Below are 141,987 nucleotides of genomic sequence, written 5' to 3' on the forward strand. Positions count from 1 at the left end.
TGATATAATAATGCGTGTTTCTTTATTAATCTATTAAATAGCAATATCTGGTGAGATGTCTAATAATGCCATATTTTTAAAGAAATGATGAGTGTAAATGATATTTTTGAAGTACTGCAATAACTTTAATATGCCAGAAAAATACTACACTGTTTCTGATGATAAAGTCACTGATATGGCTAATTCTACTGTGGTTTGCTGCCTATATTCAAAATTAATGAAACTGCTAACTTTGAGTGAGATGTTGGTGAAAGTGAAGATGTAGTTTTGTTCTTCCACCCCAGTTCCTGGATTCCTCTAATCCTCTCTCTGCACCCCACGTCAACCCTTGATTTAAAGATGTAAAATGAGGCACTTGTGCACTATGACAGTTGAGAAGCAGCAAAGTGTCTTCTGAAGACATGAGTTTTATAATCAGTGAGACTCAAATTTCAACCCAGGATATGCCATTTACCAAGTCCAATTACCCAGTGAGTAAAGGACTTGTCACCCTGTGGTTGTGCCCTGTCCCCTCCAGTTGAAGCCAACTCCTGGACATGGACAAGAGGTCTACCAGGATTCCTCCAATCTCGTGTAACCTGGCATAGACCACAGCTTCTAGAACTATCTCAGCTGAGTCTAAAGAACATGACCTTCTTTTGTGCTCCCGTCATGTGGCACCTTATTTATCTCTCTCCTTTGGCACTTCTCTCTGTGACTTGTGTATGTATTTAGAGGACAACTTGTCCTTTAAAATGTAAAAGCTGGTTTGTTTGTCACCCCACATTCAGTCTAATAACTGAATGTGTAAGAGCTCTGCGTAGTTACCCAGGGCATGTTCTCTCACAGTTTCTTCTGCCCAGTGTCTCTTGCTGGTGACCTCCTAGCCCCTTGTGTATCTCATCCTCTCTCCTTCTTTTCAGTGGAGAGACTGAAAGTGGAGACCTGGTCACTTTTTCACAATCCTCCTCTTTCACCCACCCTCCTAAAAGAGAATATCAACAATGCCCACAGGGCATTATGTGAGCTGACTCGACGATGCTTTAGGGAAATGGAGGGCTGACGTCAGCACTTTGCTCTCCCCTCCCACTTTCAGTCCTCTCCTGGCAGCTCTGCTTTCTCAGACCTTAGCAACCATGGGCTCTGATACAAAACTCTTTCCCTTTCCTGGTATTGGGCTGAGTAATTTAGCTCTTTACCACCTAATGTGTGCAGAGTTTATTTTTGTAGATCCAAAGACTTTCATGTCTCCTCTAGCAAAGGGACCATCCATCTCTTCCTTTAACAGCAAAGAAGAATCGGCAGAGACATTTCTGTTCCCCTTCCTTCACCAGCCTCTGGGTGGGAGAAAGAGCCCTAGGGAGATTTCTTCTTTCACTGATGTAAATTTTGCCACTCATCTTGGAACAAACGTAGTGAGAGGTAGAGTAAGTTTCGATTTTAAATAACGGATTGCTCCGTGGCGCTGGCGTGACCGCTATTCAGTGTAGCATTTATCTCTCTCACTGTAGTACCAGCTCCTGGAGGAGAGAGTTAGGGACTTTACAATACACAAGCTCCTCACTGCATAGCAAGATGCTTTGCACATAGGATTTCTTGTGAGGGGGTGGGAGAGGGATGAACGAATGGATGAATGGATGGTTGACGAGAGAGGATATTGCAGTATTGCAGATTCTCTGTATGCACTTAAATGTTTCGTTAGTGGTATATGTGAGCAATAGTTTGGATTAGCAGAGTCCAAGTGATTTATAAGCCAGTAATGTGGTCTGTACGAGCTCCTAAGTGAATCACCTCTTAATATTTATATTTAAGCGGTACGTATATATGGAGCGCTATTAGGAAAAATAATCAAGATGTAAAATCATACTGAACCCTTGTAGTACAAAGGATCTAAATAGAGCTCCCTGCCTTCTGATGAAGTATAACAAAGTGATCAATTTCATGGGATTTAGAGTAAAGCAAACCCAGGTACAAATCCTGACCTGTCACATACGAGGCATACAACTTTGCCAAATTACTTAGCCCCATTTTTTTCACCAGTAAAATAAGTATCATTAAAGAAGAGGATTTGGGGAGAATTAAAAGAGAGATAGTGTATATAAAGCCTGTAGGTCACTTAACATAATGTTTGCTCTATTAATCAGGAAAACATAATAAGCTACTTATAATAATTGCCATGACCATTACTATTAAAAAGAAGCAATAATAACTAGACCACATGATGCTGAGGAATGTCCTGGGTACCAATCTAAGATTTTCTTTAGCTTCAGCTCACAAAATTTGTTAATCCTTCTGGCATTCTTTGAAGTCAAATGGAATGTTTTAATTGTCCCTTGTTAAAATTATCTTCAGCTGTGTTCAGGAGGCACAAACCAAGCCAGAGGAGATCTCTGTAGTTCAATGAGATCAAAAGAAAAAAAAATTCCATTATGTTATTAGCAAACAGAGTTGTCAGATCAGCCCTAATGTAATCCAATCCATGGCACACTTACACATGCTTTATTCTAAATTGTGAAGGGGAGCTGATTGTACAGTTCATTAGAGCTTTTTGGCCTACCATTGGGAACATGTTTAGACAAATTATTTCAGTGATTCCACTGTCTCAAAATGATATCAGAAAAATGTGGGAACTTTCTCATACTATTCTATGAAAAATGATTTAATTTGGTGAGTGGGCTGTGCTTTGATAACAGGCTGTTCAAATCATCACTGGCTTTCAACACTGCTGTGTGATTTTCACTGGGAATCAGCCATCTTTTCTCTTCCAGTGTTTGTGATTGCTAGAGCTGTGGTGATTAGTATTTATGGGCCTGATTGAGGTTTCCCTGGGCTTCAGGGTGCTAACTACCTTCACTTCATCCCTTTGTGCAAAGGTCTTACCAACAACTATTGCGGACCCTTTTAGCTCCATATAAATCCTGAGTCCTGTGAGAAACAGAACTTCATCAAAGTGCAAATTGGACCCCAGTTGTTTTGTCTCCTCACATTTATGCGTAATCAATGTCCATGTAGTCGTGTTCTCTAATGCATGGTGTCTGCCCCATTACATAAAATGGAGAATATTTTGTATGAATGTTAATAGCATTTATTAAACTATTTCTGGTTTTACAAAGCTAGAAAGGCAATTTTTTAACACAGAAAAAGAAAAACTTATCATCGCCAAAACATAAAATTTCTTTCCTACCAGGAACATAAAAAGCCTATATGCCTAAATAAATATAGTCTTAAGTGTATCCATCCCCAGGAAATCTCTGTATCAAACTGTAGAAGAGATGGAATAAAGGAAAGAAGCTGTATTTGGAAGGTAGATGAAAACTTCTGTAAGCGGCCAGCTGCTTCCTGTTCAGTTTTTCTACGAGACTTTCTGCTGTTTTTCTTTTCCTTTAGGAGCAACATTGAATTTGATTCTTTTCTAGCCCTAAATGTCCTTACATTTTATGAGGCCAGTATCAGCCTGATACTAAAGCCAGACAAAGCATACAGACCAATATCTTTGATGATCATACATGAAAAAATTCTCAACATCCAATAAGCACTTGGTGAAAGAAGTTCGAGAGTAGAGAGATCAGAACTGGATTTGAGGGATGGACCACAGAGAATGTGGGAAGAAATCTGCCCAATGGCTAAAAAAAGAAGAAAAGGGTCTTCCATCTTGGCACATGGACAGATGAGAAATAAGATGAGGCAGTGAGAAGCAGTGTGAGTTTATACATCCCTTTACATGCTTTTCCATTAAGTGTTCATGTTTCCATGGGAACAAACAAGAGATGGCAAATGGGAATAGGTGAAGCTATATAGCCTATGCATTAACATAGGTTATCTCAGTAAACAACAGAATTATATTTGATACTATACAACATATAATGCTGAAATGCATCACAGTATCATGGTTTGTCAATAGGTGTAAACTTTTTTTAATAAGAACGGCCCAAATCAATTTCACCCAGACCATCAATATTTGCTAAAGTTAAATATCCATTGGTTGCTGATAGAGTTCCTAGCTACCCCCTTTCCCATACTGCCTCTCTAAAAAGGATGTATTTAAATATTCAGATGAAGTCCTTAAGGTTAGGGAATAAGGAGAATGAATACATTTGGGGGATAGATTCAGATTTGTTTGAAACAGACTCAATTTCAGATATTTAATCCTGTAGTCACACCATGAATTACAATTTGAGTTGGCAAAATATAATCAGCCAGATGAGTCAAAGACACAGAAATGAGTGGAGGTGGGAGGGGGTGGAGGCAAGAATAGTCAAATAGTTAAGCTACTGGGGTTTTTGGGGGGGCTGAGCAGCAGACAATGTGAGACTACACATCTCCCTGTCCACTCACCATGTTTCTTTTCCTTCCTCACTTACTCCCTTTCCTTCACTTTGGGTCCTTTCTTTTCTTACTCTTTTTGAGTATCTTTTTATTTCTTCCTTATCTCCTGTCACTTCTTTTTATCTCTTTTTTCTACTTTTCATTAGAGTTTCCATTCTTTGTAAGACTTAAGAAACCCAAATTTTAAATTTAGAATTAATAAAATTTACCTTTCAATTTTTTTTATTTGTATAGTAGAATTTTCTCTTTGATCTTAAGTATTTTAAGAAACATAGAGGAATGAATGCTTTATAGTTCCTCTCTTTTTCTCTATTCCCATTTTCTCTGATCCACTCTTTACTCCCAAGACTGACTCACAATAAATTCTAACTAAAGTTATTTCAATTTCTTTTCAAGTGAAACCAAGTTTTTTGATATGTAAGCCCACAATTAATCTGGAGGATTCTCATTCTTTTAGATTAATTTTATCCCTAAACAGAAGTTACCTGGAATCAAGTATAATCCTGAAAAAAATGTTATCTTCATGGCAGAATAATAAAGCAACAAATGGAAGATTGTTGATTGGCAGTTTTTATCTTTTAGCTCAAGACCTCAAAATTGAAATCAAATAGGAGTATTTGAAGAACTCCCAAAGGTTTTTTTCTCATAGGCTAATTAATTTTGCTCTAATCAGTTCTTACATTTAAATACATTTCATAATAATTCCTTTTCTTCTGTTTGAAATAGATAATGTTCCCTTGCCTTCATAAAAATATTTACATTTCAAAACACAATATGGGGTATTTGCCTGCAGTTTCCTATAGTAACAATCCATTTTCTCTTTTTTTTTCCTTTGAGAAGTAGACTTTTGTTTTATGGAGGATGCATTGCTCAAACGAAAGGAAATTTACATTATTTTTTGATACTTTGAAAGCTACTTCTCATCACAATGTCCCAAAATAATAAGGAAAAATGAGTTATTGTCTAAATTTTATAGAAGAGCACACTAAATTCCAAGGAGGTTAAGTGACTTGTTTGAAGGTAGATATCAGGGAGTATAGTATAGAGATTTATAATTCTTAAACAAGTATTTTATAAAATCTTATTTTCTCTTAACTCTTAAAAGCAATGTTAAACTTATAGTGCTAAAGTTCTGGGGTTTTTTTTCCTTCTGGCATGGTTCTTTTTGATCCATACCTATAATAAACATATAAAGGATATCATATCACACTAGTCCAACAGAAGAGGCAAAAGAGATAAACATCTCCTTGGTAGAGGGGACTTAAGTTTCCTGTAGTAGAATACACTGGAAAACATATGAATCACCTTGGCATCTCTTTTGATAGTCAGCTTATAAAATCAATACCATAATTAATTGGAACATTTACAGACTATTGGAAAAACTGAAAATAAATAATCAGATTAAGATGCAGTTAAACATGCCATCGTTTTCCAGAATGCCTTGTTTCTTCATATTTTTCTGAATTCTTAGTTTCCGCCAATAAAATCCATCTTAGCTAGTTTAAGCAAGAGAGAATTTATGGATCCACATTAGAAGCTCCAAGAATTATTAGGCTCTGAACTCCAATGTCAGAACATCTCCGACTCCAGAACTGGCCTGAGAAGTTGGCTTTAGACACTAATGATGTCAGAACAATAGCTCTGCCACAGTAGCGATTCTTAATTTGAGATGCTGTCACATTACCCACTGCCAGTCCCAGAAACACCATGCTGAGATGCTGTCACATTACCCACTGCCAGTCCCGGAAACACCATGCTGAACTGGCTTGGTTAGGAGTCTATCCCTATTGTCAACCAGAAACAAGAGCCAACAAAGTACATTTTCCATGTTGAGCTTGTTTCTTCACTTGGCTCAACTCCAAACCAGAATTTTGGGAGGTTTTGTTTCACTGGAGGAAGGTAGATCATCTGTCTGACCCTAGTGGGAAGGGAGCTGGGGAAGACAACTGGATGCATTCTATCTTGGGGAGGCAGCATTCAATAGGGCTATGGAAATGTAGACACATGTTTAAAAGATTTTAGACATCTCTGAATGACAGATGGTCACCACACCTCTGCAAAAATATCACTCTTATTTGTAGACATATCTAGAACAAAAAGAAAAAAAATTAAACACTAACCATCCACTAAGTTTTTTTTCATACAGATCACCCATAGTTCTTTGGTTCTCAGGTATTTCCTTGGGAAGAAGTTCTGAAGCAAGTTTAATTTAAAAAATGTAAAGTTAACGGTGTTCACATGTTTTAGTTGTAGTTGTTTGGAAATGAAATCAAAGTAAACTTCTAAAATTATGTTCTTCAAAGAGTCAAAGTATCTCTGGGATTAGTTGAAAAAAATCTGCTTGACAGTGATATGGTTAATGAAGCATGCTGCTTTCTACACTTTTAGAGTTGAACTTTCCATAGACTCAAGGCACAATGTTAAACTTTATTTGCTTTCCTTTAATATAGGCTTCTGAGGTTTCATATTTTATTTGTAAAACTTTATCAAATGCCATTATTTCCAGGTAGCTTGTTTAAGCCATCCTTCAACAATAAAGAGATACTATTTTGTTTTGGCTAATTAATCTAATATGTATCTCATATTTTCTTTCTTTCCTACAGATGGGTTTGAGCTACAAAAAGGTAAATAACCAGAAAAAGGGGAAAATGTTATCATCCAGATATTGTGACCATGAGATTATATCAGCAAAATCTTATTTTGCTAGTATATCTGCAACATCTGACAAGCAGAGTATTTTTCCTGACTTGCCCATTTATACACTGTAGTCTAGTTTTGACTCCATCATTTGATGAATAACATTGAACAAATCATATAAATTTTATATGTTGTATTTTTCCACAGTGGCAACAGGTAAAACTGATAATACATGACTCATTCTTCCCAAGAATATGGATAAGATGGAATTGATAGCATGTGTTCTTGTTCTGTAGGATTTTTCTAGGAAATGTATGAGACAGGTATTAAACCGTGGTCATCTTTGAATTGGAGAAGAAGATTCAATCTTATATTTTAAAACCATCTTCCATATCTTGCTTTCTAAATTTTTTTATTGAAATATAGTTGATTTACAATGTTCTGGTGTCCAGCAAAGTGATTCAGATATGTGTGTATATATATATATATATATATATATATATATATATTCTTTTTCATTATAGGTTATTACAAGATACCAATCTTCTGTGTTTCCTTCACCTTTGCATCCTTTCCCTCTTTATTAGGTAACAGCGCTCTCCTGTTTGGGGAGATATTCTCTTCCTCTGCTTCTCCTGTGTGATTCTGGAAGGGCTTTCATACACAGAATCTCACTTCCCTGGCCAAGGGTGCAAACATATACTTCAGTCAAGCTCACTACAGTTTTCTACATCATTGACTCTAGTCATGCATCTAAGAGTTTGAGATATAATTGATACTAAGTCAATGAGTCCCTCCCTGAGACTCATGTACACTGAAAGAGACAGTCTTTCTTTCCTTCAGGGCAATGCTTCTCTCAAAATTTAGCATACTTCAGTATTAACTGGACAGTATGTTAAGGCACAGATTGAGGATGGAAAGCCCAGGTCCAGAGTTTCTGAGTCAGTAGGTCTGGGATGTGAGCATGGCATTTGCATTTCTAACAAGTTCCTAGGTGTTGCTGATGCTGCTGGTTCAGCATCAGCAACTATGAGAACCACTTTTCTGGAGTCACTTAGTTAGGATGATATCAGCCTAAAACCACCAGTGACTGCTTCCCTTGCTATGCAGATAAAGTTTGCTCATTTTTAAAATGGTATGTGATAAGGTCAAAGCCCAGAGGTAGAGAAGAAGAGAACAATGAAGATATGAGATAAAGAATGGTGAGCTCACCATTTAGGCTCTGGATCCAGTTGACCCATTGACTGGTTCCATCTCTATTTTTCCCCAGTTATATGAATCAATAAATGTTCTATCAATCTGATTCTAATTTGAGATGGCCTTCTATTTTTTGAAAACAAAAATTTCATGTGGTCAGTTTCCAACAATAAAGGAAAATTTATTTTGATGGCATTATTTAATGATCTAAGTTTCATTTAAGAACAGCCCCCCCCACACACAAATGTACAGTACTGTGGCCATGTTTAATTCTGCAGGAGGAAGATGTAAATATTTTGTACCAAAGTTTTTAAAACAGTTTTCCCATTTTCATGTGTCATACATTAGAATATATTAGTACAGAGGATCAGTGCATTGGTGATTGCTTCCTTAAGAAATAGCTACACATAATTATTTGAATTACCATTAAAAATGATATTTAATTTCTCTGCTCATCATTCTCAGTTGGGTTTTAAAATAGTTCATCAACAGAGTTCAAATTATAATAATATAGGGGCAGCATAATATTTCATATATTTGGAAAATACCCACAATTATTTTGTATGTTTGCACTATCTGCTTTACTGCTTTTTTCTGTGGCTCAAACCACAGAACCTATTCAGAAGTTTAAATACATTTTCAAAAATAAAAGTGGAAGAACAGAAGAGAGTGGTGCTGGGAATATCCTGGAGAAGAATTTTGATGATCCTGCTAGGTAATTAACACAATAAGTAATGCCTTCCTTGCATGATCTCTCAATTCCCCCACAGAGACAAAGTCAAAGTCTTTTCATCTTTTATTTCATCCCCATTTCTAAGGATCTTTTCTTTATACATCACTGAAAAGTCCTTCATTTCTCATTAATACTTTAAGTACAAAACTAGTTCTGGTGATGATATAATTTTTCCCAAGTCTAAATTAGGTTTCATAAAGAGCATTACAAAGTCAAAAGGCAGAACTCACACTGTTCTACTATTTTACTTGTTTTTATATGAATGAAGAAACATTGAGTTTCAGAAGCTTGTTTTTTTTGCATTCTTTTCCTTTTCAAATCAAATTTTTGTAGTTGACTTAGCATTTATTGGACCAAAAATAGCAGAAGAGGTCAGTTTTACACTTTTTATTCTTGCCCAGATTTCAAAAAGATACATAGATTTTCATTCAATAGAGAACATTTGTATATGTAGCCAAGGAAAGAACCATCTAAATTTTAGTAAAAATTTTCTGTGTATTTGCATCATATGAAACTCAACTTATTAAAACCCAATTTTTATTGGTTTCTTGTTTTCTTGGGATTTTGATTAATCAGAATTATCTCATTCTATGGACATTGCAGATACTAAACGTGGCCACTGGGATATTCAACAAAATTTTGCATGTTCTTTTTTTAATTGTCTGCACTCTAAAATGTTGTCTATTCATCAGCAAGCATATACCAAACATCTGTTTGGAACAACAATTACATTAAGCACAACTGAGGATACAAAACTTTCTCTCTCAAAAAAGTTCTAATTAACTATGAAGAGAGTATACATTATACACACCGACACACACACATTCTGTATGTATACACACACATATACATACACATGCATATATACATATGGAACTTTTTTAGTATTTTTGTAATATTGCTTAATTTCTATTTTAATTGCCCATCCAATATTATGGGCAAATAATGTCATATTAGTCAATTCTTGGTATACATAGTCATTTCTATTTCAAAATTAGTTAACTGAGGATTTATCTCTTCCTTGATTGCTTTCTGGGAGGTAGCTAATTCCCAGGACCTATTTAGCCTTCCTTGGAGCATTGTGTGGTGAGAGGAGGGAAGAAGGGTATTTGGACCTCATCATCGGTGTCTGTCTATACTGGCACGTGCTGATGTGATGTTCATTCTCCTGTCTGGTCTTGGGCAGGACCATCCCTCCAATCACTGAGATGTCCATATCACTGTCAATCTCCAGTCCATTTCATTTTGTCCAATTCATCCAAACTTAGAGGCCACTCTTGCTATTTCTTTGTCCCTGTCTGGTACCTAGGAGACTTTTGCTCTCTCTACGTCACTTTAGGACTGTGAGAGACTTGGAGTCATATCAATTTAGTATGTCCAAGCGTGAACTCTTGGTTTTATCTCAAAACTGCTTTTTCTGATTCTTCCACATCTCAGTGAATGACATGACCATCAACCCAGCTTCTCAGGGAAAGATCTAAAAGTCTTCCCTAAATGTAAGTTGGTGCAACCACTGTGGAAAACAGCATGGAAGTTCCTCAGAAAACTAAAAATAGAATTACCATATGATCCAGCAATCCCACTCCTGGGCATATATCCAGACAAAACTATAATACTAAAAGATACATGCACCCCTATGTTCATAGCAGCACTATTCACAATAGCCAAGACATGGAAACAACCTAAAGGTCCATTGACAGATGAATGGATAACGAAGACGTGGTACATATATACAATGGAATATATTGTATATATGTACAATACATATATATAATTCTCAGCCATAAAAAAGAATGAAATAATGCCATTTACAGCAACATGGAAGCAACTAGAGATTATCATACTAAGTAGGTCAGAAAGAGAAAGACAAATATCATATGATATCACTTATATTTGGAATCTAAAATACAACACAAATGAACATATCTATGAAACAGAATCAGAATCATGGACATAGAGAACAGACTGGTGGTTGCCAAGGGAGAGGAGGTTGGGGGAGGGATGGAGTGGGAGGTTGGGGTTTGCAGATGTAAGCTTTTATACATAGAACAGATAAACAACAAGGTCCTACTGTATAGCACAGAGAACTATATTCAACATCCTATGATAAACCATCATGGAAAAGAATATAAAAAAGAGAATATATGTGTGAGTGTGCGTGTGTGTGCACGTGTGTGTGTATAACTGAATCACTTTGCTGTACAGCAGTAATTAACACAACATTGTAAAACAACTATACTTCAATTTAAAAGAACGATAAAAGTCTTCTTTAATCACATGCGCAAGTCTTTTTCTTCCTACTTCTCGTTATCTCCCAGTCCTCAGTTACTGCCCTGATCTGAGCATCCACTACCTCTCATCTGTTCCACTGCAATAGCTTGCTTACTGGTTCTCTTTCTTCATCTTGATTTTTCTTCAACCCATTTTCCATACAGCAGTTAAAGTGAAAATGGTTGCTCAATGCCTTCCCACTGCACTGAGATTAAAAAACCTAAGTTCTGTACCATGGCCATCTTAGTCCACATGGATTTGTCCTCTGCTGCTTCTCCAAAATTACCTTGGTCTACCCCTCATCACATCACACCCCACCCCACTATACTCTGGCCAGTTTATTTTTCTTTCAGCTATTTTCTCACATCAAGAATACTCATGACTCCCTTTTGCACAGATTATTTTCTTATCCTAAAATTCTCTTCCCTCCTTTATTCACCTGGCTGATTTTTTAATATGCTTCCCATAACTTCCCATAAAAGGCTTTCATGCTCCGGCTATTCAGATGGATCCCCTTTCCCTTACCTCCTTTACTCTCCCTCATTCTAGCCTGTTTGAACTACAAAACTATGTCCATTTTTTATCCCTATATTTCTGTAACTGTTCTCAGTACTCAGCAATAGAGGAGGCACTCAAAAGGATCTGTTGAATTAGGTACCAAATGGGCTGGGACAGAAAAAAGTTACATCCAGCATGTTAATTTTCTCTTTCAAAGCAGTATTTCAAGGACAACTTAAAGGTATCTTGAAAATTCACCCTGAAAATCCCTGAGCTTTAACTTTGTTTAATAACCCAAACCTTTGGAGTACTTCTTGAATCCCCTCTCTCTAGCTCATCACCATGGGTCTTAAATCAAGTCCTGATAATTTTATAATCCAAACATTTTGCAAAACTGGGCATTACCCTTCTCCACTTCCTGGTCTAAATCACCACCATCTCTGGTCCCAAGCTTCATAATCAACAGCTAAGCAGTAGCCTTGTCTCTGGTCTTGCCTTCCTCAAATCCAATCTCCAGCCAGCAGCCAGAGTGACTTTTCTAATCTTTTAATAGCCTCCCCCTCCCATTGTTTGGAGATAAAGGCAAAGATCCCTAACAACATTCCTACAGTCCTTTACAATCTGCTTGTCACCCACCTTCCTAACATCCTCCTTGCCAATCCCTCTCACTCATTTGCAAAAGAACCTCTCCTTGACTTCTCTGAGATTGCTGCTGCCTCCGGACCTCCCTAGAACATTATCATCTGCCATCCAGGCCAGACTTTCTCTAGTCTACTCCTACTTTTCCTTCAGTAACCAACCTAAACATTCCTCCTGAAAAGCCCTTCTGCTGCCAATACTCTGAACTAGACCAATTCCTCCTGTTACAGTTTCTAGTCACATGGAATTTTCTGTCAAAATATCCCTCATAATTTATTGTAATTATACATTGGATGTCTATTTTTTCACTTCAGACTAAAAATACACGTTTCTGAAAGGAGAGCCTAAGTCTGACTTCTTGTCCCAAATATCAGCAGTACCTGGCACAGTTTAATATAGAGCAGACCCTTGACAAATTTCTATTTAAATAACAAGCTTGGACATGAAAGTGACTCCTATCTCCAAAGTTCCAAAAAGACCACATGTGTCTGTGTCTGCATGTGTGCACACGTTTGCATGTGTCTGTGTTCTCACCATAGACAACATCAGATTATTAAAACCATAGGTAACAAATGAATGTTGAAACTCTTCCACTGCAAGAAGACCAGAGAATCCTGGAAGATGCAGATTTCCATTTCCATCTCCTAAAATGAGACAATGTGTGTTTACCTCCAGATTCTATCTGGAAATTGGGAACCCCCTCCTTTCTCCCGCTGCCCCAGGCAGTCCTTGGAGGATAATTTGAAAACTAGAGGAGAGTCTATTCTGTCTTTCTAGAAGGCTTTATACACACACAGCACCCTTGAGTCATAGATTTTCCAGAGCAGTCATGATGTCAAATAGAAAATCTCATTATCTCCCTAAGCACACTTGTAAATATCTGACGTGGCATCCTAATGGTTGGGTCAGAAAATACGGACACTGGCCCTACACAGAACTACTCTGAGGGCAAGATGTCCACCCTTAGCAACCTGCAGCATTGGGTGTCAGGAGTGGGAAAAAAGCTTCAAAGAATTGTTTGGACCATCTGTATTCCCTCCACTCTGCCTTCACTGCACCTGACACCACCTTAAGATGAGGAGAAAGATATTCTGTCATTAAAAGTCCCTGTGCCCTTTTTAAATTATATCTTCTGGAACTGCATGTACCGCCCACTAAATTAAGTGGAGCCTATATACAGCACTTGTCATTATCACTCAATACATAGCAAAGGCTCAATGAATGATGGTTTGATTAATGTGTTAACTTAGTTGAACGTGATCCCCAAAGAGTAATAGATATTTAGTAACTTCTCAGAGGTCTTAAAGCTGCTTTACCTGATAATTTAATATTCATAAGGAAGATTGAGTCTTAGTTTTACTGTACAGTTACCCCTTGAACAACATGGGTTTGAACTGCATGGGTCCACTAATACAGGGATTTTCTTCAATAATTACTACATGATCCATGGTTGGTTGCATCCGTGGATGTGGATGTGGAAAGCTGACTGTAAAGCTATACATGGATTTTTTACTTTGCAGAAGTTCAGAGCCCCTAACCACTACATTGTTCAAGAATCAACTGTAATTCACAGGTGTCTTTCAAAACTGTATTAAAATAGAAAAAAAAATGTTATTTTTATTACTTCAACTATATCATCATCTTAATTATTCTATAATCCTTTTAAGCACTGTTCATATGCATATCATATGCATATGTAAAATATTCTGACAAATGATCAAAAGGAGGCTTTTTCTACAATGGAGTTACTTCCGTTTTAAATTAATATTTATTTCCAAGGAAAGATATCTCATGCCGTATTAATTCATGAATCAAAAGCATAAATTAGACAGCGTTGATTAAATGCTAAAGAGATTGCAAATGGCAATTATCAATAGTAACTGCAACAGTAAGAATAAAACTTTCTTCCTTTGCACAAATATCTCTTTACTGGGAACACACCTGTGAATTTAACATGCCAAACACTAAATACTGTAAAGAGAAATACAACATACTACAAAATCAGAAACAGATTTTTAAATACCAAAGTCATTTACAGCTTGCTTGACTTTTCTGCTACTTTATTTTCTTTGTCTCTGTAGGAAACTGTTGAGCTAAGAAAGGAGAGATCTATGGCTAGCACTTTTTAAAAAGAGAATGTTATCACTTGAAATGAAAAAACTAACACTTAATGACCTGGCCACAGAGAGTGGCTCTTCCTGGAAACATGGCTTTCATAAGTAAATACATCTGTGAACTAGCCTGTTGTGAATTTTCCAGTGTCAAACGTATATTAGAGACCTAAACACTAAAACATGTTTCTTACAATGCAAAGTACATCAGTGCAACGAGTTACCAAATCACATAGTTGATATATTATGCTATTAAATTATTTATACATTGTATTTATAAATATACTGAATAGAGATTATCTAAGAGAGTACATGAGAAGTAAAATATAACTGCTCATACAATTTATGCAACTTTTCTTCAGGTTTAACTAATTAGAAAGTGTGTGTTTTTTTTTTTTTTTTTTTTTAGCATTTAAGTAATTACAATTATAAAGAGCTAAAGGGAATTGTGATTATACTGAGAGGCATCATTTAGAGAGCACAGTACAGAAATACTTAAATTAGAACACCAGAAAAGCTCAAAATTAATGAGTTAAGGGTTTACTTTAAGAAGTTAGAAAAGAATTCCAGAATAAATACAAAGAAATTAAAAAGAAGATAACACAGATGAGATCATTAACTCTACAGAAAATAAAGTCACAGAAGAGAGTATCAAAAAACCCAAATCTGTTTCTTTGAAAAGGAAAAGGAAATAGACAAATCTCTGATATTTTTTTTCAAGAAAGAAAAAGAGAGAATGCATATATTAAAGGATAAATAATAATAGGAAGGAAAAGTGAGAAATAAATGCAGATCCAGAAAAATTAAAAGAATGTTAGTAAAAATATGAATAATATAAACCAATATCTTCTAATAATATGAAAACATATGAAATGGGCAAATATATATATGTTTTTATTGCTTACGTACGCTGCATATATTTTCTCCTCATGTACCTCACCTGTTCATTTTCCTTATTGTGTCAATTGTGTCTTTTGGTGAGCAATGTTCTAAATTTCATGTAGCAAAATTTACCAAACCTATTTATTTCATGGTTAATGCTTCCTCTGTCTTACTATTTATTTCTTCTTGAGTCAGTTTGTGTTTTATATATATATTTATCTCATATAATTTATATAATTATATAATATTTAATATATGTATATATAAAAAACACAAAATGACTATACTTACTATTTCATAAAATAGTCATTTGTGAGATAATACATATAGTTGAATCTGCAGATGTGAAACCCGTGGGTAAGGAGTGCCAACTCTCATCATTGAACTATGCTATTTTATACATAAAAGGGACCTGAGTATCTGCAGATTTGGTTATCTGTGGGGGCCCCTGGAACCAATCCCCCATGGGTATTGAGGGATGACTGTAATAAATATTGAATAGATAATGTGTTATTTAATGAGGATTTTTAGGAGAAAAGGGTCTGTGGACACACATGGAACCACTGTATACAACATGTACAGTTGTATACAATGTTGTGTATGTTGTATAAAATGAACCATTATATACAACTGTACATTGTATACAGCTGTACATTGTGTACAACTGTACATGCTTATCCCCACAGTGAGTACGTGGCCAGGTGAGTGAGGACTGAGCCAGCCTGGGCTTTGCCAGGTGTTACTACTACTCTAGGACTTCCCAGTGGCCTAACTGTGACCTGGGAGTCTTTAAAATAGTGGATGTAACACAAGATATATCTTAAATTCTGTATAACTGACACTTTTTCTCCTTATAATCTCAGAAGAAACACAGAGTTAGCTCGTTTTATAGGGGGTGGATGTTACAGACAGGGGACCAGGGAACAGATGATGGAGGGAAAAGTTATTTCCAGCTGCTCTACTTCTAACTAATGAGGCTCTTTCTGCCAGTTCTCAGGAGAAATCCCACTTTATTGGGTTTACACATCAATGACTTTTTAAACATTTCCTTTGGATATCTTACAAAATGATGTACAATAGTGTTCACAGCTGAAGGTGGAGAAGGTTTTCCTCCCTTCATTCAACCACCCCATTCCTGACAGCGCTGGACTGATTCTCCCTCCTTCATTGGCCACTCTGGGGAGGGAATGTCTGTGTGTCCTTTAGGACTTTCCTTTCTGATACAATGGCACCTGATGGAGTGATGCTTCTCTATCTTGAAACAGTTCATAAAATTTAGTTTATGAGATGATAGCACTCTCTTTTTCCTTTTTTTCCTTTTGAATATGGAATCAACCTCCACCAAAAGAAAAATAAATGTCCTAGATCATAATCCTTTTGATACGCAATCATGGTGAAACAACATACAAAGTCCCTATAAATTACTGTGAAGAAGTGGGAAAAAAATCTTTCCCTACATAGATTATAATACATTCCCTATAAGTCAAAAGAGTTTAACCAATAAAAAGGACATATAATAGCAAGCATTATAGTACATAAGACATAATTAAACAAGGTATTGAGAGCATGAGCTAATCGATCATTGAGAAATTATTACTTTATTCAATCTTAATTTCCAATATCTATATGGAATGAACCAAAAATGTATTTTCTGTTCATCCTATTATTTATTCCTGGCCCTCATTCTATTCTCCTCTGTATCTGGTAAAGGGTGGAAGCTGACCTTGACAGCCTAATTTCATCATCTCCTGTATCAGTTGTCTTTCTGCAGGATCAGCCAATGAGGGGCACTGATGAGAGTTCGGAAAGCTTGAGCAAGGGAGAAGCCTCAGTGTTCTTTCCCTTCCTCTCTGCTTCAGGTGGCAAATTTGGCCACAACATGTCTTTTCATAACTCCAGCTTCCACCAGACAGTCCAGTCACGCTCCCAGCTACCACCAGGAAAATGGCAGTCCCCAGATCCCAGTGACCCACTTCTTCACTCTGTCCTGTCAGTCTAGAGCTTATGGCAGCTTCCTACTTTTGCTCATCCCTGGACTGACTCAGCATCCTTTATTGCTTTCTCTGCTCCTCCATCACCTATGTAACCAAGTCTTTTCACTATACTCCTCCTGTTGCAAATACTTAGAGACATTCCCATTTTTTCTGGTTGAATATCAACTAACAAACAATTCCATTTTATGAGTTTAAAGAGAATTTTTGAACATGCATTTTAAAAACCTGGAGAAGGCTTTTTATTGTTTACGATACAATGAGATGGGACTCAAACATGATGAAGCAAGAGAGGGCCTGAGCCCTGTCTTCAAGATCTTTCCTACTTCTTTCTTATGTATGTTTCCTAATGACACCTGAAGAAAGAAGAATTGTTCAATGTGCTACATTGGGACTATTTCCCCAGTTTTCCAGGAAAAACTAGACATAGTAATCAGTTTCAATTAGAACCCATGAAGAGCACATAAATGGCAAATACTTTGGATTGAACAGGAAGAAAACCAGGTCTGTGTGCTCACAGTATCACTCAATCTGAGACATATTGTCTTGGCTGAATTACGTGATCACAAGGACAGTGCTTCCCTCCTGTGCTCTAAACACAAAATAATAAGACTTCATATATGCAAGCAAAGACTGGAATGCTAAAGACATATGGACCAAATGTGTCATCCTTCCCATTGCTCAGTTCAGGCCGAGGTGAGTAGAGCACACCTGTAGGCCAAGAGAAGCCACAGTGTAGGGGGATACTGTCTAGTCATCTGTCAAATCCATTCTACAAATAGCCACTCAGTCCCCAGTGTGGGCAAAGGAAGACGCCAATCACTATTTTTTGAAGGTCAACTCAGGGCCTTTAGATAAGAAATAGAACCAAACATGCTCTTTAAAGTTGTAAAAATGAGAAAAATCTGATTATTATATCTTATTAGAAGATAATGAATACATATGCTCTATAGTAGGTCCTGTACTATACAGTAGTCCTTGTTGTTTATCTATTTTATATATGGTAGTGTGTATCAGTTAAGCCCAAACTCCCAATTTATCCCTCCTCTCCTTTGCCCTTTGATAACCATAAGTTTGTTTTCTATGTCTGTGAGTCTGTTTCTGTTTTTTAAATAAGTTTATTTGTATCATTTTTTAGATTCCACATATAAGTGATAACATATGATATTTGTCTTTCTCTGTCTGATTTACTTCACTTAGTATGATAATCTCTAGGTCTATCCGTGTTGCTGAAAATGGCATTATTTCTTTTATTCGGGCTGAGTAATATTCCAGTGTGTGTGTGTGTGTGTGTGCGTACACACACTGGATCTTCTTTATCCATTCATCTGTCAGTGGACATTTAGGTTGCTTCCATGTCTTGGCTAATGTGAATACTGCCGCTATGAATATTGGGATGCATTTATCTTTTCAAATTAAGAGTTTTCTCCAGATCTATGCCTAGGATATGATTGCTGGATCATATGATAGCTCTATTTTTAGTTTTTAAGTAACTTCCATACTGTTTTCCATAGTGGCCGCAAAAGTAGGAAATTTTAAAACAGCAGAATCTGGGCCTACAATCTAGACCCACAAGCCACAGTGTGAAAATTTATTCCAACAATTTTCGTCCATTTACATACTGAATCAACTTAATCCCATTAAGTATTTTTAAAAACAATGTTAGCCATCTGGCATATTTATGCATTAGCATTTATTACTTCTTCAGTCTTCAGCATCTGAAGAATGTTTTAAAAGTGTAGGGCTTCCCTGGTGGCAGAGTGGTTGAGAGTCTGCCTGCCGATGCAGGGGACGCGGGTTCGTGCCCCGGTCCGGGAATATCCCACATGCCACGGAGCGGCTTGGCCCATAATCCATGGCTGCTGGGCCTGCGCGTCTGGAGCCTGTGCTCCGCAACAGGGGAGGCCACAGCGGTGAGAGGCCAGCATATCACAAAAAAAAAAAGAAAAGAAAAAAGTGTCTTAATACCTGTAGCAAAGACACTGCTGGTGCCCTCCCCACATTGCCTCACCTGTGCCATTTCAGTGGCCATCAAACTCACATCCAGCTACTGGAACCTGCTTTTCTTTGTCTATGGATTTTTTCTTGACACTGGAACCTGTTTCTTACACCCTTGTGCCAGGTAAGAACAGCCAGGAAATTCATGGCCCCAGGAGCAGCCCTCAACCAATAAGCTTCCTTCTTTGGTGGCATTTATCTGAGGGATGATATGGAGAGTCCCTAGTACATAAGAACTAGTTGCCTGATGCTTTGCTTGGTAATGTGCCTTTCATTGTCTGCCTTTGCTGCCCTGAATCACTGCCCTACTCCTTTCTCAGGGTTCCCTTCACCGCCAAAACCAACTAGTATTTACACTCAAAACCTTGTCTCAGGGAATCCAAACAGACAAACCCAAATTATGTCTCAATCCTCTGGGGGCACATCAGCCAACCACAGCAAAGTGAATTAGACTCATGTATAGTTTCTAGGGGAGAAGTAAGTGAATAGATGCTTCTTCTGATAAAGCTGCAGTGATTACTGGAGAAAACAATCATTAAGGAAACACTTTACCTTTCTGTGCTCTATTTTCTCACAATTTCAGCACATCTGGCTTATCTAACCAGGGTACCTTTGGGCACAACCCCATTAAAAAAAGCCCTACTCTGGAAATCCAGATAATAGAGGGCCCAGAAACAAAGGCTATGGATATCTCACCATTGTCATTATAATCCACCATGCTCACTAACAGATCAGCTTTGCTTCTTCATTTATTAGTTTGCCATTTAAGATGCCAGTGAATTATTAAAAGATTGTATCCTTTCCCAACCAGGATGATGATAGTATTTTTGCTTCTCTGACTATAGAGAATTAAAATTAGTTGCAAATTAGTGCCAATTTAGCTTACTTTTCAGCATCTCAAGCAGTGAACTGTGAAATGGTTGTGATAAAAGTGCATTTATTCTTTCTGAGTCATGGCATCAGGTTGCTGTTTGGGGGAGGTAAATGTGTGATCTTTCCGGATACAGTTTTGCAGCTCATTTTAATAGACTTTACACAAAGGGCACTGGCTTCCAAAAACAGGAGTATGTGTGTACATCAGGACGTACTTGCATCGTCAGCATCAGCCCCTAAGTCTTTTCATTACTTATCATCTTTCCCACCTCACAAGCCATTACACAGTAGGGTAAAGAGTAGCTCTTTCCTGTGAGAGTGAGTCACCTTTTGAGTTCAGATTGCGAGTTCAGCTTAGACAAATGAAAAGAACCAAAATGTGAGCTTATTGAGGGAAACAATCTATTTCCATCTCTTTCTGGCAAAACATAAGCAAGGTCTGAATTAAGAAGGCATTATTGGGTTGAAAAAAATCGTAACAATGGTAAATTGGTGTTTTCGGTGCTTTTTGTCAGTTCTTATTGGTCAAAGAGAGAGAAACCAGATCACATCTACAAACAAATGCTGTGAATGTTTAGAACAAGTGCCATCACACTGTTAAATGATAAAAGTCAAAAAGAACATTGTCAGGAGAGGGAAATAAAGACTGCCAGGGAACTCGAAAGGTATTTGAAGCCACTCTCCATGCTCTGTTAGTGTTTTTACATACTCAGTAATATAAAGGAAGCAGGAGCTTAGAGCCCAGGGTGGAACAAGAAAACAAGCACGTTATACTAACAAGACGAAGAGGCAGAGATTCCACTGTCACAGAGAACGTCACGTTGCTTAATTTCAACTTAAAGGGTGACTTGAATGCCTGGCCTTATGGAAATTTAGTGCTTTGTTATGGTTCATCTGAACTTGTCAGTTGGCCCCAAGCTGCGATAATCAACTTTTCAATGTCAGACTCATTTACTCCTCGAAGAATCCTGAAATAGCCATTCTCTCCCCAGGACTTTCCCCAGGAATTGGCAGCAATCTGCAGAAAAAAAAAACAAAAAAACCCTGAATAATACTTGGATATTTTTTAATCCAACCTGTAAAGTTACAGGGGACTCTTATGTAGCTTTATATGCTTTTGACTTATAGATTGTGATTATTAAGAACCTACACATTTTGAAAAGAAGAACAAAACAATTTATTATTCATTAATTACATTAATATGCATATATACTCATGTTCATGATAACCAGAATTGATGAATTCTCCCAGAGTACAATAATAACATATGAGACTTTGAAATGCCACATCAGAAAATGACACACGCTGCAGTTACAGAGTGTCTATTATGTGACTGGCCCTGTGCTAAACATGGGAGGAACCATGATAAAAAATATCCTGTGTTCAGGGAGCTTATGGTCTAATGAAGGATGGTCAATGTAAGGCAAGTACTAAGGTAGATATATGCACATGGAGAAGCATCTCACTCATCTAAATGGTTCAGGGAAGTTGTCATGATGTACCACATGTGATGCATATTAAAGCCTAGGAGTAAATTAACCAGATTAAAAACATGGAGGAAGGGAGATGCAGGTAAACAGTAAAAACATAAATATCAAAGCATGAAGCAGCATGAAGCAGAGAAATGAAGCAACAAAATTGTTATCATTAGATCATAAAACAGAAGAAGGTTGGTAGTTTATGAGGCTAGAAGGGGAGGAGAGGAAATCCATACTGAGAAAATAATGGTGAAAATGATGACAAGTTGTTGAGTTACTTCCAGCAGGAGTGCAGGTGGACAAATTTATATTTTGATTACATTATTCTGTATGAACTGAAATGGATGAATTTAAAAGGGTAGGAAAAAAACCCCACAGGGATGTAAACAGCTCTTTGCAGGAAACCGTCCTCAGCAGGAAACCCCTTTTCTTGTCACTTTAGCAAAGCTATATTTTAACTAAACTTAAACCGTCCACCCCCACGCTCTGCTCATCTCTGACCCAAGCACAGTTTTCAAATCTTTTGATCACACACTACCTTGCCTAATCTGTTGGTTCTTCCCATAGATCAAAGAAGTAGAAATGAAGAATAAATAACTAACAGATGACCAGATCTCTTCCCTAGCTTCCCCTTCAGTGATCTCCAGAACAAACTGTGTGAACAAGATAGAAACTAAAGAAAGATCACAAAAGTGGACAAGCCTGCAGGCAGTAGGGGATGGCAAGGACTCTGACCCCCTATCCCAATGATTAACTGAGATTACTTCCCCTTTTCCCTTTAAAACTTTCATGGCCAAGAAGAATCTTTGGAGTTGGTTTTTGGGGGACACAAGTCTGCCTTCTCCCCAGATTTCTGACTTTCTGATTAAAAGCAATTTTCCCTTCCACCTTTCTGGACTCTCAGTTCTGTTGCATTAATCTATTTGTCTGTTTTTATGCCAGTATCATACTGTTTTGATCACTATAAATTTATAGTATAACTTGAAATCAGGAAATGTGATACTCCTTGCTTTGTTTTTCTTTCAAAGGACTGCTTTGGCTACTTGGGGTCCTTTTTGTTTCCATATAAATTTTAGGATTTTTTTTTCAATTTCTGTAAAAAATGCCATTGGAATCTTGATAGGGATTGCATTGAAGATATAGATGTTTTCAGTAGTATTGAAATTTTAACAATATCAATTCTTCCCCTTCATGAACACAGGATACCTTTTCATTTATTTGTGACATTTTTGATATCTTTCATCAATGTCTTATAGTTTTCAGAGTAGAGACCTTTCACCTCCTTGGTTAAGTTTATTCCGAAGTTTTTTCTTTTTTTTTTTTTGATGCTATTGTACATGGGATGGTTTGTTTTCTTTGTATCTTTTTCAGATAATCTGTTGCTAGTGTCTAAAAAGGCTACTGATTTTTGTATGTTAGTTTTGTTATCCTGTAATTTTACTGAATTAATTGATTTGATCTAACAACTTTTGGGTGAAGTCTTTAGGATTTTCCAAACAGGTATACCTTGGAGATTTTGCAGGTTCAGTTCCAGAACACTGCAATAAAAGGAATAGCACAATAAAGTGAGTCATATAAATTTTTTGGTTTCCTAGTGCATATAAAAGTTATGTTTACACTATACTGTAGTCTTTTAAGTGTACAATAGCATTACATCTAAAAACAAATGTGCATACTTTAATTAAGGATACTTTATTGTTAAAAAATGCTAACCATCATCTGATTATTTAGCAAGTTGAAATATTTTTGCTGGTAGAAGTTTTAAAATATTGCAAGAATTACCAAAATGTGACACAGAGACACAAAGTGAGCAAATGCTTTTGGAAAAATGGTGCCAATAGACTACTCAATATGGCCTATTGCCACAGATCTTCAATTTCTACAACAAAACAAAACAAAAAAACCAATATTTGTAAAGTGCAATAAAGTGAAGTGCAATGAAACATGGTATGCCTATATAAACTGCAAATAGAGACAGTTTTACTTCTTCCTTTCCAATTCTGATGGTTTTTATTTCTTTTTCTTGCCAGATGGCTCTGGAAAGGACTTCCAATACTATGTTGAATAGGAGTGGTGAGAATGGGCACCATTGTCTTGTATCTCATCTTAGAGGAAAAGCTTTCAACTTTTCACCATTAAGTATAATGTTATCTGTGAGGTACATTCCTTCTATACTTGTTAAGAGTTTTTATCGTTAACAAATGTAGAATTTTGTCAGATGTTTTTTCTGAATCTATTAAAATTGCTATATAATTTTTTCTTTCATTCTATTAATGTGATGTTTCACATTGATTGGTTCATGTGCATTGAACCATCCTTGCATACCAGGTATAAATCACATGTGATCATGGTGAATGATTCTTTTAATGTGCTGCTAAATCAAATTTGCTGGCAATAAAATGCTGTCTTTTTTTTTTTTTTTTTTTTTGGTACATAGGCCTCTCACTGTTGGGGCCTCTCCCGTTGTGGAGCACAGGCTCTGGACGGGCAGGCTCAGTGGCCATGGCTCATGGGCCCAGCTGCTCCGTGGCATGTGGGATCTTCCCAGACCGGGGCACGAACCCGCGTCCCCTGCATTGGCAGGCAGACTCTCAACCACTGCGCCACCAGGGAAGCCCTAAAATGCTGTCTTAATTGCTGTAGATTTATATAGTCTTGAAACCTGATAGTGTACATCCTCCAACTTTGTTCTTTACTGTGACTATCTTGGGTACTCTAGGTCTTATGCATTTCCATTTAAAGTTTAGAATCATCTTTTCAGTATAATCCTCTCTCCCCCTCCAAAAAAAAAAAATCTCTGCTGGGACATAGATTAGGATGTTACTAAATTAATAGATCAATTTGGGAAAGTTAACCTAGAGACTTCCAGGTCATCAATATGGTATAATTCTCCTTTTAGCTAGGTCTTCTTTAATTTCTCATAACACTAAAAATCTTGCACATTTTTCATTGACATATTCCCTAGGTTTTTATTTATTTATTTTTGGCTGCGTTGGGTCTTCGTTGCTGCGCACAGGCTTTTCTCTAGTTGCGTCATGTGGGGGGCTACTCTTCATTGTGGTGCACGGGCTTCTCATTGCAGTGGCTTCTCTTGTTGTGGAGCATGGGCTCTAGGCACACGGGCTTCAGTAGTTATGGCATGCAGGCTCAGTAGTTGTGGCTCGTCAGCTCTAGAGTGCAGGCTCAGTAGTTGTGGTGCACGGGCTTAGTTGCTCCACGGCATGTGGAATCCTCCCAGACCAGAGCTCGAACCCATGTCCCCTGCATTGGCAGGTGGATTCTCAAGCACCACCAGGGAAATACTTCCCTAGGTTTTTAACTAGTTACATCATTTTTTTTTTTTTGTATTAGGACTTTAATTGGGCAAAAAGGTTATTTTCTTCACAACGGTTACATTAATAAAAGGCTTTAAGCTGAAATTAGTCATTAAACCTAAGTCACTTGTATTTTCAAAAAACCAAGAAACAAATATAGACCAAAAATAATTACTTTCTCTTCAAAATATTTATAAAACTGGAAAGACTATCATACATAGAAAATTCTAATACTTCAAAGTAAAGCTGTGTTTTCCCTGGAAACTTGCTAAATTTTTCCTCAAAGATGTAGCAGGAGTGCAGTATAGCAGAAACTGGACAGAGGACAGTCGCAGTTTATGCCCCTAACTAGATATTTCCTATACTTTGTCTAAGCCATCCAATTTTTGGTACTGTGCTATGGCAGCCCTAGCAAACTGATACACTTCTGTATTCCCTAGGGTTCATTTTTGATGTTGCCTACTAAATATCCCAGTAATATTCCTTAAAAAGAATAACTCAGTATAACTCTTTAAAAAGCCAGACCATGACCTAGAGACTCTGTTCAGCTTATCTCCTCCCAGCTTATCTCCTCCTCTCTATTAAATTAAACCTTCATTTAATAGAGACAGCACTTCACTTTCCTTTCAGAAATAGTTCTGTAATTTGTTCTCAGTTTTTCAAAAATAAAAAATATATTGTTGAGGGACTTCCCTGGCAGTCCAGTGGTTAAGACTCTGCACTTCCACTTCAGGGGGCACGGGTTCGATCCCTGGTCGGGCAACTAAGATCCCATGTGCTGCACAGTGCAGCCAAAAAAAAAAAAAAATCTGGGAACTAAAAGAGCTAAGCAAAGTCCCAGAAGGCAAGAGGGAGAGGTAATATGAAAGAGAGGTTGAGAGACATAGAGGATAATATGAGAAGTACAATCACCTATTTAATAGAAAGGTCCAAAAGTAAAGGAAGGAAACATGGTATATTCAGCTATCATAACTGAGACCTTTATAGTAGTCATCAATACCGTGAATCCTCAGAATTGGAACACAAAAAGCCGCAATTCTTACACAAAATTTAACACTACAGATACTACAGCAATATAATCAGAATTATTTTGGTAATGTCAGGTCTACTCTCAGATCAGAAATTTCCTGGAGAGTAATATCTCTCTCTCCTGGAATTTTAATTTCTGTAAGTAAAGACAGCAAGGTGTTTCTCTCACTGCTATAGATATAAGTAGAAATAATTATGAACTAGATGCAATATATGTAAGAAAAGGCAATAAGTTCATTATGAATTACAGTAATTATGACCCTTAGTAAAATGACATATCCCATCCAAAGAACTTCACACAAATATAAGAGTCTAAAATATATCCTAATTTTCAGGGACTGGCAATCAAATCTGTTATTTTAGGATTCAATATGAAGTATAACATACTTTCACCAGTAAGGGTTGGATTAAACAAATTTTCTTTTTAACACTTCACTCTGATTCTCCCTTGTCGCTTCTAAAACTATGATTTTTTTTGTTTATTTATTTATATATTTATTTATTATTAGTCATCCATTTTACACACATCAGTGTATACATGTCAGTCCCAATCTCTCAATCCATCACACCCCCACCCCACCCCACACCGCTTTCCCCCCTTGGTGTCCACACGTTTGTTCTCTACATCTGTGTCTCAATTTCTGCTCTGTAAACCACTTCATCTGTACCATTTTCTACGTTCCACATATATGTGTTAATATAAGATATTTATTTTTCTCTTTCTGACTTACTTCACTCTGTATGACAGTCTCTAGATGCATCCACATCTCTACAAATGACCCAATTTTGTTCCTTTTTAAGGCAGAGTAATATTCCATTGTATATATGTACCACATCTTCTTTATCCATTCATCTGTCGATGAGCATTTAGGTTGCTTCCATGACCTGGCTATTGTAAATAGTGCTACAATGAATATTGGGGTGCATGTGTCTTTTTGAACTATGGTTTTCTCTGGGTTCTGGGTCATATGGTAATTCTATTTTTAGTTTTTTAAGGAATCTCCATACTGTTCTCCATAGTGGCTGTATCAATTTACATTCCCACCAACAGTGCAAGAGGATTCCCTTTTCTCCACACCCTCTCCAGCATTTGTTGTTTGTAGATTTTCTGATGATGCCCATTCTAACTGGTGTGAGGTGATATCTCATTGTAATTTTGATTTGCATTTCTCTAATAATTAGTGATGTTGAGAAGCTTTTCATGTGCTTCTTGGCCATCTGTATGTCTTCTTTGGAGAAATGTCTATTTAGCTCTTCTGCCCATTTTTGGATTGGTCTGTTTGTTTTTTTTAATATTGAGCTGCATGTGCTGTTTATATATTTTGGGTATTAATCCGTTGTCCATTGATTCATTTACAAATATTATCTCCCATTCTGAGGGTTGTCTTTTGGTCTTGTTTACGGTTTCCTTTACTGTGCAAAATCTTTGAAGTTTCATTAAGTCCCATTTGTTTATTTTTGGTTTTATTTCCATTACTCTAGGAGGTGGATCAAAAAATATTTTGCTGTGATTTATATCAAAGAGTATTCTTCTTATGTTTTCTGCTAAGAGTTTTACAGTGCCCGGTCTTACATCTAGGTCTCTAATCCATTTTCAGTTTATTTTTGTGTACCGTGTTAGGGAGTGTTCTAATTTCATTCTTTCACATGTAGCTGTCCAGTTTTCCCAGCACCACTTAGTGAAGAGACTGTCTTTTCTCCATTGTATGTCCTTGCCTCCTTGGTAATAGATTAGTTGACCATAGGTGCGTGGGTTTATCTCTGGATTTTCTATCCTGTTCCACTGATCTATATTTCTGTTTTTGTGCCAGTACCATATTGTCTTGATTACAGTTGCTTTGTAGTATAGTCTGAAGTCAGGGAGTCTGATTCCTCCAATTCCATTTTTATCCCTCAAGACTGCTTTGGCTATTCGGGGTCTTTTGTGTCTCCATACAAATTTTAAGAGTTTTTGTTCTAGTTCTGTAAAAAATGCCACTGGTAATTTGATGGGGATTGCATTGAATCTGTAGATTGCTTTGGGTAGTATAGTCATTTTCACGATATTGATTCTTCCAACGCAAGAGCATGGTATATCTCTCCATCTGTTTGTATCACGTTTAATTTCTTTCATCAGTGTCTTATACTTTTCTGCATACAGGTCTTTTGTCTCCCTAGGTAGGTTTATTCCTAGGTATTTTATTCTTTCTGTTGCAATAGTAAATGGGAGTGTTTCCTTAATTTCTCTTTCAGAGTTTTCATCATTAGTGTATAGGATTGCAAGAGATTTCTGTGCATTAATTTTGTATCCTGCAAATTTACCAAATACATTGATTAGCCCTAGTAGTTTTCTGGTGGTATCTTTAGGATCCTCTATGTATAGTATCATGTCATCTGCAAATAGTGACAGTTTTACTTCTTCTTTTCCAATTTGTATTCTTATTATTTCTTTTTCTTCTCTGATTGCCGTGGCTAGGACTTCCAAAACTATATTGAATAACAACGGTGAGACTGGACATTCTTGCCTTGTTCCTGATCTTAGAGGAAATGCTTTCAGTTTTTCACCATTGAGAATGATGTTTGCTGTGGGTTTGTCATATATGGCCTTTATTATGTTGAAGTAGTTTCCCTCTATGCCCACTTTCTGGAGAGTTTTTAATCATAAATCGGTGTTGAATTTTGTCAAAAGCGTTTTCTGCATCTATTGAGATGATCATATGGTTTTTATTCTTCAATTTGTTCATATGGTGTATCACATTGATTGATTTGCATATATTGAAGAATCCTTGCATCTCTGGGATAAATCTCACTTGATTATGGTGTATGATCCTTTTAATGTGTTTTTTTTTTTTTTTTTTGCGGTACGCGGGCCTCTCACTGTTGTGGCCTCTCCCGTTGCGGAGCACAGGCTCCAGACGCACAGGCTCAGCGGCCATGGCTCACGGGCCCAGCCGCTCCACGGCATGTGGGATCCTCCCAGACCGGGGCACGGACCCGCGTCCCCTGCATCAGCAGGCGGACTCTCAACCACTGAGCCACCAGGGAAGCCCTTAATGTGTTTTTGGAGTCTGTTTGCTGGTATTTTGTTGAGGATTTTTGCATCTATATTCATCATTGAATCATTGGTCTGTAATTTTGCATCATTGGTCTGTAATTATCTGCTTTTATAGTATCTTTGTCTGCTTTTGGTATCAGGGTGACGGTGGCATCATAGGATGGGCTTGGGAGTGTTTCTTCCTCTGCAATTTTTTGGAAGAGTTTGAGAAGGATGGGTGTTAGCTCTTCTTTGAATGTTTAATAGAATTCACCTGTGAAGCCATCTGGTCCTAGACTTTTATTTGTTGAAAGATTTTAATCACAGTTTCAGTTTCATTACTCGTGGTGGGTCTGTTCATATTTTCTATTTCTTCCTGGTTCAGTCTTGGAAAGTTATACCTTTCTAAGAATTTGTCAATTTCTTCCAGGTTGTCCATTTTATTGGCATAGAGTTTCTTGTAGTAGTCTCTTAGGATGCTTTGTATTTCTGCGGTGTCTATTGTAACTTCTCTTTTTCGTTTCTAATTTTATTGATTTTGGTCCTCTCCCTCTTTTTCTTGATGAGTCTGCCTAATAATGGTTTATCAATTTTGTTTATCTTCTCAAAGAACCAGCTTTTAGTTTTATTGATCTTTGCTATTGTTTTCTTTGTTTCTATTTCATTTGTTTCTGCTCTGATCTTTATGCTTTCTTTCCTTCTGCTAACTTTGGATTCTGTTTGTTCTTCTTTCTCTAGTTCATTTAGGTGTAACGTTAGATTGTTTATTTGAGATTTTTCTTGTTTCTTGAGACAGGCTTGTATAGCTATAAGCTTCCCTCTTAGAACTGTTTTGCTGCATCCCATAGGTTTTGGATTGCTGTGTTTTCATTGTCATTAGCCTCTAGGTATTTTTTGATTTCCTCTTTCATTTCTTCAGTGATCTCTTGGCTATTTAGTAATGTATTGTTTAGCCTCCATGTGTTTGAGTTTTTTACATTTTTTTCCCTGTAATTGATTCCTAATCTCATAGCATTGTTGTCAGAAAAGATGCTTGATATGATTTCAATTTTCTTCAATTTATTGAGGCTTGACTTGTGATGCAAGATGTGATCTATCCTGGAAAATGTTCTGGGTGCACTTGAGAAGAAAGTGTAACCTGCTGTTTTTGGATGGAATGTCCTATAAATATCAATTAAATCCGTCTGGTCTATTGTATCATTTAAAGCTTGTGTTTCCTTATTAATTGTCTGGATGATCTGTCCATTGGTGTAAGTTAGGTGTTAAAATCCCCCACTATTATTGTGTTTTGTCGATTTCCTCTTTTAGAGCTGTTAGCAGTTGCCTTATGTATTGAGGTCTCCTATGTTGGGTGCATATATATTTATAATTTTTATATCTTCTTCTTGGATTGATATCTAGATCATTACATAGTGTCCTTTCTTGTCTCTTGTACCATTCTTTATTTTAAAGTCTATTTTATCTGATATGAGTATTGCTACTCCAGCTTTCTTTTGATTTCCATTTGCATGGAATATCTTTTTCCATCCCCACACCTTCAGTCTGTATGTGTCCTTAGGTCTGAAGTGGGCCTCTTGTAGACAGCATATATATGGGTCTTGTTTTTGTATCCATTCAGCCAATCTGTGTCTTTTGGTTGGATAATTTAATCCATTTACATTTAAGGTAATTTTCCATATGTATGTTCCTATTCCCATTTTCTTAATTGTTTTGGTTTTGTTTTTGTCGGTCCTTTTCTTCTCTTGTGTTTCCCACTTAGAGAAGTTCCTTTAGCATTTGTTGTGTAGCTGGTTTGGTGGTGCTGAATTCTCTTAGCTTTTGCTTGTCTGTAAAGCTTTTGATTTCTCCATCGAATCTGAATGAGATCCTTGCCAGGTAGAGTAATCTTGGTTGTAGGTTCTTCCCTTTCATCACTTTAAATATGTCATGTCACTCCCTTGTGGCTTGTAGAGTTTCTGCTGAGAAATCAGCTGTTAACCTTATGGGAGTTCCCTTGTATGTTATTTGTCATTTTTCCCTTGCTGCTTTCAATAATTTTTCTTTGCCTTTAATTTTTGTCAATTTGATTACTATGTGTCTCAGCATGTTTCTCCTTGGGTTTATCCTATATGGGACTCACTGTGCTTCCTGGACTTGGGTGGCTATTTCCTTTCCCATGTTAGGGAAGTTTTCAACTATAATCTCTTCAAATATTTTCTCAGGTCCTTTCTCTCTCTCTTCTCCTTCTGGGACCCCTGTAATGCGAATGTTGTTATGTTTAATGTTGTCCCAGAGGTCCTTAGGCTGTCTTCATTTCTTTTCATTCTTTTTCTTTATTCTGTTCCACAGCAGTGAATCCCACCATTCTCTCTTCCAGGTCACTTACCCATTCTTCTGCCTCAGTTATTCTGCTATTGATTCCTTCTAGTGTATTTTTCATTTCAGTTATTGTATTGTTCATCTCTCTTTGTTTGTTCTTTAATTCTTCTAGGTCCTTGTTAAACATTTCCTGCATCTTCTTGATCTTTGCCTCTATTCTTTTTCCGAGGTCCTGGATCATCTTCACTATCATTATTCTGAATTCTTTTTCTGAAACATTTCCTATCTCCATTTCATTTAGTTGTTTTTATGGGGTTTTATCTTGTTCCTTCATCTGGCACATAGCCCTCTGCCTTTACATCTTTTCTATCTTTATGTGAATGTGGTTTTTGCTCCATAGGCTGCAGGATTGTAGTTCTTCTTCTTCTGCTGTCTGCCCTCTGGTGGATGAGGCTATCTAAGAGGCTTGTGGAAGTTTCCTGATGGGAGGGACTGGTCTAGTTACATCATTTTAGGTCATGTTTATTTTTAATTTCCCATTGTTTCTTGTTATTATATAGAACTATAATTTGTTTCTTATCTTTTTCTAATATCAAGAAAACTTGTTAAATATGCTTACTGTTTCTAATAGTTTATTTCTATATATATTTTTTGATTTTCCATATTCATAATCATGTCATCTACAAATAACATCAGTTATATTTCTTTCCACACCCCCCTTTATTTTTTGTTTGTTTGTTTGTTTTACTGCACTAGGTGGAACCTTCAGTAAATTTTGATTAAAATGTTGAGAATGAATGTTTTATTTTTCAGTGATAAGGGAAAAGCATTCAGTATTTTACCATTAATTATGATGTTAGCTATAGGGTTTTTGTGGATAAAGTTTATAAGGTGAAGGAAGGTAGGTTCTACTCCTAATTTTCTGAGGTTTTAGATCATAAATGACTTCTTTGGTCAGCAGGATTCTAAAATGACCCCCAAATTCCTCCTCCCTTGTGTAGTTTCCCCATATAATCCTTTCCATTTGAGTGTGGGAAGGACCTGAGAATATAATGGGATATCACTTCTGTGATTAGGTTATGTTATCTCACAAAGTTGAACAGATTTTGAAGATGTGATTCAAATTCCCAATCAACTGACTGTGAGTTAATTAAAAGGGAGATTATTCTGCCTATGTGAGCCCTGTAGAAGAGAGTCTAGAAATCAGAAATTGCTTTTTCCTAATGATCTTGAAGTTACCGTGTTTGGAAAGGATTTATGAGAGTACATATGAGGGGGCAGGTGGCAAAAAAACTGTTATTATTGCATCTTCTGTACAAATTAAGATAATCATGTTTATTTTTCCATCTTTAGTCTGGCATGTGAGGAACTATATTCATTGCTTTTACATGTAAAACCAACTTTGCACTCCTGCAATAAACCTCACTTGATCATAGTATATTGTCCTTTTAATATATTTTACAGATGTGATATTTTGTGTAGAATTTTGTGTTCATAAGAGATATTGCCCAGTAGTTTTCCTTTCTTGTGTTGTCCCTGTCAAGTTTTGGTATTGGTGTTATGCTGGTTCATGAAGTGTGTTGGGAACAGTTTTTTCTCTATTTCCTAAAAGATATTGACATAAAATTGATTTCATTTGTTCTTTAAATATTTGGGAGAATTTACCAGTGAAGCAATTGGAGACTGGTGTTTCCTGTAAGAGTTTCTTTTTAATACAGAATCAGCTTTTCAAATAGTATTATAACTAGACTTTTCTATTTTCACCTTGTGTGAGTTTTGATGCTTTGCTTTCCAAGGAGTTTATTCATTTCATCTATATTTTCAAATATATTGGCATAATGCTTGCATAGCATCTTATATTACCTACTTAATATCTATTGAAACTGAAAAAAGTCCTCGTTTTTCATTTCTATGTTAATTTTTTTTTTCTCTCTTGGTTTCTTTATGATCCTTCCTAGGAATTTAATCTTTTCAAAGAGTCATATCTTTGCCCTCTTGATATTCTGTATTGTATGTCCACTTTTTTTCATTGATTTCTGCCCTTCTCCTTTTCATTCCCTTCATTCTATTTTTTGGAGGTCTGAGTTCTTTATCTAGCTTACTGGATTACTATTTTCAACTTTTCCTTTTTTAATATATGCATTGGTTTTAACCTTTCTTTTTTTCAAATACATGCATCTTCTATTACATTAAGTACTGCTTTAGCTAAGTAACACAAGTTTTGACATAACATATTCTGTAAAATTTCAATCCTTTCAGTTTGTTGAACTTACCTTATGACCCAGCATATAGTCAACTTTGGCAACTATTCCATACGCACTAAAAGAATGTATATTCATTAATAGTTGTATCTAGTATTCTATGAATTTTAATTACATAAAGCTAGCTAATAGTTTTTTTTAACCTTCTATATCTTTACCTATATTTTAGCTGCTTACTCTGTGAAGTAATAAGTGGGATGTGTTGAAATATACAACAAAATTGTGGATTTGTCTTTCTCTTTTCTTCTGTAACTTTTGCTTTATATTTTTGATGCTGTGTTATCTTAGCTTTTGTTTGAATGAAAATGTTTCTGATTTGCCTTCTCTGAAGAAAGTTGCCATTGGATATAAAATTCTAGTTTCTCTTACTTAGAGTTTATTGGGCTTCCGAATTTAGGTTGGTGTCTTTCTATTTTGGAAAACTTTTGGTCGTCAGTTCTTCACATATTTGTTCCACTTCATTCTCTCTCTCATCCTTCTGAGAATGCAGTTACATGTATGTTAAAAATTTTATTGTGTCCCACCCGTCTCTTCCCAGTGTTCTGGATTTTTCATTATATTTTCCTCTGTGTACTGCAAGTTGGATATATTTTATTGCATTTATTTAAGATATCTAAGTCTGCCTGCTATTTAACCCATACGTTGAGTTCTTAATTTCAGACATTGCACTCACACCTACAATAATTCTTTTCTTTTTGTGTATTGAAATCATTTGTTGAAATTCTCTATCTTTTCATCCATATTTAAAAATTTTTTTTACAATGGTTATTACATCTATTTCTTCTATTGATAGTTTTTTCCCTTGGTTATTGGTCACATTTTTCTGCTACACATCTCAAAATTTTTAAATGCATGCTGGATTCTTTGCCATAATAATTACAGTTGTCCCTTGGTATCGGTGGGGGATTGGTTCCAGGGGACCCCTTTCTCACTGCACCAAAATCCACAGATGCTCAAATCTGCCAACTAAAAACTGGCATCTGACATCTTCCTCTACAAGGATAAAGTCATTAGCCACTTCAGTCTCTGAGCTTCAACACACCTGAAAGGAGCTCAGGGTGTAGATCAGGAATGAGGCACACTGTGCTCTGGGGAAAAACTGGCAGAACAGGCCTTCAGATAATTAGATATTTTCAGAAGAAGATTTTATGAGTCCAAATTCTTGCATCTTCTCATATATAGAAAAGCACTAAAATCCTGAACGAAGACATCTGCTCCTTGTGACTAGCACTAACCTTCATGAAACTAGCAGCAAACTTCTGCAAAAATGTGTGCTTGATTACATGTATTCCCTTGTCACTAAAATCATATATATACAGACCTCTTCCCTGTCTCTTCTGAGCAGTTCTTCAGAGCTATCTGAGATGCTGTCTCCTGAGCTATAGTCCCTATTTTGCCCCAAATAAAACTTAACTCACAACCCTCACATTGTGCAATGTTTTTAGTTGACAAGTCCCTTATTTAAAATGGCATAATATTTGTATGTAACCTACACACATCCTCTCGTATGCTTTAAACCATCTCCGGGTTACTTATAATACCTAATGCAATGTAAATGTTATGTAAGTAGTTGTAAATGCAATGTAAGCGATATGTAAATAGTTGCCTGTGTACAGCAAATACAAGTTTTGCCTTTTGGAACTTTCTGGAATTTTAAAAATATTTTTGATCCACAGTTGGTTGAATCTGTGGATGCAGAACCCTCAGATATGGAGGGCGGACTACATAGAGATTGACACTGAGATTATTTTCCAAAGAAGATTAGCCTTTTCTTCTCCTAGAGAGATATGGTAAGGGACTATTCCCCTCAATTTAGTAAAGAACTGAGTAGGATCAGGGCTAGAGAAAAGTTTTGGTTAAACTTAATTGCACCTGGTTTCAAATATTTCAGGGCTGTACCTACCATGTGTGTGTTTCAGGCTCTTTTCAGGCTTCTCCTACCCCGGGTTTGGCAATGCCGTAGATGATTTCACTCTGCCATCTCCCCACCCTTAACTAATCACATTATTCTGCATTCAGAAATATTCCAGGAGGCTCAAATAATATATTCTCTTTCACATATCATAAATGTTAACTATTGAACACTAATTTTATTGACTATCTCAAGCTATTTTAATAAGGAAAATTATATTTAAGAAAGCTCAGTTCAAATACAAAGAAACATCATTCTACTCAAAAGCATAACACCTCCATATGTCAACAAGACAAATACGAGTGGTGACCACATACTTGGGTGATTGATTTTTGTGAGTGCCTTGTGGAGAAATCTAATTAACAAGAGTCACTTGAGTGAGCACATGCCCTAATATTTAGTGTTTTATAAGTTATAATATGCCCTGTAATGCATGCATTCAAGTTCAAATTCTATGATGAATATCATTACCTAAACTTTATTTCTGGGGGAAAAAAGGTATATAATATAAGGACCTGGGATAATTTTCTTTATTGTAATCAACTGAATATTTGAGATAATATATTCCAATCTTCTTCAAACTTTCTTACATATAACTTCTATTATTTTTTTAGACTAGATATTAGTTTTTTCTCAGTAAAGAATCATGTGTATGTTATAGTTGGCAAAAACAAAAACAAAACTCTCTCTCTCTCTATATATATATATATGTGTGTGTGTGTGTGTGTGTGTGTGTGTGTATTTGATACTAACATTACAAAAGCATCACCCATAGCAAAAATAATGTAAGAATACAAAGTTGATTGACACATATGTGAGAACTCTAATCATTTCTTTAATTTTAATATAGGTGATAATAGAACAAAAGTTATTCTGTTGATTCTAATTTTGAAAAATAATACTGATTCATCTGTTACAATTTGAGATAAGAGGAGTTGTAAAATGTTACTATAATATAAATGATTATAATGGATTTTCTGTTGGAGAAAATACCAGTATTACAAATTATATTACAGTGACTTAGGATATGACTAAATAATACAAAGCTGGGAATACAGACACAGATGATTCTAAAATACTCACTTCACAGTAGAAATTTAATTGAAAAGCATTACATACCCAAAATTTTTCTTTCCGCCCCTTTGCTCCTCTCAGTGTGCCCCATCTAAAAATAACAATAAAAAACATGGTTTAAAATGTTTGAGTTACATCTTGATAAAATTCAACTTATTATCAGAATTATATCTTTTCTTTTCTCTTTGCCTCACTGTGTTTTATTATGGAACTGTCATCATTGCCTACAGAAATGTGCATGTATCATTTTCGTTTTAACCAAAACTTCATTGACTTCTTCAGAATATACTCATCTATGTCCAAATGGCTTGAAATCAAACTCTTTGACCAAAGGATATAAGTCTTAGGGCAGCAGGGATGCAGGGGTTTTAAAGTACTTAAAGATGCCTCCCGTCTTCATATCTCACCGTCTGAAACTCTGCCAAAAATCTCCAAGACTACCGATAAAAAACATAATGTAAATTAAGATAACTGTTATAGAAAAGAGCATTTATGTAAAAATATTCATATGCATATATTATTCTAGAAAATGGCTGTATGCCTAATGTGGCATTTCTATATATACATGTACATATGGAAATCAAATACTATATTCTCAGTACTGAGCCATTCTCAGTGTAGCAGGTAACAGTTCATAAAATATACAGGCCTACAATACCTCATTTCTTTTCTCTTGACTAAACCCAGTGACACAGATGTTACTAACATGTTCTATTTACTAATGAAATATCAAGACCTGTCCAAGATCACAGAATGTTGTTGAGCCAGCATTCCAAATTTCATGTTCTTAACATGCCATATTGCCTCTCTTGTAAATATACAGTCCCCAACTGCAGTGTGTCCTGAGTGACATCAGTTTTATGTGGAGAAAGTATATTGACCACCACTTTCATGCACTTTGGTGGATTATGAGAAAATAATCCTGCCCACTTCAATTCATTCTTAATACCCCAAATCTCAACATCAGAGTGGTATGCCATTGTATAAAAGAACATTCTGGAAGAGGTACAAATTTGTTGTTCAAATATTTTCAACATATTCATTTGCCAGAAAGCTGTTTTTCATAGGGTATAGAATAGAATGATGGCACCACAGCATAGAAGTATTGCTTAAAGATGACAGGTTTATTGTAAGCATCTTGGGGCATTCAAGAGAGTATGCAATAATGCATTTGGATCCTTTGGTACGAGAGTGAGGGAAGAAAAAAGTGATTTGGGAAATAGGAAAACACTAAAGAACAATTTTTCTTTAGTTTGTTCCTGATGGAGACTAGAACTGGTAATTGCACGGATTGCCATGTCTTTTTTAGTTATCTATGCACAGAGCAGTGGACTGAAACACTTTAGGGTTTCAAATATTCTAGCCGCTTTACCATGTAAGTTTAAACTGGTTCAGTTTTCAAAATCATTTTGCAGTTTTGTAATTGTACCTACCTCCTTGTAACTTTTCTAAAAAAGCTATCACCATTGAAAAAATTTACCAGTCATACTATGTGCCCCCAAATCTTCTAAGGTCATTATGTACTTCAAGCAGTGACCATATCTGAAACCTTGAGTTGCTCATTTTTTACTCATGACTTTTATGACAATTTCAGGAAGCCTGTACCACTCAAGCAAACTTCCTTTCAGGCAGTCTGAACACTAGTTACTTTAGCTATTTAAATGAAATACAAAATATCAATACAAGACTAAATCAGAAAAATTTAAGGAATCGTATGACTCCAAAACAATACAGGCAGGAGAGGATCCCCATATCTGAGATCCCACCAGACATGGTGAGAAGTTGAGATCCGTCTTGCTTGAGGCACTAAGGAGCCTCATAAGAAAGAACTCCCAATCAAGAAAGAGGTATTCAGACATGACAAGCTCAATCCAGTAATTAAGCCCTCATCAAAAGTGAGGAAGAGCCATTGAGAGTATGATTTGTTCCCAGCCACTCAAATACATCCAAACTTAGCTCCACACTGAACTCAGCTAAGTTTGGAGTTGGGGGAGAAGCAAGTCAGACTTGTTATTAAAATCTGATAGAGCTATTTCACTAAAAACTGTATATTCCATAAAACACTTTAATGATAATCAAATAGAGGGTAATACCAAAAGTGGATAAAGGTTTCTTTCCCACTTTGGAAGATATTTCTAACTTCCTGGGCTCCACTGCATTGAGAATGGTGCATGGGAAGACAAAGTAGTATAACAGAGGGAATTGGAAGACATACAGGCAAAATACACTATGAAGTAAGTATTGCATTTATTATTAAGTCCATTTTAGGTACTACTAGGCACTCTCAGAAATATTGAGACATTGTTTTGGGGCATGAAGATCCACAACTGCATATAGGGTGAAGATTTACCAAAATGATGACTACACATAATTCCATTAACAGCAGATCAAAGATTAACTACAGTGGACCCTTGAACAATATGGGTTTGAACTGTGCGGGTCCACTTATACAGGGGTTTCTTTAACTAAATACATATTACAGTACTATAGGGTCTGCAGTTGGCTGAATCCGTGGATGAGGACTATGGAGTTAAAAAAGTAAAAAAGTTACATGCAGGATTCCAAATGTGTGGGTCAGTGGCCCTAACCCCAGCATTGTTCAAGGGTCAATTGTAATTCTAAGGAAACATTTCCTCACAAAGGAGGAGAGGCACTTCAGAATGTAGTTGTATAATTTTTCTTATTGTAGTATTATCAAATAAGTTAAAAGTGGACTAAACTACTTTATTTTGGAGATATCTAGGAAATACAAACTATCACTTTTGTTCAAATGGCCATATTTTTCATATGTTCCTATACATTTTGTTATGATTATCTAAATAATATTTTTAATGATATAATAGCATTATTATCTTGCAAATCTATCAACTCTTTGAAGTTGCTATAAATTTCTTTTCAGGAAGTACTGTTGTTTATTATAACCTTAAGATGCATTATTGTGAGCACCATTTTTAACCCAGGGAGAATGCCAGCATTAAAATTATTATAAACATTCTCAAAATGGACAGAAAAAGTTAATCAAGGCTTCAAATAAAGGTGAGGGAGGAAAAGGAAAATAAGTCTGCTGAAGCTGATAGTTTCAGGGGCTTGGATGCTTGTGAAAAAAATTATAAACAAAGGATGTGGACCTTTATGCAAAATTCAGTTGGAAAGAAAATACCACAGCTCATCACAGAAGCTAATGTTCAGTTCCCCTATGTTACAACCTCTGTGTCAAATGACAAGCAAGTTTCATCCATCAGAGGGTCTAATGTTTGCACTGCGACCTTCAGCTATCTTTTGTTTCCTCTATGTTCAGTAGACTGTTCCTCAGATGGTAATCAAATATCCCATAAAGTCGCAAAGGGGTGTTGTAGAAAAATAGGTGAGTGGGTTATTTTCTAAATACCCCAGGTTCTGAACAACTGGGAAAAATCACTTGACCACAGGTAATTTTTCATTTGTTTAAGAGTAAATTTATGTAACTAAAACCTTTATCCAAACAAAGATAAATGTTAACTAGTACAAAACAAGAAGACTACTATTATTCATTTACAGAGAGAGTCTCTCTATTTTTGACCTAAGAAGGGCATTTTTCCCATATATATACTTTCCTGAATTGTGGTACTGATTGTACCAATAGGTTGAAAATTTTAGAAATACATATATATTTTCACAAATATCTTCTTGTCAGGCAGTGGGTGTCTTTGAGGATATGAGGATTTTCATTACAGTCATACTTGCTCTAAGCCTATGTACACACTTCTTTCCTTCCATTACACCTCTTCATTTAGGACTATTCAAAAACATTTGTTTAGATGAATCAGAACCTTAGCCGTCTTCTGCCGAGATTGTTTCCTTAAACTTGTTCACTTAAAACAACTGTACAGGGACTCCCTGGTGGCGCAGTGGTTAAGAATCCATCAGCCAATGCAGGGGACACGGGTTTGATCCCTGGTTCCAGGAAGATCCCACATGCTGCAGAGCAACTAAGCCCATGTGTCACAACTACTGAGCCTGTGCTGTAGAACCTGTGCTCTGCAAAAGAGAAGCCACCGCAACAAAGAGTAGACCCTGTTCGCCACAACTAGAGAAAGCCCATGCACAGCAACGAAGACCCAACACAGCCAAAAATAAATAAATTAATTAATTAAAAAAAATAAAACTACTGTACTATGGGTTCACCAGCTGGAGAGACCTTAAGAGCAGCTGTTCTTGCCTTGAGGGATTCAATTGCCTATGAACTTATACTATTCTTTTCATTTTTTCTACCTCATTAAATTAAATCATTTCCACTATTTGTTAAGACACATTAATGCTCCTTTTCCTTACAATTTAGTGACTCCTGGGGAAATGCTGGTATTGGAAAACTCCAGGCAGCTCGCAGCTCATTGCCATATTACCTGATGATGCCTGAGGAGCGATGGTTCCTACACTGAGTCTATTGCTACATCTCTCACTTCAAGCACATGATCACCTAAGCTCTTCCTTCTGGATTATTCTTATATGCTCATTTTTAGGTAGTTCTGGAAACACTACTCTTTTGCATAATATTAAAAGTTTTTCTTGGAGATACCATAAATTCTGCAAAGTAAACTTTAAAGAATGATGTAAGATTTTGTATAGCTAAGGTCCTTTGAAAAGGATGTTGTTCTTTTCAGACAACAGTGCTAAACAATACTAGACCTCTTAAAACCCTATTTTAAGCTCTGCCTAGATAGTAAAACAATTGGAACTGAATAAGTACTTTGTATAAGACTTTAAATGATATTTTTTTTTCTCTTCCTTGGTTTTGTTTGATTTTGCCATTGAGGTCAATTTATACAATGTGGTCGTATTAGACATGGTAAATAAGAGAAAAGTGAATATACAATTTTCTTAAAGTAACATTGATATTCCTATAAGTATCCCTTTTAATAATGAAAGTACAGCATCTCTTGTGTACTTTGCCCATTTGTTTCTGCCTTTATTCAGCAAACTACTCTTTAGTACAAAGAAAATGTATCTTCTACCTTCAAGAAGCTGATAATCTAATGGGAATGACGTTGGGAAGTAAAAACACAAACAAGTATAAAAATAATTTGAATTCTATAATTGCTACCTTTATAAAAGCATGTTTCACAATTTTTCTATGAGTTACAGGTGAGGAAATTAACTGTGGAGGGCAAAGACAACTGCCTTCACAGAGTGGAGTAGAAATTCTTCAGGTGGAAATGGGAGTATAGAATTGTAGGTACCGTAAGCGCAAAGTCACAAGAGAGCCATGAAAACCTCATCTCAGCCTATTCTTAGAGCAGCACTTGGTTCAGTGTGACTGGAGAACAGAGGTGGTAGTGGCTGGAAATAAAGTTAGAAAAGGAGATTTGGCTCAGCCCGTAGAGAGCACTCAAGGCTACCGAGCTTGGCATTTATAAAGTGATGGTAAAGAGTCATCCACATATGGGATGTGACATGATCCAGATAGTTTTTCACAGAGACAACTCTGGTGTTAGCATGGGGATAGATTCCAAGGGGGAGGAGATTGAAAGCTTAAGATGAATATTTTCATTAAAGCAAGACATAATGAAATGTTGAATAAGAATGTAAGTTCTCTCAAGCAAATGTTGATTCTTTTAACAGCTGTGTCTCCAACATCTGGGATAGTGACTATCACACAGGAAACCCTCCACAGATATTTTTTGAGCAAGTACACTGGCAGTGGGAATGAAAAGGAGGGCACAGATTTGAGAGCTATTTTGGAGATAAAAGGGAGGAATTTATTGGCTAATTTATTTTGACTGAAAGGAAGAAGAAGGAGTCAAGGTTAACTGCAAGATTTCAAGGTTGAATGAGTAGGGAGGTACAACAAATGTGGCAAATCTTGGGGTACACTTCACACTGTAGAGAGAGGTGTTCCTGATGACCAGGTTGATTGATCATTGCCAAGACTAATTACAGAGTTGCTTCATCTTCTTTAGAGTAGTTCTGCATATAAACCTTTAAATCCATGGATTTTCAGGGTTTCTGACAGGTAAACCACTGAAGGAACCAAGGAAAGCTGATAATTAGAAATAATTGTGAAAGAGACTTTCTGCAGAGTGAGGAATTCTTCTGTGACAAGAACAATTATTTCTAACTCACATGTCAGGATCATATTTGCCTAGGAATCAACTTCTTTAAAGCAGATCTCACCTCCAGCTAAGAATTCGGAGTTACAAGAAGAAAAAAAATTACTTTATATTGATGGTAGGCATATTACACTGTAGCCCAATCGTCTAGATCAAAATGTTGCAATGCTTCTGGTGATCTGTTACTTCTGGGGTCACAGCATGTACCCAACAGACTGACAAGAGGAATTCAAACTCATGTTTTCTGGGCAGACCAATTCCGTATTAGTGAATGTAGATCCAGACAGCTAAAAAGCAAAGTTTCTAAACAGTGGACATGTAAAGAAACTTGATGCAGTACAGACAACTAGAACAGGAAATTTTGGAGGAAAACAGGGAACAGATACATAAGAGAGACTGATATGAAACTCCAACCCTTCTTATTAAGGAAATGAAAGTCAGATAGGATACAAGTATAAAGAAACCACCAGATGAGTTTCAAGTCAATAACAGTGATATGACTACTCTGGATATAGGACTTTACTTCTAAAGGTGAGACAGCAGATAGATGATTAGGTCCCTTTAACACAAAGATTTGAAAGATAACTGCAGTAATAATGAAGCAGAGATACACAGGCTTTTTTTGTCTTATGAATGTTCTAGCAGAGACACTTAGTAACTTTATTCAAAAAAATACTCAGGCTTGGTGAGCATGGCAGTGTTGAATATGATGAGAGCCATCACAAAGTGCTAATTAATGCTAGATCAGAGATGACAGCATGGGAAAGCAAAATAAAATGAGGGTCTTACCCATTCCCCTTCACTTTCTACTGAAACAAAATGTACATTAAGCCAGGGTGCACTGAATCTAAGACTGGGTACTTTTATTGATGCATTCTGCCAAGGAGCTACAAACTTTATCATTGATTGAAGAAGTAGATGGAGATTTCTGAAAGATAATTATTTTGTATGAAAATGTCAGAGAAGATTGTGTGTACTGTGCGCTCCTCACTTATTAATCATCCAAACAACACTGTTTATTGAACTGCTGACATATTGCTTACACTACCCTCTCTTAATATTTCAGGAAGCAAAAAGATTGCTGAGTATACTGTCACATTTAATTTGACCTATAAAAAGGATTATGGAGGAAATTGATGACAAGGTTGTACCCAGTTTATGCTCTGGTCAGAATGATCTGCTGTGAAACTGGGAGAAGTATCCCAGAATATGTGTTAAGATGTCCACACCATGTGAAATATACTGGGGAGAGATTGCAGAACCAAAACTGTCCATCATCGTCAATGACAAAGAAATAGGGTAATATCTAATGATGACACACCATGAGGGAAAACTTCAGCCCTTTGATGTTAGGAATAGAAATGGCTTTCTATTTTCTTATAAAATCTTAGCACTGAAAGGAGACTTCAGGGGTTGGAGTATATGACTCACAGGCTAAATCTCGCCCACAGCCTGTTTGTTTGTTTTTTAGTTATTTTTTTAAATTGAAGTATAGTTGATTTACAATGTTGTGTTAGTTTCAGATGTACAGCAAAGTGACTCAGTTATGGAACAGCCAAGCTCATTCTTCTACATATTATCCATATCTACAAATGACAGAGTTGAATAGTCAAGACCATACAGTTCCCCAAATTAATCTGACTCTAATCCAATTTCTTTGCTTCATAGATAAGGCAACTAAAGCCCCAAGAGGTTAAGTAACAGTTCAAAATTATATGGTAAGTGACTAAATTGTCACTAGTATCTAAGGAGCAACCTATAACATTAGGACCAGGAGAAGATAGAAATGGATGGAGTCATTTCCAGCTGTGAAGAGGAAGGGCATGATCAGCCTTGAGTAATTTGCAGAAGATACCAAGAAGAAAGGGGCACACCTGAGAGAAGAGAAGGAGATAATGCCAGGGTTTACCTTTTGTGTCTTCATAGAGGAGTCATGAAAGGTTTGGAAGGGGAGGGATTGTAGGCAACCATAGAAAGATAAAGCTGGTGATGGTGAACAAGATGGACTAAAATGAAAAAGTGTGGGGCAGGCAGAACAGCTTGGTCATGATAACAATATTCCAATCAGGGTTGCATTCATCACATCCAGCCAACTCATTTATATCCAAAAATGTAATGACCCTAATGATTAGAATCATGGGGATGGAAAAGAATAATATTTGTTACATTTATTTTGAAGATCAAAGTAAATCAAATTTGTCACTTAGTATCACAAATAGTACTCATTCATCATCTGTGAAATTCATTTTTTCTGCAACCTTTCCCCTTTTAGGGTAACATAGACTTGGCCCTTCCTTCTCTTTGGTCATATTGAAGGAGTCCGTCATATCCTACATGTTTTTGTTCAGAGGAGACATTATAAATCACCATAGCAACACATGCCTTTTAAGAAAATCTCCCAGTTCATTCACTCATCAGAATTGTCCTGTAGATTATGTTTTCTGGAGCGTAAGAGAAAATCCTGATCCTAGATTCCAACATGGTAAGCTTGTATTATATACTTTCTAAAAATGTGCTGTGATTATCCTGAAAGTGCTCTCTCTTTCAAGGGACAACCAGTCCACACTTCTTCCTGACAAAAGAAGTCAGAAGCCACTCTACTTCCTATTCCCGATATCCCCCCAACACCACCACACGTCAGGAAATTCACAAGCATATGCTTTACCTAACCTCCATTGTGAATTCTATCATATTTGAAATTTTAAGGACAACACCTACCACAGAAGGTATTCGCTTTTAAAACAGAATCACCACAAGTAATGTATTAAGCTGAATTTTGAAGATAACCCTGTACCAGGGACAAATAACGCTCCATCACACAGGCCCCCCAAATCTTAAGTATCCACAGACATTAAAACTCATCTTAGCAAGAAAGTAAAGTATACTTTTCCAATAACTGAAAGCCATAATTTTTATATTATTATTAATAACAGTAAATATTTATTGAATGCTTCCATACATGAAGCGTACAAGTACTGTGTACGCATAATCCCATTTATTCTGCACAAGCATCATTTTATCCCCAGGTTACAAAAAGCTAAACACATCTCAGTAAATGGCAGCAAGAGATTTTTGATATAGATTGTCTGACTTCAACACACATACTCGTAACACTGTGTTGTGTCCCAGGGGTCTACTAAACAAGATTAGTATTGAAGCGGCTTGAGCTTAGCATCGATTCTGCAACTAGACAGCATGGGAATCTCTGGAAAATCTCTATCACTATACCCTCTTCTTTTACATTAGGTTATTGGGTAGATAAAATCCGGGTCCTTTACAGATCTTAGATGGATAAGATATTTTAAGTTTGAAAAGTAGTATATTCTTTAATCAATTTAATTAAATTATCCTTTTAATACTTCTTTTATTTTTAATAGTATTTACTACTAAAATACCTCAACCTGGTAATGAAAGTGAAATAAAATAACAGTTTAGCAGTCAAATAGCTTCGTATTTAAAAGTTGCATTTAATAAAGATATAGAAATCTTAGGATATAGGGAAGAGAAAAAAAGTTTTATAAAAATGAAATTCTTGAAAAATAGCATTTCTCTAAAGAAAAATAAGTGCAGGATACTTAATAATAGTCTTTAAAAAGTAAGAAAGTTTATGTTATCTTCTTTATAAATAAAACATTCAAGTTCCAATTAAGTTGCTCTGAGTTTGTTTTAATCTCATTAGGAAAATAACTAGATAAACATTGAAAAAATGAGAGCAATGCAACAATGTGAATACCATGTAATATTAAAATAAAGTGGTAGAAATTGAATGATAGACAGTGTGCATTTTGAACAGGGTACCTCAGAATCAAACCTTAATAAATTTATGTAAGAATTTAATAAGCTATAAAAATGCATTTCAAAGAGTAAGGAAGGAATGGATTATTCATTATGTGGTCTTGGTGCTTTTAGCTCAGAGTCTGGAGGAAAAAATTAGATCATCACCACACATCATCACCCAAATATCTTCCAGGTAGATCTTTGACTTAATTACTTTAGAAATAGAACTTTAAAAATTTAGAATAAAAGTTAAAGTATTGCCCAGGTCAAAATCATTAAAAATAAATTTATGAAGCCAACAATAAACTGGGGTTTAGTCTTAAAAATGAAGACTCTGTTAGAAAAGCAAATAAAGAGAAAGAATAATAAGTTCACAGTAGAGGAAATGCAAAGGCTTAATTAACATCCTAGTAACCTTTACTCCAGGGTCATTTCCTACTCTAGTCCTGACTTGTACGTTCTCTAATGCACCTGCACGCTCTTAGGTGAGGTTCCCCTCCTCTATGCTCTCTAACATTTTGATTCCATCTGTGCAAAACCAATGCACTTACATTATATGGGTTTTTTGTTTGTTTTAATTCTTGTAGATTAGTCAAGATGGCAGAGGAGAGAGACCCTGAGCTCACCTCCTCTCACATTGTATGTTTACAGGGCTGTTCTCACTACTAGATCAAAAACACTTCCAGTCCAGGCCAGTGTATGAACGTGGTTTCCCAGAGCTCAGGTCTGCCACGATGTGTCAGGGGAAGAAAGATTACTTTTCCTTTTTGAATGTTATTCAGTTTGTGCTACTTGCTTTATAGCAGAAACTGTACAGTGGATCTAGTCTATTGAGATCCCATTTCTATTCTTTGGTGACAGTTTCTGTTCTCAAATTTACCCACATCTCAAAGTAGAATGACCCAGAACTAGGAGACTGAACTGAACCGAACATCACAGAATAGGAGGTAGAGAAATGCCACCTGGACACTTGGAACTTTCACTGTAAACCAAACAATGTCATTGTGAAGGCATATAAATTCATACAGAGATGATGGAGGACAGGGGGTGAGGGCAAACCCAGAGATGCTGAAGCAGTCAGACCAGGTGAGGCCCCAGGACAGGTTAGTAAATTATCATTAATAGCAGAATACCCCGAGACTGGGCTACCTCTTAGTCTCAGTTTTCACTAGATTCCTCCTCACTTTACACTCAACTTATTTACCCTTTCAAATTTCTTAAGTAGGTAATATTCTCTCTCACTGTGAGATTGTCCATTTGCTGCTCACTTTTCCTGGGACATGCTCTTCTCTTGCCATGTACCTTTAATAATTCCTACCTGCTTTACTCACCTCCACAGCAGGTGCTACCTCTTCCCACAAGTCTTCTCTGGCCCCAGAATTGGAGTTATGTGCCTTTCTATATGACTCACACCCTCACTACTCAATTTAAATTCCTATCCTATTTCCATCTCCACGCTTAAGACATTGTGCATCAGCACTGCTTGTTCCTCTCTGTCCCGCTCTGTCTCCTTCTCTGCCTTCTCTCTCTCTCTCTCTCTCTCTCCCTTTCTATCTCTCTCTCCCACTTGCTTGAAAACAGGAGCAGGATATTTTTGCTATTGGTATTCTTAATGTCTAGCACACTACATGATTGACACATATTACATACTGAAAAAAAGTTTCTAATTGAAAAATTAGGCAAAGGTCTTTATGTGCAGATTAAAGATGTGTGGTCAAAGTAAGTGAGAATAGAATTTTTAAATAGGAAAAAAAGGATATATTTATTTTTACCATAAGGACACTTTTACTAAAAGAAAAAATATAGCAGTTTCTTGAGAAAACCTAGATGATAAATAAACATTGAGTGAATCTTGACACTGGACCTTCCTTGTTCCTATATATACGTGTGTGTCTGTGTGTGTCTGTGTGTGTGTGTATCTATATATATAATATTTATATAGAAATGTAGTATGGTTAAAAGAGTTATTTTGAAGTCAGAAGAACTTTAAAAGTTTTCTAAAACACTCTGTCTCTTATTTCCAGTAAAATGGAATACTAATTCCCATCTTATAAGGTTTTTTGAACAGGAGGATTGTGTGACAGTACTACTTCAGTGATTATGGATATAGTTGGTACCAAATGCATTTATTAATTGATTCAATCTTGTAAAGCAGTAATTCTTAGAATTTCCCAGTGAAGATTCTCTAAAAACTGAACACAATCACAGAGGGTCTGGGAAATGTAGATCAAGTCAGCTCTCCACAAACTCAAATTTGTGTCTCTGTTTTTTTTTTCTTTAAAATTTATGCAAATTTGGAATTCTGCTCCAAACTATAGCTCTATTTGTTCTCATGTTATAATGTCACTGCCAAATCTTTTATACTTCCCAGCCTCATTTGCAGCTGGGTAGAGGCATGTGAATGAGTTTTAGCCAAATGAATGTGAATGGACTTGTAAGTGCCATTTCTGAGTCAAGGCTTTAAAAGAAGTGAATTTAAGAAGCCCTCCTCATGCTCTTCTTCATTTTCCAGAGGCAGAATAAAATCAAAACATGTGACCCTAAGAGATGGCAGAGCAACAAGGTAGAAAGAGCTTGGAGTCCCTGAAACCATATGGAAGAAAGCGACCCCAAATCTAGGATCTCCCATCTTGAACTAGTATATGAATAAGAAATAAACTTTAAGATATTTGAATTATTAAATATTTTGAGTTTATTTATTGTAGCAGCTAGTGTTATTCAAGCCAGTGCACCCCAAGACCCAAATTAAATGTTTTTGCATTGTCTATACTAATTATCACATATTTATTTTCATTTTCTAAATAAGTGTAGTTGAAAGTTTCATTCTACTGTCTTGGACTTCACCATGCATTAAAAACCTCTAATTAAAACTTCTGCTTAGAACTTACCAATTTGCCAAGGGTTAAACATAACATAGCATGAAATTTCAGGCTTACCATTAGTGGTTATTCAGAAAAGAAGAAGGAAAAAAAGGTGAATGGGGGAAAACAAGGGGTGGCCCCAATATAGCTATGTTAAATAATTTATAATCTCACTAAATAATGATTTACGCTCCTGGAGTCCTTGCTGTTTATATGTTTAGACAATATGGGGAAAATATATGAGAAATTTAACTCTGAAGCATTATTTTTAAATTGTTTTTGAAATATAGTTGATTTGCAATGTTGTGTTAGTACAGTAAAGTGATTCAGTTACACATACATATATATAAATATATCAATTCTTTTTTTACGTTATTCAAACCAAATTTAATAAGTAGAAAAACCATAATGTGAAACTTATTCTTTTTTGTTTAGCATTCTTTCACTACAATACATGAAGAACAAAGGCAAACAAGAGAAATCAAAAACCTACAAGCAAACAAAATCAGAGAATATTTATGAAAAAAAGTACAATATTCACAGTTGTAAGTCATTTTCCTGATTTTATGCTACTTACTAGTAACTAAGAAGAGCTATGATTGATTTTGTATCAGTTTTTGACAAACTATGAGCCTAGAATGGCCACTTATTTTTGTAAATAAAGTTTTACTGGGACTTGGCCACATCTAATTCATTTACTTATTATCTGTGGCTTCTCTGGAGTTCTAATGACAGAGTTTATTTGCAGCAGGAATTTATGCCTTGCCAAGCCTAAAATATTTAAAAAAATTTTTATTGGTGTATTGATTTACCTTGTTGTGTTAGTTTCAGGTGTACAGCAAAGTGAATCAGTTATACATATACATATATCCGCTCTTCTTTTTTTTTTAGATTCTTTTCCCACATAGACCATTACAGAGAATGCTGTACATATACAGCAGGTTCTTATTAGTTACCTATTTTATATATGGTAGTGTTTATATGTCAGTCCCAATCTCCCCATTTATCCCTCCCTCCCATCCCCTGGTAACCATAAGTTTGTTTTCTGCATTCGTAACTCTACTTCCATTTTGTAAATAAGTTCATTTGTACCCTTTTTTTAGATTTCACATATAAGCGATATCATATGATATTTGTCTGTGTCTGACTTACTTCACTCAGTATGGCAATCTCTAGGTTCATTTGTTGCTGCAGATGGCATTATTTTGTTCTTTTTTATGGCTAATATTTCTTTGTATATATGTACCACATCATCTTTACCCATTCCTCTGTTGATGGCCACTTATATATATTCTTTTTTTAATTCTCTTCCATCATACGTTATTACAAGACAAAGCATTATTTTTATAGTCTCTGGGGGCAACTATCTTTAAATGGATAGATAGATAGATGATAGATACATAGATACATAGATACATAGATGATAGATAGACCGGTATCAAACATTTAGGATCTAAAAGCAGACAATGAATACTACAAGATAATTAGGCATTAAGTCATATAAAATTATGACTTAGTCACTCTCTACCACTGTATTCATAATCTGTAAAATATTACCTCATTATTACATGATTACTTTTCTCTCATAAACAATAAAAAGATTAAAAATCTAAAAGGTAAGAAAAATAAGTTAGACAATCATAAAAATCACAGTGATTAGAATCACCATGGTCTCTAGTCCAATGATTTTTCTATTTTCTTTGACTCCATCAACCCTCTCTTTTCAGCAGGTTTATTAAGCTTTCACCATCTCAGCAACACTTAGGTCAATACTCATACCCTAAACCTGTTGTTTTTTTGACTCCTCATTGCACCCATCTGGAAAACTGTCCATCTTGTATGAACTCAACTACCCACTTCTCTTTGCGTCCACCCAAGTGGCTGACTACAACTGCAGAAAGCACATACAAGAGGGCAGAATGGTGCCATTAGCAACATGAGGCAATTCCTGTAGGTAGGTTCCTGGGGCAACTCCCTCACCTAAACATCCAGAGGACGATTGCAAACCACCTCTATTCTCAAATTTCTGATCATGTATCCTCCCACCACCTCTTCCCTCTACAGATAACCTTGCCTCCTGCTTCCTGGAGATTAAAAAAAAGAAGAAATATGATAGGAATTTTCCTCAACCTACCACTACGTTAAATGTTAAAAGTTTCATTTAACCTCCTCTCTTCCTTCTCTCCTGATAAAATAGACTTGTAACTCAGTTTTTCTCTAAGACCAATGTCTTCACAGACTCTGGATCCCAACCTTACAGTTTCCCAGTTTTCTCGAAATCTTACACTAGCCACTTTTGGGATGAATTGGGAGATTGGGATTGACATATATACACTAATATGTATAAAATAGATAACTAATAAGAACCTGCTGTATAAAAAAATAGATAAATAAAATTTAAAAATAAATAAATTAAAATTTAAAAAAACCTCACTGGCCTCTCCTTCTTTTTGTAGACTCATCATTTTCTAGCCAGTCATGAAATACTGGATTTTCCCATGGCTTAACCTCAATCAGTCTTTCTTTTTTTCTTATTCTGTTCAGTACCATCCATCTTCAACCCTTGTCTCTACTATGACATTGAGATCAATATATCTACCTGTCTTCTCTGACATCTATCAGCATTCTTATGCCTCAAAGACATCTTGAAATTACCAGACCCAGTAGTGACTGCCTTCCCCACTTTGTTGTCCACCACGATTCCAAATCCATATCCCTTCTTCCAGCTTTTCTCTTTAAATATTTCTTGATCCACCCATATCTCCCCAACTCTTTCACTATCTTACCAGGTCCAGGCTGTTGTCTTCTACTAGAATTACCACCATTTGCCTTTTATATCACATTCTTTATAGTTAAAGCAATCTTTTAAAAAATAAAAAGAAAGATCATGCCACTTTCTTATTTAAATCTCTTCAGTGACTTCCCTTTGCTCTTAAGATCCTTAATGAAATACTTAACATCCTTGACTAAATTCTGTAAACTGGTCTACAAGTCCTTGCCTTCCAAGATTCAGCAAACACAGCATTCTTTGCATTCATATAGTGTTTTGTATCCTTCTGACCACAGGGCCTTTACACAAGCTGCTCCGTTTGCCTGCTGTTAAACAACCTATAAATCTTAGCTCATACTTTTCTTCCTCAAGGACATTTGCTGGATCCTCAGGTCTAGATCAAGTACTTTATTTATTTATTTATTTATTTATATTTATATGGTTGCACCAGGTCTTAGTTGCATTAGGCAGGCTCCTTAGTTGTGGCACGTGGGCTCCTTGGTTGTGGCATGTGAACTCAGTTGCAGCATGCATGTGGGATCTAGTTCCCTGACCAGGGATCAAACCTGGGCCTCCTGCATTGGGAGTGCATAGTCTTACCCACTGCACCACCCGGGAAGTCCCTAGATCAAGTACTAAACATCCTCTTACCACTTTCTTCCCTGCCTTTATGAAATGTGGCATAACTTTACATTTTTGTGTGTTTTGGGTTAATATCTAGTTGCACTGTGACAGCAAGGACTTTTTTTTTTCTCATCATGCCTACTACTCAGCACAGCACCAGGAACAACATGGGTTTTCTTTGAATTTTTGTTGAATATACAGAAAAGAGAACTATATAATTCATTCTATCTGTGCCCAATTTTAAGTCACATTATGGGTTTGCATCACAGTTTACAGAAATCTCTGACTTGAATTCTTAATGATTTACTCAAACCAAATAAATGTCTTCACAGTCATTTATTAGAAACATGCCCAGTTTCTATCACTTTGCAACATTTTAAATTTATTTTAGGGTGTTCAGTTTAATTTTAAAAACTGCGATTCTCATTCACAATCTACTTGAAAACATTTTTGTTATTCTTTCCTCTGTTCTTCTCAGACTGTTTTCATGTTTACTTTCCTTTTGGCCTCCATTTCCCAGTTGTTTGTCTTCTCTCTCTCTGAGTCACTACTCAATATTTATGCATTAAAAATTTGATATTGTTGACACCAGACACACACACCCAAACTTTAGCACCAAAACTCTGGCCTTTTATAAAATACTATTGTATTTGCCTAAAAGCTATATATCAATTTGTAGAATATAAATTTGATGAAGACCAGGATCTGTGTCTATTTTGTTTCCTGATGTATCCCTACTTCTAAAACCACATCTGGAAGATAGAGGTACTCAATAAATGTTTGCTGAATAAATAAACTTTCACATAAAACATTATTGAATGATGCCAAAAATATGTCCTAAAATGATTTATTGTTCTCTTCTGTAAAGATAGACTCAATTCTCAATAAAATTCTGTCATACAAGCAGGATTGACAGTGATTTATCCCCATTATTTCCCTTAATTTTCTAAAATGTCTGACTGCTAGTATTTTTTTTTTCATTTGTCATAGTGGTAATTCCTGGAATCATATACAAAAGTAAATGGCTTTAATGCACTGCTTTATAAACTTCCGAGTGAGGGTTTCAAGAAAGCTCAGAACCTTTGGTGGACAGGGACACAAGATGAACTGCAATGTATAAAGAGATGTGGAATAGAACCATAACATAAAGAACATTGGCCACGATGAAAATCTTATATATCATATTTTTTTATTATATGACACTCTTTTTTCCCCACATTTTAGCATCTCAAAAATTGAAATCAATCTAACAATCAATGGAGTTGTTTAGTATAATTGGTAATATTTTATTCTTATTATTGGTATATAAAATAATGCCATGTTTCAAAACATCTGGCATTTTTAATTCAATTAAATGCTTTTATGACTTCAGTATCCATAACGGGGTTAGACAGAGGTTATGGAAAGAGAAGAGAGAGGAGTGAACTAAAATTATGAGGAACAAAGAAAGACATTACAAATGTATATCTACCTATCACTATTCTGTGTTTTATATATGTAAAACCCTATATGTATGGAAATATATGCCAGAAGCAGTTGTGAATGTCTCTACCTTATTCCTTAAACTCCTTTAGAGCAGGACTATGTATTAATCCTCCTTGTATTCTCCAGTGATGAGCATTCAATAGAAGTTTAAATTTATTTGTTCAAGTAAGTTAAATCTAATAACTTTGTCTTCAACAGAATGGACAGCAAATAGAATTTGTTGCGAAAGTACTTCTATGAAGTACATTAAGCTCTCTGATAAGGAACATTAACTTACTTGGGCTATTTGATTCCTCTCTAATTCACTGATGCATTCATTTTCTAAATACAGTAATTACCAAATCAGGAATTACTAATAGAGAAATGAATTAAAATCTACTGCTCCAGGGCATTTAACAATGCCTAGGGGACCTAAAATATTTCTGAAAAATAAACAAATTCTCCAGAAGTTGCTTGCCTACTAGCAGAATTAACCTTGTTAATTGTCACACATGTGAGGTAAATTTATAAATGTCTCAATCTTCTAGGAGTTTATAAAAGTGAACACATTACTGCAACTGACACACTGTACACGGAAAATATACAAACAGTGCAGAGTGATTAAATAGAAACACATTCATAATTTGTTCAACCTCAACATGAATAAATTTAGAAGTAGAATGAAGGAAACATGACCAGCATGTTTAAATACATGATAGAGATGATAAAGGATCAGTTCTGATAAATCAAGGAAGGCACCACATCAATGTTGCCATTTCCAGAGTTCTCTGAATGATAGGAAAAATTATTTAAATTACCAAGTGTGTGGGAAAAATTTTTTCCAAATCATGGATATTACTAGAGAAAACAAAAATTGATAATGAAACATACATAGGAAGGAGGGGTTTAGAAGAAATATGACTTTCAAACTGAAGGAAAACAGAACTCAGGTGGCACTGAATTCCCAGTTCCAGTGGCAGTATAAAGGCATTCTTATTCCATTTGCCTTCCTGAAAAGTCACTGAACAGCGAAGAAGGGGAAAACAAAATAAAACGAAACAAGTTTTAAAACCTCAGTAGTACCTTCCTTCTATCTTTAGTAAACCAGGCAAACAGCCACAATCCACCCCCCAAAAAACAATAAACAACTTTGAGGAATAATGGAAAAAAACACATTTTGTTCTGTATCAAAGCAAAAGTAGATTCTGAGAACAAGACTCACCGCAACCCTCTCCCTCCCCCTCTAGACCTGAATAGGAATTTTTTCCCTTTAAAAGTATGTGGAACAATCCAGAACTACTCCCTCAAGCTGTTTATAGCAAGGGCCATGAGCAAGGCTAGGTGATCAGACTGTCAATCCCTCCCCATCCTACCCTGGGGGGATCAGCTGAAGAAGAAGTCACACTGGGAGCCCACTGGGCTGCCCAAGTCCTGGCCAAGCCACCAGGGGCAATGGTTGAAAGATGAAGGTGAAGCAAAAAGGAAAGGCAAAGGGTAGCACATGGCAGCAAAGACCGCTGGAGGGCATTTATTGTGAGTCCCACAAAGCTCTCTGGGCTGAGAAATAGGAGCAGAGTTGATCAGATGAGTGTGGGTCCAAGAATTACAAACCAATCGAAGCTGAGCAGCTACCTCATTGAAAGATGAGTATCAGGCTAGAACTAGTATAGAGTATGCTAAAAAAAATTCATTATTTGAATAGAAAAAGCATGAGGGGTATGAAGGACCAGAATTGTATGCTTTGGCTACTTCAGCCAATAAGATAGACACCTGCTCTCACGGAGCTTCGTTCTAGTAAGGGAGACAGACAATACACAATCATCAAAAGCTAATTAAATTAGTATGTTAGAAAGTGATCATTGTTATGGAAACAATTTTAAATAGATCAGGGGAGGAGGATCAGAGGTGCTGAAGCAGAGGGCAGGTGGCAGTATTAAATAGGACAGTCAGGGATGTCACGCTGAGAAGATGAGATCTGTGCAAAGACTAGATGGAGACACAGACACTAAGGAATCAGATGGTCTGATAAAGGATCAGTGTAGGCACAGGGAAAGACTCTGGGTGTGGGTGTCTGAAACATAATGGAGTAGGAGATCAGGAAGAACAAGGTATAGGTGAACAGAAATTGAGATCAGATCACTTTCTTACTTTCTATTGTAGGGTTCTGATCAAAGGAGTGATGAAATCTGATTAATGCTCTAAAAGAACACACTGATTTCTCTGTTGAGAATAGACTGTCCAGGGCAAACTTAAATGCAAAAGGAGCTGTTAGAAGCTTCTCCAGTAACCCATGTACAAAATGATGGGTAATGGTGGTTCAGGCAAGGGTGGAGATAATTTAGATGGTGAAAAGTGGTTGGATTCTGAGTATAAGTTAAAAGAACCAACGGAGTTTCCAACATCTTAAGTGTGAGTGGCAAGGAGAATAAAGGATGATTCTAAGGTTTCCAGTGAGAGCACATGGAAGGATTGTATGGTCATCAGCTAAGAAGGAGATGGTAGATGCTGTGTAGTAAGTGTAAAGGGGGAGATCAGGGGTTCCGTTTTGGAAGCACTGAATGTGAGCCATCCATTAGGTACCCAGGTGGAGGTGTCCAGGAGGCCTTGGAATGGATGAGTCTGGAGGTCAGGATCAGGTCTGGGCTGGAGATATAAATTCAACCAGTGTCAGGGTTCGATGGGACTCAAAGCCAGGATGAGCTCAGAGACCGATGACTTCACCAGGAAAGAAGTGAGGGGAGAAGGGACTAAGACCTCAGTCTGGGGCTCTCCAACATGAAGTATGGAAGTATAGAAAAAGGAAAAAGAAGAGCAAAGAACCTTGAAAAGTCACGGCAGTAAGGAAAATCCAGAAGGAGGGGACAGGTAGGTGTGTATTCTGACAGATGAATATAACAATGGGGACGTCGCTGAGAACCTTGACCCAGGTACTGTTGTGAAGAGGAGGAAGGAAGTAAAAAAAAGTGATTGGAGAGGTTTAAGAAAAAAATGGGCAGAGAAGAAGTGAAGAAAGTGAGTACAGACGAGTCTCGCTAAGAATTTACTGTATGGAAAGAACATAAAAGGAATGTAGAGGAAGTGAAGATGAGAGAAAATTTTTTTGTTGTTTTGTTTGTCTTTCATAATATCTGAGAAATAATGGCACATTTGTATGGTGGGAAAAATAAAATTGATTACAGAGAAGAAAACGGGAAAATTGTCTCTGAATATTCTTGTATATGGAGAGAGGTTGAGGTCTACACTATAGCAAGAGGGGTTTAGATAGGATCAGAGAAGTTTCAACTCTGTGAAAAGTGGGAAGAAAGGGAAGAGTACTTATGGGAAGAGCGTGTGATGCTGGGAGCTGTTTCCTGATTGCTTGAATTTCTTTGGTGAAATACAATGCATGGTAAGAGCACAAGGTCACATTATTGGTGATTCAAGGTAAAAGGAAAAATTTTGAGATCATCACCTGAAGAGTGGGACAGTAAGCATTTCATCTGAAGTGGAATGAGACATGAGAAAGCTTGGAGACTGGGCAGAGTCAGAATGAAATTGAAAAAGTGGTCCCCAAGGACCATACTCTCTGAGTAAGGTCTATTTGTGAGATGACTTACTCTTGAAATGCAACCAAATTTTGAACCTCTTTCTTGCTCTTGCAGAGCTGAATGTATTTGACCTACAAATGTGATAAATTTCATTTCTACAATTCTCACATAAGTATAAAAAGTAATCTTACATTGAATGAAAGGTGATCCTACCCTCTCTTCTTGCTTAATCTCTACCATTTGTTATTCCATCCAAAACCTTCTCCCCAAACCCTGATACACCGTGGTTTTGTACCCTTTCCTCGATTATTCCATATGCAGAATCTATTCCAGTAATCAATGTCCCTTACGCATAGAACAGATTCTTAGGATGGATTCCCAAGTAAGTGAGAGACAGAATTACCTTTCCCAAAATATTGAGTTACTTTTCCACCAGACTTTAAAGTACTGACTAAACTAATGTCAATCCTTTTATAATTTTTAATTTGTATGAGAATTTCTCATACCAAGAGGAATTCCAGAACCTAAATGCACACTACATACTCTTATTTTCAGTTTTATTTTCCAAAAGCATTCAATGAAGATTTTTAAGAAAGTGACTTACCCAGTGAGTTTGACTGCATGTGTATGAAGCTTTTGATATTTTTCTGATTCTTCATTTGTGCTGGTAACATGTCTATATATCCCTTTCTTATAATTGAAGAAATCCTCATGGACTTGCATTATGGCTAAAATACAACACAACAGGATAAATGACACAGTTTTAAACCATTATCTTTAAACGCTTCCAGAAATTCTCACAGAACAGTCAATGAGAAAATTGCCAGGGGTAGGATCTAAGAAGGAATTTTGCAATTCAGCCTAATTTTCTTTCCTACTTAATTGGCTGCAATATTTTCTTGTTCTCTTATAAAAATAACTTTTAGCTACTTAGAATATTACTTAAGGTCACATTATACTTTTACAATGCCATCTATTTTTTTAATAGATCTTTATTGGAGTATAATTGCTTCACAATACCATGTTAGTTTCTGTTGCACAAAAAAGTGTATCAGCCATATACATGCACATGTCTCCATATGCCCTCCCTCTTGACCCTCCCTCCCATCCTCCCTATCCCACCCCTCTAAGTCATGACAAAGCACTGACCTGATCTCCCTGTGCTATGCTGCTACTTCCCACCAGCCAACTATTTTATATTCGGTAGTGTATATATGTCGATGCTACTCTCACTTCACCCCAGCTTTGCCCTCCCACCCCATGTCATCAAGTCCATTCTCTATGTCTACCTCTTTGTCCCTGTCCTACAACTAAGTTCGTCAGTACCACTTTTTTTTTTTTTTAGATTCCATATATATGCATTACCATACAGTATTTGTTTTTCTCTTTCTGACTTACTTCACTTTGTATGACAGACTCTAGGTCCATCCACCTCACTACAAATAACTCAATTTCATTTCTTTTTATGGCCGAATAATATTCCTTTGTATATATGTGCCACATCTTCTTCATCCATTCATCTGTTGATGGACATCTATGTTGGCTCCATGTCTTAGCCATTGTAAATAGTGCTGCAATGAACATTGTGGTGCATGTCTCCTTTTGAATTATGGTTTACTCAGGGTATATACCCAGCAGTGAGATTGCTGGTCATATGGTAGTTCTATTTTTACTTTTTTAAGGAACCCCCATACTGTTTACCATAGTGGCTGTATCAATTTACATTCCCACCAACAGTGTAGGAGGGTTCCCTTTTCACCACACTCATTCCAGCACTTATTCTTTCTAGCTTTTTTGATAATGGCCATTCTGACTGGTGTGAGATGATACCTCATTGTAGTTTTGATTTGCATTTCTCTAATAATTAGTGATTAGTATCTTTTCATGTGCCTCATGGATATCTGTATGTCTTCCTTGGTGAAATGTCTATGTAAGTCTTCTGCCCACTTTTTAACTGGATTGTTTGGTTTTTTGATATTGAGCTCCATGAGCTGTTTGTATATTTTGGAGATTAATCCTTTGTCAGTTGTCTCATTTGCAAATATTTTCTCCCATTCTGAGGTTTGTCTTTTTGTCTTGTTTATGGTTTCCTTTGCTGTGCAAAAGCTTTTAAGTTTAATGAAGTTCCATTTGTTTATTTTTGTTTTTATTTCCGTTACTCTAGGAGGTGGGTCAAAAAAGATCTTGCTGTGGTTTATGTCAAAGAGTGTTTTTCCTGTTTTCCTCTAAAAGTTTTATAGTGTCCAGTCTTACATTTAAGTCTTACATCCATTTGGAGTTTATTTTTGTGTCTCGTGTTAGGTAGTGTTCTAATTTCATTCTTTTACATGTAGCTGTCCAGTTTTCCCAGCACCACTTATTGAAGAGGCTGTCTTTTCTCCATTGTATGTTCTTGCCTCCTTTGTCATAAATTAGGTGTCCATATGTGCGTGGGTTTATCTCTGGGCAGTCTATCCTGTACCATTGATCTATATTTATGTTTTTGGGCCAGTACCATATTGTCTTGATTACTGTAGCTTTGTGGTATAGTTTGAAGTCAGAGAGCCTGATTCCTCCAGCTCCGTTTTTCTTTGTCAAGATGGCTTTGGCAATTTGAGGTCTTTTCTGTTTCCATACGAATTGTAAGATTTTTTGTTCTAATTCTGTGAAGAATGCCATTGGTAGTTTGATAGGGATTGCATTGAATCTGTAGATTGCTTTGGGTAGTATAGTCATTTTCACAATATTGATTCCTCCAATCCAAGAACATGGTATATTTCTCCACCTGTTTATGTCATCTTTGATTTCTTTCATCAATGTTTTATAGTTTTCTGAGTACAAGTCTTTTGCCTCCTTAGGCAGGTTTATTCCTAGGTATTTTATTCTTTCTGTTGCAATGGTAAATGGGAGTGTTTCTCTAATTTCTCTTTCTGATTTTTCATTGTTGGTGTGTAGGAATGGCAGAGATTTCTGTGCATTAATTTTGTATCCTGCAACCTTACCAAATTCATTGATTAGTTCTAGTAGTTTTCTGGGGGCATCTTTAGGATTTTCTCTGTATAGTATCATGTCATCAGCAAATAGTGACAGTTTTACTTCCTCTTTTCCAACCTGTATTCCTTTTATTCCTTTTTCTTCTCTGATTGCCATGGCTAGGACTTCCAAAACTATGTTGAATAATAGTGGTGAGAGTGGACATCTTTGGCTTGTTCCTGATCCTAGTGGAAATACTTGCAGTTTTTCACCATTGAGTATGACGCTTGCTGTGGGTTTGCCATATATGGCCTTAATTATGTTGAGGTAGGTTCCCTCTATGCTCATTTTCTAGAGAGTTTTTATCATAAATGGTATTGAATTTTGTCAAAAGCTTTTTCTGCATCTATTGAGATGATCATATGGTTTTTATTCCTTAATTTGTTAAGGTGGTGTATCACATTGATTGACTTGTGTCTATTGAAGAATCCTTGCATCCCTGGGATAAATTCCACTTGATCATGGTGTATGATCCTTTTAATGTGCTGTTGGATTCTGTTTGCTAGTATTCTGTTGAGGATTTTTGCATCTATGTTCATCAGTGATATTGGTCTATAATTTTCTTTTTTGTGATATCTTCTTCTGGTTTTGGTGTCAGGGTGATGGTGGCTTCATTGAATGGATTTGGGAGTGTTTCACCCTCTGCAATTTTTTGGAAGAGTTTGAGAAGTGTCACTGTTAGCTCTTCTCTAAATGTTTGATAGAATTTGCCTGTGAAGCCATCTGGTCCTGGACTTTTGTTTGTTGGAAGATTTTTAATTATGGTTTCAATTTCATTACTTGTTATTTGTCTGTCTATATTTTCTAATTCTTCCTGGTTCAGTCTTGGAAAATTGTACCTTTCCAAGAACTTGTCCATTTCTCCATGGTTGTCTATTTTATTGGCATATAGTTCTTTATAGTAGTCTCTTATAATCCTTTGATTTCTACAGTGTCAGTAGTGATTTCCCCTTTTTCATTTCTAATTTTATTGATTTGCATCCTCTCCCTTTTTTTCTTAATGAGTCTGGCTAAGGGTCTATCAATTTTGTTTATCTTCTCAAAGAACGAGCTTTTAGTTTTATTGATCTTTGCTATTGTTTTCTTTGTTTCTATTTCATTTATTTTTGCTCTGATCTCTATTCTTCCCTTCTGTTGACTTTGGATTTTCTTTGTTCTTCTCTCCCTAGTTGTTTTAAGTGTAAGGTTACATTGTTTATTTGTGATTTTTCTTGTTTCTTGAGGTGAGATTGAATTGCTATAAACTTCCCTCATAGAACTTCTTTTGCTTCATCCCATAGGTTTTGGGTCATCATGTTTTCATTGTCATTTGTTTCTATGTATTTTTTAAATTTCTTCTTTGATTTCTTCAGCGCTCTTGGTTATTTAGTAGTGCACTATTTAGCCTCCAGGTATTTGTTTTTTTTACAGTTTTTTCCTGCAATTGATTTCCAATCTCATAAATTTGTAGTCAGAAAAGATGCTTGATATGATTTCAATTTTCTTAAATTTTCTGAGGCTTGAGTTTTGACCCAAGATGTGATCCATCTTGGAGAATGTTCCACGTGCACTTGAGAAGAAAGTGTATTCTGACACTTTTGGGTGGAATGTTCTGTAAATATCTATTAGTTCTATCTGGTCTATTGTGTCATTTAAAGCTTGTGTTTCCTTATTTATTTTCTGTTTGGTTGATCTGTCCATTGGTGTAAGTGGGGTGTTAATGTCCCCTACTATTATTGTGTTACTGTCAATTTCTTATTTCATGGTTGTTAGCATTTGCCTTATGTATTGGGGTGCTCCTATGTTGGGTGCATAAATATTTATAGTTGTTATATCTTCTTGGATTGATCCTTTGATCATTATGTAGTGTCCCTCCTTATCTCTTGTAACAGTCTTTATTTTAAAGTCTATTTTATCTGATATGAGTGTTGCTATTCCAGCTTTCTTTTTATTTCCATTTGCATGGAATATCTTTTTCCATCCCTTCACTTTCAGTCTGTATGTGTCCCTAGGTCTGCAGTGGGTCTCTTGTAGACAGCATATATATGAGTTTTGTTTTTGTATCCCTTCAGCCAGTCTGTGTCTTTTGGTTGAGGCATTTAATCCATTTACATTTAAGGTTATTATCGGTATGTATGTTACTATTACAATTTTCTTAATTGTTTGGGGTTTGTTTTTGTGGGTATTTTCCTTCTCTTGTGTTTCCTGCTTAGAGAAGTTTCTTTATCATTTGTTGTAAAGCTGGTTTGATGGTGCTGAATTCTCTTAGCTTTTGTTTGTCTGAAAAGCTTTTGACTTCTCTATCGAATCTGAAGGAGACCCTTGCTGGGTAGAGTAATCTTGGTTGTAGATTTTTCTCTTTCATCACTTTAAGTATATCTTGCCACTCCCTTCTGGCCTGCAGAGTTTCCACTGAAAAATCAGCTGTTATCATTATGGGGATTCCTTTGTATGTTAATTTTTGTTTTTCCCTTGCCACTTTTAATATTTTTTCTTGGAATTTAATTTTTGCTAGTTTGATTAATGTGTGTCTTGCTGTGTTTTTCCTAGGGTTTATCCTTTATGTAACTCTGTGTGCTTCCTGGACTTGGGTGACTATTTCCTTTCCCATGTTAAGGAAGTTTTCCAGTATAATCTCTTCAAATATTTTCTCAGACCCTTTCTTTTTCTCTTCTTCTGGGACCCCTATAATTCAAATGTCAGTGCATTTAGTGTTGTCCCAGAGGTCTCTGAGCTTGTCTTCATTCTTTTTACTTTATTCTGCTCCTTGGCAGTTATTTCCACCATTTTGTCTTCCAGCTCACTTATTTGTTTTTCTGCCTCCATTATTCTGTTATTGATTCCTTCTGGTGTATTTTTCATTTCAGTTATTGTGTTGTTCACATCTGTTTGTTTGTTCTTTAGTTCTTCTAGATCGTTGTTAAGCATTTCTTGTATTTTCTCAATCCATGCTTCCATTCTATTTCTGAGATTCTGGATCATCTTTATTATCATTACTTTGAATTATTTTTCAGGTAGACTGCCTATTTCTCTTCATTTACTTGGTCTTATAGGTTTTTACCTTGCTCCTTCATCTGTGACATATATTTTTGCCATATAATTTTTTTTTTTTTTTAATGAGTGTGATTGTGTTTCTGTCTTACTGGCTATTTGGTCTGAAGCTTCCAGCACTGGAGTTTCTAGGCTGTTGAGTAGAGCTGGGTCTTGGTGCTGAGATGAGGTACTCTGTGAGACCTCTCTCCAATGAATATTCCCTGGAGTTGGAGGTTCTCTGTTAGTCCAGTGGTTCAGACTCGGAGCTCCCACCACAGGAGCTTCTCCCCAAACACACGGTCATAAATCAAGATCCTGCAAGCTGTGTGGTGTGGCAAAAAAAAAAAAAAAAAAAAAGAGAGCAAGAGAAATAACAAAGTAAAAAATAAAATTACAATCAGAAACAATAGATATGTTTGAAAAACTTTAAAATAAAAATATAGATGAATCAATAACTGGAAGTTACATCAGTACCACAATAAAAAAAAAGAGGAGGAGGGAATGGAAAAACAAAAACCGGTGGTGGGAGAAAGGCCTTGGCTGTGGAGAGTGTGGCCTAAGCAAGGGTGAGGTTTGGGTATTGGGCCGGGCCAATGCTCAAGACCCACAGGGCTGGAAAAGGCCCTGGGAGATGTGGGGGGTGGAGCTTAAGTTCAAGGAAAAAAAGGGGCCCAGGCATGCTATCCAGACCAGTCTCAGGGGGAGGGAACCTGACCTGGGGGGCTAGCAGTCTTCCTGGCCTCGAAAGGGCAGGACAAATGCCCTCCTCTCCTCTCCTGCTCCTCTGATCTGTGGTCTGGGAGGGCCCCTCCCGCCTGCCTCTCTTGATCTCCCCAGCCCCCCTCCTATGCCCCCAGGACCAATGCAGCTGGTGGGGGGAGGGGGAGGGAAGGGGGGTTTCAAGGGCAAGGGACTGGGCAGGGAGCTCAGCAGGCTCCCCATGCCTGAGTGGGCCAGGCAATTGCCCTCTTCTTCTCCTGCAGGGCCTCTCTCACCTGCCTCTCCTGATCTCCCCAGCCTCCCTCCTAAGCCCCCAGGACCCAAGAGGCCTGGATGGGGCTTTGGATGGGGGTGGGGGAAGCGGCTTCAGAACTCAGCAGGCTTCACTGCCCAAATGGACAAGGTGATCGCCCTCAGCTCCTCTCCCGCTCTTCCCAGAGAGTCCATCCCACCTGCTTCTCCTGACCTCCCTGGCCTCAGGGAGGCTGATCTTGTCTGGCCTCTATTTCTCCTCCACCTATGGTCCCCCTACATCCTACCGGTTCATTTTGGAATTCCTCCCATCTCCCTGGGGGTCAGAGTTCCTGACCAGTGACCGGCAGACTAGTTGTGATGAGACACTAGTTGTGAGGAGACACTAACTCTGCATCTTCCCACACCACCACCTTGACTCCTCACCCCATCATCATTTTTTTTTCCTCTTGCACACATTTTATTTTATTTTTAATTTTTGAATTTTCTTTTATTTATTTTTTTATATAGCAGGTTCTTATTAGTCATCAATTTTATACATATCAGTGTATATATCTTAATCCCAATCGCCCAATTCATCACACACACCCCACCCTCCACCGCTTTCTGCCTTGGTGTCCATACATTTGTTCTCTACATCTGTGTCTCAATTTCTGCCCTGCAAACCAGTTCATCTGTACAATTTTTCTAAGTTCCACATATATGCGTTAATATACGATATTTGTTTTTCTCTTTCTAACTTACTTCTCTCTGTATGACAGTCTCTAGATCCATCCACGTCTCAACAAATGACCAAATTTCGTTCCTTTTTATGGCTGAGTAATATTCCATTCTATATATTTACAACAGCTTCTTTATCCATTCATCTGTCAATGGGCATTTAGGTTGCATTCATGACCTGGCTATTGTAAATAGTGCTGCAATGAACATTGAGGTGTATGTGTCTTTTTGAACTATGGTTTTCTCTGGGTGCTGGGTCATATGGTAATTCTATTTTAGTTTTTTAAGGAACCTCCATACTGTTCTCCATAGTGGCTGTATCAATTTACATTCCCACCAACAGTGCAAGAGGGTTCCCTTTTCTCCACACCCTCTCCAGCATTTGTAGTTTGTAGGTTTTCCAATGATGCCTTTTCTAACCGGTGTGAGGTGATACCTCATTGTAATTTTGATTTGCATTTCTCTAATAATTAGTGATGTTGAGCAGCTTTTCATGTGCTTCTTGGCCATCTGTATGTCTTCTTTGGAGAAAATGTCTATTTAGGTCTTCTGCCCATTTTTGGATTAGGTTGTTTGTTTTTTAATATTGAGCTGCATGTGCTGTTTATATATTTTGGATATTAATCCTTTGTCCATTGATTCGTTTGCAAATATTATCGCCCATTCTGAGGGTTGTCTTTTGGTCTTGTTTATGTTTTCCTTTGCTGTGCAAAAGCTTTTAAGTTTCATTAGGTCTCATTTGTTTATTTTTGGTTTTATTTCCATTACTCTGGGAGGTGGATCAAAAAATATCTTGCTGTGATTTATGTCAAAGAGTGTTCTTCCTATGTTTTCCTCTAAGAGTTTTATAGTGTCTGGCCTTACATTTAGGGCTTTAATCCATTTCGAGTTTATTTTTGTACATGGTGTTAAGGAGTGTTCTAACTTCATTCTTTTACATGTAGCTGTCCAGTTTTCCCAGCACCACTTATTGAAGAGACTGTCTTTTCTCCATTGTATATCCTTGCCTCCTTTGTAATAGATTAGTTGACCTTGATGCATGGGTTTATCTCTGGGCTTTCAATCCTGTTCCATTGATCTATATTCTGTTTTTGTGTCAGTACCATATTGTCTTGATTAATGTAGCTTTGTACTATAGTCTGAAGTCAGGGAGTCTGATTCCTCTAGCTCTGCTTTTTTTTCCCTCAAAACTGCATTGGCTATTTGGGGTCTTTTGTTTCTCCATACAAATTTTAAATTTTCTGTTCAAGTTCTGTAAAAAATGCCTTTGGTAATTTGATAGGGATTGCATTGAATCTGTAGATTGCTTTGAGTAGTATAGTCATTTTCACAATATTCATTCTTCCAAACCACAAATATCGTATATCTCGCCATCTGCTGGTATCAACTTTAAATTCTTTAGGCAGTGTCTTATAGTTTTCTGCATACAGGTATTTTGTCTCCCTAGGTGGTTTATTCCTACGTATTTTATTCTGTTGTTGCAATGGTAAATGGGAGTGTTTCCTTAATTTCTCTTTCACATTTTTCATCATTAGTATATAGGAATGCAAGAGATTTCTGTGCATTAATTTTGTATCCTGCAACTACCAAATTCATTGATTAGCTCTAGTAGTTTTCTGTGGCATCTTTAGGATTCTCTATGTATACTACCATGTCATCTGCAAACAGTGACACTTTACTTCTTCTTTTCCAATTTGTATTCCTTTCATTTCTTTTTCTTCTCTGATTGCCATGGCTAGGACTTCCAAAACTATGTTGAATAATAGTGGTGAGAGTGGACATCCTTGTCTTGTTCCTAATCTTAGAGGAAATGCTTTCAATTTTTCACCATTGAGTATGATGCTCGCTGTGGGTTTGCCATATATGGCCTGTATTATGTTGAGGTAGGTTTCCTCTATGCCCACTTTCTAGAGAGTTTTTATCATAAATGTTGCTGAACTTTGTCAAAAGCTTTTTATGCATCTACTGAGATGATTATATGGTTTTTATTCTTCAGTTGGTTAATATGCATATCACATTGATTGATTTGCGTATATTGAAGAATCCTTGCATCCCTGGGATAAATCCCACTTGACCATGGTGTATGATCCTTTTAATATGTGGTTGGATTCTGTTTGCAAGTATTTTGTTGAGGATTTATGCATCTATATTCATAAGTGACATTGGTCTGTAATTTTCTTTTTTTATAGTATCTTTGTCTGGTTTTGGTATCAGGGTGATGGCAGCCTCATAGAATAAGTTTGAGAGTGTTCCTTCCTCTGGAATTTTTTGGAAGAGTTTGAGGAGGATGGGTGTTAGCTCTTCTCTAAGTGTTTGATAGAATTCACCTTTGCAGCCATCTGGTCCTGGACTTTTGTTTGTTGGAAGATTTTTAATCATAGTTTCAATTTCATTACTTGTGATTGATATGTTCATATTTTCTATTTCTTCCTGGTTCAGTCTTGGAAGGTTATACCTTTCTAGAATTTGTCCATTTCTTCCTGGTTGTCCATTTTATTGGCATAGAGTTGCTTGTAGTAGTCTCTTAGAATGCTCTGTATTTCTGCAGTGTCTGTTGTAACTTCTCTTTTTTCATTTCCAGTTTTATTGATTTGAATCCTCTCCCTCTTTTTCTTGGTGAGCTATAACTTCCCTTTTAGAACTGCTTTTGCTGCATCCCTAAAGTTTTGGATAATCATGTTTCCATTGTCATTTGTCTCTAGGTATTTTTCAATTTCCTCTTTGATTTCTTCAGTGATCTTTTGGTTATTTAGTAACGTATTGTTTAGCCTCCATGTGTTTGTGTTTTTTTTCATTTTTTTCCCTGTCATTGATTTCTAATCTCATAGCATTGTGGTCATAAAAGATGCTTGATATGATTTCAATTTTCTTAAATTTACTGAGGCTTGATTTATGACCCAAGATGTGGTCTATCCTGGAGAATGTTCCATACACACTTGAGAAGAAAGTGTAACCTGCTGTTTTAGGATGGAATGTCCTATAAATATGAATTAAATCCATCTGGTGTATTGTGTCATTTAAAACTTGTGTTTCCTTATTAATTTTCCATTTGGATGATCTGTCTATTGGTGTAAGTGAGGTGTTAAATCCCCCCACTGTTATTGTGTTACTGCCAATTTCCTCTTTTATATCTGTTAGCAGTTGCCTTATTTATTGAGGTGCTCCTATGTTGCGTGTATATATATTTATAATTTTTATATCTTCTTGGATTGATCCCTTGATCATTACGTAGTGTCCTTCCTTGTCCCTTGTAATATTCTTTATTTTAAAGTCTATTTTATCTGAGTATTGCTACTACAGCTTTCTTTTGACTTCCATTTGCAGGGAATATATTTTTCCATCCCCTCACTTTCAGTCTGTATGTGTCCCTAAGTCTGAAGTGGGTCTCTTGTAGATAGCATATATATGGGTCTTGTTTTTGTATCCATTCAGCAAGCTTGTGTCTTTTGGATGGAGCATTTAACCCTTTCACGTTTAAGGTAATTATCAATATGTATGTTCCTATTACCATTTTCTTAATTGTTTTGGGTTTGTTTTTGTAGGTCCTTTTCTTCTGTTGTGTTTCCCACTTAGAGAAGTTCCTTTAGCATTTGTTGTAGAGCTGGTTTGATGGTGCTGAATTGTATTAGCTTTTCTTGTCTGTAAAGCTTTTGATTTCTCCATTGAATCTGAATGAGATCCTTGCCAGGTAGAGTAATCGTGTTTGTAAGTTCTTCCCTTTCATCACTTTACGTATGTCATGCCACTCCCTTCTGACTTGAAGAGTTTCTGCTGAGAAATCAGCTGCTAACCGTATGGGAATTCCCTTGTATGTTATTTGTCGTTTTTCCCTTCCTGCTTTCAATAATTTTTCTTTGTCTTTAAGTTTTGCCAATTTGATTATTATGTGTCTTGGAGTGTTTCTCCTTGAGTTTATCCTGTATGGGATAGAATGGGATAGAATTCACCTTTGCAGCCATCTGGTCCTGGACTTTTGTTTGTTGGAAGATTTTTAATCATAGTTTCAATTTCATTACTTGTGATTGATATGTTCATATTTTCTATTTCTTCCTGGTTCAGTCTTGGAAGGTTATACCTTTCTAGAATTTGTCCATTTCTTCCTGGTTGTCCATTTCCCAGACTTGGATGGCTCTTTTCTTTCCCATGTTAGGGAAATTTTAAACTATAATCTCTTCAAATATTTTCTTGGGAGCTTTCTCTCTCTATTCTCTTTCTGGGACCCTTATAATGCTAATGTTGTTGCGTTTAATGTTGTCCCAGAGGTCTCTTAGGCTGTCTTCATTTCTTTTCATTCTTTTTTCTTTATTTTGTTCCACAGCAGTGAATTCCACCATTCTATCTTCCAGGTCACTTATCCATTCTTCTGCCTCAGTTATTCTGCTATTGATTCTTTCTAGTGTATTTTTCATTTCAGTTATTGTATTGTTCATTTCTGTTTGTTTGTTCTTTATTCTTCTAGATCTTTGTTTAACATTTCTTGCATCTTCTCCATCTTTGCCTCCATTCTTTTTCTGAGGTCCTGGATCATCTTCACTATCATTATTCTGAATTCTTTTTCTGGAAGATTGCTTATCTCCACTTCATTTAGTTGTTTTTATGGGGTTTTATCTTGTTCCTTCATCTGGTACATAGCCCTCTGCCTTTACATCTTGTCTATCTTTCTTTGAATGTGGTTTTTGCTCCACAGGCTTCAGGATTGTAGTTCTTCTTGCTTCTGCTGTCTGCCCTCTGTTGGATGAGGCTATCTAAGAGTCTTGTGCATGTTTCCTGATAGGAAGGACTGGTGGTGGGTAGAGCTGGCTGTTTCTCTGTTGGGCAGAGCTTAGTAAAACCTTAATCCACTTGACTGCTCATGGGTGGGGCTGGTTTCCCTCCCTGTCGTTGGTTTGGCTTGAGGCAACCCAATACTGGAGCCTACCCAGGCTCTTTTGTGGGGCTAATGGCAGACTCTGTGAGGGCTCATGCCAAGGAGTACTTCCAGAACTTCTGCTGCCATTGTCCTTGCCCTCACGGTGAGACAGAGCCACCCCCACCTCTGCAGGAGACCTTCCAACACTAGCAGGTAGTTCTGGTTCAGTCTCCCCTGGGGTCACTGCTCCTTTCCCTGGGTCCCGATGCACACACTACTTTATGTGTGTCCTCCAAGAGTACAGTCTCTGTTTCCCCCAGGGCCTGTCGAAGTCCTGCAGTCAAATCCCACTAACCCTCAAAGTCTGATTCTCTAGGAATTCCTCCTCTCATTTCTGGAACCCCAGGTTGGGAAGCTTGACAGGGGGCTCAGAACCTTCACTCCAGTGGGTGCACTTCTGTAGTGTAAGTGCTCTCCACTGTGTGAGTCACCCACCCAGCAGTTATGGGATTTTCTTTTATTGTGATTGCGCCCCTCCTACCATCTCACTGTGTCTTTTTCTTTGTCTTTGGATGTGGGGTATCTTTTTTGTTGAGTTCCAGTGTCTTCCTGTTGATGATTGTTCAGCAGTTAGTTGTGATTCTGGTGTTCTCGCAAGAGGGAGTGATAGCATGTCCTTCTACTCTGCCATCTTGAACCACTCGCCATTTATTTTTAATTGACAGAAGCACAATTACCAGGAACTGAGACTTTGCAAGAAACCCACTACCCTTGACTGATGATCACTATTTCTTGGGCTTCTTGGGCTTCTCCACAAGTCTCTTTAAATTCCAATTAAGTAGCAGCAAAGTGTGAACCTAGCAAACAGTGTGTAAAATAATTGTCCTTCATCCTTGGAAGTCAATACAAAACTTTCCTTGGTGAGTTTGAATAAAAAGCAAACCCTTGGCAAAAGAATACTCTGACAAGATTGCATCCCTCCAGCTCTGAAGAACTAAGCCAATAGTGTATTGTTTAGAAAGAAAGAGCTTATACTTTATAAAACTCTCCTTCCTTCCCTCACCTAGATTATTTCTTTTCTGTATTGTGTGCTGTTTTATTGAAGGGCTTGGGCAATTCAGGGTGAACACTTTAAACTTCTCCTTTCGAAGACTTGAATTGAACATATTTTTAGTTGGGCTAGTTAAGTATACCTTGACAACTGTGCACAATGCTTGTCTTAGTTTGATGTACATTTTAAATAAAATAAGAAAATTTTTGATAGATACTAAAATGAAGCTTCTCTTCCAAAGTCAAATATTACTTGATTCCACTTTTTATTTAATTTATTAATGTTTCATGCCTTTTCTGTTGCTGTCTAAATATTCTCAAAAGATGTTAAATCTTCTTTATTTACTTTAAAACACCTTTCCATAGGCTTTCAAGAATTTATATAACTGTACGCTATGCAGATCTTTTCTTTTGTTCTCTTTCCAGTACATAAACTTATTTTTAATTCTATAGATTTCAGAAGAATGCACATGGTATTATTTATTCAGAATTCTATTGCCTTTTACATTCTTTTGTACCAAGCAGGAGAAAGTCCTGTACATTAGCCCAGGCAACAATATGTAGACAACCATGTTGCATTGACAGCAAGATGAGGCAACCAGCATTTATAAAAGTGTGAAATACTGCTATTGGTTTTCTCTTCCATAGAATCATTGACTCCATTAGCTTTTCTCAATTCTAAGCACTGTGAATAAAATATACTCTTCAATGTGGAAAAATACCACTGTAAACAAAAGAAACATGAGTGAGACACCATGACAATTAACTTGAAGACGGATCCTTCCTTGAGTTTCTGACACCAAAATAGACTTGATGAACTTGATCAACGTATAAGTACATAAACTACTGTAGTGCAATTATACTTCTGGAGAATAGCAGCAAACTTATTACACAGAATTATGACACACCTGAGGGTAGGACGGTGAGCTCTATCTCATGATCCTGGTTCAGGCTGGCAGGAGGAAGGTTCTCAGCAAACATTTGTTACATAGATGTTGAATAATCTGAATTTCAACATTATTATTTACAAATTTTATTTCTTTATTTTTGATTCATTATGTAAAATTCATGACCACTTATATATTTGACCATAAAATAAACCTAAGGTGTTCTCAATTTTAAATCATTATGATGCAAGTTTCTTTTGACTGATTAAAAGAAAGAGAGAGAGAGAAACTTGAAACAGTAATATAACTATTGTAGATTCAGAGAGGTTTAAATAACTTGACCAAAGTCATTTAAGTTGCAAATGTCAAAACTGGAATTTCAAATTCAGCCTTGACTTCAAATGCCTGTGTTCCTTCAAATTTGTCACATAAACTCCACTTAACGAAGCATATATTTAAATTACATATGAATTCCCCTGTTATTTTACCAGCCTTCAAAAATTACACAACTGTAAGGAGGAAAAAAATTTCTCTTTATTTGTTTCAGTTTTTGTGTATTGTTCCAGGATTTTAAAAGTTAAATTCAGGGCATGATTAGAGTAAGTTTTGGTTTTCCAATAAATGTTAAGTGATGATAAAGATCAATAAAAATCCTTCCATCACAGTTTTAAAATCTGTGGTTCCTGCAAATGTTGAACCAGTACTAATTAGGCCAGCATTCAGAAAAACAAAAATACATTTTGGCCAATAGCTCCTTGGGTATATATCAGATGTTTTCAATTTAATTTTGTTATGTTTAACCAAGTTCTTTAATTTATTTATCAATTCCACTGCATTGATACTATATTATGGGCCTTTCAGTATTCACACCCTGAATTTCTATTTTAGGCCTCACTGGTTTTGTTTTTCCAAGAATTTCAAGGCAGTGTTTAGCATAGAAAATATACACTGTGAACCTATTTTTGTTCATGCCATTGGTGCAAAATCAAATCAAATAGGTAAGCAGAGGAACTATGTATCAGAAATAATATCTTCATATCAAAATCAATGGACAGAAAGTATATTATTTCCTTACTTACTGTTAGTTTACCATACATAACACATTTACAAAATTGATCAAAATGGAATGCATGTTATAAAACACAAAAATTATACTGGCCTATTCGATTTCTTTTGAGTTTATAGAAAAATTAAAGTGTCCACTTTGTTTCTACTGCTAAACCTTGATTTTTTTTTCAATCCATTACCTAATCCATTTAAACCGAAGTGAGAAAATTTCTAACATTATGTATGAGTCCTAAATATAAGTAAACAATTAAATGAACTCTATCAGTTAGTATTTCCTGTTCGAATGTCTTTTGGATACACTTAGCAGACTTTCATCCAATGTGTCATTAACATTCGTTTAAGAATTCAATGTATGAATGAGTTTATCTTCTTCAAATAAAAGGTCAGCTAATTAGGTTATTAGGTGAGTGTATCTCCTATAATTACTTTGGTCTTACAACCACTGAATCCTTAAGAGTAATTTAAAAGTAAAAAATTTCTATCATTTATTAAACTCTTTATACAGGAGCTAAAATGTAATGTTGTTTATTAAAGGAATAAATAAGACACAACCATATTTCAACCAAGCTTACCTTGAACTGGTCCATTTTGCATGATTTCTTTCATTATCTCAGTTTCCTGGAAGGAAAAAAATCAGTGAGCATCATTTCTGTTATCAGAGCACACTAAACCTATTGTTTGGTGTGTAATGTTAGGTACTGCACAATCAGTTTAGGAATTATGCAACCCAGTGTGCCTTGACCACTTGCAATTTACTCTTAATCATCTTTTGAAATACATGTGAACTGCCACATTGATGAAGTTGCTAAAGACAAGACACACACACGTTTCAATGACTCTTACCACTAACAATAATTTTGGAATGAAGAAAAATACAAAGATGTTTATGGTCACAAAGGAAAACTAATTCAGTTAAAGCTCTGTTTATCAGTAGAGATTAGTGTCATCTCCATTCTTAGGCTCACAAAAGTGATCCCAGAAGATAGTGAGGTTCCTCAATTTTAGCATACAAATATTTCTCTGTTGTCCCCTGTGTAATGCAACCCTTAGGAAAGAGGCAGGTCATTCATTCATTTATTCATATAAATGTGAGCACATTGATCAGAGTAAAGACAAGAAACTAGGACAGAAAAAAATATTGACCTTGCCTCTGTCCTGAAGATATTTGCATTTTGGTGGAATAGACAGGCACTAACAAAACTAATTGCATTATGAGATCCTAAGTTTTATTACAGAGACAAGCAAAAAGTGCCATGGATGCAAACAAGAAAGGGACATTGGTTCTGCCTAGGAGTCAAGAAAAAACTTCTCAAAGAAGATGAAGTTTTGACCTACTTCCTTGACATGGAAGTAGGTGGGATAACCATTTGGGTGAGAGGAATCATCACCTGGCTAAGTAGAGAAGCATGAAGGTCATGGTGCACCTGGGGAGCAGACAGCAGGTCAACTTACCAGGAGCATTATGGGCAGGTGGGGGGGTGGGTTAGAGCCTGGTGGGAAATTAATCTGTGAAAGCAGTAGGTCAGAACCAAATCATGAAGCCCTGTATGTCATGGTAAGAATGTCAAACTGTATTCTATAGGTATCTGGAAGCCATTGAAGTTTCAACTATTCTGAAAATGAGAATGTCTTGTTGACACTGATACAATGGAGTACAATTTTCCTAGGCTTTTAACATGACAAACTGGAATCCAAGAGAATCTTTTTTCCATTATGACTGTGTCCATTTCAATTATTCTGTGGAGTAAGGCAAAGGATTGATAAAATGAGCTACTATCACAAAAAAGTCAGTGAAAAAGGTTTTGCTGTAGCTTTTATCTGTCAAGTATTTATATATATATATGTATATATATATATATGTATATATATATATACATATATATACATAAAATTATAAAACTTTATTTCCATGGGCATTTTTGAATTTAAGGCAATCATTTAGACTGCTAATACTACAAAGATCAAAAATTATACCCAAATTGGAGGTCTTTAATAGACATCTTAAGAATATCAAAAATTATACCTGAAAGCATAGCATTATTTTAGAATATACTAGTTTTTAAATAGTTTTAATAACAGTAGTATATATTTTTGAGAAAGTTAACTCTTTCTAATTCTTGCGATTCAGACTTACATTGGAAGAGACCCTGTATGGAGGAGAACATTGGTAGATCCTATTGGATTTCTCGATGCTGTTGGGACAGGGCTTGGTGGCATGTCGCTTTCCCCGCCCATCAGACCTACTTGTCATGGCGCAGCCATTATTGGTAGCATTTTGATCCTTGAAAAGTGGATAGCATGCATGGGATACCAGTCTATGAGGAATAAGCAAAGATGTCAAAGTAATACTTAGGAAAATGCCATAGTTACCTATCTATATGCAATTTTACTGAATAAAACATTTGTAAATTATTCTGGCTATGTACATGCAAGTTTAATGACATTGAACATAGTCGTTCAATCATATTAACTGTTCCCCACCCCATTCCTATTTCTTCATTATAATTTTTTTTTTCATGGAAAGGCATTTTATTTTAAATATAGCAGTGTGTACATGTCAATCCCAAACTCCCAATCTATCCCTCCCCTGTACCCCTTTCCCCCAGTAACCATAAATTCCTTCTCTAAATCTGTGAGTCTATTTCTGTTTTATAAATAAGTTCATTTATATCATTTTTTTAATATTTTAAAATCTTGCTCAAATCCATTATAATAAATAAATTTATCTACTGAATAGAATTTTCCAAAGATGAAAACTGTTCATCAATTAAATCTGTGGTAATATTAATAGGGAAAGGACTCCTTAAGTCTGCATCTATAATGATAATGTAGAAGAGCCAAATTTAATGTGAAAGAGAATGAACTTTATCATACTCAGATGTAATATTCTGATAAATTATGTAAGTTTTAGAATTAAGGGGTTTTTTTTACATTTTTATTAAGTTATAGATACCTTCTCATAAGACTTCAATTATTATGTATCTGTAGTTCATGATACTTTAGAAGGAATTGTATATACTAATATAGTATTAAAGTTAATAAGGTAGAAAGTTATCAGATATATACATTATACAAACAATAAAATAATTTTGATTTCTTATTTTGAAATTGAAAAGTACAAATTATTTGGATCCAAATCTAACATAATTTATTGAATATAGAAGCAGGTAGTAAGGAAAATAAAACAATGGAATTGATTTTATGGATAGTCAATGTTGAGCTGGCCATGGAATTATCTGGTAGAATTGCCTCAAGAAAATTCAATAGTGTTCAACAAAGTAAGAGAATCTGAGCAAAGGAGCATGATGAAAACAAAGCCATTTCCTAAAAAGGTCTCAACTTGGGGACAATGAGGACTATGGATTGAAGTGTGTCAGCCCAAATTCATATGTTGAAGCCCTAACTGCCATGTGATGGTATCAGGAGATGGGGGTCTTTGGGAGAAAATTAGCTTTAAATGAAGTCATAAGGGTGGGGCCCTCATGCTGGGATCAGTGCCCTTATAACAGGAAAAGACACTAGCACTAGACGAGAAGACAAGCCAGGAGGAGTGTTCTCACCAGGAACTGAACTGACTAACACCCCAGTCTTGGGCTTCTCAGTCTCCAGAACTGTGGGAAACAAGTGCCTGTTGTTCAGGCCACACAGACTATGACATTTTGTTATGTTAACCTGACCAGACTAATACAATAAGATTTCACTGACTCTCATGTTGTTATATTTTTAAGCTCCTAAAAGGCTTTAATTTTTATTATAGTACAAAACAGAGGCCAACCAAGCACTACTACACCAGGGAGGTATTAGCCCAAGTTGTCCATTCTAAGCACCATCTTATTAGGCAAAACATAAGAAAAACATTTTAAAGGACTTTATATAAAATTCCTAACACCCACTCTCTCATAGCACCTAACTTCTCTGTAGCAGACCCAGATCACTCAGTGGAGGAGGAAAGAACACAGGGGCAGCACATACATCTACTACTAGTTATCAGCTGCAGTTTCCTTAGACAGATATCTCAGCTTTTAAGTAGATTAGTTCTTATAGGTGACACGAGGATGCTGTGTGAATATCAGACTACACGAGCATAAAGAAATGTAACCTGCCTCTTCTCATCAGATGGGATGGATAGTGACAATGATGTTCATGAGTTGTGGCAACTATACAGGACGTTTTTATGTTATTCCTCTGATTCTTAACCTAATTTTTACCTGGGATTATTTATTCATCTACTTGGGGAACTAAAGTTCTCAAGAGAGGTATCAGCAATGTCAACTACTCTCCTCCCTCCGTGGCGACTCAGTAGAACCATTTGGGTCAGAGCCACAAGAAGACAATGCTTACTTGACTCTTCATTAATTTAGCTAGAAATATATACATTCTCCAAACAATTGTTTCCAATAGCTTATAATCTCAATAGATACCAAATATAGTATATATTTAAATATAATCCATGTGTTTATATAGATACAGCATATATATTTGTAAATTTTTTGGGAAACTCTTAATATATATGTTTTCTTATTCTAACTTAAGCCACACTCTTAAGAATCCTAGAGACGTGTGTTGGGCAGCTATTTACCCACGTTTTCTCAGGTACCACCAAGCCCTATCGATGCTTCCACTGTTGCATCCACGGTGGTTCTTGCCACAGCAAGAGATCAAATTCTGAGGGGATAGGTTGGCTGTGTATCGACCTTTGGACTGAATCGCTATGCGGTCAGCTGCTACACCTGTTTCAAAGAGAATATTGATTAATAGTCAAGTGACACATGGTATTGCCAAGAATTTACATAACGCTTTTTGTTTGAATCTTAAGCTAGTCTTGGAAACTTAATGTAACTAAAAATCAAGGCTAAATGTGATGAATATATCTGTGTATTCCAACAAATTCAACTGTGTCATCATTTCAGTTACAGTTTTTGTCCAGTTTTGGCATTGCTTCATTGTCTTACCAACTTCACAGACTTCTCTAGTTCCTTGTTCCTTTCATGTTCTATATATTTCTGAATTTTTCATTAAGAAATTTGCCAAGTGAAACTCCTTGAGGGCAAGAGCCATATCTTACATTTATATCTCCTGTACCTAAAACATATAATCATGGCTTAAAATATATTTTTGAAGTGAATGTAACTAAACTCAGGAAATCAGAAAAACTGATCATAGAAATATTAATTGGAAATTCATCCATGTTAATCTGATGTATTGGAATACATTAAATCTTTGGTTTTTAAACTAATCGAGACTAACATGAATCTACATTATAAACTATCAAAAAGCTACATAGCACATTTTTATGCTTACAATTTTCTTGAACATTATGATCCTAATCTTATCTTAGTAGACGTGGAATTCACCTTGTTATATATATATATATATATATATATATATATATATATATATACACATATATATACATATATATGTGTATATATATATATATACCTTTTGTGATTGAACCCTCTATTTGTTTAAATAATTCCCTAGCATAGTTGTTGTTAATCAGTTTGTTCCTTTCCCCAACACACAGTTGTTGACCACCTACTAGGTGACAGGCCCAGGACTAAGCAGTAGAAATTGCAACAATGAACAAAAACCAAAAGAGTCATCATACTGTCCTCATAGAATAATAGACTAGGGAAATTAATCAACCAGTGGCAGAAAACTACTACGTGAGCATTTTGATCATGCTACCATGATAATATGTGTGTTGAGATCACAAGAAAATTGGAGTCAGTGATATTCTGGTACAGATTTTTTGTTGTTGTTGGAGACCTGATATAGTCTTGTTCTTAATCTCTTACTTTTGATGAAAGGCAACAAAGTCATAACCTTCCTTCTATCTATGCACTTTTCTCAGAAGTTATTGTTTTCATTCATCAAAATTATTTGTGTACTGAAACCCCTCAAGATGCTAGTTTAGAATTATTCTAAAATAATTCATTTTAAAATAATTCCTTTACATATGTATTTCTGCATATACATGTTTTTTATGTAACTACAGCATATGTACAATTCTGTAGTGTAATTGCTGGCACATTTTAGACACTCAGTGTGTGTTGAATCTATATCCTCCTACTTCCTTCTCAATTCCCATCTATTTTGTGCTAGGTACATTTCATAAGAGCAAATGCCATTATACCACCATCTCTCTTAGTCTCAAGAAAATAATTCCCTGTTTCATAAAAGAAAATAGAAATTCTTTGATGCTTCAACTTTCAGTACAAGCATTCAGAATCAAGTATATTTTTTAAATGTTAGTGTAACTATTCTTGGTTCAGAAAAGACTTTCACAAATAGTACCGAAGGAGTCAGAAGCCTGGCTTCTGGGATCACTTCCGAGACTTCTCGCCTTTCACTTTGGTCAGGTCACTTCCCCTCTTTGTGCCTCTTTTACAAAACCAAAGGCTTGAAAAAGGGGACCTCTAACATCCCCTCCAGCCCCATGAATCTGTAGATTTCAACTAAAGGATGAGGGTTTAAATTGTGATGATCTTCAATACATTGATTTTTTACAGACATTTCTGAATCTCAGTGAAGGTTTAATCCAAATTCACTTGAAATACTTGGAAAAGGTCAGAAGATTTAGGAATGACTCAGTTCAGCAAATTGCTTTCCACTCTCTCTCTGAAAACTTTCATTGGGCTTTACCTCTGAGACTCACACTATTATTTTCCCTGCTTATTTTATTCTGTCTCCAAGTTTACTCTGCAGTATGTATTGCCCTCACCATTTCAAACTCCTTCACCTATTAACTTCTGACATCTTGCTTGAATTTTATTTGGCTGCATAACAATATTTTTATATGTGTGTATATTTTAAAATTGTATTTATCCCATTTTATAGTTTTTAGCTTCTTTGAAAGACTTTTCTTATTTTAACTACAACCTCCTGACAATTTTCTAGGTCTTTAAGAGACCCTAAAATATTATCTTCTTTACTTAACACATTAAAAAAAAATAGCATCAGCCTGATTTGATGTATTGAATACACAGGATACAAAACTGTGTCATCTGTTAGGTAGAGGGACAAATCCAGACTTAGCCCTGTGCTGAGGCCATCTATGGGGCTGTGACCTGGGGATACCAGAGTACACAGGCCAAATCAGCCTAGTAAATTACTTTCAGTATTTTACCACCAATGTCTTTCCTAAGACATGTTCGGAAATACTGGTCTACCTTAAAGTAAAATTCTTATATAACCCCTAGGAGGTGTAATACATTAAGCACATGAACATAAAATGACAAATGATTTATATGATTAAATCTGTCCCCACTCAACTAGAATAGGGCTCAAAGAGGTCAAGAGTACGTTTATACTGGGGGAGTAGGCATTAGTGTAGAGGTAACAGATGGAGATGCTCCAGAGGTGAGTTCAGCCAAATGTATCTTTTCTAGAACGAACTAGCTCATACTATGAAGTGATGATATTTAGACAAAGGATCAGCACTCCTCTGTGCCAAGGAGTGCAACCCTTCAGAGCTTATGAACTTATTTCATGATGCTTTCAGTACTTAGTCTTTTGAGCACTCTTTTGGAATTATTTTTAAGCCTAGACCACAGTTTTATGAAACTGATCTTTGATAGTAGACAATCAATGTCATATTAGTCTTAATTGCTGTAATACAACCAACATGCTTTTGAGGATAATTTGGAGACCAAATCTTGGGATTAACCTGAATATCGATTTACTGGACTTGTGAAAATATATGAAAGTTGCTGCAACAGAGGTATGTATTCCTCACACAGTGGAAGCAAGAGCAACCCTAATTTGGAAACTACTCTTATTAGAAGATCAATTATATCACTTTAGAGTCAGAATCTACATAGTTGCTTTTATCTAAAATGAGATAAAACCCATTTAATCCATTATTATTAGTTCTGAATTCTTACTTTACATCAAATCTACTAGTTTAATAATTAAGTATATTCTTGCAGATCTTATCAAGAAAAAAGAACATAAGAATTATATGTCTGTGTGATATACATATTAGGATTACAGATGGTACTATAGGTAAAGAGGAACTTTATACTCTTATTATTTGGCCTTAACTCTCAAACAACAAATAAATTTTGGTAACTTCTTTGCTGCTCTTTTGATCTACTCTCTATTTAAAATTAGATGCTAAAAATAAACACCAATTTTCAGAGTAAAAACATATTTTTATATCATTTTCAGGCTGCTTTCTCTGGCAAGAGTAAGATTTTAAATTGACCAAATGTTAATATTTAACTGTTCTAAATTAAAAACCCTTTTAATTACTATGCCAAGATCTAGAGTCAAAGGAAGATTTATAAGGAAGTAATTAAAATGATTTTATTACTTGCAGTAGAAAAAGCCCAGGATGCAGCACAATTTTTTTGATCCAATGGGCCATGGGTCCATCCAGGCCATTTGTAAGAAGCAATAAAGAATTCCGGAAGATCAGTTGTTTCAGGTAAAGAAGCCTAAAGAAGAAGTAGAGGCAGAGGTGTCAGCGTTTTTCAAATATATTCCAAAAACCATTATGAGAAAACACCATGCCCTTTTAAAATGTTTGTCACTGTTTTTTATTTTGTACATTCAATTTTCTGAATGGCATCCCTGAAAAGAGTTATTTGTGTAAGATATCTATTTCACTCTATGTTTAAAAATGGCAATTCAATGTGGGGAATCATAATATATATAGTAAAAAATCATAAGAACAAACATAGAATGTGGTACCATATGGTGCAATAATTTCGGCCATTGTTTCTGTCATCTTGAATCAGAGTTTTGGTCATCCCTGTGGAAGACCACATGATGTTATTTAAATTTGGCCTCATAAACAATGTTTACTTTTATATCCCTCCTACATTGGAGAGTGTGTGCACTTCAGATGTGAAATTAATTTGGAAACAATGCATTTGTGACAAATATGCATTAACTCACTTGGAGCCCCAAGAAACACAAATTTTGTACCAGCTATTGGGAAACAAAACTGGGATAAATTGATGGATAGCTATAAAATCCTTGAAGAATAAAAAGAACTTCAGAAATCATGTAATGTCAAACATACAATGAATGCCAAGATGTCTTCAGAGTCTATGTTAGGTCCTGACGGTTTCAGCTGCTCTCTTTCCAAGAAGGCAAATTAAACCTATGGACCTTGCTCTGTTCATGTCACTCAAAGAAAGTCTAAAGCCCTATAACCTGGTTTTTTTCTTTCAAACTCCTAAAGAGTAATAAGTTTCACTTCCATAAATAATCAGTATTCCAACAAAATAAGGATGTGTTTATTAATTTTCTATCACTTATGCATACACATACATTCACACACACACATAATTTTTGAGAGTGCTTTAACGTTTTTAAAGTGTTTTATTTTCTCAATAGCTTTATGTGATATAATCAGGGAAAATATTATTTACTCTATTTTACGAATGAGGAAACAAACCTCTAAGAGTTAAATGACATACTAAGTACTCTCACTTAAATAAGAAATACCCCTGAGACGAGACCCAGATATTAGATTTCTTAACACTATGTTTCATTCATCATTTAGCCACCTTATCAGAAATAAATGGATACTTTGCAACAGAAGTAAAATGTCTACTGAAAATTTTTATGATTGTTCATTGAACAAGTCAGGCTACTGATCCAATATCTTGTCCTGCAAAATTACTTCTGACAAGTATAAAACAACTTAAGAGAATAAAGGAAAATTTTAAATGTACGCTTCTGCTTGAAAAGATATCCATCCAAAATATTTATAAATTCGAATTTCAATGAAAAAGTTCAGTTTTGACTCAAAAAACTATTATCATCTGATAAGAAAGTGATTAAATCCTGAGTTTCATTACTAAAAACACTGCTATTTAGGTGATAGAAGAAAAGTGCCAGATCTTTAAGCAGATCATGGTAGGGTATCTACATGATAACTTAAAGAACAGTATCATAGAAATCATAGAAATTCAGGTGATTTTAGATTCCTGTGCCATCAGATTGGCCATAGAATTGGAGCAGAATAAATTTACTGCTCTGAGTAGATAGTTTCAGGAACATAGACTAATTCTCCAAAGGAGCCTTTCTACCTGGGACAGAGATACACGTACCCTATACATTACTCATATTTTCCAATTGTATTATTATTGGCTAATCAGTGTGCTTTTAGGAACTTATAGTATTAAGTTGCCTCATGTTCCAGAAAAATAGCTAGAGTGTCACTGTTATTTTTTTTTTTTCCTTTGTAAATAAGGTTTATTGCAATGTTCAAAATGGCAAAAAGCAAATCTAAATGTCCAACAATAGAGAAAATATTCAATTAAAGTCACTGAACATATATGGAGGGGGATATTTATTGACATAGAAAAATGTTTATATATTTTTTTATGAAAGAAAAAGAATATTCATTTATTTTTAATGACTTATTAGAACAAATACCTATAGATATCATTATATATATGATATATAAATTAATTATACAATATATCATGTATTAATTATTAAAACATACTCTGGTAAATATTATATATTCAATATGAAACAGGAGGAAAGGGGGCAGGGCACAACCTTTAAAAGAATTACATAGCCCGAGGACACAACATAAACTGATTAGAACAAAATAGGTCCAAGATGGCGGACGAGTCTACTTCCACTAGACCTTGAGCCTCAGTATACACTCATTGTAACACATCAGCAAGCTAAGCAACACACCCACAGGTGCCACGACAGTTCCAAGGATGACCATAAAGGTCAAAAAGTGAGCGGTGGCTCAATTCCTAGAAATCCCCACCCCTTCCCCAAAATAGCTGGAATACTCCTCCCACTCATCAGCGTATGAAATTACTCACCCCTATAAAACTAACAACCCCATACCCTGGTGCTGCCCTCGCCTTCTTTTTTTTTTTTTATTTTTTTTTATAGGTATACCTGGATTTAATTCTCACTTCTACCGCTTGGTAGCTGGATAGCCTTAGGCAAGTTTCATACCTCCCTGAAATTCACTTAATTCAGTCTGTAAAATGGCATAATAACTTATTATAGCATCCTTTTAGGAATTTTAAATCAGTTCTTGAAATAAAAGTACACAATATATAGACAAGTATGGATTCCTCAATAGATGTTTGACCTTTCATTTCTCCAGTATCCCACCCGCATCAAATAAAGAAAAATACTTTTTAAAATTTACGAATATTTCATTGTTGTAAAGTTAAAGCCATAAAAATAATCAAATGGCCTACTATCATACCGTTAGAAGAAAAAAAAAAGGTGTTCATGAGAGTTCCATATTAGAATACAAGTTTTCCTTAGGCACCTGTTTATGTATGCTATTCTGCTCTTTGCAATAAATAATTAAATTTAAAAGACTTAATTCCTCACTTTTAAGACCTTATTAGTTTACAAATTACATATTGACCTATGCTAAATTTTATACCGACCCATGCTAATGAATTCAGTACAGAAAACAAAAAACACTGCACTCAAGCAAACTACATATATATATATATATATATATATATAACTTATATGAGAATTGCTACTCCAGCTTTCTTTTGGTTTCCATTTGCATGAAATACCTTTTTCCATCCCCTTACTTTCAGTCTGTATGTGTCTCTAGGTCTGAAGTGGGTCTCTTGTAGACAGCAAATATATGGGTCTTGTTTTTGTATCCATTCAGCCAATCTGTGTCTTTTGGTGGGAGCATTTAGTCCATTTACATTTAAGGTAATTATCGATATGTGTGTTCCCATTCCCATTTTCTTAATTGTTTGGGGTTTGTTATTGTAGGTCTTTTCCTTCTTTTGTGTTTCTTGCCTAGAGAAGTTCCTTTAGCAGTTGTTGTAGAGCTGGTTTGGTGGTGCTGAACTCTCTCAGCTTTTGCTTGTCTGTAAAGGTTTTAATTTCTCCATCAAATCTGAAAGAGATCCTTGCTGGGTAGAGTAAACTTGGTTGCAGGTTTTTCTCCTTCAACACTTTCAATATGTCCTGCCACTCCCTTCTGGCTTGCAGAGTTTCTGCTGAAAGATCAGCTGTTAACCTTATGGGGATTCCCTTGTGTGTTATTTGTTGTTTTTCCCTTGCTGCTTTTAATATGTTTTCTTTGTATTTAATTTTTGACAGTTTGATTAATATGTGTCTTGGCGTATTTCTCCTTGGATTTATCCTGTATGGGACTCTCTGTGCTTCCTGGACTTGATTAACTATTTCCTTTCCCATATTAGGGAAGTTTTCAACTATAATCTCTTCAAATATTTTCTCAGTCCCTTTCTTTTTCTCTTCTTCTTCTGGAACCCCTATAATTCGAATGTTGGTGCGTTTAATGTTGTCCCAGAGGTCTCTGAGACTGTCCTCAGTTCTTTTCATTCTTTTTTCTTTATTCTGCTCTGCAGTAGTTATTTCCACTATTTTATCTTCCAGGTCACTTATCCGTTCTTCTGCCTCAGTTATTCTGCTATTGATCCCATCTAGAGTACTTTTAATTTCATTTATTGTGTTGTTCATCGTTGCCTGTTTCATCTTTAGTTCTTCTAGGTCCTTGTTAACTGATTCTTGCATTTTGTCCATTCTATTGTCCATTCTATCTCCAAGATTTCGGATCAACCTTACTATCATTATTCTGAATTCTTTTTCCGGTAGACTGCCTATTTCCTCTTCATTTGTTAGGTCTGGTGGGTTTTTATCTTGCTCCTTCATCTGCTGTGTGTTTTTCTGTCTTTTCATTTTGCTTATCTTACTGTGTTTGTGGTCTCCTTTTTTGCAGGCTGAAGGTTCGTAGTTCCTGTTGTTTTTTGTGTCTGTCCCCAGTGGCTAAGGTTGGTTCAGTGGGTTGTGTCGGCTTCCTGGTGGAGGGTACTAGTGCCTGTGTTCTGGTGGATGAGGCTGGATCTTGTCTTTCTGGTGGGCAGGTCCACGTCTGGTGGTGTGTTTTGGGGTGTCTGTAGACTTATTATGATTTTGGGCAGCCTCTCTGCTCATGGGTGGGGTTGTGTTCCTGTCTTGCTAGTTGTTTGGCATAGGATGTCCAGCACTGTAGCTTGCTGGTCGTTGAGTGAAGCTGGGTGCTGGCGTTGAGATGGAGATCTCTCGGAGATTTTTGCTGTTTGATATTATGTGCAGCTGGGAGGCCTCTTGTGGACCAGTGTCCTGAAGTTGGCTCTCCCACCTCAGAGGCACAGCACTGACTCCTGGCTGCAGCACCAAGAGCCTTTCATCCACAGGGCTCCTTAATTTGGGATGATTCGTTGACTATTCAGGTATTCCACAGATGCAGGGTATATCAAGTTGATTGTGGAGCTTTAATCCGCTGCTTCTGAGGCTGCTGGGAGAGATTTCCCTTTCTCTTCTTTGTTCTCACAGCTCCCAGGGGCTCAGCTTTGGATTTGGCCCCGCCTGTGCGTGTAGGTCGCCGGAGGGCGTCTGTTCTTTGCTCAGACAGGACGGGGTTAAAGGAGCCGCTGATTCGGAGGCTCTGGCTCACTCAGGCCGGGGGGTAGGGAGGGTCACGGAGTGTGGGGCGGGCCTGCAGCGGCAGAGGCCGGCGTGACGTTGCAGCCTGAGGCGCGCCGTGCGATCTCCCGGGCGAGTTGTCCCTGGATCCCGGGACCCTGGCAGTGGCGGGCTGCACAGGCTCCCCGGAAGGGCGTGTGGCTAGTGACCTGTGTTCGCACACAGGCCTCCTGGTGGTGGCAGCAGCGGCCTTAGCGTCTCATGTCTGTCTCTGGGCTCCGCACTTTTAGCCGCGGCTCGCGCCCGTCCCTGGAGCTCTCTCAAGCAGCGTTCTTAATCCCCTCTCCTCGTGTACCAGGAAACAAAGAGGGACGTAAAAGTCTCTTGCCTCTTCGGCAGGTCCAGACTTTTCCCCGGACTCTCTCCCGGCTAGCCGCGGTGCACTAACGCCCTGCAGGCTGTGTTCACGCCGCCAACCTCAGTCCTCTCCCGGCGCTCCGACAAAAGCCGGAGCCTCAGCTCCCAGTCCCGCCCGCCCTGGCGGGCGAGCAGAAAAGCCTCTCGGCTGGTGAGTTCCGGTCGGCCCGATCCTCTGCGCTGGAATCTGTCCGCTTTGCCCTCCGCACCCCTGTTGCTGTGCTCTCCTCCGCGGCTCCCAAGCTCCCCCACTCCGCCTCCCGAAGTCTCCACCCGCGAAGGGGCTTCCTAGTGTGTGGACACTTTTCCTCCTTCACAGCTCTCTCCCGCTGGTGCAGGACCCGTCCCTATCCTTTTGTCTCTGTTTAGTTTTTTCTTTTGCCCTAACCAGGTACGAGGGGGGTTCCTTGCCTTTTGGGAGGTCTGAGGTCTTCTGCCAGCGTTCAGTAGGTGCTCCGTAGGAGTTGTTCCACGCGTAGATGTATTTCTGGTGTATCTGTGGGGAGGAAGGTGATCTCCGCGTCTTACTCTTCCGCCATCTTCCCGGAAGTCCTGTTATTTTAATTTATCACTTTATAATTCTAATTTAATAGCAGAACTAGGATATTTCCATTCTGCTCTGTGGAAGCAGTAAAGATATAACTATGACTTCAGACAGATCTCATCAGGATTAGGCTATTCAGAATCTGATGTCCCCATTCCAAAGTTGACCAGAGAACTTTGCACATGGAGGTATTCCATAAATATCTGATAATAACGAGGAGACACATATCTAGCTGGTAGATTTCATCACTTTAAAATATCATTTTCCTCCCAAAGGCACATTAAATTAAATTATAATGACAGCATGCACTTGTTTTCTTATGATTTATTGTTTAAAAATAAAAATCTATGAAAGGATAATCCTTCTCCATAAGATAAGGCAATAGAAAAACAACAGGAAAAATGCCATATTCATTAAAAACATATTTACCAACCCACTAAACCAGGTCAATTCATGAAGCTCACCTGTTGGCTCTGTCATGATTTTTACCAATTAATTAATATTGTGTTTCCTAAAAATAAACCCATAGGATTTGAGGCCCAGTAAGCACATATTACCTTACAATTTAATTTACCTTATGATACCAGATGATCTGATATAATAAACTCATGGCAAATTTTACATCTCATTACTCCATAATTATTTCATTCCCTATAAAGTAAGAGTGTTTTTAAGGGCTTATAAATAAAAGTAAACACCACAGAATAACAGCTTTTAGGAATTGGTAATAGAAGTCTGGCTTCAATAAATGATTTTTTTTTTTTTGGGGGGTCAAAGGATAGCTTCATAAAGCAAAAAAGTCAAGTGACTCAGCTGACAGAGACAAAAATTCCAAAATGATAGTGGTTTAAGATAGAAATTTAATTTTAAAAAGTTTTACACTATTACATATGGGCATTTTTAATTATTTCCATTATAATGTTGAAAATTTTCAGTCATAATCTAATTCTATTTCAAAATTAATATTAGTCAAACTTGAATAGTCTCCCTGCTTTAATATTTCAATTTAAATATTAAAGATACTGTGAACAAATGTAAGAATTAAATTCAGTGGTGAACACTGGAGAATTTTTTACAATAATTCATGCATTTTAATCAAATCAAAATCTCTAAAAGTAATGGAAACCTAGTCACAGAACAGCTTGAGAACAAACCAATCAAATTCTGGACATTCAGGACATTCTTATTAAAAGTCCATATAGGGGCTTCCCTGGTGGCACAGTGGTTGAGAGTCCGCCTGCCGATGCAGAGGACACGGGTTTGTGCCCGGGCCCGGGAAGATCCCACATGCCGCGGAGCGTCTAGGCCTGTGAGTCATGGCCACTGAGCCTGCGCGTCCGGAGCCTGTGCTCTGCAACGGGAGAGGCCACAACAGTGAGAGGCCCGCATACTACAAAAAAATAAAATAAAATAAAAAAACCCATATCTACACAATATCCACTCAGTGAATCACTCCCTTCATCCCTAGTTGCATTTATTCCCACTTAAACTTGGATAATGAGTGACCTGAGAATCAGAAGAAGGCAACAGAGAACATCATTCTCTTCTGACCTTCACAATCCAAGGTCAGTGGCCATGCATACTAAGAAATGTCTTCCAAGGTACTTGATATTGGCGGGGAAAAGGCTAAGTTTTTCGTTGTTGACGGCAAAATGAATTTTTCATCTTCAATATTTGCCTTGATGTCTTAACTCTGAAAGAGTTATGCTTTGATAATTTGCTAATTACTGTTTTTTTTTAAAAATCTAATTTCTTGTACATATAAATAATCAGTGACCATGCTATGGCTGGTGGTGCCAGTTCTCCAGGGCTCCTTGTTTGAATAGGCTTTCCTTTTATTCGTAGTGATAATTTTAGCTCAGTACCTGCAAGCTCAGAAAAATGACTATATTTCCTGGTCCCCCTTGGATCCCAGGTGTGGCCACATTACTAAATTCTGGCCCATGGAGTGTAAGCACAAGTGTCACTGGCAGCTTCTGAGAACTCTTCCTTAAGAGAAGTTTGGCACTTGATTTTACTCCTTTTTATTGATCTTTTTTAAAATTTTCCTGTTGGCAGGAATTTGGGTATAGATGGACATGCAGCAGCTTCTTGAACCATTATATGACCTCGGATATAAAGCCTCTGGAAAATAGAACAAGGAGGAAGAAGCCTGGGTATCCAACACCAAGGAGTGCAATTCTACCATCCACCTCCAGTTTTGTTGGTAAGAAATCAATTTCTATTTAAGTCACTATCATTTTGGACTTTTGTCAGTCTCTGATGAGCCCAATCAAAGCTAAAACAGCACGCAGAACTGACATTAAAGATGCTATGGCAGGAGAGAGGGGGAAGATGGTGGAAGAGTAAGACGTAGAGATCACCTTCCTCTCCACAAATACATCAGAAATACATCTACACGTGGAACAATTCCTACAGAACACCTACTGAACGCTGGCAGAAGACCTCCCAAAAGGTAAGAAACTCCCCACGTACCTGGGTAGGGCAAAAGAAAAAAAGAATAAACAGAGACAAAAGAATAGGGATGGGACCTGCACCAGCGGGAGGGAGCCTTGAAGGAGGAAAGGTTTCCACACACTAGAAGCCCCTTCACGGGCGGAGACTGCAGATAGCAGAGGGGTGGAGCTTCGGAGCTGTGGAGGAGAGCACAGCCACAGGGGTGCGGAGGGCAAAGCAGAGAGATTGCCAGGCCTTTGCAGCTGCACGCTCGCCCTGCCTTCCGTACCCCTCCCTCCCCCGGCCTGAGTGAGCCGGAGCCCCCAAATCAGCATCTCCTTTAACCCCATCCTGTCTGAGAAGAACAGACGCCCTCTGGCGACCTACATGCAGAGGCAGGGCCAAATCCAAAGCTGAACCCCGGGAGCTGTGCGAACAAACAAGAGAAAGGGAAATCTCTCCCAGCAGCCTCAGAAGCAGCGGATTAAAGCTCCACAATCAACTTGATGTACCCTGCATCTGTGGAATACCTGAATAGACAACAAATCACCCCAAATTAGAAGGTGGACTTTGAGAGCAAGATTTATTATTTTTTCCCCTTTTCCTCTTTTTGTGAGTGTGTATGTGTACGCTTCTGGGTGAAAATTTGTCTGTATAGATTTTCTTTCACCATTTGTCTTAGGGTTCTATCTGTCCATTTTTTGTTTTGTTTTGTCTTCTACTTTTTAAAAAAATTTCTTTCTGAGTAATTATTTTTTCATTTTAATAACTTTATTTTATTTTACCTTACTTTATTTTCTTTTCTTTTATCCTCTTTCTTTCTTTCTACTTTTTCTCCCTTTTATTCTGAGCCATGTTGATGAAAGGCTCTTGGTGCTGCAGCCAGGAGTCAGTGCTTTGCCTCTGAGGTGGGAGAGCCAACTTCAGGACACTGGTCCACAAGAGACCTCCCAGCTCCACATAATATCAAACGGCAAAAATCACCCAGAGATCTCCATCTCAACACCAACACCCAGATTCACTCAACAGCCAGCAAGCTACAGTGCTGGACACCCTATGCCAAACAACTAGCAAGACAGGAACACAACACCACCCATTAGCAGAGAGGCTGCCTAAAATCATAATAAGTCCACAGACACCTCAAAGCACACCACCAGACATGGACCTGCCTACCAGAAAGACAAGATCCAGCCTCATCCACCAGAACACAGGCACTAGCCCCCTCCACCAGGAAGCCTACACAACCCACTGAACCAACTTTAGCCACTGGGGACAGACACCAAAAACAATGGGAACTACAAACCTGCAGCCTGCAAAAAGGAAACCCAAGACACAGTAAGATAAGCAAAATAAGAAGACAGAAAAACACACAGCAGATGAAGGAGCAAGATAAAAACCCACCAGACCTAACAAATGAAGAGGAAATAGGCAGTCTACTTGAAAAATAATTCAGAATAATGATAGTAAAGATGATCCAAAATCTTGGAAACAGAATAGAGAAAATGCGAGAAACCTTTAACAAGGACCTAGAAGAACTAAAGATGAAAGAAGCAATGATGAAAAACACAATAAATGAAATTAAAAATACTCTAGAAGAGATCAATAGCAGAATAACTGAGGCAGAAGAACAGATAAGTGACCTGGAAGATAGAATAGTGGAAATAACTACTGCAGAGAAGAATAAAGAAAAAAGAATGAAAAGAACTGAGGACAGTCTCAGAGACCTCTGGGACAATATTAAACGCACCAACATTCAAATTATAGGGGTTCCAGAAGAAGAAGAGAAAAAAGAAGGGACTGAGAAAATATTTGAAGAGGTTATAGTTGAAAACTTCCCTAATATGGGAAAGGAAATAGTTAATCAAGTCCAGGAAGCACAGAGAGTCCCATACAGGATGAATCCAAGGAGAAACATGCCAAGACACATATTAATCAAACTGTCAAAAATTGAATTCAAAGAAAACATATTAAAAGCAGCAAGGGGAAAACAACAAATAACACACAAGGGAATCCCCATAAGGTTAACAGCTGACCTTTCAGCAGAAACTCTGCAAGCCAGAGGGACTGGCAGGACATATTTAAAGTGATGAAGGAGAAAAACCTACAACCAAGTTTACTCTACCCAGCAAGGATCTCTTTCAGATTTGATGGAGAAATTAAAACCTTTACAGACAAGCAAAAGCTAAGAGAGTTCAGCACCACTAAACCACCTTTACAAAAAATGCTAAAGGATCTTCTCTAGGCAGGAAACACAAGAGAAGGAAAAGACCTACAATAACAAACCCCAAACAATTAAGAAAATGGGAATAGGAACATACATATCAATAATTACCTTAAATGTAAATGGACTAAATGCTCCCACCAAAAGTCACAGATTGGCTGAATGGATACAAAAAAAAGACCCATATATACGCTGTCTACAAGAGACCCACTTCAGACCTAGAGACACATACAGACTGAAAGTGAAGGGATGGAAAAAGATATTCCATGCAAATGGAAACCAAAAGAAAGCTGGAGTAGCAATTCTCATATCAGACAAAATAGACTTTAAAATAAAGGCTATTAGAAGAGACAAAGAAGGACACCACATAATGATCAAGGGATCGATCCAAGAAGAATATATAACGATTATAAATATTTATGCACCCAACATAGGAGCAGCTCAATACATAAGGTAAATACTAACAGCCATAAAAGAGGAAATCGACAGTAACACATTCATAGTAGGGGACTTTAACACCCCACTTTCACCCATGGACAGCTCATCCAAAATGAAAATAAATAAGGAAACACAAGCTTTAAATGATACATTAAACGAGATGGACTTAATTGATATTTATAGGACATTCCATCCAAAAACAGCAGAATACACTTTATTCTCAAGTACTCATGGAGCATTCTCCAGGATAGATCATATCTTGGGTCACAAATCAAGCCTTGGTAAATTTAAGAAAATTGAAATCGTATCAAGTATCCTTTCCAACCACAACGCTATGAGACTAGATATCAATTACAGGAAAAGATCTGTAAAAAATACAAACACATGGAGGCTAAACCATACACTACTTAATAACAAAGTGATCACTGAAGAAATCAAAGAGGAAATCAAGAAATACCTAGAAACAAATGACAATGGAGACAAGACAACCCAAAACCTATGGGATGCAGCAAAAGCAGTTCTAAGAACGAAGTTTATAGCAATACAATCCTACCTTAAGAAACAAGAAACATCTCGAATAAACAACCTAACCTTGCACCTAAAGGAATTAGAGAAAGAAGAACAAAAAAACCCGAAAGTTAACAGAAGGAAAGAAATCATAAAGATCAGATCAGAAATAAACGAAAAAGAAATGAAGGAAATGATAGCAAAGATCAATAAAACGAAAAGCTGCCTTTGAGAAGATAAACAAAATTGATAAACCATTAGCTAGACTCATCAAGAAAAAAAGGGAGAAGACTCAAATCAATAGAATTAGAAATGAAAACGGAGAAGTAACAACTGACACTGCAGAAATACAAAGGATCATGAGAGATTAATACAAGCAACTCTATGCCAATAAAATGGAAAACCTGGAAGAAATGGACAAATTCTTAGAAATTCACTACACACCAAGACTGAATCAGGAAGAAATAGAAAATGTGAAGAGACCAATCACAAGCACCGAAATTGAAACTGTGATTAAAAATCTTCCAACAAACAAAAGTCCAGGACCAGATGGCTTCACAGGCGAATTCTATCAAACATTTAGAGAAGAGCTAACACCTATCTTTCTCAAACTCTTCCAAAATATAGCAGAGGGAGGAACACACCCAAACTCATTCTACGAGGCCACCATCACTCTGATATCAAAACCAGACGAAGATGTCACAAAGAAAGAAAACTACAGGCCAATATCACTGATGAACATAGTTGCAAAAATCCTCAACAAAATACTAGCAAACAGAATCCAACAGCACATTAAAAGAATCATACACTATGATCAAGTGGGGTTTATCCCAGGAATGGAAGGATTCTTCAATATATGCAAATCAATCAATGTGATACACCGTATTAACTAATTGAAGGAGAAAAACCATATGGTCATCTCAATAGATGCAAAGAAAGCTTTTGACAAAATTCAATGCTCATTTATGATAAAAAAACCCTCCAGGAAGTAGGCATAGAGGGAACTTTCCTCAACATATTAAAGGCCATATATGACAAACCCACAGCCAACATCATCCTCAATGGTGAAAAACTGAAAGCACTTCCACTAAGATCAGGAAGAAGATAAGGTTGCCCACTCTCACCACTCTTATTCAACATAGTTTTGGAAGTTTTAGCAACAGCAATCAGAGGAGAAAAGAAAATAAATGAATCCAAAACGGAAAATAAGAAGTAAAGCTGTCACTATTTGCAGATGACATGATACTATACATAGAGAATCCTAAAGATGCTACCAGAAAACTACTAGAGCTAATCAATGAATTTGGTAAAGTAGCAGGATACAAAATTAATGCACAGAAATCTCTGGCATTCCTATACACTAATGATGAAAAATCTGAAATTGAAATCAAGAAAACACTCCCATTTACCATTGCAACAAAAAGAATAAAATATCTAGGAATAAACCTACCTAAGGAGACAAAAGACCTGTATGCAGAAAATTATAAGACACTGATGAAAGAAATTAAAGGTGATACAAATAGATGGAGAGATATACCATGTTCTTGGATTGGAAGAATCAACATTGTGAAAATGACTGTACTACCCAAAGCAATCTACAGATTCAATGCAATCCCTATCAAACTACCACTGGCATGTTTCACAGAACTAGAACAAAAAATTTCACAATTTGTATGGAAACACAAAAGACCCCGAATAGCCAAAGCAATCTTGAGAAGGAAAAAGTAGCTGGAAGAATCAGGCTTCCTGATTTCAGACTATACTGCAAAGCTACAGTAATCAAGACAGTATGGTACTGGTACAAAAACAGAAATATAGACCAATGGAACAGGATAGAAAGCCCAGAGATAAACCCACACACATATGGTCACCTTGTCTTTGATAAAGGAGGCAGGAATGTACAGTAGAGAAAGGACAGCCTCTTCAATAAGTGGTGCTGGGAAAACTGGACAGGTACATGAAAAAATATGAGATTAGATCACTCCCTAACACCATACACAAAAATAAGCTCAAAATGGATTAAAGACCTAAATGTAAGGCCAGAAACTATCAAACTCTTAGAGAAAAACATAGGCAGAACACTCTATGACATAAATCACAGCAAGATCCTTTTTGACCCACCTCCTAGAGAAATGGAAATAAAAACAAAAATAAACAAATGGGACCTAATGAAACTACAAAGCTTTTGCACAGCAAAGGAAACCATAAACAAGATGAAAAGACAACCCTCAGAATGGGAGAAAATATTTGCAAATGAAGCAACTGACAAAGGATTAATCTCCAAAATTTATAAGCAGCTCATGCAGTTCAATAACAAAAAAACAAACAACCCAATCCAAAAATGGGCAGAAGACCTAAATAGACATTTCTCCAAAGAAGATATACAGACTGCCGACAAACACATGAAAGAATGCTCAACATCATTAATAACTAGGGCAATGCATATCAAAACTGCAATGTGATATCATCTCACATCAGTCAGAATGGCATCATCATAAAATCTAGAAACCATAAATGCTGGAGAGGGTGTGGAGAAAAGGGAACACTCTTGCACTGCTGGTGGGAATGTGAATTGGTACAGCCACTATGGAGAACAGTATGGAGGTTCCTTAAAAAACTGCAAATAGAGCTACCATATGACCCAGCAATCCCACTACTGGGCATATACCCTGAGAAAACCATAATTCGAAAAGAGTCATGTACCAAAATGTTCACTGCAGCTCTATTTACAATAGCCAGGAGATGAAAACAACCTAAGTGTCCATCATCGGATGAATGGATAAAGAAGATGTGGCACATATATACAATGGAATATTACTCAGCCATAAAAAGAAATGAAATTGAGCTATTTGTAATGAGGTGGATGGACCTAGATTCTGTCATGCAGAGTGATGTAAGTCAGAAGGAGAAAGACAAATACCGTATGCTAACACATATATATGGAATTTTAAAAAAAATGTCATGAAGAGCCTAGGGGTAAGACAGGAATAAAGATACAGACCTACTAGAGAATGGACTTGAGGATATGGGGAGGGGGAAGGGTAAGCTGTGACAAAGTGAGAGAGTGGCATGGACATATATACACTACCAAACGTAAAATAGATAGCTAGTGGGAAGCAGCCACATAGCACAGGGAGATCAGCTCGGTGCTTTGTGACCACCTAGAGGGGTTGGATAGGGAGGGTGGGAGGGAGGGAGACACAAGAGGGAAGAGTATGGGAACATACATATATGTATAACTGATTCACTTTGTTATAAAGCAGAAACTAACACACCATTGTAAAGCAATTATATTCCAATAAAGATGTTAAAAAAGAAAAAAGAATTCCCAAAAGAAAAAAAAAAAAGATGCTATGGTAGGGCAATACCATATTTCATTGAACCCAGGACATCATCAAATGTAAGAAGCCTCCCAATTTTAGAGTTGTAAAAAAGTGAAGAAAATGTGCCTCTGGAGATTGATGAACTGATATTTCCTAAAACGACTTCATTAGAACACTAGTTCTGAGAAATTGTAATAGATAATTACAAAAAGAGGAGCTGATTAATCAAACAGTTCTGAGAAACTGGTTTTAACAATTAAATAGATTTTTGTCCTCAATGCAGTAGTTTTTATAAACTACCTAATTGCTGCTGAGAGTCTCTAAGAAATGAAAATAATGTTTGTGATTTTTAATGTGCATGACCCAATGCAAGGTATTTTACTTACTTTCCTTTGATTTCACATCAGTTTTATTGTGAAGCAGATCAGAGGACTAGTGTTTCATGGAATGCACTTTGGCAAGAACCACAGTATGGACTAGATAGACCCAAATTTGGGGAGTCCATGTAACCAAGCCAGACCATATGAGGCCTTCCAAAATAGACCCACACCCATGTTCTCTGCCTGCCTTTTGTCTGTAGAAAAACTTTAGTCAAAGAATAAATTTAATCAGAGAGGTGAGAAAATGCAGAAAGAAAGGGAAACAGTCAAGTAAGACAAAATAAGAATACTTTAACCATTAAACTAAGTCAAGGACCTTTAGTTCTTTCTCAAGGACTAGAGATAATATTCTGAGCCATGTCCTTTGAGCTGTTTTGCAGATACTGAAACCCTTACCAGGTGGAAGAAGTTAACTGTATGCTGCCCACAAGCACTTAGACTGCAGACCGGTTGGAGCTGGAAGGTTGATAATGCTGACTCCCAATTACCTCACCACCAACCAATGAGAAGAATGTCTACAAACTGACCACGCCCTGCTCCTTGAACACTGTAAGACTCCTCACTACCCCCTCCAGGGCGGGACACACGGTTTTGAGGGCATTAGCCCTCTGTGGCCCCCTTTGCCTGGCAAAGCAATGAAGCTATTCTTTTCTACTTCACCCAAGACTCTGTCTCTGCCTTTCTATTCGGCACTGGTGAACGGATATCAACACACAGGCTCCTTATATCAACACACCAAATCACCTCAGGAATCTACCTTTTAACAGCCCCAAATTTTTGTTCCCAGAGAAGGGAAAAAATGAATTTTCACATTTCTTTTTGAAGATATGTCCTGCAGTGATCAATTCAGCCCCATGGCATTGGTCAAGTCATGCTCAATTACATCACAGTGCTATGCATCAGACCTTAGTAAAGAAAATAAACTGACAACTCGGAAACTGATTTGACAGATGAGACATTCATTCTGCCACAAGTTCAGCTGGATAAGGAGTGAGGCCAGTGCGTATTTCCTAAAGTTTGCTGAAGGGTTTGAGGTTCTATTTGGAGAAGGAGAGAAAGAAAGGAGAGAGCCTGGAGGAGACGTGAGGAAATGCTTCAATGCTATTTGAATTTTAAGACTCTTAATTCAGAGACAAATCATTCTGTCCCTGGTTCTTTACCCACTGAGCAGAGGAGATTCTGAAATGAGCTGAGCGAAGTATGTACTTAAACAGAATCCACCATAACATCTGGCTGTGATGCTCTTTTGCAGCATCAGTGGCTCCTACTCTATGCTATACAATTATTATAAAAGCCTGACGCCATTTGCCTCATGTTCATATGGAGCTAAACATCAATTTTATGGAAAAGAATAGTCATTTTTGTTCAATAATATATTAAGAATATAACTATAGAACTGTGTTTTTCATTTTTCTAATTAGTGTTTTGGTTTCTACAAGATGCTTTACACGGGTGACACACATTATTGATATTAAGTAGATGTTTGTTCAGGTAGGTTAGTTAATTAAATTAAATTTTAATTAAATAATTAAATTAAAACTAATCAAATAAAAAATTTCAATAACCTATGAGAGGTAAAAACAAAAGCTGGTAGTAGTCACTCTGATTTTTTCCAAAGGTACCTTTCATCCCTCAGTACTTACTATCACTAAAATATATTTCAGAGAGGAAAAAACAAATTCTTCCTAGAGAAATAGATCCAGTCAATCAAATACCATGTCTTATCTAAATAATGATAAAGTATCCAGACGATGAAATAAATTTCCCTTTCTCGTCTCAATGATCAGTGGTTTTAAAAGTTATTCCATAACACATAAAATACAATTTTACTTTAACTTCCAGAAAACAATAGAAAAAGATGTTATTTTTTCTTTGTTGGTAATGCCAACTTAGACACACTAAAATCTTCTGTATTGGGTGACTGGGAAAAGATGTACTAGTAAACTATGAGGCTGACAAAAAAAAATCTAGAACATTTTTACATACATCAATCGATACTGTATAATATAGTAAAGCTACAGGTTTTAAATGCTATAACAGCCTTCTTAATGTTTCAATAATTTCTAAATATTGATAGCTCCACCTAAGATGCGATATTTATCTGTGATAGCTTTGTTAACTTTATTGTTCTCCCTGGGAAATGAACAACAAAACTATTAAAAACATATTTTTTAACTAAGCCAACTAGAAAAATGAACTCTGAATTTCCCTATCTCTGTTTGAAAATAGTATGTTTTATTCAAAACGTTTGCAGTATTTATAATATAATATAACACAGGGAAGCCTCTTGAAGTTATCTCCCAAATTTAAATTCCTGGAAAAATAATCAGGTACAGAACGGTTGCTTTGATTAGATTTGATTTGACATGCTTTGCTTTGATTTGATTTAGGAGCATAGTAGAAGAACTTTCAGGTTATCAAAAATATATAATCTCTGTCAGGACCAATAAACCCAGAGCTACACCTTGCTTTATGAAAGAAACTGCTCCAAATGATTAAGTTCTGGGTAATTTAGCTCTTACAAAATTTACCTGTTTCAGAAACTTGCTAGTTTCCCAAGCTTAATCCAAGGGAGAAAGAACCACTTTGTATATGATATAATAACATTTCATTAATGCTCTACTATACAGTCTGTGTGCTAAAACACTCCTTATTCATCATTTCCTGGACTTCTTACAGCCCTGTGAACTGGGTACCACTGCTACCATCATTTCAGCCAGACTAAGAGCCAAGCACACAGGATGCAGAGCTCATGTCCATCTCGGTATGTGAAATGGGGCCACGCGACTAAACGCACTGCCTACATGTGCCTATTAACAGACTTCAACTGTGATGCTTCTGCTGGCTCCAAAGGACCTCAGCCCATGCCAATTTTGCATACAGTCATAATAATTGTTTTCTTTCTGAGACATTAAGTTCTGTTTTAGCCCTGAATATACTTCTGCTCTCTCCAGCACTTTTCTTTCAATATTTTAGCTTATGTTAGCAGCTCCTAAAGTGTGTTCTATGGAATCTAAATCTTGGGAAGTATTAACAGTCATTATAAACAAACAAAGAAGAAAAGTTTCTCTGATGTCATGAGTTTAGGAAACACTGGGTGGAAAAAAGGTCATTGGAGGAAGAGTTCTTAGTGTCCTCAATATACTAATGAATAGTGTGCCTCTTCGGAAGAAAGATACAATACACCATTTCACAAGTGTATTTGACCACAGGTGGGACACCTTTATTCCAAATCTTGCAGGATTGGTGGTCCATGGCACAAATGTTGAGAAATATTGAAATAAGATTTTAACTGTGTAATCACCTGTTTTGTACCATAAGGAGACAAAAGGCTCAAGTGGCAGAATTTAAAGTTCCTGTAGGGAGCTACATCGGTCCCGTTGTGAATCTATGCAAGCAAATACACAGTCTCAATGGACTGACAGAGAATCGTCTAATCATTCTTAACATATTTAGTGCACAACGATTTGGAACAGAGCTGTCCAATCAAGGCATTGCTTTGAACAATCTCAAGAAAACGCTTTTAGGAAAAAGTTAGGCAAAGATTGATCAGCTGGCATTTTTCACCTGACACTAGACATAATTTTAAAGTGGGTGAAGCGAATCTTCATACAAAACAAGAAGCTGCACGGTCTAGGCAGGACCCTCTTGGCCTTCTTTCTTTCCCTTTTTCTCACTTCCTCTCATCCAGTCTGCTTGTACCCAGAGAAAACAGTAAGTTTTTGTTTCCTTTTGTCTGCCCTCACATAGGACTGCCATCCAGGAAAGGCTCCCAAAATCCTTAAGTTAGTTTTTTCTAACCTCCCATGATCAACATATTTCTATTCCTTATTATTATGAATCACACTCCACAAAAAATCATTTGAATTGAACTAATTCATCCAGATTAAACAGATTTTTTCATATTTATATAATCATGGAACTCTTTGTATAAGACCTGTTGATATTCTTCTAATGTACGTTCAGCAGACACATTATGTGACTAGTGACTGAAGTCAAGCAATGTAGCCAGGGAACCAGCTAGAGGAGAGCTTTCCCAGGAACTGGGAATGACTCATTGCTCATCTTTCCTACCCAGGATAAAGAATTTGGTGAATCTCTGTTCTCATCCAGGTAATGGGCTCAAGGAAAGGGAGATGTTTTAGGCTGGGGATGCAGTGAATTTTCTCAGAAAAATCATTCCCACTGTTGGCAACTGCCTATCCTAAGTGTATATATATATATATATATATATATATATATATATACACCATCCTATGTTGAAAATGGTATTTTAAAAAATTGAGGAAAAGTTGAGGGGGAGGGAGTTATCCAGAAGCATACCCACGCAAAAGAATTCATTTTCACTATTCAGAGGCAATTTGATGTATTGAGGGTATTTTCTATGTAGTCACCAGGCAAAGAATTAATCTATTTTTTAAGCTCTTCCTGTGGCTACCAGTTTAACTTAGTTCATATAGACCCCACATTCTTCATTGAAGTTCTTGTTGTATTTCTGATTTTCTGATATCTTCTGACCAGGTTTTAGGACAACTCCAACACTCAGAAACTTTTTTTTTTTTTTTTGCCGTACGCGGGCCTCTCACTGTTGTGGCCTCTCCCGCTGCGGAGCACAGGCTCCGGATGCGCAGGCTCAGCAGACATGGCTCACGGGCCCAGCCGCTCTGCGGCATGTGGGATCTTCCCGGACCGGGGCACGAACGCGCGTCCCCTGCATCGGCAGGCGGACTCTCAACCACTGCGCCACCAGGGAAACACTCAGAAACTTTTTGAAAGGACCTCAGCCCTCAAGCTACTGTGCCTTAGAAATGGGAAGCTATGTCCTTGTGTGTAACAGAAGTCTTACAGATCAGCCAAATTTTCCTTATTGCTTTCCTGGAATTACTTAGCTACTTTATTACATTAGTTCATAGCACTAGGTAATTTAAATTCTCCCAGAGTACTAATCATCAAGATTTTTCATTTAAATATCACCATAGTCACTTTTATGCAAACAAATCCCTAGGAGCCAATAAATGATTTAGAATTAGATTGCCTTTTTCTATGCTACAGTGAGTGGCAACCTGGGAAAGAAACATACCTCATTTTCTCTATAATATAAAATACTCTAAATTGCAAAAAAATAAAGCTTCAAAAGGAAATGTTAGAAAGAATCAAGAAAAAATGTATATTGACACCCAAATGAGTATTTGGCTAACTGGGACCCCTCACTAAAAGCAAGAGAAAGAGTAATCCTGATAAAGAGGGTGAATTTATTATTTTCCTAAACACTTCTGTCTCTTTTTTTCCAGATAGATAAGGACAAAATTGAAAAAGTAAACAGCCAGAAAAAATAACTCTTTTCCAATTGATCTTATAAGTAAGTCAATAAAAGCTATGAATATGAGCCACACCTCTGAAGATGTTATGTCTTACTGATTGTGGAAAAAATCCAAAAATATATCTAAGCTGATCATTTCATAAAGTTAGTTCTGGCTCCAAGATGAAAAGACTTTTTGCTGTTTTGAACCTGAACTGGCCAAAGCTAACTGATTAAACCGGAAGTCTAGGAACCATTTGGGGGCAGATCTTTTAAAGTCCTGACTCTGCCATTTAAGTAATTCTATGGTGGCTTTTCTCTCCTCTCCATCTCCGTGTGACTTGGCCTCTCTCTGTGTCAATGTTCTTGTCTTTAAAATGTGGAGAATTACAGTACCCACTACATCAAGCTGGGAATTGGATGAGATAATGTATGAAAGTGCTGATAAGAGTGATTGGCACACAACTACTCAATACATGGCAGCTATTATGATCTTTTCTGATACTAGTTATAATTTAGCAGGTCCTGCTACTGGAATTTGAACTGGAATAATTAGTCAGGGGATTACATCTTTTGAAAGCAAAGCACATTGAACATTTAATGAGGAACTTGTGGATTTACAACTCATCCAACAGCATAAATAACAGCTCTGCTTGCTCTGAGATGCTGAGAGCTTCCAGGCAGCCAGGACCTGCCACCTTCATTGCAGAGGGAAGAGCCAGTTCTCCAGCAGCCAGGAAACCCCTCTCTGCCCTGGACATTTTTTTAAATTTAATTTTTAGTTTATATTGGAGTATAGTTAATTTACAGTGCTGTGTTAGTTTCAGGTATACAGCAAAGTGATTCATTTATCCATATACACATATCCATTCTTTTTCAGATTCTTTCCCATATAGGTTATTACAGAATACTGAGTATAGTTCCCTGTGCTATAGAGTAGGTCTTTGTTGATAATCTATTTTGTATATAGTAGTGTGCATATGTTAATCCCAAACTCCTAATTTATTCCTCCCTCCCACCCTTCCCCTTTGGTAACCAAAAGTTTGTTTTTGAAGTAAGTCAGACAGAGAAAGACAAATATCATATGATATCACTTATATGTAGAATCTAAAAAAAAAATGATACAAATGCCTTGGGCATTTGTAGCAGGCCTTGAATACAATCAAAATCTCAACTGAGAGACACCACAAATGGGATGGTAAAACTGCAGCTCTAAGTTAGACATCTGTGATAACTAGACAGGTGGAAGATTCTTTATGCAAGGTACATATTATCAGAAGATAACACCACTTGAAAATGAAAGGGAAAACCAATACAATAGTATTAGAAACATGAGGGTGTTACGAAACATGGCAATTTCATGAAGGAGTTTGCCAGCTCATCAGGGAAATTTGAAGGTGTTCTTTAAATGGAAAATGTGAGGATTTTTGAGGATAAACTTCTGCTAGTCATCATAGCATACCTGTCTGCAGTTACTGGCATGTATTTTATCTTCATTTCATAATGGAGTACCCAAGAGCTGTCAAAACTCTGTTTTGATGAATTCACAAAATAACTAAGTTTACTTAGAAAAAGAAAAATAAGGACAACTAATGACTTGCTTAAGCATTGGGTCACCGACAAGCCAATCATCAGAAACATGAATTTCTCTGCAATGATTAGCAATGTAAATGAACACAATCATTCCTGAAGAGAGGAAACTATATCTAATTAATATTAGTGAAATTTCAAAGTCCACATGAAAATTTGGGGGGATGTAACAACCATTTTGGGGAAAAGTTTTTTTTAATTTATATGACAAAAATTATCTCGGAAAGCACTAAACTCACTATTTTAGTTATTTAAAATTGCTTTATATGCACCTATGAACACACTTATACAAACACACACATACATGAGTCAAACAGAGAGGATACCTACTGCCACTTCATTCATACTCAGAAGCAAGGGGCTGGGTGGCAGGGTGCCAAGGCGATATGTGAAACCCTCCTCCAAAGTCATTCCCCAGAATTGGCTGTAGTTCTGGGCTGTCCATCTGCCTTACAAATGAAAGAGAAAAATAGGTACAGGTTACATGATGTCACTTTTATCATTACATGTTCATTTATATTTCTGAAATTATATAGAAGCAAATCTGACAAAATTGGAACTGTTACTGAAAGCTAGATATTCATTATATTAATGATGCATTATTGATTACTCTAATAGGGAAGCATATCACTCTTCTTAAAGTAGGTCTATATCAATTATTTTAATGTCTCAAATGAGGAACCTAAGGCTGTATTAATATAGACTAAATTTAAGAATATTGAATCTCCACATACAGTAAAGGGATTTTAGTGATAATAAGGCCAATATATGCAGTTTCTTCTAAATGTCATTAAATGTATTTTAGAAAGAAGCTTGAATGTTCAGAAATGTACTTATAGGTTAAATTGGGAAATCTGTTTTATTTATAATTTAGATTTGAAAAGAAGCTGACCATGTAAAAACAAGTATCCATGAAAAATTGAGGATAAAATAGTTATACTTAAAAAGATTACAGCAACACTAATTAATTTTATTGAAATATTTTATTGAAATATTGAAATATTCTATTATATATTAAATGAGTTAATTTGTGGTAAATGCTCAATAATATTAGTCATTATTAATATAATATAAATTCAACTGATGTAAAATTAGATAACAAAAAAGTACCTTTTTTTAGAGACATATTTTGTGCCCTTACATAAAAAAGTAAGCTTTGTTTTCAAAACCTAATGTTGAGATTTCAAGACAACAATTCCTTAAGAGATGATAGGAGATGAAAAATGAGAAAGATGAAAGTAATTTAATTATTGTTTGTTTGAATTAGCTACAACTTAAGGACAATATATTTTCAGTACTTAAGGCAAATCTAAACTCTATCATGTTGTGTTTATTACCAAAATTGTTTACAGTGTGAAAGGCTCTTATGAATGATTGAAGATATGACTCAATTTTCAATAATATGCCTGGTGGGCTTCCCTGGTGGCGCAGTGGTTGAGAGTCCACCTGCCGATGCAGGGGACACGGGTTCGTGCCCCGGTCCGCGAAGATCTCACATGCTGCGGAGCGGCTGGGCCCGTGAGCCATGTCTGCCGAGCCTGCGCGTCCGGAGCCTGTGCTCCGCGACGGGAGAGGCCACAACAGTGAGAGGCCCGCGTACCGCAAAAAAAATAAAATTAAAAAAAAATAATATGCCTGGCAAGTTAATTCTTTTCTTTTACAAGATCTGTTAGTTCATAAAACCTGAAGCAACCTTGAGCCACAATTTTTAAATGTAATCTCCATCATCCAGGGAATTTCAATAAAGAAATTTTTGAATATATTAGACATTGCAGGTTTATTTAAGAGACCACCAGGATCAGCCTTAGGCAAAATCACGCAACAGTAAAATATGTTTTTGGTGTCCTACACTAGTAGTTTTCAAACATTGAGACATTTGGGGGCCATTTAATTAATCATTCAATTTAGTGAATAGGGATCAGTATTTTAAAAGATAAAATAGACTATAAGAGAAACAGTAGGAAATATTAGAGTTTATAGGACAGAGTGAGGGTAAGTAATATTTATATACATTTAAGTATATGTACAAGTGCATGTGTGTGTGTGTGTGTGTGTGTGTGTGTGTACTAGGTCATAAAGTTACATGTATGATTTACTATAATTTATGCTCAAAAAAGCATGAATAGCACCACTGCTCTGCATCATCCGTTTTGACCTAGGCTCATCACTTTGTTTTTTTAATTGAAGTATATTTGATTTACAATGTTGTGTTAATTTCTGCCGTACAGCAAAGTGATTCAGTTATATATACATATATATATATATATATTCTCTTTCATATTCTTTTCCATTATGCTTTATCACAGGATATTGAATATAGTTCCTGTGCTATACAGTAGGACCTTGCTGTTTATCCATCCTATATATACTAGTTTGCATCTGCTAGTCCCAAACTCCCAATCCATCCTTCTCCTACCCCACCTCTCCCTTGGCAACAACCAGTCTGTCCTCTATGTCTGTCATCACTTTCCTTTTAACCCAAGTTAGCATTTACTGAACATTCTTAATTTATCTATCACATTCTTCAGTAAACACTGGGAACATAGAAATAAATTTCTCTACCTTCAGAAAGCTCATACTCTAAAAAAGCCTACAAAGAGGGAAATGACTTCAGTATGTATAATTTCTTAGCGGTAGGTCAAAATCTGATCAGAGTAGAGGACTGAAACATAACTCTTCCTGAAGGAGTTAGAAGAATTTGTTATAGAAAGTGACTTTCTAGTGCTCAGCCTGGAAGGATGAGAATGAATTAGACAGCCAGATGTGAGAGAAGAGATAATTTATTCTAAATAAAGGCAACTCTGGAGCAAAGCAGGTTTGAAATTTGGAATAACATTTAGGGAATAGCAGATAAGTAGAACACTTAAACTCTGAGAGCGAGCAGAGAGACAGGGGTTGGAAAGAGTGTAAAAGATGAGGGAGTGAAGCATTTGGGACAGATTGTTATTTATGCTGAGAAGTAAAATTATATTCTAAAGCAATGGAGTGTCATTGAAGACTTTTTAAGAACCTGAGTGGCAGAATCAAAGCTTTGTTTTAGAAGGATAACCATGAAAGTATAAAGGATTGGTTGGAATTTGGTCAGACTGGAAACAGAGAGTAAAGTCAGGTCATTTCAAACTAGGCTTGATAAAGAAATGCACTAGAATATAGCATAAGAATAAAGGAAATACATTTCTAAAGTAAACTTTGTGAGAATTACAAGAGTGTAGTGACTGAGAGTGAAGAGGAAAGAAGCCTCAAACTAACTTCAGATTTTCTGGCTTAGTTGACATGGTAGTGGGGGATGCCAGTAACCAAGGACAAGTCAAAAGGTTAATCCTTTTGGTTTGGAGTATTTTTGACTTTGAGAAATCAGTAAGAAATCAAAGTCAACTTATTCAATAGATAGTCTATAGACTTTGAGTTCATAAGAAAATCAGGGTTAGAGATAGGATGGATTAAAAATGGGTACAAATTCTTCTTTGTAGCTCTTTCCATCAAGAGATGGAGTCCATTTTTCCAACCGTTGAATGTGAGCTGGCCTGGTAACTTGCTTTGCCTAGTAGAAAGCAGTGAAATTGACAATGTGCAAATTTCAAGCTTTGGCCTCACCTGAGGCCATTTCCACCCTCCACTCATGTCCTGCTTGAACACTGTCATTATGTGAAGAAACCAAGGCTGTCCTGCTGAAGGCACATGGGCCCCCCAACAACCAGCACCAACCACCAGAAATGGGCAGGGGGCCACCTGGACAATGCAGCCCCAGCTGAGGCCCTAGATGTCTGTGGACACATGAGTAACCCCAGGAGAGACCAGGAAAAGAGCTTCAGCTAAGTCCATCCCAAATTGCCGGTATGAACAAATAAAAAGCTTGTGCTTTCAGGACGCTAAATTCTGAAGTGGTTTGTTTCACAGCATCTGATAAACTGAGACTGTTCTCTCTCTCCCTTTGTTCCACTAACTTGCTGATTATTATTTGTGCTACTAATTTGCCACTTATAACTGCCCTATCACTAGAAATCCTTTTACAAAGTTATGATATGTGGATTCCTCAGCTAGATTGTAAATTCCTCTAAGAAATTACTTATTTGTATCCTCAGCAGTGCCAAAAGGGAAACACATGTTTTGTCAATATTAATTGCATTACAACATAATACAGGGAATAAATAAGCACTGAAGTGGGCTATGCAGAATGAATAAAGATTTGGATCTAAATACTACCAAGATGCCAGAAATAAATGTTTTAAAGCAAAGGCTGTATATATTTGTATGTAGGCTCTTAAAATAGGCATTGAATGCTATAATATGACTCTATTTTCATACATGAAAACAACTTGAACATCAGGAACAGTAAATATCTGAGAATTAGAACTTTCTTTTTTTTTTTTTTTTTTTTTGCGTTACGCGGGCCTCTTACTGTTGTGGCCTCTCCCGCTGCGGAGCACAGGCTCCGGACGCGCAGGCTCAGTGGCCATGGCTCATGGGCCCAGCCGCTCAGCGGCATGTGGGATCCTCCCAGACCGGGTCACGAACCCATGTCCCCTGCATCGGCAGGCAGACTCTCAACCACTGCGCCACCAGGGAAGCCCTAGAACTTTCTTTTAAATTCAAGGACTTTCTACACTCCCTCCTGTTGTTCCCTGGTAAATAATTTTAGTTTTACTCCTTTTCTTCATACTTTGTCTCTTTTACTTAACTTTTTTCTTTGATCTGAGTATATTTTCTTTTGCTGCAATTTTACTTCACCTTTTTTTTTTCAAGTCATCTATGTTTGCTACTAAAAGGCAAATCCTGTGCCTCTTAAATTGACCTAGAGTACTCTCAGAATAAACAAATGATGGAAAGAAAATTCTTCCTTCCAAGGAAGGCAGCATTCCCAACAGATCTGTACTCTTATATGACTTTCTTTCCACATTGCTTTAGACTGTGGTTTCTCCTGGGTTTTGTTACAGTGGAAAGCTTGCCTGCTTATCTTGGCTTCTTGGAAGTGTGTGCTTGTTAGCTCAAGCATTTGAATCCTTTTAGGAACCTGATTCAGATAATCTCTCATGATGACACATACTCTCATGTCCTTTTAATGATTTAAATATCACTTAGCCATAGAAAATAATTGTTTTTCCCTAGAAATACTTAAAATGTCATCATATTATCACCTAAAATATTGTCAAAACACATACACACACACAGAGGAGTTGAGAATGGTTTAAGAATATTAATATCAACAAATGTGACTTCCAAGTGTCTTTTGTGTCTTCCAAGAAAATACTCTGGGTGCATCGAAAATTAGTGTCCCCACTGTCCTGGGAAACATATGTCTTAGGTGTAGCAAGAAGTGATTTTTTCTATGTTTTAAAAATGCATTTCAGGATGACTTCACTTTTATAGTTGCTTGACAATAGGTCTTCTCACGTGAAATCTTTTCCTGAAGGTAGAAAATGTTTTCGAGGGTGTATAGAAATTTGATCAATGACAGTGGAGAAACCCTGAAGCAGAAAACAGCTGGCCCATCCCTTCCCCCTTCAGTTCAGTAAAGAAAGCCAGTGTCAGCACTTACACCTAATTCCCTCTATGTAAGTGGAAAAGTGACTTAATTTATTAATCTATCAGAGCGCATCAAACAGTTACTTCCTTTAAGTGTCAATCAGTTCAAGCTTCTGCTTATTAGCAAAGTAAAATGGCTCAACCAGTCTTTTTACTCAACCGTGAGTGAAATTGGCTAGATATCAGTCATGTCGATGACGCTGTCTAGATGTACTGGTCGCTTGGGGGATCATCGAGATAAAATACTGCTTTCTGAAGGTCGGAGTCTACCCAGGTTAGATGAGCATATGATTGGCTGGGTCAGGGCAGCACCGGAAGGAAAGATGATGAACATGAATGAACCTGTTTGCCTACTTCCTGATTTTGCCTGAATACTTATTTAAACTAAAGCTCCCCCTACTAGCCTCACTCACACCTTGACACTGCTCCTTCCTAAACAATTTAAGACCATGCTCTATATTTCCTCTTTGTGCATTTTAATTTTTAATCATTTAATGTTCCCCTCTGTTCATTCCAATTTCACATGCCTTTCTACCACCCTCCCCATTTCTCACCCACTCTTTTTTTTGTTTTTGAAAGAATGATAATTTTTAGAAGGAAATGATAGGAAATACATTGTTTGAAACCTGAGGGGCAATGAGGGGGGGAGGCGCCAAAAAACCTAGAAAGCAAGATTTCTCTCACCCATAGTCTCCTTTATTGACATGTTCAATTAATCCTGGTTGAACAAGGCATACATGCTGGGAACATTTCCATTGCTGTCCTGAGCAGGTGCTGTAAAGATACAAAAGTTATGAAAGTGGTCTGGTCTTTAGGGAGTATACTTATAAAATTAGTAACCAGAGTTGCACCTTGTTAAGGCATAAAAGATATTTTTGACTAATGTTAACCATATGACTATTTAATTCTTGGCAAAAATAAATCACAACACGTGCATTAGCTACCACTCAATATCTTCCACTTCAGGCAATTAATAAATGAAATGATCACTGAGTCATTGGAGTTTGAAAACATAAGACAATGGAGACAGTAGATTCGACACATTTGTAATTGTAAATTTTTTGCAGGATAATCAATTTCAAGGCAGCTTTGTTTTATATAGTTACTGTGTTCAAGAACACATGATTTTCCTGTAGTATATCAGAATGTTTAAAATTAAGAGGTTTGTGAAAGCAGGCCACTGTCACAAACACCAAACTCAAACGTTAAAAGAAATATTCATGATTAGCTTTTAAACATTTATTAAAATTAAATATGCTTATAAAAACTATGGGTATGTGATATCTTATGACTTATGATTCTATCTGTATTTAAATATATGCTTTGTTTCACAAATGGTCCTTTGAAGAAAACATACACAGACAGTAGAATGCACTTCTGTGCCACTTAAATTCATTACCAGGAATTGCAGTTTTCTTTAATTACTGATCCTTCTTCATAACGTTGACCATCTCTGTGGCAACCTGTCAACATACCATGTAAACAAATCAAAATTCTAAATTGAGTAATAAGTAAATTAAAATTGTATTTAGTTTTTTCAAATATGCAAAAAAATTTGGTGCCCATCTGAAGGAAATCCACATAGGGTTTGTGTCAAGGTTTGTATATCGAATTCTTATGGGCTTGTTCCATAAGCTTCTATCTTTACATTGTGTTTGTTCCAACTGAGAGGATTTGTAAAGCATAAAAACTAGATTACTGAGGTATTGATCACTAAATGCACTCAAAAAAAATAATGTATTCAAGTAAGTAAGCAGTAAAACAGTGTTTGAATTAATTTATGGCATTTCTTATCTTAAAAATCTAATCAACTCTCATATGTAAATATGATTAATTACATATGCTTAGAGGAAGGAGCTCAAAGTGTTGGACCAAAATATAAAGCTATTTCAGTGAATTCACCTTACAAAGATAAACTCTATTTTTTTTTTTAAACTCTATTTTTTCTTCAAAATTTAGATCAGGAGAAAAATTTATACGGTTCCAGTCCTTTGTGTTCCAAGTCCAAATGTTTCTCAACCATTAACCAAAACTCGTTGCTATTTTACCAGACTCTATAAACTACTCCAAAGAGATGAATGGTGAATTATCATTATATGAAAACCAATCAGTAAAATATGGTGAAAATAATACCCTGGCTACAAATTAAATCCCTTTTGAAAATATAACTTACACAAATTTAAATGCATGCTGAACTAGCAAAGGTAGCAAAATTCACTCCTTTGTCATGTGAAAACTTTTTTGATGGAGACATGTCACTGATAGATCACAACAATGGCCCCTAGTTAAATAAAATGAATTCTAACTTTTTATTCATACAATCATAGGAGGAAGTCTACATGTTTAGAAAGCATTCCAAGGGACCTGGCTTAACCACCAGCCACAATGTCACAAAAGTCACTTACAAATTAGCTATCCTCCGATTTTTCCAAAAATTGTTTCACAGGAAATATTTTACAAGTGCCCCTCTTCAACATGCACTGTGTTCTCACAGTTCAATCTTGTGCTTAATGAATCTAAAACTCTCCTTGTATTTGCATCTATCCACCTCTTTTCTATGGATTTTTGACATTCCACTCTCACAAGAAGAGAGAAGGAAACCACCTCTCTCCTGAACCACAGGGGAGGGGAAAGATTTAACTTTAAATCAAGTTCAGAGTTTTAATTACTACCCAGGATTAAACACTTTTTGTAAATGAATTTCTATGTTTGTAACTTACAAAGACCCTGGAATTTTTACTACCTAAGAAAGCAACAGAAAATTCATGCAACAATTCAAGTTTTATTCAAAGTCAAGGGAAGTACTTCCTTGACTAGTTCTAAAGGAGATGAGGGGTAAAATCAAAGCTGATTTTTAAAAATTTATACTGAAGTATAGTTGATTTACAATGTTGGGTTAATTTCTGCTGTACAACAAAGTGATTCAGTTATACATATATATGTTCTCAAACCTGGTTTTTAATCAAAACCGATGAATGTTGCTTGTCCAGCATACCAGTTATATAGATAAAGGGACGAGAAATCACAAAGGTCCTAAGGAAAAAAAAGATGTCCCTTCTCTAACCTGTACCCCAGCTATTAATTTTGAAGTAAAGAGAATGTTATCACCGTACCCACCCAAGATCATTAGTACTATGTCTAGTGTTGGCAAAAGTTCCATTTCTTGGTCTTCCCTCCTTAATATCAAGTCAGAGTTGACTATAAGAAACAATGTTTGCTGTAATCTCACTTGAGAGTTGGCCTCTTGAACAAACACCATAATCTGTTCACTTGAGTCTGGCCAAGGTGCTAACAAAGTGAAGCATCAACTTCTACACAATGCAGAAACGCAGTCCACTCCCTTCCTCTACTCTTCCCCACTCCAGTGTATCCCTCATCCCCTGAACAGCATTTAGTGAAATCTTTTAAAATCTACATTGTTTCACCCTTTGCTTAAAATCCTCAAGTTATTCCCCATCAAATTTAAAATAAAACCAAACTTCTTACAATGACCTATAAGACCTTATCCAAAATCTCTCTTCCATAATCTTTGTCCTCGTCACTCCTGTTGTGCTGGCTAAAGGGTTTCCATGATACTGATGAGGATGGAGAGAAGTGGATGAACATAATTTGGAGGCAAAGCAAATGGGACTAGCTCTTGGATTGAGTTTGGAGAATGAGGAAAAAGAGGAATCAAGGGTGTCTCACTAGGATTTTGGCCTGAACCATAGAGAGGCTGTGAAGCTAATATTGAAATAAGGAACGGGCTTACGGCAAGAAATCAAGAGTTCTGTTTTGCATATTTTAGATTTAGATTAAGTCTAGGTTAGCCATCCTAATGGAGAATATCAAGTAGAGTAGTAATGGAAATTCGGAGTTAAGTCATGATTGGAGCATGAATTTGAGAGCCAGCAACATACATATCTTTAAAGCCTTGAGACTACATAAGAGGCTGCTTGAGAGAGGGTTTGTAGGTAAGAGAAAGACGTCCAGGACTGAGCTCAAACTCTGTAGCTAACAGACATTCAGAAGAGGAAACAGGGAAGGAGTGACCTATGAGAAAGAAGGGAATTCAGGTCAGGGTAGAGTCTTGAAAAGTAAGAGAAGAAAGTATTCCAAACAAGCAAAAGTTGTCACCTACACAGAGTACCACTGAGGGATCAAGAAAAGAACAGACATCTTAATATTGCATTTGGAAACATGGAAGTCTTCAATAACCCTGCGAAGACAGAGCTCGGTAAAGTAGCAGGAAACAAGGTCTTGTAAGAATGAGCTGATGAGAGACTTGGAGTCAGGAAGTGAAATGTTTCCTTCAGACATTTTTGCCATTAAAGGAAAGAAGGAAATGGGATAATAGTTGGTTAGGGACATGGAGTTGAGGGAGGGTTTTTTCAAAGTTGGGAGTTACAACTACCTACTAACCTCCTGCAAGAGAATATCTTGTAAATGATGTTTGCTCACTTTCTTAGTTATTTCCTTGGGGAAAGTCCCTAGAAGTGGAAATTCTGGGTCCAAATTGATGTTTGGACATCTTTAAGGCATTTAATTCATATCGTCTTTTTTTTTTTCTTTTCAGAATGATTTTACCAATTTATATTCACCAGCAGTTGAATGAATGAGTTATTTTGTGTCACCCTAATGCATAGACTGTAACTTTGGTTCCCATGTTAGGTACCACCTCATCATGGAAACAGAGTCAGGGTTAGAAATTAACCTTTGATGCTGTCTAGCACCATCTCCCAAGCAATGCCTGAATCCTCTTTTGGATTCTACTAGTTTTTAATGAAAAATATTTCTTTTAAAATGCTAATTTAAGAACATGATTGACGTTTAAAGGTAGCAGAAAAATTGGGGGAGTTAAAAAAAAACATTTTTTAAATCAATAGTTTTGTAAAATGATTGCTCCAGGAGAGAAAGGGAGAAACGATGCTTTAGGAGAGAAAGAGGGAGAGGAGAGAGGAGAGAAGAGGAGAGAGAGGGAGGGAGGGAGGGACAATTGTAAGGGTGGAGATTTTGAAAAGATAAGAGACAGTGGGAATAAAGACACAGACCTACTAGAGAATGGACTTGAGGATATGGGGAGGGGGAAGGGTAAGCTGTGACAAAGTGAGAGAGTGACATGGACATATATACAGTACCAAACATAAAATAGATAGCTAGTGGGAAGCAGCCGCATAGCACAGGGAGATCAGCTCAATGCTTTGTGACCACCTGGATGGGTGGGATAGGGAGGGTGGGAAGGAGGGAGACGCAAGAGGGAAGAGATATGAGAACATATGTATATGTATAACTGATTCACTTTGTTATAAAGCAGAAACTAATACACCATTGTAAAGCAATTATACTCCAATAAATATGTTAAAAAAAAAAAAAAAGAGTGAGGAAGGAGACATGAGCCAAGAAATTCAGACAGCCTCTAGAAACTGGAAAAGGCAAGGAGAGGGATTCTCCCCTAGACCCTCCAGAAGGAATGCAGCCCTGCTGACAGCTTGACTTTCTTCCAGTGAGACCCATTTCAAACTCTGGCTTCCAGAACTGTAAAATAATTATTTTGTGTTGTGATAATTTGTCATAGCAGTAGGAAACTAATACAGTGCCCATACATCATTTGAATAAATGATATATTCACACACACACACACACACACACACACAAAGAGACAGTGGGATTTAGAGCTCAAGAGGAGGAATCTACTCCATGGAAACAGTAACCAATATGGGGGTACTTTGAAAATTTTGATGATGGAGAGATGAGAAAATTCCTGGTGGCTTTATTTCCTCAAGGAAAAATGTATAAAGCACTTCAGAGTGAGTTAATCAAACTGATTACACCTTGACATGATAGATAGATGATAGATAGATAGATAGATAGATAGATAGATAGATGAAATTGTTGAAATTAAAGGAGTTTTGAAACTTTAACAGCCATTAATACAAAAATGAGGCAAATCAGATATTTGGAAAGTGAAATCCATCTCTTGATTTGAGAAAAGATGACAATATGATGTAACTTATTTTAAAATAACTTCATCATAAAGTGTTCTAATAAATGTGCTGGTCTCAATGTCACTTCAGGAAAGGCAGTTGCCTGCTCTAATCAGGAGTCCGCATTGCAGGGGCGGTCAGTAGCACTGATCCTGAAAGGTCAGACTCCAGGTAAGCTGCTACAAGGGATTCCATTATCCATCTTTTAATGAACACTAGAGTAGCAGTATAATGAGTATCAGAAATGGGCTTTCACTGGCAAAATTAGTGGCTTGTTAATCAGCATAATGGATATAAGTAATCAGCTCTTATCGGTTAAATTAACAGCAATAAATTGATGTAGATTAGCTAAAACACTTAAAAATCACATCCCACTCTCATACTCCACAGTTTTTATGTATCTCTTAAGGTCAAAAGCCTTCACTCTTAGACCTGGTGCCCTAGGATTGATCTTTACAAGGTCCTGTGTCCAGCCACTGGGTAGGAGGATTTATCATAACCTGACACCCTCTGTAATATTATCACATGGGAAAATTCCAGTAAATTTTTCAAGCAAGGTAGATGTGGGAACATCTAACAGGATGGGGACCTGAGACTTCATGGAGCTTACAGAGGTTTATGGATTAGTGTATATCTCCTTACCAGTATATAGTTTTGTAACAGTATGCACGGCAGAATTTGGACTGTGATTTATCTTCATTGTAATGTGGTTAAGGAGGTCATGAAGGGATAAATAATCCTCATTCAATTCAAATGTGTCAGTGGTTTACATCCATTTTTTACCAATGTGAACATAAGAGTTGTGTGTAATCAAATTAGGTTAGGTCTGTTCACAGCACATGGTCCACTAGACTCTTTTCTTAAGATCTGCTACACCAAGAGATTTTGTCTGGAAAAACCACTCTGGTACTGTTTCAAATTCTATCACTTGTTTTCTGTATCTGACATTTGAAATCCTCCAATGACTGGAAGTAACCAGCAGAGATGGGACAAAATCCAGAAGGAAGATGTTTGCTCATATGTCCAAACCAATTTACACAAAAGGTACATATCTATTTAATTATTTTCTGACACATTTATATTTTTAAACCTTAAGATAATATACATAGTTTAAGTCCCAGGTTGAAAAAGAAATGCAGTATAAGAGACTAGACAATAACATGTAACTAGATACTTGAAAAATATTTAATAAATTAGTGAATGAACTAGACAATACCATGTAAGTAGATAACTGAAAAATATTTAATAAATCAGTGAATAACTGAAAAATATTTAACAAATCAGTGATGCTTTACTAGCATCTCAGAGGAAAGTCTCTTTATATGGCAAAAAAATAGTATAAATAGTATATCATTTTCTATTTATTTTAGTTAATTTTGTACAATTTTTAAATATTGTGTAGTGCTATTTTCTTTTAACCAGCTACTTTCATAAGGAAGATAAAACAAAAGAAAAAAATCACCTTCATGAGTGCAAATATAGTTTACTGTGAACATTTGCTACTAAATAAACTGATGAATTGCTTCCCTCCATCATGAATGGAATAAAAACTATGCTGGGAACATAAGTTCTACCTAAAACATGACCCTAAATTAAAGTCTTAGCAAAATCCTAGCTTTCAAGCAAAAATGGACATTGAAGAAGCAGCAATTTCTTTTCCAAATGGGTTACATGATTCAAATAAGAAAAGCTCAAATATGTTTTATCACATCAGAAGCACCACAGCTGATCCATAATACTTATCCTCAACTTCCAGGAAGCTGACCCTATTCGTATTTAACATCTCTCAATGAGTTCTCATAACAGGATAAAATCCTAAACTCTTGATGTGGCCTATAAATCCTGGCAAAATCTGACTTCTACTCACCTCTCAAACCTCATCTTATGTCACCCCCAACCCTCCACTGATCATGACTCTCTGGAAGTGGTGGCCTCCATCCAATTCCTAGGCAGCACCAAGCTCCTGGCTCCCAGATCCCTTTCTGCTGGCCCTTCCTCAGGTCACCTCACTCCTCACTCCTCAAGTCTCCCACCCAAGCTAATGTTATGCATTATTTTACATGTTAATGTTATATTCTGATGTACTTTCTCACCGCACCCTAAGCGTTTCCTTCAAAGAATTTAACACAATTTGCAATTGTACAGTGAATTTGTTAAATATCTTATAACCCCCACATATAACTTGACTGTCACTTCCATGAGGATAATGTCTTGTCTTTTTTCTTCCCCATGGTTGCCCCCAGCAAAAGCACAATGACTGGCCTGGTGGAGGTAAGTCAATGAATATTTTTTTGATGAATGGCTAGGTCTGCCATTTCTAAGAGACTATCTGCCACTTTTTAGGGTGAAATAAATGTTTGCTGAACTGTTTACTGGTAAAGACAAAGGCCTGGCATTATTTTTTTTTTATTGAAATTAGTTGATTTACAATGTTGTGTTAATTTCTGCTGTACAGCAAAGTGATTCAGTTATACATATATATATTCTTTTTCATATTCTTTTCCATATGGTTTATCACAGAACATTGAATATAATTCCCTGTACTATACAGTAGGACCTTGTTTATCCATCCTATACTTAAAAGCTTATAATACATGTGTGTTTTAAGGAGTACATCCTCAATTTTACAAACAAGATGACATTACTGAGAATGAAGGCAACAGTCAGCATCTGGATCTTGCTAGAAGGATACCAAATCCTAGCTTATCCTACATTTTCTTCTAATTGTAATCTCCACTCACCACCATCCACTTAAAGTCATGTGACATAGCTCCGAGGAAACCTGCACTTCTGCCTGTATAAGTGGAGCAATAGAATTTTATTTTGTGTTTTTGGCAAATTTTGGATATATCGATTGCTCAGATTCTATAGCCATTTTACTATAATTAGACCAATACAGGAAATACCACCATTCTCCTTATGAATTATTTGTATTTATTTGCTCAGTCTTAGACTTTTAAAACTACCTTATATGGAGCACTCTTTTGTTTTTAATAGTTTAAAACCCCAGATTGGCAAAATGAAACAAAACAAAAACACACATCGTGACTCTATTTGGTATTACTTAGGCAGAGAGGGTGGCCAACTTTATTTTGCCTTTGCACTGGTTTAAATGACATTGCTATAACATAGGTTCTAATGCTACGAGGTCCAATAGTCTCATGAAATAGTAAGTAAATCTGCAGAGGATCAGGCTTGTGAACTTGAGATTCTCTAAGAGGTTACACTCAAAAAAGTGTGAGCGATATTTTTCTTGTCAATACATATTACAAAAAAAAGAAATAAAGAATTTTAAGTAACTTTTATATAAGTTGAGTGAGTATTCAGGACAGAATCTAGACCAGCCTTCGTGGCTGTCACAGCAGAACTTTCCTGAAGGCTCTAGTCTGATGCGTGTAACCGGCATCTAAACCAAAGCACGTTAACAATCCTAAGAAATTTATTCTGGTGATCGAAATATTCATTTTTCATTTCAACTTAAAAAAGGAAGGGAGGTAGGAAGGGAGGGAGGGAGGGAGGGAGGAAAGAGAAAGAGAAAGAAAAAGAAAGTTGGACAGATCTTGTTATGAACTAGAATAATGCTTGAACACATTCCCAAAGCCTACCTTCAGGCTTTGTGTGAGGAGGCCATCCCTTCTTTTCACGGCAAAATGACTTGTAATCAGGACAGCAATCAGAATTCTCCCTTTCACAGAATTTATCACAGTAACACAGTGCATTTCTCTCATAGAACTGAGTCACACAGGCATCATCTCTGTCTTCACAACAACCAAAACTTCTACAGTATTGCCCTTTGAAAATGGCTCTTTTGAATCGAGTACCTTCCAAAATGGTGTGATTCCTAGTGAAATTAGCTCCTCGGTCCACTTCTCTTTGAGATAAATACTGTCTCTCCATCCAAATTTCTGTGGTGAGATAAGAAAGGATTAAAATCTTATATCCAGTCCACATTCTCCAGAGGTCAGGTGTGGCTGCCACTTGCTATTATATTCAATACCCTTGGCCTTGGGGCTTCTCCTTAGAGCCTGAATTCTAATCATCAAGACAACTCAGTCTGAATCCTGAAACTGATCCTTTACTTGAACTGAGTGTATTTCTTGTAGTTAAACATTAATCAAGAATTTCAATGTTTGCTCAAGATAAGGTAAGTGTTAGAAATAGACCATTGTCATTCCTCCAACGTTTAAATTTTATATTTAATATAATGAGAAAAAAATGTCCATCGCCATGAAAATAAATACCTAAAAATCTTAGGTATAGATGATATATTGAATATTGCTTGCTTCCAAAATAATCTAGATTCTTAAATCAAAAACCTCTCTGGAATACACATGGCCCAAATTATGGCTGTAATAACTACTGGCAAAGTGTAGGGAATTCAAAAGTCAAAAACAATTTTTCATCACCTACTTGCACTGCAACTAAACTCCAATCTCTCCTGAGGTTGTCTGCTAGGATCTGTCATAACAATAACACATGCCCAGTCACACACTGGCTTGATTTTTCCATGTGTACCCCAGTCACCTACCAGAAGCATTTTGATTTCAAGGCTTAGTGGAGCCTAATTCAGCTAGAAATTCCCTGATGGTGACCTTAGTTTTCTCTACCTGAATCTCTACTTGACATCAATGCAGGAATCTGCAGTATCTGAAAAGCAGCTTATAGTCAAGAAAAGTCAATCCTGTGTGCTAAAGAGCTTGGGCGGGGGGTGCGGGTAGGGGGCAGTTGTGAAGGAAACTCAAATGTCAAGATGTCTTTCGTGTTTCTGTAAAGCTGTGCAGTTTGCTATACCGTATTTATTCATTAACTATAATAACTCCCTTTGGGTTGTGGATAAATAACCAGCAGACGATGATTCAGCAAGAGTGGCCAGGTTGCCTAGAGGAAAGGACTTCTCTTGATGATCAGAAAACCTGGACTCTTGTCCCTGAGCTTACTGCTGAATTGGCTTTATGATCTTGGGCTCACAATTTTCTTCTCTGGTCCTCAGTTATTTTCCTATAAAATGAGTGCCTTCCTCTCCAAGGTTAATCCATATTGCCAACCATTCGAACTTGTTCCCCGACTTTGCTCTGTAAATTATCTGACTCACACTTCTATTTTCATTGTTTCCCTTTCTTCTGGCACCTTCCTCTCAGGCTATAAACCAGTGCAAGTCTCTTTATCTTTTGTCATTTTACTTTTACATCATCATGGTGTCAATTTCCATAATCCCACTGTCTCTCCAATCCCAAAACTGCTGGCTCCACTTCCTTGCCACCAGCTGAGTCACTAAACTACTGCAAAATACTCTCTCCAGTCCCACCGACCATCGCTAACGTCGATTCCCATTGACCTGTGTCCATCTTTATCACACCTGAACCCTTTGCAGCATTTAACCCTGTGTAGTGAACTAGTCAAGAACAGGAGCCAAAGAGTTAGACTAATGAAGTTCAAATCCTAGTTTCACCACTGACCAGCAGCACGTCTTTGAGAAAGTGGCTTAGTCTCTCTATACTTTAATTTCATCATCTGCAACATTTAGATAACAATATTTATTATCATATCAGGTAGGTGGGAAACTTAAATGAGATAATACATAAAGTACTTAGCACATCATTCATGCTCAATAAATGTCAGTTATCATTCAAAAGTACAATCTCCAACTAAAAACTCTTTCCTCCTTTAAATCCGATGCTTTCATGCTCTCCTGCTTCACGTCACATTTTTCATAAAGCTCCCAATTTATCTGCTTACTCTTGGACTCACTCCCTTCTCTTCTCTGTGGTCATTTAAAGTGTTCTCATCAATATCCTCAATCCTTTCCCTCCCTGGTCCTCATGTATCATCTTTCCTCAAAACATCCAGCATTGAATCAACCTAAAAGCCATAGGTTACAAGACTCTGTATGAGGTGGACCTCCAAACCTGGTATCTCTCTGGCCTCAATTTAAACCATTTTACCCCTCAACCTTATTGGTCTGGTCATCACAATAACCTTGCCCTTCCTCACCATGCCAGGCACACTCCTATCTTAGGACCCTTGCACTTGCTGTTCCTTCTGCCTGAACCATGCTTCCCTGATATACACATGGCTCAATCTCTCATCTCTTTCAAGCCCTTTTTCAAATGACACCTTCTCAGAGAGACCTTGCCTACATTTCCTACTTAAAATGACACCACATCTCCAGTCCCAGCTCACTCTATCCCCATTCTCTGTGCCTATTACTGATATATTAACATTATATTCATCAATCTTATTTATTTTCTGTATTTCCTCTCCAGAAAGCTCTACAAAATCATAGAATTGTGTCTATGTATAATTTGTCTGTTGACCATTTTATCTTCATCACTTAGTTCCTGACACATATTAGGCACTCAAAAAGCATTTATTCAATAAATATATGAATCCTACAATTTGCATTTTCTACCCCTGTACTATGTCTACTGTTGGAGATGATCCAACAGCTTGTAGAATTGCTACCACAACAAATTTTTTCACTTTGGTCTCAGCTAAGCTCTTAAGTGCTTCTCATATTTCTTTAACTTGTTCCCTTTGGAGCCATTACAAACCTTGATTTCCTAACTTCCTAGAGAACGTCACTTTTAGGGAAGACATTCTCTCAGAGGTTACCAAGAAAACAAAGACAACAAATGTTAATCCCATGCCCTCCTGTCATCAAACTCATAAACCAATCTACATTTGCAGCCATCCTCCCCATCTTCCTTCCAGACTCAGAAGATGAGGTGTCATCCTGTTCCTGGGGAATTCTTCCATCTATGATTTTTAGTCTTCCACCATTCCTCTTAGTCCTTCACTTATCACTTGGTTCATATACATCTTCAACCCTTTTCTCATCCAATGACTTCAGCCCCTGGGTAGGATTCAGCAGATGCTGTTGACACTCTGTCCATATTCCCATCATCTGTACCATTTTAGGAAAAGCTGGCTGAAATTGCATCCCTATGAGTTAGTGACCAGAGCTCCCTCCTTCTCCAGCCCCACTGCATAACAATCCAGAAGTGCTAAGAATTAACACCCTCCCTGTAACCCAGAAGAAGCCCTTTAAATAATGCATGGAAGAGTTGATGTATAAGTACCCCACTCTCCTTATTCTTTGATGGGTTATGTCTGATACCCACAAACACATAACTCTCACCCTGAGGTAAGATTGGGAGCCCCACAGTCAGAAGGGATTGACAGTGGTGCCCTAACTTATTTGTTTATAGCACATGGTTAAATATTACAGTTTAAGTGTATCTACTGATTATACTATCTCACTTCAATCATTTCACTGTCTCAAAATTTACGAAAGCTTTCAAATATCCCTGCAAAGAAACTTCACATTGAAAGTGACATATTTGACACAAGTTCTACTACTAATATATTCCTTTAGACTAGTAGTTTTTAATAGGGGATGACTTTGCCTCCCAAGAGAAGTTTAGCAATGTCTGGAGACTGCTTTGATTGTCTGGACCACAAGCATCTGGTGGATGGAGGCTAGGGAAGCAGCAGAGCTTCCTAGAATGCACAGGACAGAACACACAACAGAGAATTATCTGGCCAAAATTGTCCATAATGACACTGGCAATTAATGCTGATTGACACATTACAAACATTTTAAAACAACTAACAAGAAATCAGAAAAAAATAAAATGCTCGTATTTACTTGCAATTTGGATTTACATGAAGGTTGATCAGATGAATCTCCAATAAATGATTCTTCAACATAATAATCAATAACTGTAATACAGTGGGTGGATTTTCAAAAACTGGAGGTGTAACATATGCATAACTAGAAAGGTTAGAGTCCACCATGCCACACCCTCTTTCAACATGACCATTCTCCTTGGATGAGCTTCATTTCCGATGAGAAGGAAGTGCTGCATTTCCTCTTTTTGTGATTTTTACTACCTTCATTACACAGGAACAATGGAGGAAATCAGCACCTTTGGATGTTTCCTAGGAAAGAATGAAGGCAATCAAATAAGTTGTCTTAACACTAGATCTTAGCTAGATCCTACGAAAAAGGACTGGACACTGGAGATTTTAGTCACATTTATCCAATTGTCCCCTCTTATCCACAATTTCCCTTTCCGTGGTTTCAGTTCCCCACAGTCAATCGTGGTCTGAAAAAATTAAATGGAAAATTCCAGAAATAAACAATTCATAAGTTTTAAATTGTGCACTATTCTGAGTAGCGTAATGAAATCTCACACCGACTAGCTCCATCCCACCCAGTATATGAATCATCACTCTTTCTGGCATGCCCAGGTTGTATGTGCTACCCACCTATTCATCCCTTAGTGGCCATCTCGGTTATCAGATCGACTGTTGGGATATCCCAGTCCTTGTGTTCCAGGAACCCTTATCTTACTTATAATGGCCCCAAAGCACAAGAGTAGTGATACTGGCAATTCAGATATTCTCTTACTGTGCCTAATTTATAAATTGAACTTTACCATAGGTATGTATGTATAGGAAAAAACATAGTATTATACATACAGGTTGGTACTATCCAAGGTTTCAGGCATTCACTGGGGCTTTTAGAATGTATACCCTGTGGTTAAGAGTGTAGTACCATAACTGGAAGTTTTTAGATATATTTAAATAGGCAAAAATGGGGAGAGAGGGAGAGAAAGAGAGAGAACTCAAATTTTAGAGTAAAGAGTTTCAATGAGACATAAAGAAAACTTTTGCCTACAAAGTGTAGTTGTCTTTGGATTAGGTTGCTAATCAGGACTGGAAGATTTTACACATTGTAATTACAATATATGTCTGTATATGTACATATATATGTCTATTTAATACACAATACACATTGTGTGTTAGAGAGTGCACATAATCTCTTTGGATCTTGCGGTAGTCCATGATGGTAGAATTTATAATTATTATCCCTATTTTCATTTTTACAAATGAAGAACTAAGACTCAAGTGACTACGCAAGTACACAGTCAATGATGAAGCTGTTGACCCCAAGATCAGGGCACACATTCCTGCCTCATCCAGCCTTTCTGTTTAAGTATTCACCTGGTCATCTTGACTAAACCCTGCCCTTAGCCCATGACATGGATAATCTATCCAGATTCTTTCCAACCCAGTGAGTCCTGAGGTGGGGAGAATATGAGAGGGGGTAGAGATCTAGCGAAGGATCATGGGGTTTTTCACTGACTGGTTCTACATTGTAAAAACACTCAAGTGAAACCCTAATCCTCTGTGGAAGTTTACCAGTTAATGCAGACTTGGTCTCTAATTATACATTACTGAGAAAATTGAAAAAAAAAATTAGTAGATCCATGAAATGGAAAAGAGAATCTTACAATAGCTCCCTAACAAGTAATAGTTCAGGATGCTGGGCCCAGGTCTAGGCATGTAGCAATTTGTCTCAAAATCTTCTCACCTCTCACAGTAATTAAACAGATACTTTGGGTTTACTTTCCCCTTGTCTTTTACTTTTTTTGAAATAGCAATGTCAACATCTTTTTCCATTAAAAATTTTTTTTCCAACATAGAATTGCATGTACAGCTATTTATGTAGCATGCATTTGCAGATTAAGAGAGTCTAGTAGGAATATTTGATTTAGACCAATAGGCACCAAAGCAAACCTCTAATGGGCCAAGAGAATGCATCCAGTTTGGGCCTGGAAGGAAAAGAGGCCCTGACCAAGGCCACATTTTACCTCCCACCTGGTCTCCACTCTGGTTCAAAGACCTCCTACAGAGATTATGCTGCCCATTCTTTTTTCTGTTTTGTGTTGTTTTTGGGTTTTTTTGCGTTACACGGGCCTCTCACTGTTGTGGCCTCTCCCATTGCGGAGCACAGGCTCTGGACGTGCAGGCTCAGCGGCCATGGCTCATGGGCCCAGCCGCTCTGTGGCATGTGGGATTTTCCCGGACTGGGGCACGAACCCGTGTACCCTGCCTCGGCAGGTGGACTCTCAACCACTGCGCCATCAGGGAAGCCTGTATGCTGCCCATTCTTTGCCTTGATGTAAATAGGGGAGGAGCCTATGGAATCTCATAATGATAAGACCCAAAAAGAAAGGAAAAATAATCAAAGAAAGTGAAAGAAAATTCAGGAAGGCAAAGGAGATCATAAAAGACTACAAAAGAGAAAAAGCTAACAGAAAAAAAGTTATTAGAGGAAAAGGTGTGCATATGAGTGAGAACAAAATTTTCTTTCACATCAAAATTCTAATTTCAATATATTTAAACAGGAAACAATAGGGGATGCAAACAGTTATCCTCTAGAGCTAATAAAATATTTTTAATTAATGCTTTATTTCACATGAGGCAGTTGAAAATAAGAAATAGGCCTGCCATCTAATTCTCTTAGCATGCTTTTAGCAGAACAACACTTTGAGAAAAGGCAGTTTTAGTCTCTCATTATTTTATTCAAAAAAAAAAAATATATATATATATAAAACTTCAAATGTACTCCAGGCACTACTATATTTGGGGGACGCACAGATTAATAAAACCTAATCCTAATCCTTACAGAGCAACCCAGTATAGCCAGGGAAGCCAGCTTGTAAAAACATCTTTGCAAGGAGCCTTGATAATTGTTATTACAGAGACCGTCAGAGGGCTTAATAAGAGCACAAAGGATGCAGTGGCCAACCCTTCCTGGTGGAATTAGGAAGGATGTTACTAAGGAAATGACATTTCATTTGAGGCTTAAAGTAAGTAAGTAGGATATTTGTCATGTAAAGTAGATATAATTCTAGACTGAGAAACAGAACATAACACAAGACACATTTGAAAAATTAGTAGAGGCCAGATACTTTTGGATCTTGAATGACAAGGACATACCAAGTACAGACTTCACTTTAAAAATAAGAAGGAACATTAGTCACTTGTTTTCCCTCACCCCCAAACTTTTTTAAGTAACAACATACATTTTCCTTTAGGGATTTACTCTTCCTCCAAGCCATGGAGTCTTGGTGAAGGTGACCATCATAGGTCTTCATCTCACCACTTCTGGAGATCTCATGTGACATAAACTGAGCCCGTCACTCTCTCCTGAGAACTGAATCTTGAGTGGAGTGACTGGTTTGAGGTATTCAGATACTGACACCCCCACAACTGGCCAGGAGGTACTGACCAAGATCCTCGGTCAGTCATCTTTTCTTTAATTTCTGTGAATACCAATATCCTTCAAAAAATTCTTTTGGGGAGACCTTCGACTAACCATAGTCAATATCTATCATTTTTAACTAATGAATCCTTGGGACAGGAAGTTATTCCAAATTCATAACAAGACAAGGATATGGTCAGGATGGCATTTTTTGGTAGATCATCATGCTAGCAAAACAGAGGATGGATCAGATGAAGGTGAGACTGGAGACTGGGAAAATATTGCAGGAGTCTCAGCAAGGATGATGAGAACTTGGCCTTGAAAAGTGGTTCTGAAATAGAGTAAAATAAGAAAGATATGAAGCAGGTAATACTTGTAAAATGTTTCACTGAATGTGGAGATAAAGGAATAGGGGTCACCCAGGATGAGTTCCAGGGTTCTTGCACTTATGACTAGATAGTAGCAGTAGCTACAGAAGAAGAAGTTTGGGGTAAAAGTTAGCTCAGTTTGGAATCTATTTTGATTTTCTGGCAGCTTATCCAGATGGGGATGTCTAATGAGAAACTGACTTCCATCTTTGCTAGAGTGTAGATTTGCAAGTCATCAACATATAGTAAGAGCCATGAACATGAATGGCAGTGCCCATGGTCAGCCAGGGCTAAGGCAAGACTCTGGAAGGAAGCTATTTGAATAGTCTAAATGTGTTTGTAAATGTGTTTGCAAGGAATTTTATTTTAGAATCTCATGGGCTATACTGAAAGGTTTTTTTATAATTTTTTTCATAAACTATATGAAAATTCCAAATATTCCTCAGATATTTGTTTTATGAGAGACATCATGATATATCAGAATGATTCTTAGCTTTGGATTCAAGTCAAAAGTAGATCGAAATTCCTTACCAGCCATGTGACATGAGTCAAGTTATTTTATCTTCTTATGGGCTTGGTTAACTCACGTATCAAAATAGGAAGCATAATACCAATCTTATAAAGTTGTTTTGAGGATTAAATAAAATAATCTATGAGAAAGTACTGGAAACATGCAGAAGCTCCTTTCCTTGCAAAGGATTAGTTCACAAAATGCTGATCTTAAGCCAATGTATTTATTCATTTATTTATTTATTTATTTTTTTTTTTTATTTCTTTTTTTTTTTTTTTAACATCTTTATTGGGGTATAATTACTTTACAATGGTGTGTTAGTTTCTGCTTTATAACAAAGTGAATCAGTTATACATATACATATGTTCCCATATCTCTTCCCTCTTGCGTCTCCCTCCCTCCCACCCTCCCCATCCCACCCCTCCAGGCAAGCCAATGTATTTAAAATCCAAAGGGACTCCACTGTTTCAGCTTGTGGTCCTAATTCATTCTCCTAAAATGACTTAAAATTAAACCTAATCTTATCTTCTTTGTTGATTTGTATTTATTTAGAAATCTTTTTCAAAACCTAACTGTTTCATCTATATGAAAATATGTGAATAAGGCCAGCCACTTTCTCAATGATCTCTGCACAAGTGATAGGGGCATTCCTAGAATATGGCAATAGCGTTTACTGCCTCATCACTACTTTTAATTTGCAAAATGTGAAAGAGCTTTGAGCCTGTGGAATCTCCACTAGCTTGAGGCAATCATCCTAAATGTACAATTCCAGTACACCTAATGTTTAAAACCCCTTTCAATTACAAACCCATCGCCTCCCTCTGAACTCCTAACCTAGAGGTTTGCACACTGGCTGTAGAATAGAATCACCGAGGAAGTAAAAGTTATGAAAAATAAAAGTAAACCAGTCTCCAGGTCTTATCCCAAGAAATGATGATCTCATTGGTACAGTATGAAATATGGTAAAACTCAAAAACAGCTGCTGGAACCACACACTCAAAAGCTGTTTCATTTTTTCACTTTTTTTCATCTCTTGTCTATTAATTTCAATGTTACAGACCCAGGGCCTGATTTGTGATATGTCCTCTAGATTCATTGAAAAATGAGTCATTCCATATACTTGTGCAATACTCATCCATTTCTTTACCACTTTTAATTTATAAAAATTATCTCTGGGCTTCCCTGGTGGCGCAGTGGTTGAGGATCCGCCTGCCGATGCGGGGGACACAGGTTCGTGCCCCGGTCTGGGAAGATCCCACATGCCGCGGAGTGGCTGGGCCCATGAGCCATGGCCGCTGAGCCTGCGCGTCCAGAGCCTGTGCTCTGCAAAGGGGGAGGCCACAACAGTGAGAAGCCCGTGTATGGCAAAAAAAAAAAAAAAAAAAAATTATCTCTAGTTTCCATCCCATCATGTCTTTTTCATTTTGGCACTTATTTTGTACTTATCTACCAGAATGGGGTTTATCATGATGATAAATTATCTCAAAACTAACACATGAGTGGCAGATGGGTTTATCACGATGATAAATTATCTCAAAACTAACACATGAGTGGCAGTCTATGACTCAAGAAACACAATGACCAAAAATGACCTAACATTACTACTAACCCCATCTATTGGTGATGGGTGCTTTTAATTGCAGCGTAATTTCATTCACAGAGTGAGAGTCCATGAATTGAAAATTTATAAGTGGAAATGCTTCTGTGAAATACTGCCATTTTCAGCAACATGGGTATAACTAGAAATGATCATACTAACTAAAGTAAGTCAGAAAGAGAAAGAAGAATACTATATATATCACTTATATGTGGAATCTAAAATATGACACAAATGAACCTATCTATGAAACAGAAACAGACTCAGACATAGAGAACAGATTTATCGTTGCCAAGGGGGTTGGGGGAGGGATGGAGTGGGAGGCTGGGGTTAGCAGATGTAAGCTTTTAGATATAGAATGAATAAACAACAAGTTCCTACTGTATAGTACTGGGAACTATATTCAATATCCTGTGATAACTATAATGGAAAAGAATATAAAAAAAGAATGTATATATATGTATAACTGAATCACTTTGCTGTACAGCAGAAATTAACACAACATTGTAAATCAACTATACTTCAATTTAAAAATAAGAAAAGCTTCTGTACCAGATATATAATAGTCACTCAATATACATTAGTTTCTTCTCTAGATTATGCCCTTGCTCCACCCCTCCCTTTCCTATCATTCACCTTTGGATAATAATATGCATTAGGCAGATCTTAAATTGTCTAACCTTAAATTCTAAACTCTTGTGGACTATTAATATTTGGCAATCTATTTCTTCTTTTTTTAGAATAGAAGGGAGTTTGTATTCATAAGCGGGGATCCTGAGGGCATTCACTTCCCATTTACTCACAGATACAGTGGTAACAACCCATTCGAAAATGATGATGTTCAATCAGACCAGAATGAGGCAAATGAGATAAAACACTGAGTGAGATGGTTGTATGTGGGTTGAGGGAAGGATGACGGTTCCAGACAAGGATAGGGCTCCCTGTTTCTCATCATAAATAGGCACATTTTTGTGTGTTTTACAGGCATCATATGTTGTGGGTCCTTCCCTCCCCAGCGTGAGGCAGGAACCACAGCTGATTGGAAAACCTGAGTCATTTTCAGCAGCTGCTCTAGCGAAAACCAGGAGAGAGAAAGGGAAGTGTTTCCATTATCACAAACAAAAGGGAGATTGGAGATGAAGGACTACCTCTAAAATATTTCAAAGCTCCGAGAACAAAAAAAAAAAAAGGAAAAAAAAAGAAAGAAAGAAACAGGAACACATACCTTCCACAATACAGAGGGATATAAATAACACACCTGAAATGATCTCATTCAAAGCAGTGTGTTCAAGAAAAGAAAGTGTTGTGTTTGGAATTAAAGAGGACCAAACTTGGGTTTCGACTTTAGCCCTCAAATTTTGGTGTATTTTTTTTAGAAGTCACTTAATACTTCTGTGAATCAGTTTCTAAGTGAAATGACAATAAATAGACCAGTTCAGCATATTTTTCTCCCATGCAGGCTGTCTGTGTGAAGGACATCAACAGTAAAGACCATGAGCCAAGCTGAACCTTCTTCCATGTTTCTGCCCCTCCTGCAACATGGTGCAAATCTCACACCCATACATTTTTGCTGCTGGACTCAGAGTCAGTCTAGGCATCTAATGACCATCTGAAGCTGTATCGGCCTCTGTATTCCAATACTGAATTAAATCTTGGAGACAGAGTTTCGGATGAAGGAGAAAAGAATAACTTTATTGCTTTGCCAGGCAAAGAGGGCCACAGCGGACTAATGTCCTCAAAACTGTGTGTCCCAACCTGGAGGAGATAGTGAGGAGTCTTATAGTAATGGTTCAAAGATGGCATGATCCACTCCTGGACATTTTTCTGATTGGTTGATGGTGAGGTAAGTGGGAGTCAGAATCATCAACCTTCTGGTTCCAACCAGTCTGGGGTCTACGTGCTTGTGGGCAGCACACAGCTAACTTCTCCCACCTGGTGGGGGTTTCAGTATCTGCAAAACAGCCCAAAGATACCGTTATGTGTATCCCTTGAGGGGGAACCTGCCCCCTGCCCCAAGGCTGCACTATTGTTTCTTGACTGCTCCTCCCTTGTCTCTGCATCCCTTCTCTTCCCTGATTAATAAATACTTGAACCTGCCCATTGGAACTCAGGGAAGGTCATGGAGGCTGAATGAAGCCTATTTCCTGTAATCAAGAAACAAGGGACGCAGAATGGCTTTTGTGCCCAGGAGCCGAACAGGGTCCTGCTCGGTATCACATCTAATGAATTAGTATCCGATTCTGTCTTATATTTTTATACCCCCAAAGCAACAAAATCTTCAGCATTATAAAGTCTAGTTCAGTCGTGTAAAACTTACACCACCAAATGGCTTTCCTAGCTTCGGTGTGTAAAATAATGACATTCAGCTTATTTTATAGCTGTCCACAATAATATTTTGGTACTTATGTTAAAAGGTTCCTTTTAGATAATTTTTCAAAACAACTCTTAGTTTGAGTTCGAGACATCACTTAGATGAAAACTAGTTGCAGATTTTTAATAGTAATTTTTTGGCTTGCCTGCCCTTCTGTGAGGTGGAAGTTGGTTCTTACACTTACATTCAGGCACCCAGATGCCTACAGTATCATGAAGAAGGGAAAAAGAGAAAATTGCTTTATACTGTATGACAATATTGAGATTGACTTATGCAATTTTAAAAGTAAAAAGTAAAGTTTTCTGGAATTCTATTGCTTTCTCTAAAGGACCAACCAACAAACAGAGACCATTCCCAGGAAAATGATATGCTCAGATGATTTTAGATCAGATTATTTAGGAATCTCATTCCTCACATAGCTTCATTTATTGGCTATGATGCCTTTTGAAATCTATATCTCCATCTAGATTTTGCTTCAAATTCCTCATCCACATTTTAACTGTATACTGGATATGTCCACTTAAACATCTCTCAGTGATCTTAAACTCAACATTTGTAAAACTAAATTTACCTTCTGCCTTTTCCATTCCCCTCTCTTTTTGCCTCCATTCCCACCCACAACACACACACACACACACATACATACACACACACACACACACACTCTTTCTATGTTCCAATATTTGTCAGAATAGGCTAGCCTTATTCTGTATGAACAAACAGCCCCAAAATCTCAAAGCATAACATATGAAGTTTATTTCCAGCTCACACAAAGTCCTCTCTTGACTGGGCAACAATCCAGAGCAGCTGCCCTCCACGGCGTGACTCAGGGTTCTCAGCTGCTTTGATTCTGTGGCTCTACCATCTCCACATATGGCCTCCCTGCTTCTTGCCAAAGAGGAAGAAAGAGAGGAGAGGATGGCACCAAGCTTTCTATGGCTTCATCTCAGAAGTAGCAGTCATCACCTCCACTCATGTCTCATTAGCTGGCAATGGTTACACGGTCTCTCCTCACTGCAAGGGTGTTGCCAAGTCTAGTTGTCCACGTGGCAGAAAGAAGGAACAGGAAATAAAAATCACACAGCATGGTCTTTAACTAAATTTCAGATTCCCAGGCCAGAACCTATGACTTCATCCCTTTCTCTCCATCACGCCCACACTCCATCCATGCATAAGTGGATACCATTAATTTTGCTTTCTCTGTATCTCCTTAGTCAGTCCACTTTTCTTTATTCCCCCACTTAGTAAATTCAAACTCATATCACCTCTGTCTTTGATGACCACAGCCACTTTCTCACAGGGCTCCCTGCCCACAGTATTCTCTCCATTCAGTTATCTACACATCAACCATGGTGATCCTTTAAAAATACCAACATGATCATGTTGACTTAACCTCCAGCTTAAAATCCTTCAGTAGCTCCCCGTTGCTTTAAAAAAAAAATGCCCAAACCTGCAAATATGATTTATAAGACCCTGTATTACTTGGTATGTGCTTACCTCTCTAACTGCACCTTTTACAAATTCACGCCTTGTAGTGGGTGCGGTGCTGCGCTGCTCAGAGCCCCTTCAAGTCCCAGGACCTTCTCTTGAGTCACTAGAAGGTGGCCAGCTAATGGCTCATGGCTGCAACCCTTTTCCAGAATTGCCTTCTACCAAAGGAAGCTGCCTCACCCTAGTTTACTCCTTCACTGCCACCCCACTCCCCGGGCAACATTATCCAACGTCAGTGGAAGATACAAAGGCCCTCTACTTGCTTCAATCTGTGATACATTTAAAGAGCCATCCTGGTTCTAGAACACACTATGTGGGAGCCCGAGATCCCTGTTGTAACTTCATCACATCCCAACTTCTCCCACTGCCCAGTCCTGCCTCCCTCCCCCCGTGACAGGTGCTGTCAACTGAACACACTTTCCAATAACCTCCTACACTGACATCTCTGTCCTCGACTCCATTTCTGGGGGAACCTAAAACGTGCCTCAAACTCTGTGCTGCAGCCACTTGAAATACTAACAGCACCTAGAAAAGTCCTTCTTGACCTTTGCTCATGTGATGTCTGAGGCCTGGAACACCAATCCCACCTCCTTGATTTTGCCTGATCTACTCATCCTTAAGGACGTGAAGATCACATCAAGTCAACAAAGAACATCACAATCTAAAGAAGCCCTCTCATCAAGTCCATACTGAGTTAGGGGATATATATATTTCCTTCTGCCCTCAAAACCCTACCTACTGTATAGCACAGGGAAATTTACTCAATATTCTGTAATAACGTATGTGGGAAAACAATCTGAAATGAATATATGCATATGTATAACTGAACCACTATGCTGTACATCTGAAACTAACACAACATTGCAAATCAACTATACTCCAATAAAATTAATTTTTTTAAAAATGAACATACCCAGACTCTGAGCAATGCAATCTTATCAAATTACATTGTAGTCCCCTGTGAAGTGGGGTCTTGTGTACTCTCAGATATACAGTGAAAACCATTTGGAGTGACAGGATGGACCTACCATAAAATCTGTGATCCCAGCTATTGGCTCTGGGCTTGAAGCTCAAATACATTGGTTTTTTTTTAATTCTGAACATAGCCCTTGCTAGCACCCTGGGCCCTTAGCACCTTCTTCTGACCTGGGAACCTCTGAATCCTCAGAACTTTGCATGGAGGTCTTGGGGAGACAGAGATCTCCCTGGATTCCTCCTATTGCACCTCCACCCCATCACTTATAGGGCATGTGGATGTGGCAGCAAGCTGAAGGCTAGGATTCATCCAGACATCTTCAGCCTCTCCCATGTTACATCTTTCCTTTCTCTTCTCTCACCAACCTCAGGGGTAGCAGCTGGCTTTCTCCATCTTCCCCCAATACCCTGAGATTTTCTCTACTTCTTCAGTGAAGTCTTCCACTTATCTTTGGATATGCTAAGGGCATAGAGCAGGACCTAGGGAGTCTTCTGGGGCAGACCCCTCCCCCATATCCTCTGGTTTAGCTCCTCTCTGAGGTACTCAGATAATAGTATCTGATGCACATTTCCTGAGTTGTTTTACAGATGCCAAAACCCCAGCAATTAACTACTTGATGATCATGAGCACGTAGCCGCTAGACCTACTGGAGCCTGAGGATTCATAATGCTAACCCTTGTTACCTCACCATGAACCAATCAGAGAACTGTGCACTAGCTGACCACTTACCATGGGATGCCCTTCCCTCACCAGGCCTTTAAAAATTCTTGTTGAAACCCATCAGGGAGTTCATATGTTTTGAGCACTTAGCTGCCCTGGACTCCTTGCTTGGCACCTGCAGTAAACACTGCACTTTCCTTCATATTGACCCAGTGTCAGTAGATTGGCTTTACTGTGCATGGGTCAATGGACCCAAGTTTGGTTTGGTAACAAATGAAAATAAAGTCATTTAGAAAATCATTTTCTCTCTCTGTTGCAGAGCTACTGACTACCTACAAAGGTCAAGAAAGCCAGCTTTAAAACTTAAGACCAATCAGTGGCCTCTTTTTTAAGCAATTTCTTCCCTTCCTCCTTGAAACAAGAAGCCTGGAGGCTCAGCTTGAGCTGCAGAAGAGCTGCAAGGAAACACGTTCATGAAAGATATGAAAATGTGTGGGTTTCATATTTGCAAAAAAAAATGTCCTATGTCACATCTATTCATGTGTCTGCTGCTCCAGAGTATAAGTGTCCTGTCAGCAGTAAGTATTTTTATTTGTCTTTGAAAATTCAGTGACTAATAAAGTGCATAGCACATGGCAGGTGTGCAAACATTATTTGTTGAAATACATTCAGAATATCTCCACCTCTGACTTCAGGTCTATTACAATATTTCTCCTGTTCTGAAGAGCTCCATCTTCTATCTCTTTAAACTCTTGCTTCTTCTCTTTTATTTATTTTTTTCTTCAAAGTTAGGAACTGCTTATAATTTTATTTTGTATTGGAGTATAGTTGATCAACAATGTTGTGTTAGTTTAAGGTGTACAGCAAAGTGATTCAGTTATACATACACTTGTATCTATGCTTTTTCAAATTCTTTTCCCATTCCCTGTGCTATACATTAGGTCCTTGTTGGTAATCTATTTTAAATGTAGCAGTGTGTATATGTCAATCCCAAACTCCCAGTCTATCCCTCCCCCCCATTTTCCCCCCCTATAGCCATAAGTTCATTCTCTAAGTCTATGAGACTCTTTTTGTTTAGTAAATAAGTTAATTTGTATAATTTTTTTTAGATTCTGCATATAAGCAATATTTGTCTTTGTCTGACTTACCTTCATTTAGTATAATAATCTCCAGGTCCATCCATATTGCTGCAAATATTGCCTCTTCTCTTTTAACTTCAGTTAAAATGTATACTCTGAGATACTGGTCTCCTCCATTTTCACCAGTAATCCACACATTTGGATTAATAAGAAAAACAGGCTAGATTCTTGTACATATAGTAAATATTTGCACTTGTGGTATACATTCAACGTATTTATTTTTTGTTTATTAATAATTTATTTTTTAATCTTCTTTAACTACTGCCCAGACTCTAATCTCCAAAGACAGAAAATTAGTTTTTATATCACTTGTCTTTGACTGGTATAGATTTTTTCTGCATACAATAAAAATAATGTTAACCAGCACACAGAAATATATAAGTAAAGGAGTTAGACTTTAGAATCGTGAATAACTTCAAGATATTGATTCCAATTAGGGGTTGAGGCACACATGAATTTCTAAACCTGGCTAAGGCTACATAGCTGTAACAATCAAAATAATAGATAACATTTTTTGAACTATTACTCTAAACCAGACCATGTATTAATAATTTTACATGTACTACTTCACAGCATCTTAGAACATTACTACTGGAAATGTTACTATTTTACAGGTGAGTTTAAATAACTTGTTCAAAGTCACACAGTTGCTAAGTGTCAAAATCATAATTCAGATTAAGACATTTTAGTCTATAATCCATGATTTTAAATATTACAGTACAACACTGGCTACTTTCTGCATATCTGAGGAATCTTTCTGTTATTTCTATGAAACGCACTTTCTACTCTACATACTAGTTTTCTAATGTGATGAAAGAGTTGTTATGCAGTGAGGCGATTTAAATGGACTCTAAGAGTATGGTGCTTGAACCTCAGTTTGAGTCCTCTGCTTTAAACCCAGGCTATCTCTTCTTAGGGTGTGTTTTAATGAAAGTTCCCCAAAAATGTTCCAATTTATTCTAACAAACCACCCTCCTTAATAAGTCTAAGCTAAGCTAAAAGTAACCTGGAAATCCTATATCTGAATATAATTAGAACATGGACGTACTTATTAGGAGTAAAGGCTGCTGCAGGAAACATATGTACAAGGAAATCTTTGAAAAGAGATCTTTTGTCTCTAAGCGCTGCTGCGGCCACCCAAGAAGCTGCAGCTGTGAGTTTTAATATCACTATCAGTCAGGTTAAACTTCTTTTGATTACATGTAACAGAATGCAACTTGAACTAATGAAGGTAAAAATAAGAACATCATTGGAAGGGCACATGGAGAGCTAATGTAAGCAGGGAGGCAGGTGCCCCTTAAGAGTCAGTGGGACCAGTGGCTGCAAAGCCAGAGGGAATTCAGATGAGTCCCTCTCATCATATTTCCCTCCATGCCTTTCCTTCTTTTGACTCTCATTGCAAATCACATTTCTGTGTTTATCTGTATCCAGTGTGGAAAAGGACCCTGAAAGCTTCTGAGACAATTCAACATCCAGCCACCTACATAGGAGGTGAAATTAATTCTCTCAGGTCAAAATCCAAATTTATGGGGAAGAAATGTATTAGTCCAGCCTGAAACATGTGCTCATTATGACCAACTAGATGTGGACTGAGCTATATTCTTGAGCTGGGATTTTGTTTCTGTACAATTGAACTGGGAGCTGGGGGCGTCATCACAATTGTATGTGCACCAATGCCCCTGCAAGAACTGTGTAGGTAGAAGGCTGGGAGTTCCTAGAAAAAAAGAGTATGTGTTGGGTAAATTAATAGATGTTCACCTCGAACAAGAAAGGTGGAAAGCATAGCTATAATTCTCCAACTTGTTTGTGTGTGTCATAGACTTTGAAGAATAAAAGAATCACAACCTCAAACACCCATGAATGAGCATATACATGGTGTACACCTTCCTGTATCTGATGCAGAGATTGGCTGAATGTGAGTGACGCTAAAGGAAAAATAAAGGACAAAGACGCTTAATGGGACTTGTTCTTGGTAATCCAAAGGAAGGCACAAGAAAACTAATCTTTATTGTGTAGGGTACAATATCAGCTCTTTTCACTTATTATCTCATTTAATCCTCACAGCAATATTTTTATGTATAAAGTGGTCTATAGTTTCTCCATTTAGCAGATGTGAAATTACCTAAAAGAGGTAATAACTTTCCTAAAATCAATTTTTTTTATTATAAATTATTTATTTATTTATTTATTTATTTTTGGCTGCGTTGAGTCTTCATTGCTGTGCGCCTGCTTTCTCTAGTAACGTCAAGCGGGGGCTACTCTTCATTGCAGTGCACGGGCTTCTCACTGTGGCGGCTTCTCTTGTTGTGGAGCACTGGCTCTGGGCATGCAGGCTTCGGTAGTTGTGATTCACGGGCTCAGTAGTTGTGGCTCACGGGCTCTAGAGCACAAGCTCAGAGAAATGCACACAGAAATGCATTTTAGAATAAGAAGGGAAACAAAAATTCAAGCTCTGAAGAATTTGGGCAGCAAAATATAAAATACAAATAATATACTAAATCATATAGATGGAGAAAACATCAGGGAAAGAAGGAAAGGAGAAAAGCCTTAGCTAATGAAAAAGCTCAGGATCTGGGAGAATAAAGGCAAGACTGACCGTGTAGTGATGGAATCTGTAAGACATGCTTGGTAACTAGTTCAGGATTTCCACTGACCATTGCCTAGGAAAATCATGTCATATAAGTCAGGACTTGGACAGCCAGCCTGGTTAATGAATAGTCTGCTAGTGAACTCTGAAGCTCTGACCACAGTTCCCTCGGCCTAGTCGCCAGGGTTAACAACCTCATTCAATCATTTTTGCTTAGTGAAACATTATCTGGTACATATTAATCAGAGAATCTCTGAGTATAAATTCCAGGAAGATTCTGAGCTATCACTCAGTGAGGGAAGGGGTAGAATCCTCACTTCACAGATGAAGAAACTGAGGCGCAAACAGAAACACTGACTCAGCCACACTCACACCAAGCATCAGGGGTAGAGCCACTGTCCTACCTCCTACCAGCACACCAAGAAGGGAAAAGCCTGAGCCTAAGGCAGGGCCAGTGTGTCCCCAAATAGAGGACGAGTCCATGCTGGCAGTGGAAGGGCCCTGAATCTGAGGTCAGAGGGCACAGTCCTAAAACCAGCCCCTTCAAGTATAAAGCCAGTTATCAAAACACAGCTCAGAGCCTCCAGAGGTCCTCACCCTTAATGAAATAGTCATGTTCAACTGTTATTTGGTTCTGAGAATAGTCTAATGTTCTTATTTTAGGAAAAACAATTGGACAGAAGATTTCAGTTCACCAAGGCTGATCTCCTCCCCAACACAGGGACTGTGGCCATATGGTGATCTAGTCTTTCAATCCCCTCCTTTGATGGAGCCTTTTTACCTCTCTTTTCTGAAACATTTTTAATTAAAATGTTTAACCTTTTTTTTTTAATTGAAGTATACTTGATTTACAATGTTTCAGATGGACAGCAAAGTATACATTTTTTTCAGTTTATTTTCCATTATAGGTTACTACAAGATATTGAATGTAGCTCCTGTGCTTTACAATAGGACCTTGTTGACTATCTATTTTATATATAGTAGAGTGTATCTGTTAACCCCAATCCCCTAATTTATCTCTCCCCCCACACACCTTTCCCCTCTGGTAACCATAAGTTTGTTTTCTATGTCTGTGAGTCTCTTTCTGTTTTGTACATAAGTTCATTTGTATCATTTTTTTGATACACATATCACATATAAGTGATATCATATGTTATTTGTCTTTGTCTGGCTTACCTCACTTAGGATGATAATTTCTAAGTCCATCCTTGTTGCTGCAAATGGCATTATTTCTTTCTTTTTATGGCTGAGTAGTATTCCACTGTGTGTATGTACCACATCTTCTTTATCCATTCATCTGTGAATGGACACTTAGGTTGCTTCCATGTCTTGGCTATTGTGAATAGTGCTACTTTGAAACTTTTAATAATACAATGATACATGAAACCATGAATGCCCTTGCACTGGCACTAACTCAGCCCTCCAGTTCCACACTGAGTAAGCCAGAACTTAGTTTAATTTCAATTCAGCTTGATTCATAGCCTTCAGCTCATTCTCCCAAATTTTTTGACTCGGTATGTAATTCACTTATAATGAGAGACAGAGAGGCAGAATGAGAGATTGTCATTTGTTGCAAGTTCAATTCATTCCAGGTTCACTTTGGATGCAAATGTTTGGTTTTAGCTTTGGTTTGGTTTTGCTTTTCTAATGCCACTCGTCCTTAAATAGGTTCTGCAAAGAAAGGGCTGAAGTTTAAATACCAGGAAGACTCAGAAACTCTTTCCATGGTTCCTAGAATGCACCCTTGTCATCTGTGCCCCCAATGCCTTTACACCTGCAGTGCCCTCTCTGCTAATCTGTCCATCCTCCTTGGCCTTGGCCGACCGTACTTCATCCTTCAGTCTCAGCCTCACCTCCATTCCTCAATGAAACCACACCCCATTCCACTGCTAAGCACTCTGTGGTAACTTCTGTCTTTCTGTGAGTCTGCAAGCAACCGGAGAGTCCGGAGGGAACTGCAGCCCAGCTCGGCACACTGCTTGGCACAGAGCAGATGCTCGACAACAACAACAAAAAATGTAAAATAATGGAATGAATCAATTAATTAATAAACCCCAAACCCATCCTCCTTGAAAGCTGCTTTTGCTACCTGAGTTAGCCAGAAATCTTTCCTTAGGTGGAAAATATTTGACCCCAAGGAGGTCTAGTAATGATGTGAGTTCAGTCATGTTACTTAACATCTTTGTGCCTCAGTTTTGTCATTTGTAAAATGAAAATAACACTAGTAAATGATGACATAATACAAATAAAGAAGTTACAGTAATTCTTGGGGTATAATAGGAACTCGTTTAATTTGAACTATTCTTATTATTGTGAGTGTAGTAGTATATCAATGGATGATTATATGGGTGATATACTTAGGGTGGGTGGATTATGGATTGTGAAACAGCAGCACACCACCCAGCTCTTTTTTCATTCTCAACAGGCCCCAGACATCTAGATTATTCCAGTTCCCATACATTCTCCAAGAGATTTGAAACAGAAATCAGTCCTTTGAGTAGCCCCACAAAAGTCAGAGTTGGCTATAAGTCCAGTATTCTCTTTCCATCTCCAGGGAGAAGCCAGGAGTTGAGAGTTTTCCTCTCAACCACGTGGCGCTATCCCAAGGGTAGGGATTGTTAAGAGCCATGAATTTTCCTTCTGGCTTTGATGCACCCGGTTTTGTGCTTGTCCGGAGTATGGGAGCCTTTTAACTGGCTTCTGGATCTCTCACAAAGAGAACTGGTCCCTGTATTGTTATTGAATCGGTGTCTCCATGGCAGGAAGGAGGAAATAGGGCCTCCTACTGTAATGGAGAGAGACCATATGAGGCCTTCCAAAATAGACCCCCATGTCCTCCACCTGCGTTTTGTCTGTAGAAAAACTTTAGTCAAAGAATATATTTAATCAGAGAAGTGAGAAAAGGCAGGTAGAAAAACTTTAGTCAAAGAATATATTTAATCAGAGAAGTGAGAAAAGGCAGAAGTGAGAAAAGTGAGAAAGGCAGAAAGAAAGGAAAACAGTCAAGCAAGACAAAATAATAATACTTTAGCCATTAAACAAAGTCAAGGACCTTCAGTTCCTCCTCAAGGACTATAGATAATATTCTAAGCCATGTCTTTTGAGTAGTTTTGCAGATACTGAAACCCTCACCAGGTGGAAGAAGTTAACTGTGTGCTGCTCACAAGCTCATAGACCCCAGACCGGTTGGAACCAGAAGGCTGATGATGCTGACTCCCAATTACCTCACCACCAACCAATCAGAAGAATGTCCAGGAGCTGATCACACACCTCACAAACCCCCTCGCTCATCCTGTCTTTATAAATCTTTCCCTGAAAGCCTTCAGAGAGTTTGGGTCTCTAAAGAATTAGCTGCCTGGACTCTGCTTGGCGCCTGCAATAAAGCTATTCTTTTCTAATTCACCCAAAACTCTGTCTCCGAGATTCAATTTGGCGTAGGTGCACAGAGGCTGGGTTTTGCCATCAACACTCTGCCATCTTGCTGACTTCCCCTCCCCCACCCCATTGTGTCTCTTTCTAAGAGCTAAGTAATTCTTACTAGAAGACCCTGAGCAGATTTCCTCTTAAATTTCATGGACCAGAATCAAGTCTCTTCTTACACCATCAATGACAGTGGGTTCCAATGGCACTAGGAACTAGGACAAGTAGGTTTTAATTTTAGAAGCAAAATATTGGGAGGACTTTTCTGCAGAAAAAAAAAAAATAGTGGTTTTTAGAAATTGGGAGGAAGGAAAGATGCAGTAGAACACAAAAGGTGTCAACATTTCAGGAAGACTATGTTTTGTGAAGCCTGTACCTATATAAGCAATTTGAGTCAGCAGAAATCAGCCTGTCAGCACCCTGTAGAGGTCCAATCTTGCATGATTCTGGGGAAGAAATAACACATAGGGCAGCCAGAATGATCCATTCACCAGACCAATTTCCTAAAACTGGGGCCTGGCTGCAGAACCATGGGACAACACTCTAGGCATAAATCTCTATGCATCTTAGAGG

The 141,987-nt window shown here is 37.1% G+C and overlaps 1 protein-coding gene across 1 annotated transcript; it reads right to left on the reverse strand.

Moving 5' to 3' along the window:
- Positions 1-20,517: 20,517 nt before the first annotated feature.
- Positions 20,518-119,289, reverse strand: TINAG (tubulointerstitial nephritis antigen). Its single transcript, XM_004267771.1, has 11 exons — positions 118,844-119,289; positions 110,675-110,738; positions 109,960-110,049; positions 104,083-104,197; positions 81,514-81,637; positions 77,773-77,923; positions 75,328-75,508; positions 73,766-73,811; positions 58,228-58,351; positions 36,560-36,605; positions 20,518-21,153 (listed from the first exon to the last, which is right to left on the reverse strand). Exons 1-11 carry the CDS (start codon positions 119,187-119,189, stop codon positions 21,019-21,021), a joined length of 1,422 nt encoding a protein of 473 aa, XP_004267819.1. The 5' UTR covers positions 119,190-119,289; the 3' UTR covers positions 20,518-21,018.
- Positions 119,290-141,987: the final 22,698 nt, after the last annotated feature.

This window comes from Orcinus orca, chromosome 10 (genome assembly GCF_937001465.1).
Source record: "Orcinus orca chromosome 10, mOrcOrc1.1, whole genome shotgun sequence".
Lineage (NCBI taxonomy): Eukaryota > Metazoa > Chordata > Mammalia > Artiodactyla > Delphinidae > Orcinus > Orcinus orca.

Bases quoted from the DNA above. Each gene is read 5' to 3' on its own strand.
- TINAG (XM_004267771.1), bottom strand. From the start codon at position 119,189: ATGTGGACTGGATATAAGATTTTAATCCTTTCTTATCTCACCACAGAA. The intron at 75,509-77,772 runs GTAAATAGCTGC...TATTCCTCATAG, and splicing joins TGGTACCTGAGAAAACGTGG to ACTGGTATCCCATGCATGCT. The intron at 58,352-73,765 runs GTAAGCTTGGTT...GTTGTATTTTAG, and splicing joins GCAAAATGGACCAGTTCAAG to CCATAATGCAAGTCCATGAG.